Below are 132,442 nucleotides of genomic sequence, written 5' to 3' on the forward strand. Positions count from 1 at the left end.
ACCTGCTATAAAAGGCTGGCCCGTGGGCAGGCTCAGCCAAATCAGAGGGCCCGGAGAACGGGACCTCTCTGGACTGAGCTGCAGGGACCCCCCCAGGGGTAAGAGGAGCCCCTTCTTATTCAGCCTCTGGGCCGGCAGTGGGCAACCGAGCCCTGGGGAGGTGTCCAGTGGCTGAGGGGAGGGTAAGAGAGTCCCAGATTGGCGATCCCTTGGAGCCTCAGTTGTCCTGCCTGTAGCATGAGCATCGGCCTGAGAGCCTCCACGGGGTCACGCAAAGTGACCTGAGCCAGGTGGAGTCCCATGCATGGGCCGAGCTGCACCCACCCTTCCCAAGGAGGTTTGCCCCCTCCCTCAGGCTCCTCAGCTGCTTTCTGATGCTCGAAACCCTTCCATTGGTGATTGTTTTTTTACTGCAGATGGTGATCCCTGTTTGAACTTATGTCCTCAGGGCAGTGGTGCTGGGACGAGATGAGGGAGCCAGGAAAAGAATTTTTGCGCATGTTAGTCCTTCATGTTGTAGTATAAATGAGTGCATCAAATTTTTTCCTGGGAGCAGATGAGGGTGGGGAAGGAACGTGGAGATTTTATGAACTTCAAGGGAAGAGGAAGCAGGGCCAAGAGAGGAGGGTGCATGTCTGCTGGAGGCTGAAGCCAAAAATGTCAATTCAGCCCCAATGGGAGACCATGTCCTGGTTGGTTTCCTGAGCTGGTGTGTGATAGATCGGACTGACAGAGTCAGAGAAAGGGGTGACAGATTGGAAGCAGCAAAATGGAGTTCCTCCAGGCTGATCAGCTCACCCCCAAATACCTGCTTTACCACTTCAATCTCATAACACTCCTTGGGGTCTGAAATAATAGTTCCAAAACAATAACAATAGCTGCTGTTTATTGAATGTCTACCACGTAACAGATATGATGTGTTACGATTAGAAAGCAGAGGTTCAACAAGGTGTAGTCTCTTGCCTAAGGATTAGAATCCAGACAGCTCTGATCCAGAGCCCTTCATCTTAATAGCATGGGGTAGAACTGTCTCCTCCAAAGAGGATGGAAAGGGTATTTGCTAGATGCATGGGAGGGAGGCGAGATGGATGTATTAATGGGTGTGTGGATCAACGGAAGGATAGGTGGAGAGATGGATAGATGGACGTATGACTGACTGGCTGGGTGGACGATGGAGAGATGGGAAGATGGATGCATGGACTGATGGAAGGATGAGTAGATAGATGGCTAGATGGACATATGACTGCCTGCCTGGCTGGATGATTGAGAGATGGGAAAATGGAAGAATGGGTGAATGGATGAAGGTGGGGAGAATGGAAATTTGGATGAGTAGGTATGAGGGTGGATGAATGGGTTGGATGGATGGATGGGTAGGATGGGTAGGTAGGTTCCTGATTGGTTGGCTAGATACCGGAGAGATTTCCCCAGAACCTGCCTGCTACCACTTTGCTATTTCGGATGGAAATCCCCATTAACCCTCTCCTCTGGGTCCCTGTTTGGAAATCTCAGCTTGGGAGATAATCAGGCATCCACACTCTGGGACAGTATGAAAATGATGTCTGCTTCGTGTCTTCAGACTCAGTTCAGTTTGAAAAACTCAGGAGGTGGCATCTGGAATTCTGGGCTGTGTCCCATTGTGTGACCTCGCTTGGTCTCTGGGTCTCAGGATCCCGATAGGACCCTGAGCAGGTGTCTGGCTCCAGCTGCTGGCCAGAGTGGTGCCGCCCGGCCACGGGATGCACTGTGTCCTCAGCAGGGAAGCAGCGCCAGCATGTGGACGGCGTGGTGCGTGGCTGCCCTGTCCGTGGTGGCCGTGTGTGGCTTCCGCCAAGAGACAAACACGGTCCTCAGGGTTACCAAAGATGTGCTGAGCGATGGTGAGTCCAGCCCGGCGGGGGAATGGGCATGGGGCGGGGAAGGCCGTCCAGACAACTCTGAAGTTTCCGAGTACCCTCTTGCTCACCAGTCAATCCCACACCAGATGGCTGGGTGACATCTCCCCTCTGGGCCTTAGTTTCCCCTTAGTTTTCTGGCTGCCATTCCCTGAGAACCTACCATGTGCCAGGCTGGAGATTTTAGGCTCATGTCTCTCGAGATGGTAGAGGGCAGTGATTAAGAACTTGGGCTCTGGAGTCAAGTCTGGGGTTCAAGTCCTGGCTGCAAGACCTTAAGTTCATGACTTGAGTTCTCTGGGCCACAGTTTCCTCATCTGTAAAATGGGTGCAAGTACAGTCCTCATCTCAGAGGACTGATGTAAGAATTCACTGAGATCCTCTTTATGAAAACTAGGCACAGTTTCTGGTACACAGATGGCTTTCAGTAAGTGAGAGCTATAATGAGTACCTTCTGCAATTCTTAGGACCTCACTTTTGTCATATGGCAAAATGGAGACGTGCTCCCTGCCCCAATTCCCATCCAGGGCTATCATGAGGCTAGCAAATGAGATCATTTCCTGTCTGAGTGGCCTCTGAGTATCTCACAGGTCACAAATTACTTTTAATCCATCAAATGAGGACAACAACTGGGGCTTTGACTATTTCCTGAGAATCAATTGAGATAATGCAAGAGGAAACAGGCTTTTTAAACTGTAAAATATGGTGCACTTGGAAGGGAGGATGAAGAAGAAAATCCATCAAGATTTGCCTGAATGATGATGAAATCGAATTTAAGTGAGGCAGGTAAAACCCAGCAGCAAACAAGCTCACCCAGGACGCCAGGGCTGGGCTGGCCAGAGAAATCTTCTCATTTGGCGTTTGCATCTTACAGATGGGAAAAGTGAGGCCCAGAGAGCTGCAGGAGGCCCCGTGGTGGTGCACGGGGGCTGGAGGTGGGTGAGGGAGGGGGCCTGGCTGACACTTTGCCTCTCCGCAGCCATTTCAGGCACCCTGCAGCAAAGCGACGCCCTGCACTCGGCCCTCAGAGAGGTGCCCATGGGTAAAGCTGGTGGTGATGGTGGTGGGCCTCTCCTGGGGGGTCTGCTTGGTGGAGGTGGAAGTGGAGGTGGCGGGGGAGGTGGTCTTCTGGGGGGCCTGCTTGGTGGTGGGGACGGAGGGGGTGGTGGCGACCTGTTGGGTGGAGTTGGAGGAGGCTTGCTGGGTGGCGGTGGCAGCAGTGGTGGTGGGCTGTTGGGTGGTGGCAGTGGTGGTGGGCTGTTGGGTGGTGGCAGCCATGGTGGTGGGCTGTTGGGTGGTGGCAGCCATGGTGGTGGTGGGCTGTGGGGTGGCAGCAGTAGTGATGAGCTTTTGGGTGGTGGCAGTAGTGGTGGTGGGCTGACGTGTGGCAGAGGTGGCAGTGACGGTGGTCACGGTGGTGGGTTATTGGGTGGTGGTGGTGGACTGCTGGGTGGCCGTGGTGGTGGTCTCCTGGGTGGTGGTGGTGGCCTTTTGGGCAGTGGCCGACACCATTACAACGACTACAGACGCGTTGAATTCCCCCGAGGTGTCGGTGGTGTTCCTTACAACGACTTCCATGTCCGAGAGCCCCCCCCTAAATACACCAACGGCCATCAGCTTGGTGGTAATTACAAGTATGGTCACATCAACGCCAACGACAACCCTGCCCAGCTTGGGGGGAAATACCGATACGGTGAGATCCTTGAGTCGGATGGAAGCGTCAGGGACCTCCGAAACAGCAACTACCGCAGTGCAGAGACTGCACACGGCGGCCACAGGGGCCATGGGCAGTACAGGTCAGCCGAAGGCACAGCAACCCTGGGCAGCCGTCACCGGCGGGAACTGCAGCCTGGAGAAATCCCACCCGGTGTGGCCACTGGGGCTCTGGGCCCAGGTGGCTTGCTGGGCACCGGGGGAATGCTGGCAGCCGACGGCATCCTGTCAGGCCAAGGGGGACTGCTCGGCGGGGGAGGTCTTCTTGGAGATGGAGGACTTCTTGGAGGAGGGGGCGTCCTCGGCGTGCTCGGCGAGGGCGGCATCCTCAGCACCGTCCAGGGCATCACGGGGTAAGGAGGGGCTGGGCTCTCCCTATCAAGCCCCCTGCCCAACCTACAAACAGGGGTCATCATGCCTGAGGCCTGGGGTTGGGGCAGGGAGGGTCTTCAGAGCCCCACACTGGGCTGGACATCTTGAAGGACCTGAGTTACACAGTTTGGAGTCTGGCAATGAAATGGGTTTGCATCTGAGCCCTAGCTCAACCTTCTGTATTTGTTATATAACTTTGGGCCATTCATTTCATCTCTTTGAGACTCTATTTCCTTATCTGCAGAACGGTCAGAGTAAAATAATTTTAGTGGAAAATGCCCAAGGATTTAACATGTTATATATATAATAATTTCAACTAACCCCAACCTCCTCCTCATTTTCACTCTTTAATTCAGCAAATATTTAGAGTTCCTGTAAGTGCGGGACATTGTGTTGGTCCTGGGGACATGACCCAATGGTTATCCAAGAAAAGACACAGCCTCTGTCCTCATGCAGCTTGCAGGCTGGTGGAGTATATAGGCATTAATAAAGAAGCTGCAATCATAAAACTACCACAGGGATAAGGAGAAGCTCCTGCGGCAATGAGAGTGTGTATAATGTGGGGAGCTCACCTACCTGGGAAGTCAGGGGAGGCTTCCTGGAGGAAGCAGACCTTGAGCTGAAATCTGAAAAATGTGCTGGAAGGGACCAGGCAGAGGGGCAGCACAGGCAGAAGGGATGGCACCTTTATGTGGAAAAAGAATTCAAAGGAAAGGGGATGTATTCCAAGAGAATTCAAAGGATGTAAAGGCAATGTAAACTAGGTCTTGGGGCAGTGGGATTATAGGCTGTGGCAATTTTTACTTTAACTTTTCTGTTTTCCAAGTTCTATCCATGAGTATCAGGTCTATTTAGAGTCCAGAATAATGAACTTGGAGCAGAGTTGGTGTGTGTGTGTGTGTGTGTGTGTGTGTGTGTGTGTGCGTGCTCCAGGCAAGTGGGGGTGGTGGGGGTGGGGGCATCCTCACTGTACTTCCTGTCGCCTGTGTAGACTGCGCATCGCAGAGCTGACCCTCCCTCGGGTGTCCGTGCGGCTCCTGCCCGGCGTGGGTGTCTACCTGAGCTTGTACACCCGTGTGGCCATCAACGGGAAAAGGTGTGTGTCCTTGGCCTGAGAGGGGTCGCCAGCACCCTGCATCCTTGTGGGGAGATCCTGGGCATGTTGCTTCCCCTCCTCAACACCCCAGTCTCTTGATCCATAAAACAGGGATTAACGAGAATTTAGGGGTTACCAGCACACGGTTCATCAGTTTAGACTCAAGGTCATCTTGTGGTCCCTGACAGTAGTGAAGGTGGTTTAGAGCTGGGAGGCTGGAGATGGGGCAGCCTGGGTTCGAATCCTGACTCCCTCACTTACAACTGCATGACCTTGGGTAGTCCCTGCAAAGGACATAATAAGATCACTTCCTTTTCCTGAAGGCTATGGCCATAAGCAAGGGCAGGCAAGCCAAATGCCTCCTAAATAGCATCTGCCACGTCACGTGTACTTATTAGAGGACCACAGAGGGTGGACTTTTGCATAGATTTAGCCCCATGAGAGAAGGTCATGTCTACAAAGCAAGGAGGTCACCTTGGAAGCCAGAAGGTATGCACAGAGTTCATTTGTTGACCCCTGTTCCCAGCCTTTGAAGCTCTCATAGACTGAGGGGGAGAGACATTTGCTCATCAGTGACTTGCAGGATAAGGGAAGACTTCCTGGTTTGGATCCCTAGAGGAAAGCAAGGGGAATGGCAAGGGCACAGCCTGAGGTGGGCAGGCCCAGTGGGGGTGAGCTGCCCGGTGGTTGGGGTGGGGCTCATAGTCTCCCGGGCCCCTTGGTCTCCTCCAGTCTTATTGGCTTCCTGGACATCGCGGTGGAGGTGAACATCACGGCCAAGGTCCGGCTGACCATGGACCGCACGGGTTACCCGCGGCTGGTCATTGAGAGATGTGACACCCTCCTGGGGGGCATCAAGGTCAAGCTGCTGCGAGGGTGAGTGCTAGTGGGCAGGGGATTGCCCTGGGGGTTGGTGGAGTGGTCTGCCTTCGGCAGACAAAATAGCACCACCCACCTACCCCTGGGCCCTAGGGAGGGCGGAGCCGTGATTCTGTGGGAATGGTGAGGACTCACATGGAACCATCCACACTCTCACGTCTGGCCCTGGTCGAGCACTTGCCTGAAGGGGCCTAGGGAGCTGTGCCTTGAAACCCAGGTTATGAGGCTTCAGCCAACCTGGAGAAGAGTCTGATGACACAGGCTTCCACTTCAAAAAGGCCTTGATCCATAACGGTTAGAGCACAGGCTCTGCAAACCAACTAGGGTTCCAATCTCAGCAACGCCATTTCCTGGCTGTGTGACTTCAGGCAACCCAGGTGCCCTCTCTGAGCTCCAGTTTCTTCATCTGTGAAATGAGAGTAATTCCTTTCCCTTGGGAATTGAGATAATGGATATAAAACACATCATGCAGAATCTGGCTTACTTTAAGTGTTTATGAATATGTATTCAACAGGAGCTGGGTCCCATTGGCACCCTGTCTCCCAGGGAGGTTTCCCAGTTGGTTCTGTCCAACCTGACCTTGGTCAGGGGGTGATTTTTTCTATCACATCCTCCCCACAAAGAGGCCAAGTCCCCACCCTCTGTCCAGGGAAGCTTCCAGTGTCTGTGTATTGTCCGTTCACTGCTCCCCAGTGGTGGCCTTGGACCAGGCTCACTAGGGACAGCGCAGAGCTGAGCCGCCTTCTCACCGTTCCCTGACCCTCTTCCTGGGAGAGCCTTCTCCCATCTCTTTGAGGCCTCTGGCTCCCCACTCCTTCTCCTCCTGCCTTATCAACTCCTTGACCCCTGGCTCTCATCTTATCTGGACTTGGAGAGCAGAAAAACTCATTGTGCGGCTTGAACCCAAATCTTTATGATTCATGTCGGCTTCTCTGGGTCTTTGCCTCTGCTTCAGCATGGCTGGTGGCAGGGAAAACTGGCCCATGAGGGCAAGGGAAACACACAGAAGCCTCACAGATGTCTAAATTACATTTTTCACTAGGAAATACATTTGGTAGTACATGGAGCTTGAGGAGCCTCCTCCTACCCTGTCCCACTCTCCCCAGCCCCCCCCCGCCCCCGAGCTCACCGCAGTTGTACATTTCTTGATTTCCCTTCCAGTTTCTTTACACAAATGCAAGCAAACAGGAATGTAGATTTTCATACCCTACGCTCCTTTTTACACCAATGGGCACACACCATGACACTTTGCACTTTGCCTTTTCCATTTATTTTATTTGGAGATTTTTTATGTGTCTGGACATTAAGGGCTTCCTTGTTTAATTTTTTACCACTGAATAACATTCCATTGTCTTGGTGTATTTGCCTAATCCCCTTTGTTGGACATTTCAATTTGTCTAAAATGAATAAGCTTATACATACAGCATTTCATGTGTGGCCTGGTGTTTCTGTTTGATAATTTCCCCAAAGGGAAAACAATCTGTTCCTTGAACATACAAAGATTGACTTCAAGCTATCCCCCACCACGCATGCACCTGCACACACACGCACGCACACACATCCACACATGTGTGTGTTCTCAAGGGCCTTTATGTCCAAGGAGAGTTGGAACTAGGACAAGGCCCTTTAAGGTGGATCCACTTTAAAAGAGGTCCAAAATACATAGTAAGCTTTGGGGGAATTTATGTCAAGAAATTCTTTGCTTTGTCAAACTGGTACAATATTGGATAGTCAGCTATAACCTTGGAGGGAGATGTCAGGCAGTGTTTGGTGTGGAGGGCTGGGTGGGGAGAGAACAGTTTCCTAAAGGGTCATGTTGTCAGTGATATTTTAGTGTTCAGATGGCCACACTTCCCTCAGCGCTCCTCTCTGTAAGGCTCTGGAAACAAATCCTTGGATTGCAAGTCTGTTGTCTGTCCATCCATGTATCTTTTCTGTGCACCATCATCTGTGTTGCTCACTCATTGGTTAAGAGTCGGAACTTGCTCTGGGTCACTTCTCTGGACCTCAGTTTCCTTCTCCCACATGGATCACATCTCTCAATCTTTCTTGCACCAACAGCCTGTTCTCTCTTGCGGACCACATGAAGATGTTTTATTGGCCAGTATTCTTTCTTTCCTTCCACAAACATTATTGGGCACCTACTATGTTCTAGACATGGTGTTAGGTGCTTGGACAAAGTAATACATTCGTTTTTCCTTTGGGGAGATTATGCAAAGCTGCAGGGGACAGCAGTGTCAGGTAAGAAGGAGGGAACCAGGGCTCAGGGGATTTCTGCAGTTAAAAGGCAGCAACTTATGATTTGCAATAGATGGAGGTGGCCTAAGGGTACATTGACTGAGGAACGGAGGGGTGAACTGTGGTGTGTGCAAACAATGGAATATTGAGCAACTGCGAGGAGTGAAGCTGTGAGACGGGCAAGGAGGTGAATGGAACCTGTAGACAGCATTTTGAGTGAACTAGGCCAGAAACAAAAGGCAAGCACTATAATGCCTCACCGGTATGGACTAACTACAATGTGTAAATGCAGAATTGAACCTTAGAGCACAGCTTATCGGGGGAACGCTTGTTCTAATGGTCCCTGGATTGTAAGCTCTTACAGCAGCCACATCTATTCCTGAGCTGCAACAGCTATTTCCAAATTCCGAGATGCTGATCCCTTTGTGTGTGACCTGATCGATCCCTGGAACTCTGGGTATCTGTGTGACACCTGAAACTCAGAGCTAGAACTCGGCAGATATGAATGTTGTATTAGAACATATAGCAACTGTTAAAAAAGCTGAAGAAAAAAACAAGGCAGCAACTTCACAGCTTGAGCTTACGAAGCATTTGTTGAATGAATAGCCAAACAATTTGCCTGGGTAGCCTGTCCAATCAGGTCCAGGTGAACATCCACCGTCCCTCCAGCTTTCAGAACAACTTTCCAATGCTTAAGGGATCTCGCTTTTCAGAAAGCCTGGGCTAGGGACCCCTAGGCTGACACTCAGGGGAGCTCCTCCTGCAAGTCTTGCCCTCATCCTGTTTCTCTCTCCTTAGCCTTCTCCCCAACCTCGTGGACAACTTAGTGAACCGAGTCCTGGCCAACGTCCTCCCTGACTTGGTAAGAACCTGTCCCGGGACGCGAACAGGGAGTACAGGCGTTCCCCAGCCCCAGGGGCCACTTCCCACCTCCCCCCACTGTGGGCATGAAGATAATAATCCCAGGGAGATGGAGGGAGCCAGCGGGCTGGGGCACATTCTTGGTGGGGCTGGGGAGGAGCCTGAGGAACACAGAGGGGCAGAATAGAGCAGAGATGGGGAGATGGGGTTTGAGAGCCACAAAGTTTGGGGTTCAAATCCCAGCTGGGGCCCCTGTAAAAGGGAAACTGGAGTCGAGCCTTCCCCGCGGGGCTGCGGTAAGGACAGCCAACGTTAGCTGTCATTGCTATTGACCCCAGTGGGTCATCGGAACTTCATGGCTGTTTCTCCCATAGCTCTGCCCCATTGTGGATGTGGTGCTGGGTCTTGTCAACGACCAGCTGGGTCTCGTGGACTGTGAGTCTCCCTGGCTTTGGCCTCATTCGACCTCTGTTAGTGCCTGCGCCGGGAAGGCGCTGGGATGTGGGGCCGCCCAGGGAAGGCCCAGCGTGGTGGGGGATGGAGACCCACCCTGGGGCCCCCGAAGTGCCCCGTGCATCCGGCTGGTGCCACCAGAGAGCAGCTGCCTGGCCCTCCCTCCCCCCTCCCTCCCCTCCCCCAAGGTCCTGGGGTAAGGTGCTTCCCACCTGGAACTGGGAGGCTGCAGCCCTGGACTGGGATTCGGGGAGTTGGGTTTGAGCCCTGCCTCTCCCTGGGCAGCCCTAAAACTCCTCCCAGTTTCCTCATCTCTAAATTGGAGGGTCTGGCTTCAAACCAGAGGGGTTGGGAGTGTGGGTGACAGGAGGCACCGTGCAGGCTGTCCAGGTCCTCAGACTGGGCCGCAAGGACCAGCACCCCTCCCCCCAGGATATCTGAGGGAGCCTTTCTGAAGGAGAGGCTGCCCCATATGGGTGTGCAGCTCATGCACTGCACAATTCCAGGGACCTTCTGTCACGTGGACCACAATGTCACGGCGGCACCTCGGGTTGTGCAGTACCCAACCTGGACAGCCATATAGGACAGCCCTCCCTGGTGGTGATCCCATTTCTCTGGGATTCTGGGTAATGTGAGGTTGGCTTTTCCAGGCTGGTAAAACTCCCTCTGTGGCAAGGGATAAGGCAGGAATAGCCCGGAAGTCTGGGCTTTTCATTGCCTAGCAGAACAGGGAAATGCTAGCTCCGATTAAACACTATGTTGCATAACCCTAACACTTCTTCCGTGGTGTACAGCACTTTACAGTTTACAAAGTTCATCAACGCCCAGGATCTCATCCCTCTCCATCCGTATAGCCCAAGGGGTTCTAGTAAGCCTGTTTACAGAGGAGGAAATTGAGGTCCAGAGCAGTGCAATGATTTACCTGAGGTCAGACAGCAAGGAAGAGGCAGAGCTGGGATTTGAACCCAGAGCTCTTGCTATTTCCATAGTACCTAGAGCAGGAGCCTTGGGTTCCCAGCCACAGTGCACGAAGAAGGAAGGCACTGGGGAGGGGGAAGGGGAGCTCCCTGTGACCCCCACCTTTGCCTGCAGCGCTGATTCCTCTGGGGATATTGGGAAGTGTCCAGTACACCTTCTCCAGCCTCCCGCTTGTGACCGGGGAATTCCTGGAGCTGGACCTCAACGTGAGTGCCTGGGCTTCGGGGCAAGGGGAGGTGGCCCCCTCCCCAAGGGCCGCGGTGCAGGTGAGGCCCCCCCACCCCCGGGGCTTCCACTGCATGCCTGAGAAGCAACATTTGAACAGGAACCTTTGTTGATTAGATGAAGACCTGCTAGAAGCCATGTTAGGAAACATAATTACACCCAACACTTGGCAAGTACTTCCCGGGTGCCAGGTACCACTCTCAGGACTTTGTGTGGATTAACTCCACCCATCCTCATTGCAACCGTGTGAGGTCAGTCCTCTTATTGAACCCGTTTGACAGATTAGGAAACTGAGGCACAGAGAGGTCAAGCCACTTGCTAAAGGTAACACAGCTAATAAATATGGACCTGGGATCTGACTCTAGGCAATCTAACCCCTAGTTAGTAGAGCTGCTTCTATGAGGTTGGGTTTGCAAGAATGAGTCTGGCTAGTAGTGTGCTAATAAGCATTTAAACAACTGGCTCACTGTGTTAAAAAGAAAAGACAAAAAAACCCAACACCTTGATTTGTAATATTTGCCACCGGGGAGGGTCTGCAGAGGATGAGGGGTTGAAGATGAGGCCAGAGAGGACTCCAGGGACAGAACACACATCACCTTGAAGAAGGAGAAGAGTGTTGTCATTAAGAGTAGATAAGTCAGCGTGTATTGTGCATTCACATAAACGTGCTGATTCATCATGGCAAGGCTGACGTGTGATACGTATATCTAAAATGGTGCTATGCCATGGCTGTAATTACAAATGACTATGAAGCAGAGTCTGCAAGATGTGCCATCACAAACTGAAGAAGGAGTCCCTTAGGCCCAGTGGGTTTAATCAGGGAGGGCTGCCTGGAAGCAGATTGGGCCTCCCCCAGCCTTTAGCCTCCTGTCTCCCTTCTCCCCGCTGTGTCCCTGCTCATGACTCCTCCTCTCTGCTTCCCCAGTCCCTGGTTGGGGAGGCTGGAGGAGACCTCATTGACTACCCACTGGGGCGGCCAGCTGTGGATCTCAGGCAAAAGATGCCAGAGTTGCCCCCCATGGGCGACAACACCAACTCCCAGCTGGCCATTTCTGCCAACTTCCTGGGCTCGGTGTTGACTCTGCTGCAGAAGCAAGGGGCGCTGGATATCGACATCACTGACGGCATGGTGAGTCGTGGCCCAGGGCGGGAGGGGTTGGGAGGGCAGGCTGGGCAGCACACAGCTCCACGTTGCTCCTTTCCAGTCCCCATGGCTGCAGGGAAATTGCTTTAAAGTGAGAACAATCGACAGTCCTCCTCTTGACTCATCTCTGATTCATGGGTGAGTGGTGATTATGTCAGTGTTCAGCCAGCGTGGTGCCCAGGGGGATTTTGGGTTGTTTACAGATATGGCTTTAAATAACATCAAATAATATGATGAGAAATCAGAACAGCTTTACTGAGGTAAAATTGAGATGCAATAAACTGTACATATTTAAAGTGTACAACCTGGTAAGTTTTGACATGTGTATACACCGTGAAACTAATACCACAATCAATATAATGATCATATCCATCACCCCAAAGTTTCCTTGTGCCCCTTTGTAATCCATCCCTCCTGTCCCTCTCCTGACACCCAGATAACCACTACTGATATGTACAACATGGACAAATTGTGACATCATCATACTGAGTGGGAGAAGCCAGACAATTCTAGTCAATTTTATTTCAATGCTTTTTTAGCAAACATAATATATATTCATATATATGTATCTCAATATAAATTTTTAGAATCCTTTCACTTAGTAAGCATTGATCCTAAGTAACTAAAAGATACACAAGAATAAATTATTGTCCTTAGATGTGCTCCACAGTCATTTTCTCCTGAAACATTTTTTTTTTGAGAAATTTCAAAGCCTTTGGAAATATTGCAAAATAGTACCATGCACCCTTCACCTGGATTCACCAGTTTTAATATTTTGCCACATTTGCTTCACATCTATCCATCCATCCATCCATTCATCCACCCATCTGTCCATCCCTCCATCCATCCATCCACCCATCATTCCATCAGTCATTTATTTGTTGTTGGTGAACAATTTGAGATTTGGGGGCTGTCTAACACTCTATAAACTTCAGTGTGCATCTCCTAAGAACAAGGTGTTCTCGAAGAAGCCACCATACAAATTATGTTGATCATTGATTCACAAAGAGGAAAGTTTCCATTTGGTTCCGGTACATAGTTATCCTCTCTTGCTGTTTTTCATGGTTTCCTTTGAACTAAGCAAGAATAGGCTTCATACCCAAAACCCTCCACAGACATCAATACCCATTTAGAACGTAATGGGCATGGTTTAGATTTTAATGCATTTGTTTTCTGTCAGGTAGTACTGGCATTCCGTTTTTAGCATTTGAGGCTTTAAAAAGTAAGTTGATTTAAAGAAGACATTAAATAAATAATAGCAAAGGTGGTTCAGCGATATGACAGAAGTCATGATTTTAATGGATCCTGGGTTATGTGAAAGGGACTTGCTAGTGCTCACCTTGTTTTAATAAAGAATTACATTTTTGGAGAAGAAAGATACAGGACAGCCTGGGATCCAGGCCCTGCCCCCTGCTTGTAAATTGGGCCTGTGGGGAGCTCAGGGGACTGGCCAGGCCATTTAACCACAGAATGGCTACTACGGTCCCCTGGTGGCCATTGGACAGGCCACCACGGGAGGTGTCTTCCCTCCCTTGGGGGTCTTGGTGCCCTAAGGGAGGGAAGATGCTCCTACATGTCTTGGAGCGCGTAGGGGTCTTATCCCTGGGTTGGCAGTTGCTCTGTCCCCGTAGCCTCAGGGACTCACACAGCCCTTCTTCTCATCCTGCAGTTTGAAGAGCTTCCTCCACTCACCACCTCCACGCTGGGGGCCCTGATTCCCAAGGTATGTAAGAGCAGCTGGGCCCCTTGTCTTCTGCCTCACCCTCTTTTCAGCTGTCCCAGAAACCAGGTTGGAAGGGAAGGTGCTCAGCACTAGGATGGGGTGCCCTACCCCCCACTTTGGGAGAGCAGCAGCAAACTCTCAGAGGCTGGACCCCTCTGGGAGGGGGGCATGGAGGGTTGAAGTGGAAAGATCCTGAGCTCTAGCCGTCGACCAGCCTGGCCTGCACAGGTCTCATCCTGGCTGGCCACTTCCTCGCTGTGTGACTTTGAGCAAAAGACTCAACGTCTCTGAGCTTTAGTTTCCTTATCTGTCAAAAATGCTACTAACACCTCTTCTACAGGTTTATCTCTGAGGGTAAGGGAGATGATGTATGTAAAGCAGGTGACTCAGGGCCAGGGGGAGGAGCCAGATCTGTGAGGCTGACAGACCTGAATTTGAATCCCAACTCAGCACATCTGGGCCATATTACCATAGGCAAAGGACTTCCTCTCTCTGAGCCTCGGTTTCCTCATCTGGAAAACAGGGGTAACAATACCCACCCTACAGGAGGCTGTGAACCTGGGCAGGCATTTGATAGATAACTATTCACATTGTTAATGATTATAAAATCATTTAAAAAAGCGGGGGGGGGGGGGTTGGCAAGGACATGCTTGTTCGGTCAGGGCGGTATGCAGTTGGAACCAAGGCAGGTTCTCTCTGGTCCCACTTCCTGTCCCTGCTCTGGTGCCAGGCCCTTTGCATGCTGCCTCCCTGAAAAGAGGTCTCTGCACACAGCCAGCTGTATGCAGGTGTAAAGAACTGCTGCAATGTACAGCCACTTTAGACATTTTTCTTCTCTCTTCTACCTGCCCTATCTAGCTGTGGGAACTCAAAGGAGGCAGGGGAGGAGACGGCATCTAGGGGAGGAGAGAGTGAAAAGTCCCCCTCCTTCCACTCGCTCTCCCCAAAAGCTGCACAAACACCAACTCCCACAAATGGTCCCCATCACCCTCGTGTGGTTGGAAGCCATATGGAGAAGCACGGCTCTCGAATGTCATAAACAGTGGCTGCTCCAGAAGGCAGGTGGACTCCTTAATTAACAGGCCTTTTATCTGCTGGATCACCTCCCATGTGCACTTCACTTCACAGTTTATGAGACTTTGAGAATCTACTCTCTCATTTGGTTCAAACAACCCCATCCACAGCCCATAAGGGAAGAACACTCCTATTTTATAGATGGGGAAACTGAGGCTCAGAGAGGTCACACAGAGGCAGCAGCAGAGCCAGGCTAGAAAAGGGTCTCAGGCCCCAAATGGAGCTAGTCTGCAGCAGGGAGACATTCGGGCTGGACCAAGGGAATGTGTCCTAGAGACCCAGGCTGGGGCAGAATTGCCGGAAGAGGCTGGTTCAGAGCTGGGATGGGCAACCTGGGGCCCCTGGGGCTATAGGGAGAGAGGAGGGACTTGCTAATTCTTGGAGACTCTGTGCATTTGGGTGGGGCTGGTTGGGACATGAAGCCCTCTGGGGATGCATCCTGAAAATCCCCCTTGAGAAAGTCAATTCTCCAAGTAATTGACCTAGTTGACCAGGTTTGCTAGTTGACCGAGAGCGTGTTTTGAAGACCCTTCACTTTGAATGTGCTCAAGAAATTGAAGAGAGGCTTCTTAGCTGCAGCATTGCAGATGGGATCGTTTCCATTCAAACACATTTCTTTCTGTTCTTTTTAAAAGTAACTTTGTGATTTTGCCCATATATTTATATTCATTTAATATATTTAAGAAGACTATTCCTTAAATACTTTTTTTGTGTAAATCACTATTTAGTAAACATAGAAACTGGTCATTTGGTGACTTTTGCCTTTAGCAAATTAGCTTTTGGTGAATCGATTTGTATTAAAAAGGCTCGGAGCCCTCCCACGCTGGGTCTCAGGAGACCCTCAGCAAATCCAGGCAGGTGGGCCAGCCTGTGGCTTCCTGTGGGATTTCACTACAAGATACCCGGAGTCGTGAACTCCCTCATTCCGGGAAGGGCATCCAGACGCAGCAGGAGGGGAGGAAGTGGCTTCAGCGCCACACAGGTCTGGCCTCAAATCTCAGTTCTCCTGCTGGCCTTGGGCAATTTGCTCTGAACCTCAGTTTTCCTCTGAGCCTTAGTTTTCTCATCTGTAACCTGGAGGAAAAGATTCCCCATGGAGATGACCTCATGTGATGATTCAGTGACATTACCGATGCTCAGCTCCTGGCCCAGTGCCCCCAGGAAGCCCCAGGTGGATCAGGACCAGATTTTTAGCAGGTCCATGTGGTTAGGTATTGACCTTGGAGCTCTGCCATCATGATACCCTATGTAAAAGCTCAGAGAAGGCAGCACCTCGCCCAAAACCCCCAGTGGGTGGGTGGCTGGCCACGTGGTATGTGGGGCTCAAGCCAGGTTGTTGAATCTGAAGGCACCCACGTGTGAGACTCCTGTGCTATGGGTCTAGAGGTTCGCTGATGACCCCCCCAGCCCCCCTCACCCTGGCCTGGTGCCTGCCCGCAGGTTTTCCAGCAGTACCCCGAGTCTCGCCCACTCACCATCAGGATCCAGGTGCCAAAGCCACCATCGGTGATGCTGCAGAAGGACCAGGCGCTGGTGAAGGTGTTCTCCACCGCCGAGGTCATGGTCTCCCAGCCCAACGATGTGGAGACCACCATCTGCCTCATCGACGTGGTGAGTGTCTGTGTGGACACCCATGGCTGGGCCTCCGTCAGAGCCCTGTGGTCTCCTTGGCTGCACAGCCCTTCAAACCCCCATGGCCCCAGCATGGGGTCTTCAAGCTGGGCTTGGGAGCCAGATGAACTAGTTCAAATCCAGCCTCTACCACTGGTATCTGTGTGACTTTGGGCGGTGCATTCTCTCTCTGGGCCTGATTTTCTCCTTATCACCGGGGATGGCAGTGGGACACTCAGAAGATGCTCACAGCAGGACTGGCACACAGCAGGGCTCAAAGGGTGTTGCCTGTTGTCATTCTTACAGGTATACCTATAAGAATACAGGTATCACAGGGTATACCACTTTTTTTCCATAGGGCCAATTTTTGGTTAGGTTTGTTTTTTTGCTTTTTTGCTTTTTTGAATGAGTGTAGACAAAGAGAGAGTGTCCTGCAATAAAGCTTCTGTTTGCAGATGGAAATGGGCCACCTTTCCATGCCCTTACCTGGGGGTGGGGCAGTTATGATTGGCAGTGATGAGCCCCAATCCCATCTGCAGTCATTCAACCGAAACGGGTTTCGCAGGCTGCACGCTACCGCTTCTCTCTGCTTGAACTGAGACATCTCAGAGAAACTGGGTAACATCCTGCATCCCAATTACTGGGATTCTGTAACATTTGTCTTTCTGAGAAACATACATTCAGCCCTTGCTGTAATTTACTTGAGAACAGTAGTTAATGCAGGCAATTCATTAATTCTAACTCCTTCCCTCCAGAGAAGAGTTTTTTTAAAAAATCATCCATTATATGGTGAGCATTATTGGATGGGAGTTTGACCAAGGCATCGGGGGAAAGCATCTCACCAGTGCCTGGCCCCCAGCATGTTCTCAGCCAACAGGGGCCATTACTCGATGGTGGTGACAAGCCCTTCTCCTTGCCTTTCCCTCCAGGACACAGAACTCTTGGCCATGTTTTCTGTGGAGGCCAATAAGCTCATGATTGATGCCAAGCTGGACAAGTAAGAGGGATTTGCTGCCTCGAGCTCCTGCTCTTCCAAGAAGGTCTTTGGTGCTGCCGTGGCTGGCACCAGCTCACACAGGGGCCACCAGGGAGGGCTTGGAGGTCTCCCAGCATGGCCGTCAGGGGCTCGGTAAATCCAGGAGGCTGCGAAGGTAGAAGCGGGAGTGACTGCCAAGACTGGTGGTGAGCAGAGCCATGGGCTCGCTGGAAGGGACCTCTGCCAGCAGCAGCAGCACCCCAATGCTAGTGACGAGAGCACTAACGATGCGCCAGGCTCTGCTCCAGGTCCTTTATATGTGTTTCCTTGTTCAGCCCTCCCAAAAGTCCTGTGAAGTCAGGGCTATTATACCATTTTAAAGAGGAGAAAACTAGGGCTCAGAGAAGTGGAATTACTTTCTCAAGGCCACACAGCAAGGTGGCAGAGGGGCTGTGAACCAACTCAGGCCTGTCTGTACCCAGAGCTGCATTGAGGGGTTACAGCTCAGGCTTTGGAGCCAAGCAGTATGGGTTCAAATCCTGACGTGACTCCAGCCACGTGATCTGGCACCTCTGAGCCTCAGTTTTATCCAAAAATGGGGATAATAGTCAATACCTCATAGCATTCATAATAATAATTTATTTATCAGATGCTTTCTATACAGAACAATCATGGTAAAATACAGAATTCCCATTTACCACCCTATTATTAACACCTTGCAATGATGTGGAACATTTGTTACAATTGATAATAGCATACTTTTATAATTGTACTAATAGCTATAGTCCATGGTTTCACTTAGTGTTCACTGTTTGTGTTGTGTAATTCCATGGATTTTTAAAAAAATTTTTGTGCTAGTAACATGTATATAACCTAAAATTTCCCCTTTTAACCACATTCAAATATGTAATTCAGTGCTGTTGATTACACTCACCATGTCGTGCTACCAGCGTCACCATCCATTACCAAAACTTTTCCATTGTCCCAAATAGAAACTCTATACATTTCAAACCGTAACTTAATTCTTGATCTCAGTCTAAGGAAGTAAGTATTACTATTATTCCCATTTCAAGATTAAAAGAGAACATGCAAGAAATTTTCAGCATGTTCCTGGTTTATTGTAAGTTTTCCTTCTCACAACAAATATTTACCAACCCTGAGAAATGGGATTTTTCACAATACAACACTGGTAAGAGCCATCTAGGAGTTTCTAAGAAGTGACCTTGGCCCTGAGGCTGGGGTGAGAAGGGCCAGCAGTGTGAATCACTGGGGGGTCCAGCAGGGAGAGCAGGAGGAAACGGGCTTGGGTGTTGGGGGAGCAGAAAGGCTGAGGGGAAGAGAAGGATGAAAGCAGAACTTGGGAAAGAATTAAAAATGTCCGATGTGGTGTTTTCTCCCCTGAGAAGTCTCTGGATCGTCTCTCCTGCCGGAAGCTGAGCCCATCCTTTTGAATGGGGCCAAATGATTTTCCACCCCGTGGGTGGGTCTGGCCTGCCCCTCTCAGGCTGGACTGTTGGTTTGCAGGTGAGGTTCAGGTGCAGGGAGACCCGGGCTTCAGGCCTCCCTCTCAGAACAGCGTGGCCGGTGGCTGGGAGCTCAGGTCCAGGGGTGACCCTGGCGCTATCCCTCCCTGGCCTGTGGCCATGCAAGATCCCCAGGCAGCGGTAAGGACTAACATATGTGTGGCACACTCTTTGGGCCAGGCACAGTTCTAAGGGTGAATCACCTCATTTAGTCCTTGCAGACACCCACTTTTTGCAGATGAGGAAACAGAAGCATGAAGAGGTTAAGTAATTTGGCCAAGGTCACACAGCTAGTTGGTAGCAAAGCTATGATTTGAGCCTTACATATGTGGTAGATAAAGCCCTTAGTGTTGTACCTTGTACTTAATTAATGCTCAATAGGTAAAACAAGTGTAGCTCCCCCCAGATCAAGAGAAGGCTTCACCAGCACACGGGACCCGGCTTTGATAGTTTATTGAAATGCAAGCACCTTAAGATCCTCGGGCAATCTCTTCTTCTGATGGGCTATTTTCTTTATCTGCAGGACCAACCTCAACCTCAGAACCTCAAACGTGGGCAACTTTGATGTAAGTGCCAAGCTCCTGGCCCCCAGGGCGAGCTCTCCTGGGAATGGAAGCCAGGATAGTCTTGGGGCATCCCGGGGAGGCTGGTGGGGACAGGGGAGTTTGCAGGAATTCCAAAGCATTGGCGTCAGCACTGTCAGGCCTCATTTTGCAACTGGGGAAATCGAGGCACACAAAGTGAGGGAGGGGCTGAGTACAGACTCAGGGCTCTTTGTGCTGTGCCCATGGAGCTGTCCCAGTTTAACTGCCAGTTCAGGTGGGCCCACTTGGCCCAAATCGCTCCGCTCCAGGCTGGGGAGGTGGTGGGGCAGCCAAGTCCCGTGGGACCCCTTCCTTCCTGGAATCTGGGGGCTCGGCTCTGCCACCGGCTCCCGTGTAACCTCGGGCAGTACCAACCCACTCTGGCCCATTTCCTCATCTGCAAAATGAGATTCGGATCTGGATTTGGGTTCATTTCTAACCTCCTTCTTATCCCCAGGTTCTAGAATTCTCTTCTCAGACTCCATCAATCTGAGAATCTCATGTTCTTGGATTTGGTCCTGTTTCACCCCTTGGTTCATTCTTGGATCTCCCACCCCACTCAAGAATGCAGAAATTCTCCTGTTTTCTTTTAAAAATTGCCAACTAAAAAGACTTGTTTTCTGGAATAAGTTTGGGTGAGATTTCTACATATCCAGATAGAAGAGTCAAATCCATTTTGTTGCTCGTTTTTGAGCTTTTCTAAACCAAACAGCCATAGCCCTTGGAGCTGGTATCACCAGCTCCATTTCATAGGAAGAGAAACAGGTGCCCAGAGAGGGACAGTGACTTGCCCAAGGCCTCACAGCTGATTGGAGTGATTGGGACTGGAACTGAAATTTCTGGGCTCCAAGTGGAGAAAGGAGCTAACACTGATTGTAAAATCAGTGCATATTTATGGAGCTTCAGAGAAAGTGTGCCAGGCACTAAATTAAACTCTTTTTTGTTAAATAACCTCTTCTCATTTAATCCTCACCACATCCTTATGATGTAGGTACTAAGATTAGTTCCATTTTCCAAATAAGGAAGCTGAACTCAGAGAGGTTACTGACTTGCCCGAGGTCACAGGTCTTACCACACGGCAGATCCAGCGCTGGGATTTGAGTTCTTTGCTCTTACCACCGTGAGGCTCTAGAGGGCAGGTATTTTACATATAGAGAGCTTACATTTGATTTTCACAACCACCCTAAGGGCTAAGGGCCAGTCACTCCCATTTTCCAATGTGGGAACCAAAGCTTAGAGAAATTTCAGGCTCAAAGTCAGGCGTTCTCTGCCTGTAGGCCTCACTGCATCTTTGCAAGCTGGGGTCGCTGGAGCATTTTACAGCTGAGAAAGCTGAGGGTCAGAGAGGTGAAGGAACGTGCTCCAAGGCCCATGGAGGCTGCACACAACTTGGCACATTGGCTACAGGACCCAAGGGCCTTCCGTGACAACATCAGAGCAGGCCACTGTAGACACCATGCCTGACTGGGCCTGGACCAGTCTTCACCCCTCAGCCTTCCCATGTGTGCAATGGCAGGTGGACCAGATGCCCCCAGGGCCATCTAGCTGAATGGTTCTGGAGTCCCAGGTGCTCTGATTTCAAATACTCCTAGATTTTCCCCAAGCGGCCCAATGCCCTCCTCTGGGACCACTAGACTGGGATTAAGTGGCCCCTTACTTCTGAGTGAACCTGCCACCTGGCTCCAGCTCCCGTTCTTTCCCTGCAGGTTGGGCTCATGGAGGTGCTGGTGGGGAAGATCTTCGACCTGGCGTTCATGCCTGCAATGAACGGTGAGAGCGGGGGCCGGCCCTCCCTGAAGGAGCGGGCTGGGGGGGAGCAGGGGACAGTTGATTTGTTAGGCAGGTTTACGGCACAGCCCTCTGCCTCAATAAGTTATTCTCAGGGCTTCATTCTAGGCCTATTTATTTAAACCTCTGAATGTAAATGTTGCCTCTGAGGGTCCATCAACTTCCTTACTCGCTGCTTCTGCTTTATTTTGTTTGGCTGCTTGTGTTGTTTTTCTGATTTATATGTACAATTCTGATTATATGTGAAAATCATATGTGTGTAAATTTTATTAAGTCCTGAAACTTTTGAAAAAATATCTCATCTCCCAGAGGCCATTAACTTCAACATCTGAGTATATTTTCTTCTGAGCTCTTCTTTCTTCATTTTTTTATACAGCCAAGATATTTCATGATTTCTTTTTAAATGTATTTAGTTTTACTTATACAGGGACTAGGACTCCATGAATGCATTCTTACTGTAAAAAATCTAATCAGGGCGGATAATGTTTAAGTTTTCCTTTCCAACATCTACAACCTCCTAACCCAAAATCCTCCCCACTGGCAGCCACATTATTATCAGTTAGAACATTTTCTTGCCCAACTTTTTAATTGGAATTGGCTGAGCATGCTTGATCCTTTCTCTAGAGTCTCAGGAATATTACCAGGAAGGTAACTTGTTGGTGTGCGGTTGCCGTCTGCCGTCCCATTATCACTGGAAACCTCAGTCCCCAAGCCCTCATGTTTCTCGGCCTCAAACCACAGCCCCCCCCGCCCTGCACTCGCACTCCACCTCCCCACCCCCCACTCCCACACACACTTCTGCTTCGTGGGAGGGAGAAGAGGCAGAGGGGCTGACACCCCCCTGGTGCCATTAGTTCTACCAGCCTGGGTTTTACCGAATAGCTGCCAGTTTCATTTGGAGAGATCTTGATGTCAACCAAACCCTTATTATGGGAGCCATCCCACTGGGGAATGGGCATAGGTCCCAAAGTCCATGCATGGTCCCCAGTGGGAGAGAATGATGTCAGAAGCTGTGCTGGGCTGATCTGGGAGGCAGGAGATGGAGACTGTCATCCCGGCCTGGCCACCAAGAGTTGGTGTGAACTTGGAGAAAGTCCCTTAATCTCGCTGAAACCCAGTTTACCCTTCTGGAAAGTGAGACACTGGACTAGATCCATGATTCCCAAAGTGGGTTCCATAGAACATTCGCCCTACAAGATACCCTGAGAAAAGGTTTCTGTGGCCAGGCAAGTTTGGGATATGCTGAAAATGTGCCTTTTGGGAAGATTCACAATGTCCTTAGTGTTCAGAGAAGCCCTGCTGGCTGCAGAAAGTCTGTTTAACTTCATGCAATCCAGCCCTTCACCCACCCACCTTTCCTTCCCTCCCTTCCCCTCTTCCTTCTTTCTTTCCAGAACATTAACTGGCAGGTCTTTTTGGGCTCCGATAATCTAAAAACAAACAGCATATCCCATGGCGGTCATTTGTTGGGGTCCCACATGCATCCTTCCTTTCCTCTCTTCAGCAAACATCTGCCCTCTCCTCTTTGCCCAGCCCAGCGCTGGGTAATGCTGGGGCCACAGTCTGGCCCACCAGGAACTCACAGTCTGATAGGGGAGGCCGATGCAGAGAGAGGGAATTGCTGCTTTGTCTAATGAGGGAGTTCAGGAGGGGCAGCAGGGGCCCAGGGGTGCTTGGCCTGGGTCAGGGTAGCCTCACTGAGGAGGTAACATGGGAGCAGAGTCTTAGGGAAGGCTCAGAACTCACCAGGGAGGCGAGGGTGAGGGGGTGTGGTCCCCATAGAAGGAAATGCAAGGACGGAGGCCTAGGGGCAGAAAGAATTTTCCAGTCTTCCTGTAAATACTGGTGGCTTCCCGAGTGGCTGGCACGTCTTGACCGTGCTGACCGTGCCTGCCTGTTTTTTTCCACAGCCGTGCTGGGTTCTGGGGTCCCTCTCCCGAAAATTCTCAACATTGACTTCAGCAATGCAGACATCGATGTCCTGGAGGTAAGGAGAGAGTGCATACAGATGGGGAAGCTGAGGTTCAGAGCAGTAAGGAGCTCACCCAAAGCAGAAGTTAATTCACTGGAAAAACTTTTATTGAGGACCTACTGTGTGCCAGACACTGTGCAAGGGGCTGAGGATACAGCAGGGAGTGAGACACACACAGTCCTGCCCAGTGGGGAGACAGGCCTTTGGGTAAACACTCCCCGAGTAACTGCCTAATTACAATCATGATGTTCAGGTTCAGCGGCTCTTGTTTCTACCATTTGGAAAATACAGAAAAGAAAAAGACTAAACAAGCACATGTGTATCCTCCTAGATACATATGCAACCCAGAAATCACCACTGGAAAGATTTTTCACTCTCATCTTTCTGGAGTTTTATTTTTGAACATGACTGATCAGGGAGTCAGCAGAGCATTGGGGTTAAAAAATGAGGGCTCTGGGGCCCGGTGCCCTGAGTTCAAATCCTGCCTCTGCACTTCCAGCTGGGTGGCCCTGGGCAAGCCACTTAACTTCTCTGAGCCTCAGTTCTCTCCTCTGTGAAAAAGGGACTAACCATAGTAGCCATCCCTAGGGATGCTTTCAGGGTAAAACAAGGCTCAGTGTGCAAAGCACCTTGCACAGCCCCTGGCACACAGTAAGCATTTCTGATGATACGTGTGTGCCGTTATCTGTATCATTGTCATGATAGAAATCTTGGTACATAAATCTGTTTTGGGATTCAGGATTTAGTTCCCTGAAGCAGGTTCCCAGAAGTGGAATGAGTGGGCCTTTGCCCCAGATTGACAACGTCTGAAAGGTTGCTCCCATTTGCCCGGCCGCCAGCAGTGTGAGGAGCCTGGCTCTCCGTGCCCCTGCCAGGACTGGCTCTTGGCCTGGGGAGCGGCGGCACCTCTACACTGACAGGGACAGGCGAGGGAGGTAGGCGCTGGCCCTGGATGGGCAGTGTGGGCAGGGCTGAAATGCAGGCTCTGGGACAGTCCCCAGGGGTTCCCATCCTGGCCCCACCTCTTGAGCTCCTGCAGGACCTCAGCCCTGCTCTGGGCCTCAGTTTCCTCATATGAAAACAAGGAAACAATGATACTCACCTCTGGTACTGTCGTACATGCATTTGGGCTTGCCACAGCCCTGGATGATGTTTGTCCTCACGTCGTAGGTGAAGGGCTCAGCATTAGAGAGGGTGGGTCACTTGCTCAAGGCCACACAGCTAACTGGGGGTGGTGGTGGGAGGCTGGGGTGTGTATCGAAATAATGTGAGGCAGCTCAAACCAGTGGTTCTCAACCGGGGCTGCACCACCCCCAAAAAGGGCCTTTATGAAATTGGTGGGCGAATTTTCTTTCTGGTGCAATCGCATTTGAGAATTTTCATACCAAAACACATTATTTTATTATAAATTATCTAACTACCTTTTATTTCTCCTTTATAATCCAGTAAGGGGATTATACTGTTTTTTTTTAATATATATATATATATATATATATATATATATATATATAAGTAGGTTATATAATCAATGAATTTTATTTCAGAATAATAAAAGTAGTAACACACATTCCTGTAATAAAATGTACAGTGGGGTGTGGGGGTCTGAAAAGTAGAGAATCACTGCTTTAAAGAAAGCCTAGTGCCTGATATAGGAGACACCTATAAATTTTGCTATCCTTATTATGATTATTGTTATTATTATTACTATATGGATCTATCCCCCTCTTTTTTATATATTTATATAACTTTTTGATGTACAGAAAAGCTGCAAAAATTGTACAAAGCGTTCTGGAGTACTCTCTACACAGCTTCCCTTCCTGTTAGCATCGTACCATAACCACAGAACAATGATCAAAACCAGAAAATTCACATTGACTCAAAACTATTAATTAATCTCCAAAACCTTATTCACCAGTTTTCTCCCCGAGGTCCCTTTTCTCGTTCGGGATCCAACCCAGGCTCCCACCCCTCACTGGGTCGTCATGTCTCCCGTCTCCTGCAATCTGAGACGGTTCCTCGCCCTTTCCTTATGTTTAGGAGCTTGACTTTTCTGATGAATCTGGCCTGTTTGGGAAAATGTCCTTCAATTTGGGTTTGTTTGATGTTTTTACAAGAGTAGATTGTGGTTATGCATTTTGGGCAAGAATCCCACAAAAGTAATGTTGTGCTGTTCTCGGTGCGGCGGATCGGGAGCTCGTGAGGATCCCGACTTATTCCTGGGAATGTTCTCCTTGATCACTTGGTTGAGGTGGCTCCTGCCAGGTTTCTCCATTTGCCCCTTTACAATGACTCTTGTGGGGAGATACTTTGGGTCTATGCAAATATCCCATTTCTTATCACACTTTCTCCCACTCATTTTTGCATTTGCTAATGGTTCTTGTCTGCAGCAGTTACTACTGGGATTTAGCCTAATGGTGTTTCCTATTTCTACAATTCCTTTTACATTTATTAATTGGAATTCTACTATAAGGAAGATCTGTCCCTTCTCCCTTATTTATTTATTCAATTATTTATTATGTCTATATGGACCGTTGGACATTTGTTTGTTTTATAGGCTTTAGTCCATTACTCCCATCATTTATTTTGTTGCAGATTTTTTTTTTTTAATTATGAAACTGGATTTTGGAAGAATGTGGAGAGGGGCTCAGGCCCGCTTCTCTTATTTTGAGGCAGAAGGAGATGAGGGGAAGGGAGGGAAGTGATTTGCCCAGGTCCTTTGTCCCAGGCAAGCTAACAACACTTCCAGGATGAACCTCAGGCCCATTTGGCCCCGTTTGCCCCCGTCGCTCAGAGTCCTTGCTTCCCAGAAACTTGGCTTGCCCTGTCTAGGGCAGGCTTGTGTCTGGCCGAGGCCGCAGGGGAAGCCACCCCACCCACTAACCGGGTTCTCCATTCTGCCCCAAAGGACCTGCTGGTGCTGAGCGCGTGAGTGACAGAAGCAGAGTCGCCACCACAGCCTCGGGAGAAGCCAGCACCGCCCTGGACAGGCTCGGCCCAGACATGGCCTCAGGGCTTCAGGCCTCCACGCCAGTCCCTCCCCAGCCCCTCCGTCCCACAAGGCTCCACCCTGAGAAAGGACCCAGCCGCCATCCCTCCATCCACGGTCAGCCCCGGGCTGGGCACAGGAGGTCCCTCCAGGACTGAGGCCTTGCCAACACCACAGCTGACTGCGTGCTCCTGCTTCACACATTCAATAAAAGATTCCACTTTCCCTGCAGTCGGTTGGGGTGAGTCTCCTTGAAGCACCCTCCGTCGGGTTCTGGGTGGTTCTCTCCCTCCCTGGCTGCTCAGGGACACCTGGCAGTTGTTGCTACAACCAGACAGAAGATGGTTCAGGCTGTGCCTGGAAAAATGCCAGCTACTTCGAGGACCCCAAGGCTGAGCAGGAGGGGGCTGCAATTCAGCTCTGGCCACCTTCATTCTCCTTTGCTGGGCCCCCTGCCCCCCCACCCCCAGCACATGGAAGGCCAGGACCCAGGAGCAACAAACTCAAAACCGTGAGACCCACACTGCCAGGGGGTAGGGGTCTCCTCTCCTTTCTAGCTTTCAGTTGCCCCCTCTCCTTCCCCTTTTTGTTTTCCCAGCTTGTGACTTGCTCAGGTCCAGAAGGGTGGATGTGTGTATCCCAGGTCCAAGGTCAGAGGGGAAAGGGTATCAAAAAAACCCCAACCCCCCAAAAAACTCTTTCTGCTCTTGAGAGCTCATGTTTGCTGTACACTCACTACCCGCCAAGCCCTGCAGTGAGGCTTTGGGACTTAGGCTCATTAACCCTCATGGCAGCCCCATGCGCTAGTTATCGGGTCCCTATTTCACAGATGCAGAAACCGAGGCACTGAGAAATACGGTGACTTGCCCAAAGTCACACAGTTGGGAAGTGACAGAGCTGGAGTTTGAACCCTGAGAGCTTAGCTCCAGAGCCCCAACCATCCAGCACCCTGCTGCCCCTCACAAGTTGCTGGGGGTCACTTCATGCTGAATTTGGCTCCAAAGTATACAGTCCCCAGAGGAAAGAGAGCACGGAGAACCATGCACCAGCCCTTCAATGCTTCTACCGGGAAGAGAGGCACATCATTTCTGCTCACATTTCATTGGCCAAAGCAAGTCACATGACCCTATCTGCCCTCAAAAGGTGGGAACGTGTAATCCTTTTCTATGCCCAGGAAGGGGAGGAAAGCTGGATATATCAGTGAGCACAAGAAATGTCTTCTACACCCTCCATGTCTTCCTGGGTAGGTGGAGACTGGAGAGGTAGATGAGGGGGAGTGTGGCTCCTGCTGCCAAACAGATTTTGCACAAATAATGGACAGCTTTTACCCTGGGATCCAAACCCAGGATGGTACAGATCCAGCAGCCAGAAAATGAGCATGCCTTCATTTCCAGAAATAAAATGAGCATGCCTTGGCTTCTAGAAATAAAGCCCAATGTCTGTGCATTCAATAAGAACTAGACCCCGGCCATGCTCTCATCCACTCAGAGAACTGCTCTCTCAACCCCCACCCCAAGGCTTCTGGGAACCCAGCTGGGGCAGCAAGGGAAATAGCCAATCTCTTCATACAAACAACAGTCACTCAGTGATCCCTGCCAGTAGGACGGGCTTTGTATGTCGTGAATCTCCACCCTGGCATCAGAAGGTCATTAAAAGAGCAAGAGTTTTGAAGTTAGGAGGATGGGGTTCAAATCGCAACTCTGTCCCTTGGTGGCTATGTGACTTTCGCAACTTTCTGAACTTCAGTTTCCCATCTATAAAATGGATAACAATAATAACTACTTTACAATGCAAGAGTGAGAATTAAATGAGATTCTTCGCCCGCTGAGGTGCTTAGCACAGAGACAGTACACAGTAAGTGCTCAATATGTGCCAGCTGTCATTAGTAACAGTGTTGGCTAGTTCCTAAAGTGTGAGTTTTTGGAGTCTTTGCCCCTGACAACCCAAGGACAAGGAGGGCACTTGGCATGTCTTTTGGCCAAGAGAGTGCCCAGGGCAGCCTTTCCAGAGCAGAGATGGGGGCTGCTCCCAAGGCAGTCCCACCATTATGTTAAGAGCCACAAGGCACATTTCTGGCAATTTTAGGAGACTTATTTGATCCTAGCTCTTAGCCTTGATGGGTTAAGAAATATTCAAATCCTTTTTCCATAATTAAAAGATTTTTTCCCTCCCTATGATTTTTAAAAACAGACTGTTTCATGTCTTGCTTGTTTTCATTCATTTCAACATCAGGGAGCTAAACTGTTAGGTTCTCTGGTTCAATATTGGATACCTGGTTGCATCATTCATTCATTCATCCATTCATTCATTCCACGTCTACTAATGTTTTAGGCACTGGGAATTCCTCAGTTGAAAATAGAGCTTCCTGCCCAATGAAGCTTAGATTCTAGTACATGAGACAGACAGTAAATAAGTAAATGAACAAAGAGGCTATTTTGAGATTGCCTTGAAGGCTATAAAGGGAGTAAACGGTGAGAGACATCTGGAGGCGAGGTGGTGGAGGTCCAAGTGGGTGCTCAAGGAAGGCCCCTCTAGAGACCCCTCTGGGAGCCTTCACAGTCAGTCCATCCCCCTTTCCCCTCTGGACACTGGAGTCCCTAGTAGGACCTAAACTTTATGCCCTTGTGGAGAGAATCAGAGAGGAGGGAGGCGGGACTTCCTGAACTGCCTGCTCTGGGAAGGGCTGGAGGGGAGGAAGGCTCACCTTGGTGGGTGGTCTCTGGGAATGGAGCCCACTGATTCCCGGGCCACTGGGGCCCTGTCGCAGCTGCCTCCTCCCTTCTCTGCTGTGTTAGGGTCACGTCCTGTAAACACTCAGGCGTTCATCCATTTGTCTCTATCTCTACCCACTCCCATCATTTCTCCCCGGACAACTGCTCAGCCTCCTCACTGGTTCCTTCTCTTCTACTCCTGTCACTACTATGCATTCGCCACTCACTGGCCTAAGGTTTGGGTTTTTCAAAATGCAAATCCATTCCCTCCCTTCCCCTGTGTCAAGTTCTTCCGTGGCTTTTCATGGCACCAGAGCAAACTCCAGACTCTTTACCACCGCCCACAAGGCCCTGCCCCTGCATCCTCACTTCTCCGGCCCCACCTCTCCCCCATCCTCCACGGAGGTGGGTGGGGAAGCCCTCTAGGGCCCTCCTACACGTTCCTCTGGAGGCCCCACTTCCCACCAAACATCAAAACACCTTCAATCTGTTTAATTTATTCTGCCATTCGGTTTTTTAGAGGATTTTTAAAACTATTTTTCCTTTGAAATTTTGGGTTATGAGCAACGAATTTTACTTTCCGTCACCTGTGATTTCTCAGAAATCAGAGGACATGCTTAGGAATTCTTGAAAAAAAAAAAAAAAAGGAAGGATTTGAGAAAGAAAGGAAGGAGAGAGAGATGGGGCTGAATCCACTAGAAACCGGGTGGAGTTGAATTTGGGTAGAGCGTGGAGTTGAAGGGCCAAAGGATGACAGGTGGCTAGAATGCCTGAACCTCTGACACTGCCCAGCAGTGAGGCATGGTGGGATCCGAGCTGCCCGTTCAAGGGAGGGTTCTCAACACCCGGCCTGATGATTCGGGCTTCGGACCACCCAGCTCCCTCCACTCATGATGAAGTGGGACAACCCATCACCACATTCCGAACTGGCAAAGACAAAACCAAACGAACAGCTGTTTAAATCTGTCCACCCCCACTTAATAGATGCGGAAACTGAGACCCAATAAGGTGAGATTTGCCCCAAATCTCACAGCTGATAACTGGACCAGTTGGAATTTAACCCTGAGTCTCTTTAGAAACAAAGTTTAGGTTCTTTACAAGTTTGGAATTTAGGAATGGAGTAAGGGGGCATATCACCTGACAGCTTTTTGGAACAGCTTTGTTGAGATGTAATTTACATACCATACGGTTCACCCTTTCAAAGCACAAAATTCAGTGTTTTTTATTATATTCATAGTTATGAAACCATTGCCACAATCCAATTTTAGAACATTTTAGTCCCCTCTAAAAGAAGCCCTGTGCTCATTAGTAGTATTCCCTCATAATTCTTTTTTATTTCTGTAGGTCAGCAGTGATGTCCCCTCATTTGATCCTAATTTCAGGAATTTAAATCTTTTCTCCTTTTTTCTTGGTTTTCCTAGTAAAAGCTTTGTCAATTTTGTTGATTATTTTAAAAGAACCAATTTTTGGTTTTGCTGATTTTCACTATTATGTTTCTATTCTCCATTTCATTTATTTCCACTCTAATCTTTATTATTTCCTTCTTTCCTCTTGCTTTGGGTTTATTTGCTCCTTTTCCCCCAGTTTATGAAGGGTGGGTTATTGATTTGAGATATTTATTCTTTTTTAATGTAGGCATTTACAGTCACAAATTTCCCTCCAAGCACTGCTTTGGCTGCACAGCTGATCATTCTTTAAAAGTTGGTAGTTTTATTTGCTTTTAGGGTCATACAATAGGCCTGAGTGTTGAAATGTCTGTGGCATCAAAATGACAACTCATCAGGGCCTGGTCACAATGTCGTGAAGTCCCGAGAGGGACCCTACTGCCTCCTGAAGTTGATCGCTTCGTTCCTGACTGGCTTCACCACCCTGGCCTTCAACCCCACTCTTTCAATGTTGAAAAAGTCCTGTTCCAGTCCAGTCCTCCCATTCTTCAGATAAGGCATGTGAGGTTCAGAAAGGAGAAGGGCATCTCCTGATGGAAGCACAGTACAGGGGATGCTGGTTTACTTAATACAGTTGCCTCTGGGACTGGGGATTCCTAGGAAACGCTGTTTCAGTTTTGCATCACTAATGACCTCAGATTTTACTGTCTTAAATAAATCAACAATTTGTGATTTATTCTTCTTCTGTGAGTTCATGTCTACTTCACGTGGTGTTGACTTGGGGATTAGGGTGGCTAGAAGGTCTGAAGTGGCTTCACTCACGTGGCTGGTAGTTGGTCTGGCCACCGGCTGGACACTGAGCCGCAGCTGTTGGCCGGGGGGTCCTCACTTCTCAAGGGCCCTACAAGTTTGCTTGGGCTTCCTCGCAGCATGGAGGTGGGGTTCCACAATGGCAAAGGAGAAAGCTGCAAGTTTCTTAAGGCCCAGCCTTGGAGGTTAGGTAGTGTCACAACAACTGTGTTATATTGGTCAGAACAACTCATAAGGCCAGCCCAGGTTCAAGGAGAGAGGAAACAGACTCCAACCTGTGACTGGGATGAGTGACAAAGAAATTGTGGTCATCTTTAATGTACCATTAGGTCCCTAGGAAAGGTGGGTAGTGGGGAGGTGAGCAAATCTGAAGGTGTAAGGATGTTCACCCCAGGGTGGTTTGTGAGAGTGGACAAAAATAATTATACTGGACAGCCAGCCTACGCCAGGACACACCTGTCCAACAGGTGTGTATGATCACCCTAGTTAAACATCCAGTGGGTTGATGTCCAGTCCAAAGCCAGGCACAGAGAGGACACTCATTTAACCAAACTTGGCGAAAAAAAAAAAAAAAAAAAATGGGTGGGGGAGTGGGGGAGTGAAGACAATAACAAAAGGTCCCCAGCATGTTGAAAAGTTACTGCTGGTTTCATCCAAGGCTGTGAGAGGGGCTGAAGGACCACTCTCTCCCTCTGATGGGAGGCCACAGGCTGTTCCAACTTCCCCTCAGTGACCCCATCTGTGCTGGTTTGGATGTATTATGTCCCCCAAAATGCCATTATCTTCGATGCAGTCTTGTGTGGGCAGGAAATGTATTAGTGTTGATTGGGTTGGAGACTTTTGATTGGATGTTTCCATGGAGATATGATCACTCGATTGAGGGCGAGATCTTTCACTGGATAATTTCCATGGAGGGGTGGCCCCGCCCATTCAGCATGGGCCTTGATGAGTTTACTGAAGCACTATATAAGCTCAGACAGAAGGAGCGAGCTTGCTACAGCCAAGAGGGACACTTTGAAGAATGCACAGAAGCTGAGAGAGTAGCTGCAGATGAGAGGCAGTTTGAAGACAGCAGTTGAAAGTAGACTCTTGCTCCGGAGAAGCCAAGAGAGGACAAACACCCCAAGAGCAACTGAGAGTGACATTTTGAAGAGGAGCTGCGGCCTAGAGAGGAACGTCCTGGGAGAAAGCCATTTTGAAACCAGAACTTGGAGCAGACACCAGCCATGTGCCTTCCCAGCTAACAGAGGTTTTCCAGAGGCCATTGGCCATCCTCCAGTGAAGGCACACAATTGTTGATGCCTTGCCTTGGACACTTTATGGCCTTAAGACTGTAACCTTATAACCAAATAAACCCCCTTTATAAAAGCCAATCCATTTCTGGTGTTTTGCATTCCAGCAGCATTAGCAAACCAGAACACCATCTCTGAGCTTTGTGCCTCATCTTTAATGTCTGCCCCATTGCCCTTTCCAAAGTTTCTTTTCTACCCTTCCCCACTCCCCTTGGGGCTCAGGGCCTCTGGTTTTCCCCTTCGTGGCTGTCAGTGATGGATGGGGAATCTCCTCTGCAGGGAATTAGAGCTGAAATGTTCTGGACGGTGTAACCTGCTGGGCCTGTACGGGGCTGTCCTCTTCTTGATGTCCAGGTGAAAAGAAACCCAGCCTATCACAGACAGAGAGGTCCGTCCACACTCCCTTTTTCATTTGGTCACAGGTATTGATTAGCATCAGCTCCAGGTCAGGCTCTGAACGGGGTCTTGCCGGGGACAGAGACGACTCATCCAGGATCCCTGGCCTCTGGGGCCTTGGGGTTCAGTAGGGAGATGGACCCTTACGACCTGTAAGAATAGGATAACGTAAGCACAGCCAAGCACCCGGGAAGAAACAGCCTTTCTCATAAGGGCCTTGCAGGTGTAAAGGATCCACTTACTCAATCCTTCCAGAAGTAGGCACTGAGAGGCCGCTCTGCATGTTCACATGGGGAGCAGGGCTGAGGGCAACCCTGGCCCTGATGGAGCTCACAGGCTGGTGGGAAGTGATCCCAAACCAAGTGCTGGAAAAGGAGGCAGGAGAAACCTGACTTGTTTTACTGAAACAGGTACCCAGGGTAGAGTGGAAAAAGGGAGCAAATGAGCACACACTAGCTACTTGCAAGGTGTTGACGTTTTAAAACGTTTTGCTGTTTCAAGGTTTCCTGGACTTGGGAGGATGTGAAGAGAAGTTGCTGACGATAATGACGCCTACACCGCCGGGGTCGCTGGGGGCCTCTTGGCCTCTGGGGTGCTGTGACGACCGGGGAGGCTCCCGGAGCGAAGCAGGCGGGACAGGAGGGGAAGCTGTGGGGAGCGTGGGCGCCGAGCGCAGCAGAGGTGGGCGGAGCGGCGCGGGCGCTGTGCGGGGCGGCGCACTGCGCAAGGCTACCTGCCGCGGCGGCGCAGGAGTGCGGGGTGCCCTGGCTCCGGCCCTCAGGGGAGGTGCGCTGAGCGCTAGCTGCAATGGCAGCAATTTCCTGGTGGACGGTGACCCGGCGGTGGCTCCCCGCACCTGACGGCAGCGAGGAGTTTTTGGTGCCCGTAGGTGGCGCTTGGCCGGGGCGTGGCAAGCCGGCTTTACAAGGGCAGCATGGGGTGGGGGCAAGAGGAGGGGGGTTGTTCGCGGGGTCTGTTGGGCGGTTTGGGGGGCCTGTTTGCAGGGTACACGCAGGTCGATACCTCATCAGCAGCTCTTCTTCGTCCCGAGCTGGCGGTGGGTTTAGACGGAGGCATTGAGCAGGGACAGCAATGGCAGCACCGCAGGGCGTGGTGGGCACGGAGGAGATTTGAGGTTTGAAAGCCACCCACACAAATTCGATGTGTCTGGTGATCTAGGCGCTGCTCCGGGGAGGAATGGGGTGGTTTTGTGTTGGGGGTGGGGAGGCAGTGTGTCTGCAAGGGACCTGTTGGTGAAGCTCCATCATTAGGATGATGTCTTCCAGCTGGTGGGTGGGTGACGGTGTGGGTTGTTGTTGGGGGGGGGGGTTCCTCTGGGTGGTAACAAGCAGCTGGCAGAGGAGAGGAGGGCCGAGGAGAGTGTGTGCTTTCTTGTGCTGGCTTTGCCTGGGTGAGTGGGGGGTGGGTGGGCATCTCTATTGTCCACGGATACATTTGGTGGGACACGTCCTGGGTGTCACCTGGGAGGACAGCTCACAGAGCCACACTCGCTGACCCGCGGCTCCCCCACTCCACAGGCCTCTAGCTTCAGGAACATTACTACTCCAAGTGTGGCCCTCACCTGCCAGCACCAGCCCAGCTGAAGAGAGCCTCCCCTTGGAGTACAAACTTCCTAAAACCTGTCCTACACCCTGTCTGTCACTGAGCTCCTCGCTGTAGTCTTCTCAAAGCCATTTGGGAATTCTTGGAGGGGGCAGCACCCATAGCCCCGCCCAGGGGTTCCTCAGGTAAAAGAACCTTGAGCCTTCTGGCGTTAGGGGGTTGGTCTTTGGGTCAGGCAAAGCAGGAGGGGGAGAAGCGACCTTCCACGTGGAAACCCCCTAAAGGTCAGGTTTGACAGAAGGGAGGAGGAAGGGACGGGGAATGGAAGGAAAAGGAGCCACTATTTATCAAATGTCTACTAAGTGCCAGGAGTGGTGCCAGGCTTTTCCCACTGATTATCTTGTGAAATCCTCACAACCACCCTGGGGAATAAAGGATAGTATCCTCCTTTCACAGTTTAGGATGTGAGGCTCAGAGAGGCTAAGCAACTTGCCCAAGCTCACACAGCAAGGAAGTGGAAAAACTGGGCTTGACCCTGAGCTTGACTCTAGAACCTGCACTCTTTCAGTTCACCACAGTGAGTCTCAGGTACAGAAGTAGGAAGGCCCAGAGACTTTGGGGGAAAGAAAACGGACTGGTCTGCGGTCGCAGTTGACTCGTCTGGGGGGGAGGAGGTGGCGGCCGGTTGCCAAATCCTAGGCTCTCAGGATTGCTTGGAGGGTACCGGCGGCGGGGGCTCTTTCCCGGAGGCGAGGGCGAGGCGGGGGACTGGGCCCGGTCCCCGGCGTAGGCGTGCAAAGTATGGAGGGCGGCGAGAAAGGAACAGGCGGGACACGGTTCTTTTAGGGTGAAGAAGCCAAGAGAGTTTATTAGGGGAGAGTACAAGCTTATAACGGGCGGTTTAGAGGGCGGGGTAGCTGTAGAGGTTAAAGGCTTGGATTGGTTTTGAGAGGGCGCGGAAGTTGATTGAAAAGGGGCGAGAGTTGCTCCGGTAACGGTGTCTGGCAACAATGTATGCGCACTGGTGGTAATGGGAGTTGCACTGGCAACGGGGAGTGTCCGGGCAAGATAAGGGGGTGGGGAAAAGGCGGTTCCCTCCGGCAAGCCTCCCCTAACAGTGGTATTTTGGGTGAGGAAATGGGGCCTGCCTCCGGCCTCACTTTCTCAGGCCCGGGGGGCTGCGGAGGGCGCTGTCGCCCGTGCCCACCACCCTCCCCAGGGGCTGATCAGGTCCCCCAGCCCAGGCCCGCCAAGTCAAAGCACGTAATCAGTGTCCTGCATTTCCCCCTTCTTTTCTAATTAAAGGAAGAAGCTTACCGGAGAGGCCCGCTAAGGGATGAGGGAAGGGGGAGGCCGGGGAGGGGAAAAAGGGGTTGACGGTGGCTCAGCGAGGCTGGAGTTTGGCGTTGGTGTGGCGCCCGGGCGCTCGACAGGGGTCTTGCTGCTTGCGGGATGGACGAGGGTGGGGGGTTTAAAGTTGGAGGTTCAGAGAAGCTGGAGCTCGAGGTTGGTGCGATGTTCAGGCGATCGAGAAGGGCCTCGCGGTCGGCGGGTTGACCGGTGGCGGTGAGGTCGCAGAGGGTTGGTTGTCATCTCGGAGTAGGGAGCGTCAGAGGTGGCGAGTCGCTGGTACTGGACTTGCACGAACGAGGAGAAAATAGCATCCGTTTGTTTCCTTACAAGCTGGACAATTCTTTCGAGCGCAGGTTTCTTCGACTCTGGAGACAAAGGTGGCAAAAGGCTCACTCGGCTTCTGGAAGAGCTTGGTGAATTTATTAGGCCGACAGGCAGAGCAGTTGGCAAATGCTTGTAAGGCGATTCCCCAAAGGATAGGCCAAAAGGTGGCGGGTGCATTAATATAAGCAGATGCATTTATAAACGCTCCTGTGTCTAAGTAGGCTTCGGGGTGATGATAGACTCCAGTGGCTGCGTCTTGCTCGCTTTGCTTAGCTGCTTCCGCCTGGAAGTGAGCACGCCAATCAACAAACTGGCCGGGGTTAAGGATGGTATGGGCAAGCGAGGCCCAGTCTTGGGGGAGGCAAAAGTCCATGGCGATATTCTGCAGTAATTGGGAAGCGTATGGGTTACCTAACCCGTTTTCCTTGACGGCCCTGCGAAGCTGCTTAATAGTATCAGAGTCAATGGGATACCAGTCATACGGTTTCTGTGGTGTGGGGGTAAGGTTAAGAGGAAAGCAGCGAAAAGCACGAGAGAAAGGAGGACGCGCTTGCAGAGGGCTTGGCGCGGGAGTGGGGGTAGGGGGAGTGTTGCCCCAAGGGTTGCCTTGAGGTGTAGAAGGCAGCCAGGGGTTGTTAGTCGGCAGGGTGGGAGGAGTGGCGGCAGTTGCCGGTAGCGGCTCCGAGGGGGAGCTCACCGGAGGGGGAGGTGGAAGTGGGAGGCCCCAAGCGTCGCAAGACGGCGGTGCGGTGGGAGTGGCTAAGGCATAAGATGGTGGACTAGCTCCGCCCTGTGAAAGGGCGGGGTAAAGCGCTTGCGGTTTCCGGCCCAGCTTAGGGCTGACGTCATCGCCGGAGCACTTCCTCCCTTCGATGGAAGAAGAAGGAGGAGGAGGAAGTTCGCCATCTTGGCGAGGCTCAGTGTTATTTTGTTTTTTGGGAGTTACTTCGAGCGCGTTGTTAATCTGCTCGACTAAGGACTCTGTGTCCGAATCGTGATCTACATTAGTATCGCTGTCTGAATCTGTTGACTGGGTTGATAGGGCCTCCTTGGATTTAATGGGGCCTCGATCAGGGGGGAGGGAGCCTTGAAGGCAGGAGCGGACAGTTATTAAGGTGGGGAGCAAGCCGGGAGGGAAGCGCTTGCTCTCATGTTCCATGGCGTTGGTGACCCGATCAATAAGGCGATCATAAGTAACAGGGTTTCAAAGATGGCAAGTGGTGAGCCATGGGTTAAAGGGCAGCAGGAGGTCTCAGTATACTTGCAGCTGCCGGACAGACACCTTACAGCGATGTGTGTCTAGGAGACCAGCCAGAGCACGAACTTGGGGTGCTTGGCGTGCAGATAGACGATTACCCATAGCGGAGTGAGAAAAGAAAAAGGGGGGTTGATTATTGAGTAAAGAAAATGAGGTAAACCGTGGTCGCGAGGCCGAAGGAGACGGCCAGAATAGAAGGCAGGAGCCTCTAGTAGCGAGAGCAGTTTGGGGGGGGCGGTTGCAAAGAGGCACACCACGCGAAACAAAGAAACAAAGACACAAAGGACCACAGCAAAGTAATGGAGGGGAAGAGGGAAAGCTACTGGAGGAAGAGTGTTAGGAGGAATGGGGGGACATAGGAAGAGAAGACGAAAGGTAGTCGGGGGTAAGAGTTAGGTTAACGCGGGAAAGGAAGAGCGGCCCGGGCGCGGAGCGGCGTGGGAGAGGCGGCTCTGGACGTGGAGCGGCGAGGGAGAGGCGGTTCTGCGGGGCGGCGAGGGAGAGGCGGCCCTTACTTTGCAGGCGAGGAGAAGGGGAGCTGGAGAGGCGTCCGGGCGAGCGGGTGGTTTTACTGGACCGCTGCGTGGAGAGGACTTTTAATTCCAGGGGCCCCACGTTGGGCGCCAGTTGCGGTCGCAGTTGACTCGTCTGGGGGGGAGGAGGTGGCGGCCGGTTGCCAAATCCTAGGCTCTCAGGATTGCTTGGAAGGTACCGGCGGCGGGGGCTCTTTCCCGGAGGCAAGGGCGAGGCCGGGGACTGGGCCCGGTCCCCGGCGTAGGCGTGCAAAGTATGGAGAGCGGCGAGAAAGAAACAGGCGGGACACGGTTCTTTTAGGGTGAAGAAGCCAAGAGAGTTTATTAGGGGAGAGTACAAGCTTATAACGGGCGGTTTAGAGGGCGGGGTAGCTGTAGAGATTAAAGGCTTGGATTGGTTTTGAGAGGGCGCGGAAGTTGATTGAAAAGGGGCGAGAGTTGCTCCGGTAACGGTGTCTGGCAACAATGTATGCGCACTGGTGGTGATGGAAGTTGCACTAGCAACGGGGAGTGTCCGGGCAAAATAAGGGGGTGGGGAAAAGGCGGTTCCCTCCGGCAAGCCTCCCCTAACAGTGGTATTTTAGGTGAGGAAATGGGGCCTGCCTCCAGCCTCACTTTCTCAGGCCCGGGGGGCTGCGGAGGGCGCTGTCGCCCGTGCCCACCACCCTCCCCAGGAGCTGATCAGGTCCCCCAGCCCAGGCCCGCCAAGTCGAAGCACGTAATCAGTGTCCCGCACTGGTCCAATCAGAGCAGGTGAGCAGGAGGAGATGGGGCTGGAGAGGGAACTTGGTGCCAGATCATGGAGGCATGGAAGACTGGCTGGAGTTTGGGTTTTCTCCTATAAGCAGTGGGGAGCTTTGGAAGGTTCTTGAGGAGGAGAGAAACCCAATGCCGGTATTGGCTATGCTGGAGGTGGACAAGGTGGACAGGTGTGGGAAAGGCTGGAGCCTCACACAGGGCCTTGCAGGAAGAGACAGGACCACCGGAGAGGCCTGGTCAACTGGACATTAGAACTTCATTTTCCCAGGACTTCCCTGTGTGAAGTGGGTACCCGAGTCTGCAGCTGAACCCCTGAGGTGTCCCCATTGCCGAGTACTGGGCTCTGAGCTCAGACATTGAGGACCACCGTAAACCCCCAGCTACTGCCTTCTTCCCCCACACCCCGAAGGCTCTCTGATTAGATGCGGGCACCTGCCAATGGTGCCAGCGCTTGTTTTCTAAGAATGCAACTTTCCCTTGCACACATGATCCTGGAGTAGATTCCATGTCTTGGTTCAATGACACAATCAAACTAAAAGCCCCCAACATGGGATGCTGGACACCTGGCAGGTGCTCAAGAAGTGCAAACCTCTACCCCCTTGCACATCTTGAAGTTTAACTTGTTCTATTTTTGAGATGGGGAAACTGAAACCCAAGGAGGCAAAGGGAGGTGCTGGGAGTGGCAGGGTAGGGTCAGGACCAAGTTCCTGAGTCCACTTCAAAACTCCTTCCATTTCGTCACCGTGTCTCGGGGTCTGGTAGACAGAGAGTCATCAGAGCGGCCTGTAAAATGCAGATCCCCAGGCCCCCACCTCTCAAGATGGGGAGCTGGAATAATGAACTTCACAAGTGATTCTGGTGCAGCTGAATTGGGGACATGCTTTGAGAAATATTGCTTTAGTCTACCTTCCCTGTTTTGCAGTTGGGGAAACTGAGGCTTGGAGAGAGCCAGGAGCACACAGCAAGCAGGTGACAGAGTTGATTTTTAAACCCAGGCATCGGATGCTCAGCCCTGAACCCAGGATGGCCTGACCCATTTGTGAGGTTGTTCCAAAGGATTCCACAAATCCCACAAGTCTTTGCCTCTCCCCTGCACTCAGGTAGGAGCCCACTGAGACAGAGAATCAGCTCAGCTGTCAACTCCCAGCCCAGCCACTTTCCAGGCAAGAGGTGACTCAGGAAAGGATAAATACAGAAGCTGGCATGGCCTGGGCTTGATAAAAGCAAGCCAGGGAGTTGCCCTAGGGCAGCTGTGGGTGCCTAGTTCTAAGGAGCCCTTGTTCTGAGCTCTGAGATGACCCTCTGGGCCCTGCCTCCCTCCTGCCCGACCTGAATGTTGACATCTCACCTGTTGACCTGTGCCATTCATCTGCCCACCAGGGAATTTGCATCTCCCTCCCAGCTACTCAGGCTGAACCCTCAGAGCTCTTTGAGCCACCCTCTCACCCACCCCCACCTTCCACATCCCTCAGCCCAGTGTTGCCACCACTGCCCCCTCTAATTGGCTGCCCTGGTTCAGGAGCTCCTTCCCTGGTTTCTGTACCTGAAGAGTCTCTCAGGTCCTGCTCCTGCCTGATTCTACTCCATCCTGGGCCACATATCTGATTCTTCATTCAACGGTTGTTTATTGAGCACCTTCTACGTGCAAAGATTCAAAGATGAGTTTGAAGGGCCAAGTTTGGGCTTGAAAGTATTTGCCAAGGCTGTGCATAGACCTTGGACCCCGTGCAGCCACGAACCTCTGGGGTGCTGTCGCCTCTCCAGGGCCCTGCAGGTGCAGCCCTGAATGCATCTTCCCAGACTTGGGCAAATCCCCACCCCACTGGAGAGTCACAAAGCATGCTGTAGTTAAGATCTCACTTGACCTTCATCCAGAACTGTGGGGCAAAGCAGGGATCGGGGCTCCCATTTCATAGGTGGGAGAACTGAGGCCAGGGAAGGGGGTGACTTGCCAAGGCTACCATGAGGGAAGGGCAGCCTCCTGACTCGGCTGCTGGGCTTTTGGCACTAATGACAGCATCAGGAGATCGCAATTACTTGGTGCCAGGCATCGTGATAAGCTCCTGGCATGTGACTCATTAGGCCATCACCAGAGTCCTCACTTAACCCCGCTGCACAGAGGAGGAAGCCCAGCTCGGGGGTGACTGGCCCAAGGTGACCCGGGGCCTCACCGGGCAGAGCAAGATTCAAAGGCAGGCTGGCCTGAGTCCAGAGCTCCGTGGCTGACCGCAGCCACACAGATGAAGGATGAAATGTAAATGCAGCCCCTAGTGGACTTCTGCAGAGCCCCTGAAAGCGACTGGAGGGAGTAGGGGTGAAGTTGGAAATCTGCTTTCCGTGTTGCCCCAGAGGTATTAAAGCTGAACCCTCTCGTCAAACAAGGGTCTATGGGCAGCCTGAGAGGAAAAGAGATGAGAGTATTGCGTTGCAGGAGGGGAGGGGTCCCGTGCCCCTGGGGGCCCCTCTCAGACAGCCAGGGGTTAATGACGATAATAATGGCACCAGGTGACAAAGCACTATTAAAGCCCTCCAGCCAGGCCCTTCATTTCCTTATCTCATTTATGGCTCACAAAATTCTATTGCTCGTCTCCTCCCCATTTTACAGATGAGGAAACTGAGGCTTAGCCAAATTCTGTAATCAGTCCCAGACCCCACTGGTACTGAATACAAGGCTCAGGATTCAAACCTGGAGTCCACAGAGGCATCTCCCACACCAGGCAGTGAACCCAGTGGGGGGAGCAGGGATGCAAGAAAATGTCCCAAGGGTTCATATATACATGGGGTCAGTCAGAGGGTTCATTTCTAGATTCTCTGGGTTCCTCTGCTCTCTTTGCCAAGAACCTTCCTTTCCAGAGCTGCTCCTCCTCTCCCACCCTCCCTTCCACAAACGCTCCTTTTCCCTCTTTAGAGAAGAAAGACTTTTCTCTCTTTCCCCCAATCCCTGCCAGTTCATGGCAGGGTACATAGAGCTCCAGGGCTTCCAACAAAGGGACAGCGAATGATTGTCTGATGCCCAGGAAGCAAGCCCAGTGGATTTCGATTTGCTTTCAACAAAAGAGGAATATTATGACGACCACTATCGTTTATCTACTGGAATGCCATGAGGAACCAGTTTTTGACATATATGTTGAAAATTGTTTAAAGAAATGTGCCAACACTTCTAATAAAACTCTTTCCATCTTATTTACCTGGACAAATAAGCAGAATGTGTTTTACAATACTTAGGCCTCTAAAAATGAAAATTAAGTCTGATGATGCTGAACCCTGCCTCCTCATTCTAGCAATGAGTAAATAAACCCGCAGATAAAAGAACTAATTGCAAAAAAATCCCATCCATCTCAATAAGACGTCTGTGTTCCAAATCAATATTACTTTGTGTTTAATTATTATCAAAATTTGTTTTGATAAATTGTACATCTCTAATAATTGTAATGACAAGCTAAAAAGATTATTTTAAATATTTAGCACCTTATGACCAAAGGAGATTTTTTACAATTAATTAATATACGTATTTTTTGGTGCAGAAGACTTCACCTCTCTCCTTGCCTGCCCAATATCATCTCCTGTTCTTTTTCCCCACTGTTAAGCCCCTGCCGGCTTTGGTGACCTCCTCACTGTTTCTCTAGCCCTCCAGCCATGCTCTTGCAGTCTTTAGGCTAAGCCGCCTTCTCACTGAGGCTCTTACCTCTGTATCTAAAATTTCTCCCTCCTTCCTCTCAACCCTTTATGCTCCCTGCCTTGCCTATTTTATCCCCTTAGCACTAATCACCATTTGCACTTAGATCAGCTCCATGAGGGCAGAGGTTTTTGTTTTGTTCATCACAGCATTCCCAACACTGAGTCTGGCTTATGGTAGGTGTTCAGTAAATTTTAGTCAAATGATATATATATGTTATTTCAAAATTTCAACAATTACAATCATCTGAAAATGACACATTTTGCAACTACATATGCTCATATTGAAAAATTTGAGAAGTCAACTTAAAAGTAAGTGAGGGTCATGCATTACCACTATACCCCCATTAGAATGGCCAAAATGAAAAGGATGGAACATGCCAAGCGTTGGTGAGTAGAGTGGAGGTTGGCAAGCGTAGTATTGTGGAGCAGCTGGAACTTGCATACATTGCTTGTGGGCATGTAAAACGGTGCATCTATGGAAAACTGTTTGGCAGCATCTCCTAAAGCTGAATTCCCACACTCTCTGATCTAGCAATTCAGCTCCTATGTATGTACCCCAAAGCAGCATGCACACATGTTCAGCCAAAGGCATGCACTGGCATCACCTTAGTAGCACTATTTGTAATAGCCCCAAACTGCAAACTACCCAAATGCTCATCAACAATAGGCCGCATAAATACATCACCGTCATGTACACAACAGAACACTCTACAGCCACCAGAATGAACAATGACTGCATATGACAAAATGGATGAATCTCACAAACGTAATGCTGAGTGAAGGAACCTGAAAATGAAAGCGCACCTACTGCACGATTCCAGTACGTAACAGCGAGAACAAGCAAACCTAATCTATGGTGGTAGAAATTACTCCAGGGGGTGGAGGGGTGGTAAGAGTTAGAGACTGGGAAGGGTTCACGGGGGCTTCTGTGCTACTGGTGATGTCATGTTCTTTGTCTGGATGCTGTTTACATAGGAAGGCTCCCTTTATACACATTCCTCCCAGCTGTACAGTTAGGATTTGTACACTTTATGTACATATGTTATACTTCAATAGAGAAGGTGTGAGGAGGTGCATGGCTTTTCAAAATTCTATTACTGAGTTCAAAACAAAAAGGTTCGGCCTTCCCTCAGGTAAAGGCTGCTCTGAAAATAAGAACACGACTGCGAATTGGATGTAAAATGACCTCCTTGCATAATTCCCCAGAGGGCTGTGAAAAGCCAGAACAAGGGAGAGCCCACTGAGGCTCCATGTCCAAGCTCTGGGGAAAGCTGGCTGGAGTTGGGGGTGCTGGCCAGCCTGCTTTGCCCCAACCCCAGCAGACTGGCTGACCCACAGACCGTTTTACAGATGGTGTGACATGGGCCTTTGGGAGTGGAGCCAGCCTGGCTCTTTGGGCCTGAGTGCTCTCACCCCTGGCCCAGCCTGGCTGCGTTGCCCCCTCCCTCAGGCCTGGAGACATCCCACAGGGCTGGGCTGTTCTTCCTCATGCTGAGTGAGGTGTGAAATGCGCAAAGAGCCTGCAGGCAGGGCGGGAGGCCAGCTGGCCCTCTCCACACAGTCCACTTCACCTCCCTGACCCGGGCCACCTCGTGACTGGCACCCTGAGGGCCCCAGGTGCAGGCTGGGTGCCTGGGAGAAAAGAGGGGATGGGCTCGGAGAGGCCTGCAGGGGTCAGGACCCTGGTCTCTTCTCAGTCAGCACTGGCTCCCGCATGACCATGCTGAGCCCCTGGGCCTCTCGGGCCTTGGCTCCTCCTGCTCTGTCCCCTGAGAGTCACTCTGGTGTAAGAACCATCCTCAAGGCATCAAAAGCCCCTTCAGTGGGGACTACCCTTTACAGTTTGCAAGTCATCTTCCCCTTCTATCAAGGAGTGGGAGCTATGGCCGGTGCCCGGGGGTATCTGAGACGGAGATGAGAAGGGACACATCCAAGATCACAGTGGCAGAGCTGGGACCTGCCCCTAAAGCGCTGTTCCTTTTCCAACCCCAGATCCAGCCTGGGATGCTCTGAGGGGATCGCGGTGCTCCCAAGGGAGGGGGGAGAATATCTTGCGTTTCCAGAGGGGTGGCCGCACTTCTCTTGGCCAGAACTGGGATTCTCTCAGGAATATTGAGACTCCCCAGGAATGCTGCCAATTCCCTGAAATCCTCCCAGGAGTCGTCCAGCACCTTTGGAGACGCCAACATTCTTCTGGAACATCAGTATTTCCAAGGAAACATCGTGCTGTTTTTAGAATTTCTTTAGAATCAAAGAAAAAGCCTTTCAGAAATAGACAAGTTCCCTAAGGGAAGGTGAGCATTCCTCAGGAATTCAGTGTCCTCTCAGGAATATGTGAGTTCCCATAGGATTTAATTATTAGAGAAGTTGTGGGTTTACAGAAATATCATGCTGAAAATAGAGCTCCCATATGTTGTGCCCCACTTTTCTCTATTATTAACACTTTGAATTACTGTAGTGCCTTTGTTACGATTGATGAAATAATAATACTATAATTATTCTGTTAACTATATTCCATGGTTTACATTAGGGTTTGTGTTGTATAGTCCTATGTTGTTGTTTTATTTTAATTTTTATTATGATAACATATATACAACCCCAAATTCCCCCTTTTAACCACATCTAAATACACATTTCAGTGCTGTTAATTACATTCACAGTATTGTGCTACCATCACCATGATCTATTACCAAAACTTTTCCATCAACTCAAATAGAAACCTTGTACCGATTAAGCATTAACTCCCCATTCCCTAACCCCACCCCCACCCCTGGTAACCTGGATTCTGGTTTCTGATTCTATGAATTTGCTTATTCTAAGTATTTCATGTCAGTGAGATCATACAATATTTGTCCTTTGGGGTCTGCGTTATTTCACTGAACACGATGTCTCCGGAATGAGATGGTCAAGGAGGGCTGAGAGTTTTTCCCAAGACTGTGATTCCCTCTAAGAAACCTGAGGCTCCATGGGGAGTTGCCTTAGAAGAGAGAGCTAATCTCTAGTGGGGCCGTCAGGGTGCTCTGGAGAATCAGGAGAAAGCTGTGGCCTCTTCCCAGAACCTGCAGACGCACAAGCACAGACATGAGCACATGCAGAGACCCACACAGAGACACTATGGACACCAAATGCATGCACACACACCATGCCATATACACACAGTCACACACAGTTATAGACCAAAACACCCACGCACACTGAGACTCACAGGCACACACATACTCAGAGACAAACACACACAAGTACGCACAGACACCACAGACACATAAACCCACATACAGTCACGTACACAGATGCAACACACAGGCACACGTGGACATGCACACAAGCACACATAGACACAGGCACATGGCTCACATGTGCACATGTGAGTTGGTGGCGGTTTCGGGAAGTCACAGCTCCCTGCCTAAGCTGCTGACCCAGGTGATCTTGTGGCCTCATCCGCCTCAGGCCTCCAGGGCTGATCTCCTTCCCTGCCCTCCCCACCTCTGTCCCGGTGTTGGCCAGAAGTGGCCAGTGCTCCAGGGGCCCCGCTCCTGTCTCTAAGGGCATTGCCCACCCCCTCTGTCCCTGGGCCAGCCCTTGGCCTGGCCCACTGGCTACTTAAACTCCTCTCAGCTTCTAGCTGTCACTCCGGAGCAGGTGGAGGAAGCCACATGTCCAGGGTGCGTGGACCACGTCCCAGGTAAGGGCCCTGGAGAGGTCTGGAGAGCAGCCAGGTGTGGTGAGGATGGCACCTGGGTTCTCATCCTGGCTCTGTCATTGACCTGCTGGGGGACACCAGGGCCTCAGTTTTCAGATCTGCAAAATGGGGGAAGGGGGCTCAACTTTTTGTATATTATGTCTGCCAAACAGCTGACACCCTCCCTGAGGAAAACCCAAATCTCACTTGTCCTGGGACCCAAAATGTGTCAGCTCACGGGCATTCTGTTTTTATTTGGCTCATTGGTGGTGAATTCCAAAGACACAGGCACTGCTGTTTATACTTTGGGGACCAAGATTCTTGCTCTGACAGTCAGAAATAACGACTCCACCAGCAGCAGAAAATCATAATAGTTCTGTTGAATGGGGGGAAGTAGGGGGCGTGAAGACTCAGAGAGGCACTGGGCGGTGGGCGCTGGGCCTGGCACTTAGAAGGAACTCAGTGCCTGGCAGCTGTGATTACGGCTAAAGCTGATGTTCTTTGGTCTCCACTTTTCAAGACTGCTTTTCGCTGCGTCACCACAGGTCCCAGGTGAGAAGGAGCACGGCCAGCTGCAGAACCCGGGAATCAAGGGGAAATTGGGTTAAGGATACCAAAGCCCAGTAAAGTTGTAGGTGGGAATAGTTTTCTCCCACACTCTTGCTCAGAAACTTGCGGGGTGCAGCCGGGGAAGGAGCCGTCTACCCTGGGGATGGTTAAGTTGGATGTTTGCAAAAGCAAAATTAGTTGCAGTGGTTCAGTTTCTCTGTCTCATCTATAAGGAGATCATTTCCAGCCTACTTTATCTCTAGGTTCCACAGAGAAGGCTAAAAGGACTTCTGTCTTTTAGAAGCCGTCCATTCTGTGACACACCATGTGATACCAAGAAAGAAAACACAATGCTAGTTAAGCACATTGATTGTAAGATGCAGCCTGGTTTTGGAGAGAGTAAAAGGAGGAAAAAATATGTCTTAGAGCTAATGAAACATGGTGGTGAAAGGCACGATGGTATAACAGGATGAGCTGCTCAGCATTCCAGGGGCAAGGAGTGCCCCTCTCCAGCTCTTTTTCCATCTTTCTTCCTTTCTCCCACATGTTTTAGATTGAGGTTTTAGTTACATACAGTAAAGCCTACAACTCGGTGACTTTTAACTTAAACACCTTGAGCCACCACCAGCTCAAGATACAGAACACTTCCATGACCCTAAAAGGCCCCCTCCTGCCCCACCCCAGTCGGTACCTGCCCCACAGGTAACCAGTCTTCCGAACTCCATCACCACAGGTAACTTCCTCCACTTTGAAGAGTCATCCAAGCGGAACTAACAGAGTGTGACCTTCTGTAACTGACTTCCTTTGTTCCACGTAATGCTCATGAGATGCCTCCGTGTTGTTGTGTGCACTGGCTTTCTCCCACATCTCTTTGTTTTTATAAATCAAATTAAATGCAGTTCAGGAACCTGGGCTCCTCCTCTCTGCTCCCCTCCCCTCCCTGGGGTGCATACAGACTCTGAATGAGTCCCCCTTACCTGTGTGGTGGTGGTTCCCATGTCCCCCACCCACCCTGCAGGGTGGCCCCAGTTGGCCCTGCTGGGACCACTACCCCTTGGCTTCCTGATCAACCTGAAGGGGGTGCAGCTTGGCACCCCCACTCTTTCTAGCACTTACCATTGCCCCACCCGAGATGCCGCATGTTTAGGACTTCCTGAGCATCTGCCAAGTGGGAGCTCAGATCCTACCATTCCATATCTGTCCTCCTGTTCTGGTTGGGTGAGGTCTGCCCCATTTCGGGGGCCAGGCCATCAACCTCTCCAACCCCAAACACACTGTGCCCGTTTCCTTCCTCCATCCAGCTCAGTTACTCATAGACCTGGGCTTATGTTCTCAAACCAGCAGTCCTGGGGCCAGAGCCACAGTTATGTGTGTGTGTGTGAGAGAGAGAGTCTCACAAAGTGTGTATTTCAACAACTTTAAAATGTTGAATTACTTGCCAATACTTGAAAACCAAGAGCTTCAGTTCATCCTTTGACAAATTGTTAGCGAGCATCCACTGTGAGCCAGGCCCTGTTTCAGAACAGTGGCCTTGCATTTTACAAGCTTTTGCATTGAAATAAAACTCCCTGCTTCCCTTGCAGATTGTAAATTGTAGCTACAGTGGGTCCACACTTCCCACTTGGCAACAGTTGGGTAGAGCCTAGTAAAGCTGCACCTTCTAGAAGGGCCTTTGCCTTCCCTTGTTTGAGTTGCCTGCCTGGATCCTGAAGGTTTGGGATTTTTTAACTCCTGGCCTAGGCTTTTGGAAAGCAAAGTCCTCCTTGGGGTGGTTTTCTTCGTGTCTGACACTTATTGCCAGTCCCGAACTGCAAGAAAGTCTGTTGCTGACCCTTCCCTGCCTTCTCCTCTCCCCACTCGCTCCAACACTGCCTCCTCCTCACCTCCACTGTGCACCAAAAAACCCCAAGCCTAGGGTTGGAGGGGATGGGTGGACTGGGACATTCTTTTCCAGTTTCTACAGTATTAAAAATAAATGCCAGGGTAATTCTTAAGAGGCCATCAGGTTCCATTAGATTATTAAACAGTGACCTTCCCGTGATCACCGCTGTTTCACTGAGGGCTTGTCGTGGACCCAGTGCTTGCCAGGTGCTCTGTGGACATTACCTCATTGGATCCTCCAGCCACCCTGCCATGGTGATGGGGGAGGTTGTCTCCTCTTATCCCCATTTTACAGCCGGGGAGACTGAGGCTCAGAGGGGCAAACTGTTGCAGCCAGAGTTACCGGCCATTAAATGTTGGCGTTGGAATTGGAAGGCAGATCTTCCTGGCCCCCTTAACCGCTCGTAACCACGCATGAGCCCTCACTCTGATCCATTCCAGTTCTTGCCAAAGGGAAGTCCTTGGTGATTTTTGGCGGGACTAAGGTGGGTGGCACCTTTCCCTCACTGTCTGCCTTTGCCCCTACAGTGATGGGATTGAGCTGAAGGAAACTGGCAGAGAAATCCCTTCCCACTGTTAGTGCCTCCCGTCCACAGGTAGACCCTGCGCCGGGAGGCAGGGATGTCGGATCAGGGGAGCAAGTTGTAGTAGCTGTGATGAGGGATGTCATTGGGTTTTGCTCTTATTACCATTTCCTTTGCATCTGACTTAGTTATATATTGCTGCATATCCTGTTGTCCCCCAAACTTAGTGGCTTCTGTCAGGAATTCAGGAGCAGTTCAGTTGGGCAGCTCCAGCTCGGCATGAAGGCTTTCTCGTTCACACGTCTGGTGGTTGAAGTTGGCTACCAGCTGGGTCCTTGGGTGGGGCTGGCAGCTAGAACCCCGACATGTGGCCTCTCCACGGGGCCTGGCCCCTTCACTGCACGATGGCTGAGTTCCAAGGGCCAGCCTCCCCAGAGACAGCGTGCACCCAGAAACTGGGTCCTTTTAATGACTAGCCTCAGAAGACACAGATCAGCACTTCTGTTGTGCTTCATTGGTTGGGGCCACCACCAGCCCTCCTTGACTCAAGTGGAGGGGACATAGGTCCCACATCTCAGAGGGAGTAGTGCTTCAGTAATACTGTAAGAAGAGCTTATGGGATGGGATAAATATATACGTGCAAACTTCTTCGGAAAATTCAATCTACCACAGCATCCCTCACCCACTAGCCCAAGTGTTAGAGAGAGTGAATTCAAACAATAACCATCTCTTATGACAATAACTATCTCTCGTGGTTCCAGTTCTGTCATTACCCACTAAGTGACCTTGGGCATGTTGTTTTGCTTCAATTTCCTCATCTATAGATTGGGGTTAATAGAACATGCCTCTCGGGGTTGTTGTGATGATTCCATTAAGTGAAATAGTGAGTGGAAGGCACCTGGCATGCGACTAGCAGAGAGCAGGCCTTCAAAAAATGGTAGCTGCTGCTTCAACCACTACTACCAGTGGAAGCATTACACCATAGTGTGGAGCCAGTTCCGCCTGGCTTTGGAGTCTATCTCTGCCACTTACCAACTGTGTGATCTTGGACAAGTTATTTTACTTTCCCAAACATCATTTCTCTACCCCACCCCCACCCCCAGCAAAATGGGGATCATAATAGTACTTACAAGATCCTTGTGAAGTTGAAATGAGATCAGGCAGACACAGTGCTTAGCACAATGCCTGGCACATGGCAAGCTTAATAAATGTTGGCTGTTATTAGGACTACATGTGCAGAGGAGATTATTCTTTACAAAATGCCTCTATATCCAGTCATGTTTTCCTCTCAAGAGGTAGGACATATATAAATATATGTCAGTTTTACAGATAAGGAAACTGAGGCTCAGAGCAATCAAGTTACTTGATTAAGCCACATAGAGAGTGATGGTGAAGATAGGATGAGATACGATCAGTATTGCCCTGTTGACCAACTATTGTCTCCATAGGCAGCTGGAGTGAACATGGGGAAGTTTTTGTGGGCTCTCATCCTCCCCTGGTGCCTGCTTAGCACAAGCCATGCTCATTTTGGAGGTTCCAGCTTCGGAACAGGTAAACCATCCCATTCCTCCCTGGGAGCTTGGCCAAGGAGATTCCACGAGAAACAAACACACCTCTGTTGGCCCTGGCACCTGTCACCCAGTCTGACTCATAAGAAGAACTTAGATTTGCAAGTGGCACAGGAGGCACCTGGAGACACTTGGCCTTCCCCAGAGGTTCCTAAACCCTCTTGTAACTCCTCTTGGTATCCGGATCATATGTTTAATACAAGCCACACATCACCTTTCTACTGTCTCGTCATAGTCTTCCATCCTCACGTTTAGTTCTCAGGTAAATCTTTCTAGCCTTAATCTCTGATGACCTGAATCCCATGAGATTGCAGGTAAGAGCTTAACCAGCTGCTTTGGAACCACATAGCCCAGACTTAAACCTTCTAATCTTATGATGTAGAAATCCTTGGAAATCACCCATCTGCTTCACTTCCACTCTCTGGCCCACATTTTCTCTGAAGGCTGCTTGCCTGGAATCCTACTCCTGGTACCAATTTCAATCTTAGGGATTGTTTGTTTGCAAGGAGCAGAAACTCCCCTACAAAGTAGTCCAACAAAAAAGTTGATTTATGGGAAGAGGAGAAGGGTTATCCCACTCATTCCAAAGTTCAGAAGTCCCCTGGGCCTTCCAGGCCACTGAAACCAAGATCTGGGAAGCCGTCAATAACCAAGGCAGCTACAATCCCTCTGAGGCCGCAGTGCTTGTTTCTATTTCTCTGAGCATAATTCTACCATCATTACCTTTTTATATTTCCCATTCCACCCCAGATGACCCAAATGCAATCACCTTGTATGTGATTTTTACTGCCTCCTGGTTGAAATGCTCAATAAAATCTAGTGAGAGGCTGAGTCTTAGTTCTAAATTTTCAAGGAAAATCTTTATATTGGTTACCAGATATGGTTGCACAGCTGGTTCTGGGCTGAGTTCCTCATTCTTATGCTCTTAACGAGATGGTGTGGCTTTGGACTCACCCATGTGTCTCTGTCCCAGCAGGGAATAGAAATGAAGGTCTCCTGCGCACAGGCCTTCTCGAGAATGGCCAGGTGCTTGACAGTGGTGGTGTGCTTGGCAAGGGCCTTCCCAGTGAGAGAAAACATCATGCCCAGGCCAACAGTGGTTCTTCAAGTAGCAGAGAAGTTATTCACTTCTATGAAAAGAACTTCCCTAAGAATGACCAGGAGTTTGTTTATCTGAGTGACCCTGACACTGAAGACTTTACTGAGCACAGTTCCTGGCTCAGGAAATCCAGTATGCTCCCAGCTCTGCCCCGTAAGCCCAACATGCTGGCCTCATCTCCAGCAAGAATGTCTGGGCCAACTCCCTCACCACCAGTGAGAACCCATGTGGCCAATCCAGATAATGTGGGTAACTTTGGTCAAAGTGAGAGGAGTGGTCAAGGATTTGCTGGAAAAAGTGATGTGATCAGTCAAGGATCCTTAGGCCACAAAAAAGAGACTCCCCCTGGAAAATTTGGTGACAAGGGTGTGAAAAATCCTGGCTACTCTGACCAAAAGTGGTCAAGCCAATCTGGTCATATAGGTATGGGTGATACGAGCTTTTCAGATAATGGTCGTTCTTCAGATGCCTCTTCTCTAGGAAGTGCTTTTGTGTCTAGAGTAGCTAAACCTGGCAGTTATGATCAGTCTGGGTCTGGGTCATCTGGTAGCTTTGGTCAGTCTAGAGCAGGATCAATGAATGGTCAGATTAGCGATAGGTCTTCTAGTGGTTCTGTATGGTTTGAGACATGGCCGATAAGCGGTCAGAGAACGGGTAGATCATCTAGTGGTTATGGTCAATCTGGGGCTAGATCAATGAATGATCAGAATGAGGATAAGTATTCTAGTAGTTTTGGTCAGTTGTGGGCAGAGTCAATAACTGGTCAGAATGGAGATAGGTCTTCTAGTGGCTTAGGCCTGTCTGGGGCAGATTCAATGAATAGTCAGACCAGGGACAGGTCTTCTGGTAGTTTTGGGCAGTCTGAGGTATGGTCAATGAGTAGTGAGACTGGGGGTAAGTCTTCTAAGCGTTTTAGTCAGTCTGGGGCAGGATCAATGGACAGTCAGAATCGGAATAGGTCTTCTGGTGGTTTTGCTCAATCTGAGGCAGGGTCAAGGAATGGTCAGACTTGGGAGAGATCTTCTACTGTTTTTGGTGAGTCTTGGGCAGAGTCAAGAAGTGGTCAGACTGGGGATAGGTCATCTAGTGGTTATAGTCAATCTGGGGCAGGATCAATAAATAATCAGTCTAGGACTGGGTTATCTGGTAGTATTGGTCAATCTGGGGTAGGGTCAGTGAATAGTCAGTCTAGGAACAGGTCTTCTGGTGGTTTTGAACAGTCTGGGACAGGGTCATTGGGTAGTCAGAATTGGGATAGGTCTTCTGGTGGTTTTGCTCAATCTGAGGCAGGGTCAAGGAATGGTGAATCTAGGACTGGGTTATCTGGTAGTGTTGGTCAATCTGGGGTAGGGTCAGCTAATAGTCAGTCTAGGGACAGGTCTTCTGGTGGTTTTGATCAGTCTGGGGCAGGATCAATGGACAGTCAGAAGTGGGATAGGTCTTCTGATGGTTTTGTTCAATCTGAGGCAGGGTCAAGGAGTGGTCAGACTTGGGAGAGATCTTCTAGTGTTTTGGGTGAGTCTTGGGCAGAGTCAAGGGGTGGTCCGACTGGGGACAGATCATCTAGTGTTTATAGTCAATCCGGGGCAGGATCAATGAATAGTCAATCTAGGGGTGGGTCATCTGGTAGTGTTGGTCAATCTGGGGTAGGGTCAGCTAATAGTCAGTCTAGGAACAGGTCTTCTGGTGGTTTTGAACAGTCTGGGACAGGATCATTGGGTAGTCAGAATTCGGATAGGTCTTCTGGTGGTTCTGCTCAATCTGGGGCAGGATCAATGAATAGTCAATCTAGGACTGGGTCATCTGGTAGTGTTGGTCAATCTGGGGTAGGGTCAGCTAATAGTCAGTCTAGGGACAGGTCTTCTGGTGGTTTTGATCAGTCTGGGGCAGGATCAATGGACAGTCAGAAGTGGGATAGGTCTTCTGATGGTTTTGTTCAATCTGAGGCAGGGTCAAGGAGTGGTCAGACTTGGGAGAGATCTTCTAGTGTTTTGGGTGAGTCTTGGGCAGAGTCAAGGGGTGGTCCGACTGGGGACAGATCATCTAGTGTTTATAGTCAATCCGGGGCAGGATCAATGAATAGTCAATCTAGGGGTGGGTCATCTGGTAGTGTTGGTCAATCTGGGGTAGGGTCAGCTAATAGTCAGTCTAGGAACAGGTCTTCTGGTGGTTTTGAACAGTCTGGGACAGGATCATTGGGTAGTCAGAATTCGGATAGGTCTTCTGGTGGTTCTGCTCAATCTGGGGCAGGATCAATGAATAGTCAATCTAGGACTGGGTCATCTGGTAGTGTTGGTCAATCTGGGGTAGGGTCAGCTAATAGTCAGTCTAGGGACAGGTCTTCTGGTGGTTTTGATCAGTCTGGGGCAGGATCAATGGACAGTCAGAAGTGGGATAGGTCTTCTGATGGTTTTGTTCAATCTGAGGCAGGGTCAAGGAGTGGTCAGACTTGGGAGAGATCTTCTAGTGTTTTGGGTGAGTCTTGGGCAGAGTCAAGGAGTGGTCCAACTGGGGACAGATCATCTAGTGGTTATAGTCAATTTGGGGCAGGATCAATGAATAGTCAATCTAGGGGTGGGTCATCTGGTAGTGTTGGTCAATCTGGGGTAGGGTCAGCTAAGAGTCAGTCTAGGGACAGGTCTTCTGGTGGTTTTGATCAGTCTGGGGCAGGATCAATGGACAGTCAGAAGTGGGATAGGTCTTCTGATGGTTTTGTTCAATCTGAGGCAGGGTCAAGGAGTGGTCAGACTTGGGAGAGATCTTCTAGTGTTTTGGGTGAGTCTTGGGCAGAGTCAAGGAGTGGTCCAACTGGGGACAGATCATCTAGTGGTTATAGTCAATTTGGGGCAGGATCAATGAATAGTCAATCTAGGGGTGGGTCATCTGGTAGTGTTGGTCAATCTGGGGTAGGGTCAGCTAAGAGTCAGTCTAGGGACATGTCTTCTGGTGGTTTTGATCAGTCTGGGGCAGGATCAATGGACAGTCAGAAGTGGGATAGGTCTTCTGATGGTTTTGTTCAATCTGAGGCAGGGTCAAGGAGTGGTCAGACTTGGGAGAGATCTTCTAGTGTTTTGGGTGAGTCTTGGGCAGAGTCAAGGGGTGGTCCGACTGGAGACAGATCATCTAGTGTTTATAGTCAATCTGGGGCAGGATCAATGAATAGTCAATCTAGGGGTGGGTCATCTGGTAGTGTTGGTCAATCTGGGGTAGGGTCAGCTAATAGTCAGTCTAGGGACAGGTCTTCTGGTGGTTTTGATCAGTCTGGGGCAGGATCAATGGACAGTCAGAAGTGGGATAGGTCTTCTGATGGTTTTGTTCAATCTGAGGCAGGGTCAAGGAGTGGTCAGACTTGGGAGAGATCTTCTAGTGTTTTGGGTGAGTCTTGGGCAGAGTCAAGGGGTGGTCCGACTGGGGACAGATCATCTAGTGTTTATAGTCAATCTGGGGCAGGATCAATGAATAGTCAATCTAGGGGTGGGTCATCTGGTAGTGTTGGTCAATCTGGGGTAGGGTCAGCTAAGAGTCAGTCTAGGGACAGGTCTTCTGGTGGTTTTGATCAGTCTGGGGCAGGATCAGTGGACAGTCAGAAGTGGGATAGGTCTTCTGATGGTTTTCTTCAATCTGAGGCAGGGTCAAGGAGTGGTCAGACTTGGGAGAGATCTTCTAGTGTTTTGGGTGAGTCTTGGGCAGAGTCAAGGGGTGGTCCGACTGGGGACAGATCATCTAGTGTTTATAGTCAATCTGGGGCAGGATCAATGAATAGTCAATCTAGGGGTGGGTCATCTGGTAGTGTTGGTCAATCTGGGGTAGGGTCAGCTAATAGTCAGTCTAGGAACAGGTCTTCTGGTGGTTTTGAACAGTCTGGGACAGGATCATTGGGTAGTCAGAATTCGGATAAGTCTTCTGGTGGTTCTGCTCAATCTGAGGCAGTGTCAAGGAATGGTGAATCTAGGACTGGGTTATCTGGTAGTACTGGTCAATCTGGGGTAGGATCAGCTAATAGTCAGTCTAGGGACAGGTCTTCTGGTGGTTTTGATCAGTCTGGGGCAGGATCAATGGACAGTCAGAAGTGGGATAGGTCTTCTGATGGTTTTGTTCAATCTGAGGCAGGGTCAAGGAGTGGTCAGACTTGGGAGAGATCTTCTAGTGTTTTGGGTGAGTCTTGGGCAGAGTCAAGGAGTGGTCCAACTGGGGACAGATCATCTAGTGGTTATAGTCAATCTGGGGCAGGATCAATGAATAGTCAATCTAGGGGTGGGTCATCTGGTAGTGTTGGTCAATCTGGGGTAGGGTCAGCTAAGAGTCAGTCTAGGGACAGGTCTTCTGGTGGTTTTGATCAGTCTGGGGCAGGATCAATGGACAGTCAGAAGTGGGATAGGTCTTCTGATGGTTTTGTTCAATCTGAGGCAGGGTCAAGGAGTGGTCAGACCTGGGAGAGATCTTCTGGTGTTTTGGGTGAGTCTTGGGCAGAGTCAAGGAGTTATCCGACTGGGGACAGATCATCTAGTGTTTATAGTCAATCTGGGGCAGGATCAATGAATAGTCAATCTAGGGGTGGGTCATCTGGTAGTGTTGGTCAATCTGGGGTAGGGTCAGCTAATAGTCAGTCTAGGGACAAGTCTTCTGGTGGTTTTGAACAGTCTGAGGTATGGTCAATGAGTGGTCAGACTGAGGGTAAGTCTTCCAGGGGTTTTGGTCAGTCTGGAGCAGAGTCAATGAACAGGCAGACTTGGAATAAGACTTCTAGTGGTTTTGATGAGTCTTGGGCAGGGTCAATGAGTAGTCAGACTGAGGATAAGTCATTTAGTGGTTCTGGTCAAATTGGGGCTGGATCCTCTAGTGGTCGTGGTCAGTTTGGGACATGGTCATCAGGAGAGTATGGTTATTCTGCGACAGAGTCAGTGAATGGGAAGCCTGTGTCTGGGTCATCTGGTGGCTTGGGTCAATCTTGGACAGGGCCAATGAATGGTCACCTAGGGGCTGGGTCATCTGGTGGTTCTGGTCAGTCTAAGACAGGATCAACAAGTGGTCAACCTGGAGCCAGAACATCTGCTAATGATAGTCGTTTTAAGGAGGGATCATCTGGAGGTTATGGCCATCCTAGGTGTGGTTCATCAGGTCATTTTAGTCAATCTGGGATTGGATCAATGAATGGTCAGCCTGGACTTGGGTCATATGGTCATTTGGGTCAGTCTGGGACTGGGTCATTGAGTGGTCAGCTTGGGCACGAACAATCTGATGGCTATGTTTGGTCTAGGTCTAAATTATCAGGAAGAAATGCTCCACCTGGAGTAGGAGGATGTGATCATTTTACTCAGTCTGTGACTACATCATCTTCAGATTTTGATCAGTTAAGGGCTGGAATATCTGTTGGCAATGCTCAGCCTGGAGCTAGGTCACCTAATGGTTATGGCAAGTCTGAGGCCAGGTCATCCTTAGGTTATGGCCAGTCTGGACAGGGCATCCTTGACCCCTCTGGTGCAACTGGGGAAGGACCATCTAGAGATCTTGACCACATGGGAACCCAAGACAGGAGACCAGACAGTGACAGTGTGCTGCCTCCCCCAGTTCATCATGATCAAGGAGGAGGGGCCAAAGTGGGAACTGAAAACTTCCACTGGAAACTTCCAACAACAGTCATCAACAAAGATTTCCTCGCTCAAGAAGGGCTTCTGGGAGCCATCATTCTTAACAACCAGGATCTGGTCAGGGAGCGGAAAATGCCATTTAAGATCCTCCTAGGCAGCAGGAACTTGGGAAAAGATCACCTCCTGGAGGCAGCTGGGCCTCTGGCTCTGGAAGGTCTGCTCTGCAAAGGTTCTCTGGGGGGCCTCTGTGGCCATGGGAGTCTTGTTGGCATCAATGATGTTCTGAAGACCAAGATTCCTTTTGGAAAACCCAATAGCTGGTGAGTTTGTGTCCTTTAGCAATAAAATAGTCCCCAAAGGCATTGATCAGTAAAACTTCCAGGTGTTTGAAAGACATCACTTTGTGCTTTGAGCTCTGGAGTCTTTGAGCAGGCAACTTCAGACACTGCCTCCTTCTTCCAACTGTCACCCCCCTGCCCAGAAGTCTCCCATTATAGCTTCATTCCTTGGATTTATATAGACTTGTCCGAACTCCTATTATATTACAAATGACCCTGGAAAAGGGTACAGCAGAAGCCCTTCCCAGCTAAGACCTTAGTTATTAAATACCCTAGTGATTAAAATGGCATCTCTGTTTATCAACCAACATCATAATGGCCAATTAATACTTTGAATTTTATGTCTTAATTTTCATGTAACACCTAAAATAACCACAAAAATCTTAGTTATTGGCTAATGCCATCCTTGTCCAGGATTAGTAGGAATGGGATGGAAATCTAGATTAAGGATGGGAGGGCCCCGGATGGAGGAAAGGCTGCATTGCAGTTTGAGCACAGCCTCGAGAAGACTAGGAATTCCTGCCTTTTCACTTCCCCTCATTCTTCCCATTCTCCAGGCTCAAAATCACCGACTTTGACATTGCCCGGGTGTCATGCAAGCCTCATCCTGTATCCGAACTCCAACTGAACTTTCAGACCAAATTGACCATCACTTTCCCTCGGTGAGTAACTTGGTCATGGCAAGAGAAGGGGTTTGAAGAGATTTCCTAAGGATAGCAGGCAGTTTTGAAGCATCCAGTAAAACGGTCCTTGGCTACTTTCAGTGTTGGCCGGGAACTGTTGCAAAGATCTGCCTAAACACACAAGCTTCTTGGAGATCGCTCTTAACAGTATGATAAATTTGAGTGTAAATCTTTTTTTTTTCTGCCATTTCTGTATGCTTTGTTGTAAGAAACTTGACAAAACAATTTAAGTATAAAAGAAAATAATCCTTAATCACACAACCCAGAGACAATGGCTATTAACATTTCAGTATGCTTCTTTCTAGATTTTTTTCAACAGTATTTTGAGTGGCAATGAATAGTCGATAATATAGATATACTATGATATATTTTAAACATTCTCCTATTATTAGGTACTTGGGTTGTCCCAGTTTTCACTATTATAAATAACTCGGTGATTAACATTTTGAGTAATACATCTTTGTTCATATTATTATTTACTTAAACAGTCTCAGAAGTATAATTTGTAGCTTTTGATAAGTATTCTCAAATTGTCCTCCAAAAAGATGACGATGAGGAGGATAATGATAATGATAATGAACATAACTAATATAATTGATTGTGTAATGTATTCCAGGCACCATGTTAAAGTCTTTCATGAATTATCTCATATAATCCTCACCATAACCTTAGAAGGAATGTGTTGTTATTATGCCCATTTTACAGAGCTAGGAACAAAAACCAGAGAAGTTAAACTAAATTGCCTGTGTACATGTAATATCTCAGGAAAGAGACATAAAAGACATTGGGGATGTAGGGGAACAGGGGCAGGAGACAGCCTTCTCACTGTATATTTTTTCTGTCTTTGGAATCTTGAACCATGAAAATGTGTTACGTATTCAAAAATAAATTAAACTAAAATATTCTATTTAAATTAATTTTTATATATATATATATATTCAAAAAGAAAATACATCTTTAACAGCAGGCATCATTTTTTTTTTTTTTTTTTTAAGTGTATGGGCCAGTAGTTTTCTAAGTTTAAGGGAAGCCTTTGGAGCATCCTCAGAAATTTGCTCTGGGAGGTAGGGATGCCTGACCTGGAACCCTGGGTCCTCCTGGGCCCGTGGCTTCCCAGGCCATTCTTGCCTGGTCGTGGTTCTGAAGGTTGCCCAGAGCACACAGCTCATGTGGCCCTCCCACTGTGTGTCCAGGATCCTCAACTTTCTTAGTGGTTCCATACTGGATGTGAACATCGGGGTCCCCTTCACAATGCTGCAGACCAAGCCTGGCCATGCCTCCATTGCCCCAAGGAACTGCGAGCCCATCTTCAACAAGATCCACGTGCGAGCCAGGTAGGAACAGCACAGGGTGCGTTGGTGGGGAGGGCATCAAGCATGGTGGCAAAACCCTGCCACCAGGGCATCTCTCTCTCTTCCCCTGTCAGAGGCCCCTGCTCTGCCCATGCTTCTCCCCCAGGGAACTGACATTGAGAAACAGGAGGGGATGGCTTCTCCCTGCAAGCACACCTCCTCCTGGAAGCCTGCCCTGATGGTTTCCCTACCTATAAGTGTCACATGCTCTCTTTTCAGTGCTCACATAGAAAAGATTCTGGATGAGATCACTGTCATGTTACTTTTCACACTGTGGTAGAATTATCTGCATATGCCTATGTGAGCTCTGTGAGAGCAGAAACTGCCTTATATTTATCATTCATTTATTCACCAAATATGTACCAAGCAGGTACTGTGTTGTTCCTGAAGATACACTAGAAAACAAGACAGAGAAAGCTTTATCAATGGATGGATGGATGGATGGATGGAGGATGGGTGAATGAAAGAATGGATAGAGGTGGATGGATGGATGGATGGATGGGAGGATGGATGGTTGGATGGATGGAGGATGGGTGGACAGATGGATGCAAGCATGGATGGGAGTAGGGATGGAGGGATGGATTGGAGGTCGTTGTTCCATGGTGGAGAAGGACATTATAAGTCACAGATAGGTGCTGCTGTGCTGTGGTCCGCTTTCATTATAAGTTTTAAAAGACAGGCAGGTTAGCCTGTCTCCAAGATCCTTTCTGTCTTTCAGCCTCTACATTCAATGCCTTAGAACAGAGGTTACAAACTCAAAAGCCTGTTGGGGGTAGGATGGTAGCATAAATTAGTAAGTGGATCCCAGTTAGAAGAAATACAACATTCAAGTTCAATTTAAATTGGACAGCACATGCCTTATCTGAAAAAGACAGGCCCTCCTTGGCTCTAGTTGACTGTGGCCATGTGGGAAGGTAGGCCCCGTGTTGTCATTTTTCTGGATTTTACAGAGAGGCTAAAAATTAAGACTTTTATGTAATGTCTCCTGATTTTTTAATTCTGGAAGTCCAGTGTGCATTTTTAAAACACTGTTCTTGACAAAGAAAAGACACCTGTGGTTCTCATTTGGCCTGCAAACTTCTATTTTGCAGCCTCCGGTTTAGAACATGATTTCTAAGAAGAAATGACCTCTGCACACCTTATGATCAAGTCACAGGGAAATATGCCACCTGTTTATGAAGTGGCAGATGGTGATGGTTTGAATGTCTCCCAGCCCATCTCTTTTTCATTCATTTAACTTTCATCACAAACTTATTTTACATGTCATAGTTGAAAAGCACAGAGGGGTTATGCAAATTGGAAAAGGCCACACAGGCAGGAGGTAGTGGAGCTGGGTTTCAGGCAATCTGTACTTTTAACTATTTTAACTATTGAGTTAATATATACTGAGTGCTTAGACTAGTCCCTGGGGCAGAGGAAACATTTTGTAAGCATTAGCTAGAATTTCAAATTCTATTCCAAATATCCCTGTTCCCCTCTCCCAGCCCGCTCTCTGCAATGGTGGAAACTGTGCTGAAATGGATGCTGGAGAATTCCCTCCCCAACATGGTAAGTTTGACAAAGTGGGCCCAGGCAGGCCCTGGAGATGCGCTGGAGAAGTCTTCACAGCTGAAACTATAAAGGAATCGCCAAGATGGGGAAGGGTGAAAGGCAGCCAAGCCACACAGTTTTATCCCTGGGCTTTCCAGCCTCCCAGAGCTTTGCTGCCCTGTCCCGTGTCCCCTGCTGATGGGGAAAGGAGAAGGAAAGGGACACTTACTAAGAGAGCCCTAGGTGCCAAGAAATTCAAACCTGTGGAAGGAGATTTATGTTACATTAAGAAAGAATCAGATGGAATCATTCATTAAGTTTAGATGAGAAGTTAATTTTGCAAAGAGAAAGACGTATAAATAATTTTCCTACTTACCAAGAGAATTCAGTACCTATATACTGGTGAGGTCAATTATAATGTGATCAGTCAGGTTCCCATCAGCAAGTTCCAGACTGGCGAGCAGGATCAGCTTCTCCCGGCAAACATGGGTTCACAATTTAAAATGAAGAATCACAATCCCCTACAACAGCCCGTCTGATAAATGGAGTATTTCCATGACCAGCATGCATGGTTGAAGGGTACAGGCTGCAACACTTAAGAAGTAACAGAAGAAAAAGCTTTGAGAAAGAGAACTTTGCACTACCGACTGGGTTTTGGTTTCTCCCGGGCTGAGCCCTGAGATGAGGATTCGAATGCAGGTGGTTTGTGCGGGAGGGGCTCCCAGCCCAGGCAGCAGCAGCAGGAGAGTGAGGTCGAGAGACGGGCGAGGGAGGCAGCCAGTATTGGTGTGTTATCAAGCCAGCTACCCTGCGAGCAACTGCAGCTCAGTTTTGCTGGGGACGGAATGTGGAGATGCTTTAGAAACGTCCTGCCCGTGGGCGAGGGAGCTAGGGTGTTTATATACCAATTCCCACCAGTCTTTGGCCAAGAGCTGCTGCAGGGAGCAGTGATTCCTTGCTACTCCTGGCCTGTGCACCGGCAGGCAAAGCAGACTTTGGAGGGTTCGATGGAGAAATGCAGATGGGGTTGGAAGCTGGGGCTCACCCACTGCAGTGGGGAAGGAGAGGCTACGGGCAGGGCGTCAGCAACACGTGCCTCGCCTTCTCCAAAATCCAGAGAGAAATCCAGTTTCATGAAGGAAAAATGGAGTAGAAATAGAGATTTAACTTAAAACATTTACCCCACCTGGTGCTGTTTATTCTTAGATTTATCCTATTCCTAACTAATATGTAAACCTCCGATTTACTCCCTTAACATTTAACAGAAGGTGGTAATTAGCTCTTTAAAGAACATTCTCAAAAGCACTTTGCCAAAATTCTTTTTCTTACAAGTTTCTCATTAAAAGGCCACAATGTCCAATGATTTGTGCTTCTGTTCTTTAATTTTATCCAAGATTGAATTAATGTATTGGGGGCTTAAAATAATATCATGTAATATAATAACACGGTTGAAGTCTGTAATAATTTTGTTCCCCACCTGGCAACTCTATGAGGGAAACACTGTTATTCCCTCCAGTTTCCAGATGAGGAAAATGAGGCTCTGAGAGGTGAAGTTGCTTGCCCAAGGACATATATAAGTGACAGCTCTTTCTGTTGTCATTGTCATCATTGTGTAGTTCATTGTTTAGCTGAGTTGAGACTGATTAAAGCACTGATTCTCCAGCTGGAGCAATTTTGCCTCCCAGGGGACTTTTGCCAATGACTGCAGATATTTTTTGTTGCCACAGCTGGGAAGGAATGCTGTTGTCATCTAGTGGGCAGAGGCCAGGGATGCTGCTGAATAGCCTACAATGCAAAGGACAGTCCCCACAAAAAACAATTATCTGGTCCAAAATGATAATATTGGCAAAGTTGAGCAACTCTAGATGAAAGAAAGCATTGGATCAATAATGATGACAGTGATGATGATGATGATGATATTACTATTATTGTTATTATTGCTATATAGAAAGTGACAGAGCTGAGACTGGATTTGATTGATTCAGTCCCCTGAAGGGGACATGGAGATCCTGGGAGGGGTGGGATATGCATAGGGCCACACAGCTAGTCAGAGGCAGGGCTGGGCTGGAAAAGTGGCCTAAGTCTCCTTTCTGCTCATCTGTATTTCAGCTGTGCCCAGTGGTCCAATTCTGGTTCTACATCATCAATCAACAGCTGACCATTATGAGAAGTAAGTTGCACTATTGATCTGACCTCTGCTCTCTTGCTTAGACTATTGCAGTAGCTACCCCACGTACTTCTGTTTTCTCCCCTCCGTGACTGCTAGAGAGATTTTTCTAAATCACACCTCTGATCAAAACCTTCCATGGCTGCCCATTATCAAGAAGATCAAGTCCAAACCCCTAGCAAGAAGTCAAGGTCTTTCCTCCACCTGCTCCAGCCTTATCCTCCTCTGTTGTCCCTCTTATGCTGGTCCAGCTCGCTGACCTCAGCCATTGCCATATGCTCTAGGCCCTTTTGAGATGATATGGCTTTGCAAATGCTAAATCCTCTGTGAAATCTCTCATGCCCACCTTCTCTGCCTGGAAAATTCCTGCACCCCTCCAAGGCGTGGCTCCAATGATTTGTTCTCAAGCCTTTCCAGATCTCTCCAGGCAGAATGATTTCCTCCTCAGGACTTCCACTCTGTTATCATGTTGTGTAATAACTGTCTGATTCTTAGCTGTCTCTTCTAATAGACTAGAAGCTCCATTGAGGGCAAGAACTCTGTTGTGTTTTTGTGTTTTTCTCAATGTTCCTGGTTGAGCACAGAGCAGGCATTCCATATACTTTGTTGAAAGGAATGTTAGATGAAAGGAAGGAACATGGATGGATGGAACAAAGGACAGAAGTGTGAAAGAATGGTAAAAGAGAAAAATGGAAAGAGTGGGTGGATAAATGGATAAACATAAGGAAGAATGGAGAATATGGAGGAAGGAAGGACGATTGAAAGAAAGGGGATGTGGATGGATGAATGAGTGGATGGGAAGAAGGAAGAAAAGATAAAATGATGGATGACATACGGGAAGATGCAAAGATGAAAGAAGGAAGGAAGGATGGATGGATGGAAGGAAAGAAGGAAGGAAGGAAGGAAGGAGAGAAGAATGGATATAAGAATGAAAAGAAAAAAGGAAGGATGGTTAGATAAAAGGATGAAGGGGTGAAAAGGTACATGTATGGAAGGATGGCTGAGAGGATGAATGGAAGGAAGGGTCTATTGTTGGATGTGTGAAAAGATGGATTGTGGATAGATGGGTGGATGGATTAATAAATGGATAGAGGAAGAAAAGAAGGATATATAGATGGATTGATGCTGAAGGGAAACAGGAAAGAAAGGAAGGAAGGTAGGAAGGAAGGAAAGAAGGAAGGAGGAGGGAGGGAGGAATGGAGGAAAATTAGGTACGTGGGTGCGTAGATGGATGGGAAGATGAGAGAATGATGATGGTAAGGCAGGCACCAAGGGGGTGTGGATGGATGGATGTAAGGGAGAGACATATTTCTACTTGCCAAGTTGAGAATGCTCCACTGTCTTGTGCTAGGAGGGAGGACTCGGTGGCTACAGTGTTTTCCAACAGTTTGTGAGCAACCTCCCTCTTGTGGATAAATCTGTGTATATCAGGGAGAAAAGAATGAGTTTATGGGTTTGTTCCAGTCAAATTGATCTCTCATGTCTTCTCTTGTCCCTTCCCACTGCTGCCTCTCATCCTCTCTTTTCACCAGATATCCATTCGCCCGGGTTACTTACAGACCTCCACTCTGCTTTCTCCCATATGCCCAAGTCACCTGAGCCGTACTACCACCTGGACTTTCAGGTAAGAACAGCTGGTTCTTCCTGAGGACTGTCATCGTCACACCTGAGGCTAGCTCAGTGTGCCCCCCTCCTGTCACTCACTTCAGTCTCCTCGGCCAGGCCAATGCTTCCACAGCTGTCCCGTCAGGAGAGGCAGCACGTGCCCTGCTTTGGAACCAGGCAGACTCGGCTGCTGTTTGTGCAACCTTGGGCAAGTCCCCTCTATCTCTGAGTCTCAGTTTTCCCAACTATCAGATGAGGCTACCCATAGAAAGTTCTATTTCACCACTTCCAAGTCACTCATTCCCCCCACTTTTTAACATTTCTGAAATTAGAATGTCTTAGAGTCAAACATGTGTGGTAATTTGTCATTTTTAAAATTTTTAGTGGCACATTAAATAATGTATATCTCAATCAATGGTGTCTTAAGTAGATGAAGTATAGTATTATAATGATTAGATAAGAAAAATGCCTGGTTATTTGTCCAGCATAGAGCAGGAACTCAAAAGCTTGTGGTTTCTAAATCAACCTTTGCACTTGATTTAAAGATTTAAAATGATCAGTCAAGCTAGTTTCTTGACATCACAATCCTGGGGACCCCAGAGTGCTGGAGGAGTGGCTCCACAGTGGCCTCGTCTGCACCCTTCGCCTCCCAGCCAAAGCATCAATGTGTCCCTGCCCAGTACCCCTAACTCATGCGAAGTCCTGAGTTATGGGAAATCTGCTTTACATCTCAGGGCCAGCACCCTCCATCCCTCCCAGCCCCCAGCTGTCCAGGGTCAGAATCTGGAGCCCAGATTTTAGGAACAGTCCTGCCACCAGCCTGCTGTCTGACCTTGGGCAAAGCTATTCCCATCTCAGAGCCTCCTTCTCCTAGTCTACAATACCTATGTTGCAGGGCTGTTATGAGGATTGAATGAAAGGTACAAAGCCTGGTATACAGCAGGTGCTCAATTAATGTGAGTTTTCTGGTTTCCCAGGATAAATACTTCCCGGCCTCTTTCATTAACTGGCTGATTGAAAGTAAGTTTTTCCTTCTTACACCCATCCCTATTTTCCCCCAATCCCACCTCCCTCTTCAGTATCTAACAGTCCTTTTTTAGGGTGCTGGAAGAAGGTGTAGAATCTTGGGGCCACAGAACCCATGCCTTGATCGATAGCACTAAAGCTGGGCTCCTGGATAACCAACTCCACAGTGACAGGTGTTTCCGTGTGGTTCCTGAGATAGCCCTCTCTATAGATTAGTATAACACTGGAATTCCAGGGCTATCCATAGATCCATGTTAATGAGAAGATCCTGGAATAGTCAGTCCTTCATGATTAGTATTAGAGAGGTATTCCTGGGTTATCTTAACTCTAGAGTGATCAGGGTTACTCTGTTTCTGGGATATTCCTTCCCATGGTAATCTGTATTTCAGTGTGGTTCCTGAGATAGCCCACTCTGTAGTGATTACTGTTGCAGTGGGGTTGTAGGGTCATCCTATTCCACAGTGATTCTTGTTATACAGGAATTTCTGGCATAGCCCATTTCAAAATGATCAGTGTTAGGGTGGGACTCATGAACTAACCTATTCCATGGTGAGGAGTTTAATCACGAGGTTCCTGTGATTGCACACTCATAATTAAGAGAATACCATAGTGAAGGTATTACCACCAGATTTCTGTGTGAGTCCATTCCCTTGTTGTTAAAGTGAGGTTGTTCATGGTGTTATGGTTAGGTTTCCAGACTATCCCACTCCATAATGAAGAGCATTGTGGTGAGATTCCCAGGATATTCCACTGCTCTATCATGAGAAGCCTTCCAGTAGGGGCAACTGATTTCTGAGATGTAGAGGAATTTTTTAATCACTGTGCTTCCATTCTATTTCCCAAATCCCCTGTGCCCAGTAGTATGGATCTCTCTCTCTCTCTCTTCCTCTCTCTCTCTCTCTCTCTCTCTCTCTGTGTGTGTGTGTGTGTGTGTGTGTGGTGGGGGGAAGCAGAGTGGACAAAGGAGAAGAGCTGTCCTGGGCCCACCCTCTGGGCTGTCATTGTAGCACACCCCGTGCCACCTCTGCCCCTCTCTGGGTTTTTCACTAAGGTCAGCTCCCAGGCAGGAGGTGGAGGAGGAGATGGGACCCCCTGCTTGAGCAGGAGGGCAGCTGGAGAGTATCTGTTTTCCTGGGAGTCTTCCATGATTGGAGTGAAATCCAGGGAAAGTGAGCAGAAAGAGCCCTGGACTGGGCATCCTGAGACCTGAGTTCAACTCTCAGTTCAATCACCAACTCTCTGGGTGTCCCTGGGCTGACCCATCCACTCCCTGGGCCTCTCTTCTCCCATCAGTAAAATATGCACAGTCTCTACAGGCTCTTCCTTCAATGACAAGTGTTTGGGGAAAGGGAGTAGGGGACAAGACCAGAGCGAAACCACAGCCACTACAGGCCTCTTGCATCACGGCATATTCTAGTGCCTCTCTCCGCTGTCAGTTGCAGAGACCCAGAGGACCCGCTATTACTAGGATCGGCCCTGGGCCCTGCCTGGACCATGGTAAGCATGCTCAGACTCTGGAGATGCACTTTGGAACTCTCTGACTGTCATCTTGATTTACCCGCTAATGTCTTCTCACAAGTAACGGGCAGAGCCCCTCCATTAGAGCTCGGATTTGGATATGCTCAAAGCTGATGAGATGAAAAATCTCCAAAGGTAGGCATTTCAGCATGGAGCTGACTGAAGCAGTGACGCCTCGAAGAACGGAAAGAACGGTGCTCTAGCTGGGGATCGGGGGGCTGGGGTGGGGAGTGACAGACAGTAACTGCCACCCCCCCACCCACCCTTTCAGGTAGTTATAGCCTAGGATTTGACTACTCCAGGGAGCCACATGAAGTGCTGAGATGGACCCTCCAGTAGGGTGATGCAGGTCTGGTCTAAACCTTTTAGAACCCAAAAGGAAATAGGGAAGTTGCCTGAAACCCCTCCAGACCCACACCCTCAATTACCACTCCTCCCTACTCTGCCTTCTTCTCCAGTATAAGAAATTTGCTCCAAATCTGCTTTTTTCAAGATAATACACATTTAGAATTCCAGACATATAGTCCTAGCTTCAGAGACGTGGGAACCCTGGGACCTTCACAACGGGTGGGAATGAGCGGGAATACTGGGCCTGCTGGGTCACATGATGCAAGCCCTGAACCCTTTCTTTGCATGAAACCCTGGTGATGTGATTGTGTGTTTCAAAGGATGGGGGTGGAGCTGGTGGGGGTGGCCCTGTCCCGGGTCTTCAATATGAGAGTAAAGAGCCCAAGCTTGGGAATCAGATAGGCATGAACTCAAACTGACTCTTCTAGAGACTTCCACTGACTCATTGTTTCAATGGCCAAGTTGTCTCTCCTTACTGAACTTAAGTTTCCTGATCTGTATAATGAATGAGAATAGCACCTCACGAGAAATTTTTCAAATAGGGAGACTGAGGCAAAGAGAGGTGCCTGAGAAAATGCATTCATGAGAAAATGCATGAAGAAAACCTCCATTCAGAGTCTGGGACAGTGTAGCAAACTGTTCCCACTGGAAGACTGTCTAAAGACCACCGGGCAGAAGGACCTGCTTGGCTGTGAGAACTCACAATCAAGCCTCCCTCCCCAGCCCTGAACCCTGTAGACAAACCCTGCACAGTCACAGGGGCTGGAAACTGCAGAAGCTTCAGCTTCCTCCCTTCTTTCCCTGAATGGAGATCCAAGAATGGCCCCGGAGCTCCCCAGTGAGGCTGCAAAAGGCGCAGTTCCCAGGCGCTGCCACAGGGTGGAGCCATGGCTCTGCCAATCCATGTTTCTTACCCTTGGGCTCTGAAGACGTCTGTATTTAAGCAGCTTTTATTACGCCAGGCCTGTGCTGAGCACTTGGCATTTGTGATCTCCTTTGACTTCACAGGCATCCCTCAAGGCTGGGAGTATCGTTAGCTCCATTTTAGAGATGAGGAAGCTGGCTCAGCAAGCTGATGCCATTCGATTGTGTGGGCTGGGGTCAGAATTCTCGGGCTCCAATCCCAGTTCTAATGGCCTGCTAGGATACGTAACCTCTCCGTCTCCCTATTTGAAATATGGGACTAATAATGGCCATAACATTATGATATGTAATATACCTTAGCATTTCATTTATCTTTACTCCCCACCCAGTCCTGGGCTGTTCACTTTACACGGATCATTTCATTCATTCACCCTGGGAGACAGCTGTCAATATCCCTGTTTGTCAGCCCAGATTCAAACCTGGGACTCCTGGCAGAGGGCAGGAGCTGGAGGAGGTTGAAGGGGGGAGTCTGGGGCCTCAGGGAGGAGAGATACCCTGGGTTCTTGCCCCAGTCCACAATTGCTCTGCCATGCCCTTGCTGACTCTCTCACACACCTCTGGCCTCGGTTTCCCCACTGGTACCACAGGGATGGGAATGTATGAAGTGGGATCCCTTTACCACTTCCTGGTTCTATGACTCTGCCCTGGGAGGGAAACACAGTGTGACAGCCCAGAGACCAGATCCCAGGGGTGCCGGGGCAGGATGTGGGGGCCCTGCAGCAAGAGGAGGGCCCCTAGCCCCCCAGGGGTGCCCCCACAGCCCCACCAAGCATCCCCAGAGCTCAGTCTTCTCTAGACCTCCCACGTGTCACTTGAGCCTGTGGCCTGAAGACACAAGTGGCTGTGACGTCCCACAGGGCTTGTTCTGGCCTGATGATGCACAACATTTGTTTTCTAAATGTCATTTGCCAGGACCATTGCCGTGAACAACCTGAGGGGTCCAGCAGGCCTGGTGGAGAGTCTCATGGAGCCAGAAGGAGGCATAAAGTGGCAAGAGGAGAGGGAAATTGGCCAGTTTGGTTTTCTCCCTGAGGTCTCCACGGGGCCCCTGGCACCTCCTGTCCTCCATCCAGCAATCAATGCCCAGTAGGGTGATGAGCCCGCCTGCCACCAAAGGATCCACAGCAGGAAGCTCTCGGGAAACATCCCCACAGCACAACAACATTCATTCTTTCTGTCAACACAGTCAGGTCACATTTGATGTGACTCTGATGTATGCAAATCTGAAATAGTGTTCTATTAATGAACACAATATTAATGAAGTTTCACATTGTGGGCAGAAAGTTGAATAAAACAAATCGCTTGCCTCAGTTTTTCCAGTTGTCAAAATGCACATGTAAATATGCTCGTCTCTTCCTTCTTAGGTCAAGTGAAGGTCTCTCCTTGACCCCACTCACTCACTCTCCAGCTCCTGCCTCCCCTCTGTCTTCCCTGTCAAGCCAAGGTTCCTTCCCGGACTTGAACGTGCACATGAACCACATGGGGCTTTTAAAGCGCAGCTGCTGGCTCAGGGACCAGGGCAGGGCCTGAGCTGCAGCAGTTCCAGCAAGCTCCCCTGTGAGGTGGGTGCTGGGGGCCACGGGCCACCTGTTGAGCATGCTCGTTTTGAACGCCTCCCCGCCTCCTCCCGTCTCCTGTTTTCAGTGACGTCCGTACGGAGGACACCAGTGGGCCCTGGACAGCCCTCATCTTACCTGATTGTGGCAGAGACACCACCCCCTCCTCCTCGAAACCCATTCTTCCCTTGGCCATGCTCCCCTGGTTTTCCTCCCATCCCTCTGGCCATTTGGCCGATCAGTGTACCCCTTCACAGCCACCATCACTGGTTCAGGGCTCAGCGTGTAATGCCAGCAGGGCCGATGGGAATCAGCCCTAGGACATTTGAAGAAAATAATAGGAAGGAGAGACACTCTTTCTGCTACGGCTGTTATGCTAAGAGTGTGGGTCTGGAGCTGCTGGTGGCCATCTTTGCCACCCGCTGCGGGGAGCGGGTTTGAGAATGAAGACGATGTAGAAGAAAGCAGAGACAAATCATGGAGCGACACATACTCCCGAATGTTTGCTTTGAGCACCTGCATTCAACCATCCCTGAAAACCACGGTTCTTCAAGTTACATGAGCCAATGACTTCCTTTGACACTTAAGCCAGTTTTGGTTGTTTCCCATTACAAGCAACCCCAAGAACCCTGACAAGTGCGATTGACAGACACATCTCAGCTCATTCTGTGTCAGCCCATAGTGGGAAACAAGAGAGGAATGCCGTACAGCCCTTGGAGTTTACAGTCTTGTGTGCACGTGGGTGTGAGTGTGTGTGCACGTGCGCATGCATCTGTACATAGGGAAGAAACCGGTTCCAAATCACAATGCAGAAAGTAAGAAGGCCCAAGTGGGCGGAGCAGTGAGGGCTTTGTGTAGGGGGGTCTCTGAATTGGGGGAGAATTGGCAGGGGCGTGGCGTCCTCAGACCGGGCTCTTGGCACTGACAGGAGTTGGAGCAAAGAAGGTTGGGGACGTCAGGGAAGAATCCTTGCGGAACGGTCCAGAAGAGACAGCGAAGGCTAGGAGTGGGCAGAGGAGGTGGTGAGTGGAGATCCCACAAGCCAGGAGTCCCCCGAGGCTCCCACTGGGATCCCATGAGGAAAGGCAGTGAGCTCTATTATTTTCCCCCCCAGTTTCCCCTCCCTTTCCAGTGGCTACCACTTGACTCTCTGGAACTTTTTGCGTTCCTCCTTCCATTGCATGCATCCCCAGGCCCTCCTGGGGGGAAGGGGGGGGATGGTTAGAGAGGAGGAGATCCTGGCTCTTGGAGGTGATTTGCCTTGCCTACAATCAGCAGGATCTGGGTGGAGACCCACCCTGTGTCCCACCCTTAAGCCCACCCCCGGCAGGCGCTGCTCAGTTATCTTTAATGAGTACTTACAGTTTATTGGCACTGGGCTAACTGCTCTCCAGGCTTAAATATCATTTAATCCACACCAATTTAGCAGACAGCTGCCACGATCTCTATTCTGCAGATGAGGAAACAGGCTCAGAGAGGCCATGTGGCTTGCCCATGGTCACACAGCTGGTTAGCAGCAGAGCTGAGACTCAACTTGAGGTTTAGCTGATTACCAAAAGCCCCTGCAAGATAAACAGGGTCAGAGCTCCCCCAAGGTGGAGAATTCTGCCAACGTTTGTCTTCTGTATTATCTGTCTCTGCCTACCCAGTACCGCCATATCATTTCCTTGTTCAAACCCCAAAGGGCTTCATTCAAAGCAATCCAGTGTTTATGAAGGGCTTTCAGCAGGATGGGGCTCAGTGCCAGGGATGGCAGTCGGGGCAGCAAGAGGGGAAAATGGTGAACACTTGCTTGGGCTGTCACATATCCAGGACATTTCCGAGAGTCTTGTCTGCCTTACGGAAAGTACTCATCACGTGTGTGTTACCTCAACATCTGCTGCCAGGGTCTGGGGGTATGAGGGCTCTCCAGGTGTGGAAGCCCCATAAAGGTGTGCCAACAGAGTGAGCAGTCAGATGGATGGCTGGATGGCAGGACAGACGGATGGACGGGTGGGAGGTTGGATGGCGGATGAATGGATGGGAGAGTGGGTGGGTGGGAGAAGGTGTGAGTGGACAGACAGAAGGGTGGAAGAGCTTGCAGATGCCCTAGCATGGGTAAGCTCTCCAACTGCCTTTTCTGACTTTAGTTGATCCACTTCTCTCATCTGGACCTATGAATCTTCTGGATTCTTCTGGCTGGATTCCAAGTCTCATCCCCTCCATTCATCTATTCCACCAGTCAGTCAGTCTGTCCATTAAATTGCTGTCTTCACTATAATTCAATATAGAGTTTACTAGGACCCTGTCCAAGTCAGGCCCTTGGCTGGCCGCTGGGGACACAGCGATGCAGAGACGTGGTCCCTGGCCTTACGGCTCCCCGGACTAGTGGAGGGGAGAAAGCTAGCTCACGTTCCTTCAACCAGCAAACTTCTGTGGCCTGCTTCCTCTGACACAGGCCCGGGGCTGGACCACGTGGGGGACACAGAGATGAATCCCACATGTTCTCTGCCCTGAAGGACTCACGCAGTCCACTGGGGATCCCGATGATTGGGATATAAAGGACAACATAATGTAAGTGGCCCAAAGCATGGACTCCGGGGTCAGGACACCTGAATTCAAATCCCAGCTCTGCCACTTAGAAGCTCTGTGACCTTGGGCAATTCAATTTACCCCTCTGTGCCTCCTTTTCTTTGTCTGCAAAATGGGAGCACAATGGTTCTGGCTGGGTTGTTTGGAGGTAAATGAATGAGACTGTGCTTTCCTCCCAGTCATGAGCTCGTTGTAGTGGCCCATCTACCCCCTGGAGCGGGCCCGTCTCTGGGACAATGACCACGATCCATTTTTCTTCGACTCCAGCATAGGGCTTGGTGCTCAGGGGGTGTCCAATAAATGGTTATTGAATGGAGGAGTGATTCCAGCTCAAAACTATTTGCATTTGTTAAATGAATGAATGGATGAATGAGTGAATGAATGAATGAATAGATGCTGGATGAGGGACCAGGAGCACTTTAGCAGGAAGGATCTGAAAGATGACACCCGGCAAAGACAGAGAAAAAATCAAATTCTGAGAGGTCAGCTAAGACCAGGGAGGGACTGAGAGCTGGTTCATGTCAAGGAGGGGCTGAACTCATTCATACTCCCTTAATTCATTCATTCAGTCAGTCAGTTGTTTGGTGTCAATTAGAAGAGCCAGGCCCTGGGCTGGGCACTGGGGCTCAGAAATGTGGTCCCTGCCCTCAGGGGTCTCCTGGTCTGAGGGGACACAGCTGACCCCCTCTCCTTCCCTCCCTTCCTTTCACAAATATCGTTTGATTCCTCCTCTAAGCTAGATCCTAGGCCAGCTCTGGGGGTAGATTTCTGGACCCAGGGGAGGAGCCAGATGCATTGAAAACTCCCTCCAGGCTGCATTTTGAATTTTCTTTGGGAGATTTGGGCAAATTTTCTCTGGGAATTTTCTCATGGGAGAGGAGGGAGAAGGTTGGGCGGGAGGAGGGGGGTGCAGGAGAGAATCCCTTCCCATCAATCAGTCCATGGGCAGTGGCTCCCCATTTTCTACGGCCAGACTAGGGGGAGCTGGTTAACCCCAGAGGTATCACCAACTCATAGCCCAGGCCTTAGGGGAATGTAGAGAGCGGAAGGAAACAAAACGTGTTGCCTTCAGAATCATAAAAGAAAACGTCATGTCAAAATTGCTGGAAGTTTAATTGAAGGTCTTCAGACGCTAACATTATGACAACTTTATGAATTATTCCATTTAGCAGTCATAAAAATGACAGCATGTTTGAAAACATTTTGTTCTTCGCTCTTTCTTATTTGCCAAGAATTCCCAAGTAAACAAGACCAATGTGAGAAGCTTGGGCTTGTTAAGAGATTAGACGAGTTATTCGTAGCTGACTGAGTTCAAAGGCCAAGTGCTGAAAATCCTTTCAGCTTTTTTATAGCAGAGAGTGAGAGAGAGAGAAAGGAAAGATGAAAAAGAAAGAAAAAGAAAGAAGGAAGGAAGGAAGGAAGGAAAGAGAAAGAAAGGAAAGAAAGAAAGGAAGAAAAGAAAGAAAGAGAAAGGAAGGAAGGAAGGAAGGAAGAAAAAGAAAGAAAGAAATCATATTTGGTGGATGAGGTGTGGGTGCGTCTCAAGGGTTGGGGGCTGCTCCGGCGGCAGGAGAAGGGGGTAGCGCCGGGGAGCGGACGTCAGAGGCGCCGAGCCTCACCCCAAGCCCCATCGGGACGTCGGCAGGGTGGGCTGGGTGCCCGCCGAGTCCCTTTCCAGCCAAGGAGCTGAGCCGTGTCTGGAAGAAGACATCAGCTGGGAGCTGACGGCTGGGTCCGTGGGACCGGGAAGCTGTCACGCTGGGAGCAGGGAGGCTGTCCTGGGCTGGGCCAGCTAATCCTTCACACCTCGCTGGAGAAGGTCAATGGGAAATTCATCCCAAGAATTTTGTCCCTGAAAGGCAATTACCTTGCAGGCCAGGAGACTGTGTGTTCCCTGCAATGGGAAGGGGCAGATGGCCACCCAGGAGCTGACCATGTGCCTCCCCGACGCCCCAGATGAGCCAGCCCGGGCCCAGCTGGCCCCTAAGGGGACCAACCTCCTCCCCCTACCAAGGACCCCTTGTGACCCCCACACCACACCCACGAAGGTTCGGAAAGGGCTTATTTGGGCACCTGAGCTTTGTGCCAGCCCCAGACTGACGTCATCTCCTTTCACCATTGCAACAGCTATAAGGCGGCCTGGGCCCGGGCCCGGGGGAGGGAGAAGGGGCATTTCTTGCTCAGTGGGCACAGCACAGAGATTCTGTTCTGGGCAATGGAAACGTTTCAGTAATAGCAGGTGGTGGCAGCAGCACAGCATTGTAAAAGTAATTAATGCCACCTAATTGCACACTTAAAAATGGTTCAAACGCTAAGTTTATGGTTATACATATGTTGCCACAATAAAAAAAATAGTAATAAACTTCAAGTTACCTATTTAAAACAAAAGAGGAAGTATTGGGCCTGGTTTCTCCCCTTAGCAAGAAGCAACAGGCTGAGGGAGGGACGGGAATGCCCCAAGACCCCACAGCTGAGGCGAGAAGGCAGCGGCCGCCCGCTGAGCCCAGACTCTTGGACCCCATACAGGCCGAGGGGCCACGGGGAACCTGCAGGGACAGAGGAAGAGAAAAAGTGGGTCATCACATACTGAAAGTGCCAAAGGTCTAGGGAGAGACATTTATGCAGGGAAAAGACTTGGAAACACCAATCAATATCACTTTCTGTGGAGCGGACATCTCTGCAGGGCAAGGACCCTGGCCTGGGTCTAAAGAATAACAACTACGACGACAATGACAACTCAGTAAACATGTATCAGGCACCTACAATTACAAGGCACTGTGAGGGAACAAAACAGACAAAACTCCCCGCCTTGTGGAGCCCCCATGCTCGTGCGGGAATAAGAGCATATATTTAGAGTGTTCTCAGGGTTCATACATAGTGTGTACTCTTTAGCCCAACCTCATGGGAGGTAAACTTATTGGTCCCAATTTACAGCTAAGTAAACCGAGTCTCTGAGAGGGTAAGTTCCCAGAGCTAGTAAGTGGCTGGGGCAGGATTTGAACCCAGGTCTCTCGTATTTTTACAAGCACAGGCACTGCCTTTTGATGCCCTCACAGTTCCCACAGTTCCCCGGGCTCCCACATGCTATGCGAATCACCTCTCCCTGCTATTGATTACAGTGATACTAGTGATGATGACAGCTATTATTCATGGAACACCAGCAAGGGCTGGCGGGTGGTCTACTGACTTTTCCTCATTTAGTCCCTCCAGTGCCTCCTCCATGGTAGAGACCATTCTAATTCTCATTGGATGGAAGAGAAACAGAGGCTCAGAGAGGTTAGGGCACTTGGCTGCTGTCACACAGCCAATGAGGGGAAAGGCTGGCACACACCCCCAAGGCTGTCTGACTCCAAGACCCAGGCTCGTGGTGCTGTTACAAAGAAAAGGCATGGATTCCAATGTGTCCATTTCTCCATTTTTTAATTAATCAGCAATAAGAAAAATGCTCCTGTGGGCTTGTAATTAAATATTAAATATTAAATGTTAAATATTTATTACGGATTCCCGTGCAGGGCAAGAGCGTGTGGTGGCTGCAGCTGGTGGAGATATAGCATGCAACCCCCAACCTCTCTTTATCCCCTTTCAAGACCCCAGTGGATCAGCTGTCTGGCAGGGAGCCTTGGCTCTGTATACAGTTAGGTAGCTGAGGCTCTGAGAGGACTTGTGTCTTGCCAAGGTCACAAAGTGGGTTGTTCTAGAGCCAGGACTGCAGCCCAGATGAGGGGCCTCCTCCTCCATCCCCAGCACCAGGCAGATACCAGAGTTCCACCCTCCATGGATGCCCAGTGTAGACAGCCCATTGCTGAGATGGGGGGACCTATAGAGATCACCTAGTCCAGAAATGGCAAACACACAGCACACGTGCCTCCACTCTCCCCTCCTGAACATGGGGCAGACATCACTAATCAATCAGTCCCTCCGAACACACAGCTCTCAGCCATCCCTAATTAGATCTAGGATGGGAAACTGAGGCTCAGTGAGGAATTGTAATTGCTCAGGGTCATACACCAGTGGCTGGTAGAGCCAGAATGAGTGGACCCTGGTCTCTGGAGGCCTGGACCCATTTTAGTTCACCAGGTCTTCACCACACACAAAAATTAGAACCATGGTTGCCACTAATTGAGCATTAGGCATATTAGATACATTACTCCAATATATAATCCTGTGAGGGCAGGGCTGTTGTATAGAGGGGGAAACCGAGGCAGGGATAGGCAAAGTGATGAAAAACCAGCAATAATTACAACCATCATCATCGTGGCCATTAGCATGTACAGATGACATACTGTGTGCTAAGCCTTTCCCATGCGTTATCCCTCCTCATCCTCACAACACACCGGTGAGGTCAGCACTATTATTAGCCCCATTTCACAGATAAGGAAACTGAAGCTCAGGAGGTGACGGCCCTTGCCTGGGTCACACAGCCAGCAGTGAGAGGAGAGAGGATTCGAACGCAGAGCAGCTCTAACCACCACACACAGAGCCTCCTCAGCACCCTTTGACTTTACAGGCACTTACCTGTCCATTATGCCAGGGGCAGGAGTGTGTGTGCCCATCTTACAGATGAGGCAACTGAGGGCTGGGGCTAAAGCCAGGTCTAAGGTCACCTCACACCCCTGCGCCGTATGCTTGGGATGAGAAAATTGTCTTCAGAATATTTCAGCAAAGCTCTACTCCCCACCACCAGTAGAAGTAGGGGTTCCGGGTGTTTATGGAAACTGGTGTGCCAGGAAGCCAGATATTTCCCCACTCCCGGGTGTTTGGGAGGACACGACTGGTGCAAGGCCCCAGGCGAGGCCACAGCAGGGCTCCAGTGGACTGGATTCTCCCAGACCCAAGGCCTGCGCCATCAACTGGGCCTCCTCCCTGCTGCCTCCTCCTCGTTGCTGCCACCCTGCTCTGCATCCTAATGGTGGAACCATGGTCAGCGTGAGGGAAATCCAGCTCCCCATACCACCTGTCCTCATTCCCACGCCACTTTCCTTTCGAAGACAATTCCACCAGGTCTTTGCTGAGCTGCCAGGGGCAAGGAGAGGGGGCAGAGACACAGGGCACCTTTGAGCCCTGCACGTGTCCTCCCCGCCTGATGCCAAGTGGGCACCCTCCTGGGTTTCCTATGCCCCGTTCCAGGTGGACACAGCCCAATTCACTAAGTGTCACAATCCCCAGGATATCCAAGCCTGGGGACTCTCCAGCTGGTCTCGGCATGATACAGTGAAAGGGCTTCCCCCAGGCACCCAAATGCCCGGGTTCTGTCCTTGTGAGGCCTGGGAAGACACCTCCCCACTCTGAACCTTGATTTCTGGGGGTCTCAGAACCTTCCACCAGGATTATCAGGTTGACAGATGGCGAAAGTGTGTCTCCGGCACCAGGCCCCAAACTGGGCACCCAGCAGAGATCTGTACCTCCTGGGTGCTGGGCTCTGGGGTCGGGGAGCAGTGTGACCCACTGCAGCCCTGAGGTCACAGCAGGGCAGAACAGCCGTCCTCAATCTCAATCACTTCCCTGCTCTGCCCCTTCCTGGCCTGAGTGGCCTTGAGCAAGTCTCCCTCCCCTTCCAAGCCTCACTCTCCTCATCTGCAAGAGGGGGACAGTAACACCGCCCGCAAGGCTGGTGAAGGGATGAAACAGATGACGTAGGAAAAGTGCTGGTACACAGCAGGTGCCAAATAAAAGGCAGCTGTTATCATCAGTAGTCTGCTCTTGGAGGTCTGTGTTACTGCAGGGCTGTGAGGCTACACTGTAAAGTGCGGTGCACACGAGCTGTAGGACTATGAGGGTTATGTCTAGGCTGAAGGTGATCCCCATTCCTGGTCGACCACCCCCAGGCAGCCTGGTCTCAGGCCACTCTTGGGCCTTACCCAAGACCCTGACCCAAAGTATCCCAGGATGGAGCTCAAACATTCATACTTTAAACAAGCTTCTTTGGTAATTTTGTTTTAATCCTTTTTTTTCTTTCTTTAAATAAAAGCTCTTGCCCAGCGTAGAGAATTCCAATAAAACTAAAAGATACGCAATAAAAAGAGGAAAATAAGTGAGGTTCAGGGTCACTGTGTGGCTTTGGGTGAATTCCTCTCCCTCTCTGGGCCCCAGGCTTCCCAGCAAGGAGGTTGAATTGATGAGCTCTAAGCTCTCTCCTGGACTTAGGGTCTTATGTTTCAAGTGTGGTTATATGACCAATGAGCAACCATCAGAAAGGAGACCAATGTGAGTCTACAGATGTTCATGTAGGGCTGTTGTGGGTTTGAGTGGCAGGATTCCAATTAGTACTGCCTTAAGAAGAAAAAACTTAAGGGAGGGAGAAATGTTATTTGAACTGAAAAGTCCAGGGATGTATGGCTTCAGGCACAGCTTGTTCCAGGGACTCGAATGTATTCACTCATTTCCTTAGCATTGGATTAATTCTCCAGTGGGCTTTGCCAGCGAGTTGTATTTGAAGTCTCTGAGGAAAAAAAAATCAGGCCCAGGCAATCTGTGGAAACTCGATCCCCCTTTGTTGGCAGACAGCTCTTCCACTCAGAACAGTGGGAACCTAACATGGTCTCCATAGTTCTGTAAAAATTCTCCTCATAACAGGCGGGGAAATGTGTCTGTTTTCTTCATATGGGTCTAGTTTGTGCTGTCTTCTTGAGTGCGTGCACATACACATACATGTAAGCATGTGCAAGCTTATTCACCTCTTCCACACACACTATCTGAGTAAGACCCAGAGGCCTCAGGAAGAATGGGGGGTTGGGGGAGTATGGTTTCTCTCACTGTGGCAGATTTAGCCTGAAGTAGATCAGACTTGAGTTTCCCCCAAATGCTTTAGTGGAAAGGGGCTCAGAAGGCTCCTGTCCTTTGCGTGGGCTACAGGACTGGGTTTCTAATGCACCCTTAGAAGCCCAAGCCTTTGAGCTGCATGTAAGAGGATGGGGTCCTCCATCTGCTCTACCACCTTTGTGCCACCCCCTGACAGGCTCACCCCCAAGGGGACAAGCACTTCTAGCTGAATGTCTCTTCAGAGCTCGGCTGAGAGGGGTGATCAATGCCAGTGAGGGGAGGCTGGCTTTGTCCCGGGCGGGCTCCATGCTGGCAGAAAACACCCAGCACAAGCCACTGTGGCTTCATCTTGGGAGGTGAGGAGGGTGAGAAAAGGAAGGATACAGGAAGGCTAAGGGTGGCTGAACTCAGGTAGGAAAGAAATCCAAGGGGAAGAATAAAAATGTGCAATAATGATCATTGAACAATAGACCTATGGAAAGTTAGGATCAGGGCTCACAGTCACATCAAGTGACACAAGATCTTAGCAGTCATCTAGTCCAATTTCCAAGCATCTTTGGTGGTAGGGACCTTACCACCTTCCCAGGTAGTGGCTGGCTTTATGGGATGCCCCAGACAGAGACCCTGAGCACCTAGGGGCAGGTCATGGTCTTGAGGACCCACGTGAGAAGACAGCCCCAGAGCATGGGGTGGCAACAACTTGCTGAGGGCAGAAAACAAGTAAATATGGTCATTTCAAATCGTGATCACGCTGTGAAAGAAATAAACAAGGGGCTGAGATCAAAGATAATGGGGAGGGGCTACCTAAGGTGGACAGTCAGGGAGGGCTTTCTCAGGAGGCGACGTGGAGAGCCATAGAGACAGCTGCGGAGGAGAGTTCCAGCCTGTGCAAAGGCTCAAGGTAGGAAAGAGATTGGGATCTTTCTGGAACAGAAGGAAAAGCAGTAGGAATGGGGAGGGTAGAGGTAGGAGATGAATTTGGAGAGGCACTGGGACAGATGACATGGGCTCTCGTGGGCCTTTGGATTTTACCTGAGTGAGATCCCTCCAGCTGCCTCACTGAGAGGGGAGCGGACGGGAGCATGTGTGGCAAAGGGAGACCAGGACGAGGCTGGTGGCATTGTGTCTCCTGGTATTGTCAGTCAAGACACTTGACTTCTCTGGGCCTCACTGGTGCCCCTACACATGCGTAGCTTGGGGAATGCTGTGCTCCCCGTCATTGTAAACATTTGAACTGCAAGAGATGTTGTAGAAGACACTCAGACACCAAGAGAAGGCCAGGTAGAATGACCTTCAGGCGGCTGAGCCTAACTCTCCCTGGGCCATGGTTCTAGCCCCATCTCTGTCCTCGTCTTGCTGGGCGACCTCAGGCTGGCTGCTTCCCCTCTACGAGGCTCAGTTTCCAAATGACGGAGTTGGACGGGGTGATCCCTATGGGTCCTCCCACCCGGCTGTTCTCCAGTTGGTCCATTCTCAGGCTCCCCCCCAGCCCCACCTGCAGTGACCATCCCCTTGGAAGCCAGAGGCCCCACAAGGACCTGCCTTGTCTTAGTCTTGGCAGAAAGTCCTCCCCATACCCTTCCATTTCAATTCAAGCATCCTGGGTGACCTTTGGGTTGGAAGTTGCTCTGCTCATCCTGGACAGGGGTTATTTTCTTTGGAGTCACTTTGGATAATCCTGGAATCAGGCCTTGCTTCCATGGGCTGCCTCCCATTGTGCTGAAACATATAAGAACCACTTTCCCCCAGCAGAATCCCAGGAGATCGTGCAGGGAGCAGGGATTTCTTGAGCATCCTCCTCCAAACCTGTGAGTGGTAAGCTTACCTCCTGCCGACACCCCACATGGTGGTCTTCAGAAAGCCCTGGGGGAAAGAAGCAGGAGAACAGGGTCTCTTGGATTAGCTAATATTTTAAATATAGCAAATTAAAAGATGTATAGATTACGTTAAGAGAACTGTCAAACTGGTGAGCAAGGCAGGGTCATGAAGTGGCATCCATTCATCACTTATTTGTTGATTCTTTTATTAAATAATTGTTGAACACCTACCAAGTGCAAGGTTTCTATTGGGGGCTGGGGGTTCAGCAGCCGTGGCCCCTCCTCTAAGGAGTCTACAGCTGGTGGGAGAAGTAGACACGTCAGGCAGTTGTTATCCAGGAAACTGATCAGGAAATGAAGGATGCCAAGGTGGGGGGCTGCTGACATAGACCCTGGGAGGGCGATAGAGTAACTTCCACAAAGGGCATGAGAACCAGCAGGAATCAGGAGATGGAAAAGCAAGGAAGGGGAAAGATATTTCAGGTAGAAAAAGTGCATGTGCAAAGGACCTTTGTGTAAAGAGCTTGGACTTGGAGTCGAGTCTGACTTTCCAAGTCCCAGTGGCATCCGCAGAATAGGAACTGACCGTCTCTACCACAAAAGGATGTTAAGTATAAGAGTGGTAGGTGCTGATGGAACGTTCCTTTCCCTCTGGGTAATTCTCAACTCTGCTCTTTAGGACAAAAGATGTTTCAGCTTTGGAAACTTGTTCTCTTGTGGGCCCTCCTCACTGGAACATCAGCATCACTTCTGGGGACCCTTGAGAATGATCTGAGTAATGCTGTGGACAAACTGAAACCTGCTCTTGAGAAAGGACCTGAAAGGGTCGAGAAAACCCCGGAAGGTGAGTTTGCAAGGCACGGAGGAGCTCGCCTCCCAGACGATGCCTGCACTCCCCAAGGCTGCCCTTTGTAGCTAGTTTGCTGAGACGTGGCTATTCAGTTCTTGGCTGATTCACTTATCATAGCTCTAGAAACAAGCCATGCTGCAACGAATATCCTTTTATACATTATATCCTGGCAAATTTTTGCCAATATACGCATGGGATGAATTCCTAAAGTGGGATTTCCAAATTTCAAAAGGTCTGCACATCCCCTATGTTACAGTCCCTCCGAGATCCTGTGAGAGGGCCTTTTTTCCACTCCTTTGTCTGCATTGGGTATGGACAACTTTAAATGTTTTCCAATCTAATAAATAAAACATTGTAACTCATTTGACTTTGCATTTCTCTAATTATAAGAGCCCACTCAATGTTTTCATATGTTTACCAGCTATTTGCATATTTTTAGCTTGACTATTCAATTCCTATTCTTAGCATATTCTTCTGTTGGATTGTTCCATTTTCTCTTTAGATTTTTGTTAACTCATTGGAAATTAAGGAAATTAGCCCTCCCTAGCCAGCTTTATGTTTAATCATGTCTCCTTTTTATACCAAACCTTCAAAAGAACCTGAATTTCTCTTTATTTTCTGGAAACATTAATAGCACATTGACAAACATTCTTTATTGGAGGAGTTAACTTATGCATATAGCTGCCTTTGAAAACTTGTCAGGCCTTAGGCAAACTTCAAAGATGCAGAAGGGACCCACCCTATGATTTCACAGCTGGGGAAACTGAGGACTGGTGACAGAATGTGTGGATCAAGGTCATCTATTGAGTTTATATGTCCAGAGATAATAATATAACTAGTTTCATTTAAATTTCTATTCCCTATTTGCATCATTTTAACTGGGCAGATATTGGTCATTGCAGATCCAGGTTGCAGTACTATGATGACACTACTTTTCTTGTATAGCCTTCTGTTTTTCCTTGGATTAGTATTTGCCTTTGTTTTCCACACACACATCCTTAATTCTTTTCATATGCACCATCCTACATCTGCCATCACATTTATTCCTAACCCCATTGTCTCTGGAGAATACCTGTTAGAAACACTCCATCCTCCTGCTCCTATATAAATTATTATCTTCCAGGCCTGCTGCAAAGCTGTCATCCTGGGACTCCCCTTTAGCACTTTCATGAGTTGGAGCTATATCTTTTCCCCCTGATTCTAACTTTTTTCCCTGATTCTGCATTTCTTAGTGTATTCTCTCATTTTGTTTGACCTCATTTTTTAAACTCATAGATGCATGTCATTTAGGGCAACAGACTCCCCCACCCCAAATCACTCCTAGAAGCTGGTGTACAAGCAACATCAATTGCTGTACTTGATTGATTGCTTCATTGATGAATGATCAGTAATACATTAGTGGGAAGCACAGAAGGAACAATGGCTCCCTAGCCATGTGATTTTAGGGCATGTTTCTTAACCTTTGTAATCCTTTATCTCCTCATCCATAACATGCAGATAGTAACAATACCTACCTGTTTAGGTTGTTATGAAGATTAAATGAGAATAACACTGACAAATTGTCTTATCTAGTACCTGGCTCATAGTAGCTGCTTCATAAGTGGTACATGACTCTAAATGGTGATTGTTTTTGTCAGCTGTCCTTCAGAAAATAAATGCTGACATAAAAGTGCTCCAGGACCCCAAGACTTGGGAAGTGCTCAGGGCGAAGATCAGGAGAGTTAAGAGCTTGGTGGACAAGGACATTTCTAAGCTGGTTTCAACTTTAGAGAAGTCTTTGGGGTAAGTTGGTGCTTACCCCTTAGAGGTCTTTGCTCCAAGAGAAGCAAGAAAAGGGAATATATAACTTGAGGGAGGGAGGTTTGGGATCAAAGACAGAAAGGTGGATAAACTTTGTTCTTGACAGACCAGGTCTGCCAAAGCTTGAGTATATTGGCTTCAGGGCTAATATGGGCATCTTGGGGTTCCACAATTTAAGGGTCAAGGTCAGGTTTCCTCTCACCCTCACATCCACCTTTTTCCAAAAAATAAAAGTTTTCCTTCTCCAAAGAGGGCTTGGGATAAAAGTCCGAATCTCCTTAGGGGAAAGAATCCCAAAATTCACACCAAGTAGCCCCAAGTAGTAGCTCTGCATATGGTTTTGGAGTCAGACAATTCTGGATCAAATCCTGGCTCTGACACTTATTCTCCTTGGGATTTGGGGGGTGGGGGTGGGGGTAGGGGGTGGTCTTATTCGTCTGAGCTGTGCCATTAAATAGACAGAATCAACCTTCAAACAAGGTTATCGTGAAGACCAAAGGAGGCACGGTACTGGCATAGAGATTGCTCAACGAATGGCGTCATGAGGAGTGAATGACAAGGGTGATCTGTGGGTTTTGCACAGGTTGAAAATCGGCAATGCCAGCATCCTGGAAATCAATGGTGAAGCGTCTGCTGATGGAAAAGGCATTGACTTTAGGATCCCCGTCTCCGCCGAAGTCACCCTGACCCTGGGAGTATGCCTTTGCCCCTGGGATTGGAGAGAGGCAGTGCAGCGGGGCCACCGGAGACCCGGTCTGGGAAGCAGGCCCCTTTCCTCTCTGCTCTGTGGCCTTAGATCTCAGTTTCCCAATCTGTAAGTGAGGAGCCTTTCCAGAGCTAAAATCTCAAACTTTAAAATGTTCTAAAGACCTTTGGCCATAACCAAGTCTTTTTTAAAAGAATGCTTGCCAATTATAATATTTGAGAAATCATATCATTTACCTAATTGTAAAATTTGCAAAATTGAGAAGAAAATAATTATCCTTAATCCTACTGCCCAGACAGGAAAATTGATAACTTTTTGACAAAACTTTCTCTGGTGGTGTTTTGTCTCAAAATTGACTTTAAATGTCCAGGATATAATAAAGCATAAATATGCAACAGATAATTTTAAAGCATTTTTAATAACCGTTAAAGAGATAGAGAGGCAGGAAAATGAGCATGTGGAGAAGAGTGTTCGTAATTAAATGCACAAATGATTCCATCACTCTTAGCTCTGAGATCTTGAGCTGATTATCAAACCTCTCTGTTCCAAGATTTCCTTGTTTGGAAAATAGAGATAAAATAATACTTCCTTCCTAGAATTGCTGTGATGAGTAAATCGATTAATTCATGTAGAATACTTTTTTAAAAAGTGCCTAGAACATAATTTGTGGTCAATAAATGTTAACTACTTTTAGTATTATTTTAATTATTGGTATAATTTCCACTGTATAAAAATCTCATATGCACTAAACCCATGTGGCCTGGAGAAGAATCCCCAATAGAAACATGTCAGTCATGAGAAGGATAGGGACTATGTTGACATCACCCATCGACATCACGGATAGACGCTCACGCAGGGAGAGAAACCTGAGAAGCCCTTCTAGACCTTTGTTCGCTGTGACTCTTATCTCTCACAGGCCTCTCATTGGAAATGTTGTCCACCTGGAGGCCTCTTTGGACATCCTGACTGGAGTCAGACTCGAAACCAATAACCAGACCAGTCTCCCCACTGTGGTCCTGGAAGAGTGCACCAGCGACCCAGCCAGCATCCAGCTCACCATGCTGGACTCGTAAGGCTCATCCAGCTCAACAGAGCTGCGTTCTCAGAGGACTTAGGGTCCCTAATGTCAGCCCTATTCCCATACCTGGGAGGTGGCGTAGTGCCTTGAAAAAAGAATTCAGCCTCCAGTGTCAAATGGACCTGGCTTCAAATTCCAGCTCTGCCACTAATTTGTAACTCTGTGACCACCTTTAACCTCTCCAAGCCTCAGTTTCTCCTGTAGGCTGGGGATGATAATAATACCTACTCAGAGGCTGCTGAGATGAGAAAATACAAGTGTTTAGCATAGGGCCGGATACATACTAAGCTCTCAGTGATAATATATATGCTGATTTTCTGTCTCCTTGTTCCCTCAATTACTGAGAGAGGAGTGTTGATGTCTCCAACTAGGTGAGTTTGTCTGTTTTACCTTTCAGCTCCACAGTTTTTGATTCATGTATTCTGAAGCTCTGTTGTCAGGTGCATATACAAGTGGGATTGTATTTTCTTGGAGAATTGACACATTTATCATTACATCATGTCCATCAATAATTAATAATAATAATAATAATAACTGTTAGCATTCACTGTATTCACCTTCTGGCCTCCAGTTGGGGAAGAGGTGAATAAATACCTACCATGGGCTCTAATTTCAGATTGTCCCGAAATTATCCTCCACCCACAAGGAAATTCCCAAAATGAGATCTTGAAAACTTAATCCTCTCCATTTAAATCATCAATCCACTTTAATCTACAAAATCTACACCTTAAGCTGTATGCTCAAAAGAGCAGATTTCACCCAGGGAAGAGGGCAGAGGGAGAAGGGGTGAGCCTGGCCAGTGGCTGGAAGGGAAGGTACTGCCCAGAGGAGAATGGGCCCGGGAGCTGGGGCTGGGGCTGCTGACGCCCGACCTGATGGGCCTTGGCCAGGTACCAGGCTGGGTCCTCAGCTCTACGCCCAGTGGCCACCCCCACCCCCACCAAGGGATCTGATTGGAGGTGGCCCAAACCAAAGAAAGTCTCCACGGCCTAGGAAAGGCTGGGATGCAAATTCAGAGGCTTGAATCCTGCAGGAGCCCATCTTGCCAAGCAGTGAATTCATTCTGAAAATTCATTCTGCCTCTTTGCATCCCAGGGCCCACCTCTGTAAAATGGCACTCTGCTGCTCCAAATCCTTTCCCTTGGGATCGAATTCCAAGCCCTTGCCCTGGCGCTCAAGGCTCTGCTTACCCTCCTCTCACTGCACCATCCCCCTCGCTCACTCTGCTCCAGGCGTCAGACAAGCCAAACTTTTCCCCACCTCAGGGCCTTTGCACGGGCTCTTCTGGTCACCTGGAACAGCTTTCCCTACACGGCAGCTAAATATATGCTCTCATCCTTCAGCGTCTAGGACACCACCCCTCCTATTCCCTCACAACAGCCTGCACTTTCCCTTCACACCTATTACAAGCCCTCATTACATACTTCATTGTATGTTCCCTTCATTCATTCTCTCAGCCAGTAATGTACTGAGCACCTACTATGTGCCAGGCTCCACTCTGAGCTCTGAGGAAAACTTATGGTGGCAACAGACAAGGTCCCTGTTCTCATGGAGCTTATTATCCTGAGGGAAAAGTAAACAGACAGACAAGCATTCAATCAATCACTCAAGAACCTGCAAGAAAATGTCAGATTTGGGACAAGTGCTGGTCAGAGCATGGAACTTCACAGGACACTATGGATAGCAGAGCCTTCCCACAGCTGTAGCATTCAGGGAGGGCTGCCCTGAGGAGGTGACAGTTACGCTGAGAGCTGAAAGTGGGAGGGAGCCAGCCGCGGCAAGACTTGTTTAATGTTTAGGCACCAGCTCTTTGTGCTTTGCTCTTCCCTGTATCCCCAGGGCCTAGCTTGGTGAATGGCGGATGATTGGTGCTCTGTAAGTATGTGTCCAATGGATGAATGAATGAATGAATGAATGAGGTGTCAGGGTTGTGACGAGGCTCTCGTGAGGCACTGGAGTGAGCAGCTGATCAGACGTGGGGCTCTTAGGGACGCTCCATCTGGCTCTGCCTGTGGCTAGGGAAGTGTCTGGTGTCCCAGGAGTTGACCTGACTGCTAGGTGCCCACTCCCAGCCACCCCGCCCCTGCTGCTTAGCCGTCCTGCCCACCCACCCAGCTCCTCAGTTCTCTCCCCTTTCCAGTACCAACAAACTGATTGATCGCATCGTGGAAACCCTGAGCAGAGTCTTGGACAAGGCCGTGTCCTTCCTGGTGCAGGATGCGGTGAGTACCTGACCCCTGGGGGCCCAGAGCCAGGAGAGTGAGGGCGAGTGTGGCACCACAGGCCCGGCTGTACCATCTGGGCACCTTTCCTTCTCGGATGCAAAGTTCTCAGATCAACTGAAGGCTCCATTTCCATTACTCAGCTCAGGAAGGTGGGCGGGGAGCAGGGGCCTGACATGAGCGGAAATCACTGGGTCCCATATCCATGCACCCCCAGTAAGCCTTTGTATCTAATATTTTCCTTTTAATCAACACAATTTTATTCAAATAAATGTATTTACATAAATTCATTTTAGAAAGGAAACTTTATATCCCTTCCGGAAATAGAAAACTAATCTCACTTATCCTGGTCCCACAGTTCCAGAGATTCTAAATTAGCCATTCTGGAATGGGGCCTGGCAATCCAGGCTTATAAAGAAAAATCTTCCAGGTGGCTCTGTTTCTCATTGAACCTAACCTCACTGCTCCAGGTGTGCCCAGCTGTATTGGCCTCACCTGGGTGCTTGCTAGAAGCACCCAGGCCCCACCTCAGACTTGGGGCATCGGAGTCTGCATTTTAATGACATCCCCAGGGACCTGTACGCACGGGAAATCGGGAGAGATGCTGCTCCAAGGTCTCCAAGGCTCACTCAACTCCTGAAAATTCCAGAGTTCAGAAGTTCAAGACTTCTCAGAGCACAGGGTTCCAGGATGTTAACTTTCCACATTCAAAATATACTTACGGTTCTAGAATTCTAAGCTGAAGGGTTTAGGATCCTGGGCCTCTCAGATTTTAGACTTCTCTAGGTTTCTGCTGTTTTAGAATCCCAAGGTTCAAAGGTTCTAAGACCCCAGGAAGTGAGCTGCTCCTCTGTGGGTGGCAGGCAGCTTGCTCCCAGCTGAGAATGATCTGTCCTCTCTCGCTCTCGCTCTCACTCGCTCTGGCCCACAGGTGTGCTCAATAATCCGCAAGTCCACCCACACCCTGGATGTGGACGAGATTCAGAGACTCATCAGTAAGTCACGGCCTGGTGAAGGGGGGCTTTCCCTTTGTGGCGGCTGCAAGGGCAGCCATGCAGCTCTGTGCCCCACCCCACCCCCAGGCAGGCCTGGACAGGGCCTGGGGAGAGCCTGCCACCAGGGACCCTGGAGAAGCAAAGCAACCCACCTGTCCTGAGCATGTCGGGGGAGTGTAGCTGGAGGGGATCCCTGCTGAACTGAGGAGGTTCCATGGGCCTCTGAGAGCTCTCTGCTGTCATCCCTTGCTAAACCAGCAGAAGTTCCCAGGCAGAGCAATTAGAAAGAAGATGGCCTTGGACAGCCAGATGTAGGTTCAAATCCTGGCTCTGCTACTTAGCAACTGTGGGGCCTCAGGCAATTGGCTCTGCCTCTCTGAGCCTGAATTTCCCCTGGGTGAAATGAGACTGCTAACGTTGTGAGGTCGATGTTCAGATTAAAAGATCAAGTATAAAGAGGCTAGCATCTTAGTAGGCATTGCTAATAACCACCGCCCCTTCCTCTTCCATTCATGTGAGGAGCTGTGGCTCCTCTTCCAACAACTTGGGGGCTACGGTGTCCAGGCCTGGCTAGGGTTGCAGGGTGGGGCCACTGGGGCAAAACAAATGGGGCAAGTGAAGGGGTCAGGGCCCTGGAGGTGGCCCTTCTCCTATGAAAATAGCCGGGAGCCCAGCCCCTGGCCTCCACTCTGTGCTCTGCAGCTACCATCTCACTGGATCCTCACGGCCACCACATGGGGTGGTTACTGTCCTTGCACCCATTTTACAGATGAGCAAACTGAGGCCCAGAGAGGAGAAGGACATGCCCAAGGTCCCACCAGCTGTCAGACGGACCCCCTGGAGGGTGGTGGCCATTGGGATCTGGTCTGTTGTTCAGCCACCCAGTGGCAGAGACTGTGCTCTGTATTGATTTTGTTCCTACAGATAGACTTCAGCAGGGAGTCCACCTGAAAATCACTGTCTGAAGAGGACGGAGGAGGAGGACTGCCACAATGCCTACCTGCTGGTGAGGGGCTGGGCTCTGGGCCCCAGTGCTGAGTAGGGAGGATAAGGCTCCTCGAAACGGGCCTCTGGCAAAGCAAAAGCAAGACTTAGCTTCTCTCCCTTCTCTAGCAACAGACTGCACCCTGATCCTGGTCATAGCCTGAGCCTAGATCTTAGCCACAGACCCCAGTTATTGACTGAGCCCTGGCCTTGATCACATACTGAGCCCTGATCCTGATCTACTAAACCCTGATTCTGGCCCCAGACTGAGCCCTGACAGTGGCTCCAGCCTTGGCCTCTGATCAGTCTTTTCACATCTGCCATGATTCCTAGAGTGGATGAGGGAAGTGAGGTTGGGTCAGTGACAGGTACCAGAGAAAGACCCCAAACCACAGGCACCAGTCTCCTCTCTAAGGCCTTAGACCACGTGAGTATTGTGGGAACGAGCTTGGGCAGTGGAGTCAGGCAGACTTCAGTCCCATCAAGTTCCCGGTGAATGGTAAGTGCCCATAAAGGCAGCTATTGCTATAAAGGTCCTAACACCTGTTCTCTCTCATTCCACACCAGATCCCAGTGGCTTGATCTAGTTCCCTTGCAGCATCTCTCTCTGGGAAGGTGCTGCCACCACCCCACCAGAGAGAAAGCCTGAGCTGCTCCAAAACGACCCCTTCCCAGACATCTCTCCATCAGGGCAGAGGCCCCTTTGCAATAAAATCCCCATTTCTGCACCCTGCTGTGTGGCTTGCTGTGTTCCTTCCATCGGGATTGGGGATGGAGTGGGGTGTCAAGCAACTGCAACGAGAGCAGCAGAGAGCTGGAACCTAGAGCTGGAAGGAACATCTGGGGTTATCCAGGCCCACCTCCCTATTTTACCTTTGGAGACACTGAGGCACAGAGAAGACAAGAACCCAGCCCAGGGCCATATTCCCAGCCTGTGGCAGTGGCAGAATCCCTGACTCATCTCTGCACATTCAGCAGGAGTTTAGTGGGACTCTAGTCTGTGCCAGGAAGACAGTGGCAACAGGAGAGTTGCATTCGGGGGCTGGCCCCACAGTGCTCTCCCCCATTTCCCCCCGGGGGCCCTGAGAGGCCTCATCGGGAGGTCAGAGGACACTTGGTCTAACTGGATTCAGGAGTATGGGACACGGTGACACAGAATCTGAGAGTCCTGTGGCCCCAGCCCCAGCTGCCCCTCGATGCCCTCTGAAGGGCCAGGGTTCGACTGGAGCTGAGAGCTCTTCTCCAGGAGGCCCCTGAGAGCACCCGAGAGCACCCACAGTCTCCAGCCCCCAGGGCTCACCCGTCCCTCCCATTGCCAGCCTTGCAAGTCTGGGTGCCACCTGCACAGAGGCCAGCCCTGGCTGGTGACGCCAAGGACCCTGAGGGTGCTCACCTGTCACACACAGACCCACCCCACCCTCCACACCGGGCACCTTCCACTGCCACTCCAAGAATTCAGTTCAGCCCTGCTGTGCTGAGGCTGTGGCAGAGAGTGCCAGTGCCTACGCTACCACCACCGCCACTGTGGGCTGCCTGTGGGCACGCGGGTTCTCACGAATTCCTCTTAATGCGCCAATAGGAGGAGACACCATTATTATCCTGACTGGACAGTAGAAGAAACCGAGGCTCACGGAGGCAAAGTGACCCATCAAGGTCACATGGTGCACCAGAGGCAGAGCTGGGATTTGAACCCACAGCTGTGGGGCCCTGGGCCCCCTGCCCTTGCTCAGGAGGTGACGTCACAGCTCCCCAGTGCTTTGGCTGCTTCTCTTTCCAGCCCTTTCTCGGCCCTGCTCTCTTCAGACAGAGGAGGGCCTCCTGATGCTGGTTGTCCACCCCACCCCCAGCCCCCACCAACCTGTGTGGGCCCCCAGTTTCCCCTTTTCCCTGAAGAAGGAGAAAATGTTCCCTTCCCCCACTCGCATTGGCCTCTGCAGAGGGAGGGGCAAGACAGGCTGCATTTTCAGCAGCACCCCCTTTCCAAGAGGGATCTAACTTTCCCTCTGAAAGGCCTAAGGGGCCTTTACTTGCTGTGCCACGTGGACATCTCCTTGCTAGACACGACAACTCGATGAAGAAGATCTGCTCTTGCCCCACATGGAGTCTGGGATCAAAGAGGCCAAGGCCTCACCCCCGCCTGCCCCCAGCTGTTCATTCACCCAGGGCCTCTCCTTGGACGAGGCAGTTCCCAGCATCATCACCGCAGGGAGCCCTGGGTGTTCCTGGGGTGGCATGGAGGGGTCAGGGACCAGGGTCCTGTCTCCCCTCCTGAGCTCTCCTGCTGAGGACCCCAGTCCAGGCTATGGCTCTGGGCAACATGGCTTGGGTTGAGGTCAAGTTGTTCCCTGCCACTTGCTAGCCTTGGGATCTTGGGCAAGTTACCAAACTTCTCACAACTTGGATTTTCTCAGCTGTCAGATGGTAAATGAATAGTTAAATCTCTGTCACTGGGCTGTTGTGAGGGTTAAATGAGCCAATGAGAAAGTGTTTAACTAGGGCTGGGTGTCTAGTGAACATATGACTAATATCAGCTGCTGCTACTATTATGACCATTGAGCTTGCATTTGTTGATTGATGGAAGAACCGATAAGGTAGAGAGAACCATGACCCAGGGAGAACTTGGGTTTTCATCTTGTCTTTGTTAGGTAAGACTAACTGTCCCCCTTGTTCATTCTTCTCCCCATCTCTGAATTTCAGCTGAGCATGTACCCCTCCAGCCAAAGACTACATTTCCAAGCCTCCCTTGCAGCTAAGTATGGCCATGTGACTAAGGTCTGGCCAATGGCATATAAGCCAAAGTAACGGTGCAAATTCCAGCTTGCTCTTTAAGAGGAAGGGGGTTTCCTCCATTTCTCCCGATCTTCCCCCTTCTTTCCAATTAGAAATTGGAACAAATGGACCCAGAGTGGAAGTTGTGCTGAGGATAGCAGTGCTCGGCCTCTGGGCTGTAAGGGCTGCTTACTTAAACCACTATTTATCAGGGTCTCTTTGTAAGGCTGCTTTGCCTCCGTTCTACCTAACTCATTCTCTAGGACCTGCTGTGTGACATTAGGCTGCTAAGGTCCCCTCCTGAGCTCCATTTCCCTATTTTCATAGGGATCCCTGGAGTCCCTTCTTGCTCCAACAAGGCTGGAGTTTGTGTCCCTTCCAGGAAAGGAAAGGAAAAGAATAAATATTTATTGACCCCTACGACATGCTGGGCACCATATAGACCAGTGGTTCTCAACCAGGAGTGATTTTGCTCCCTGTGAATATGTGGCAATTGTCTGAAGACTTTTTCAGATATTACAAATTGTATTATATACGGTAGGGGGCGCTACTGGCAGCTCATGGTAGAGGCCAGGGGTGTGACAAACATCTTACAAGGTATAGGACAGCCGCCCACAGCAATGAACTACCCAGTCCAAAATGTCAGTAGGGTTGAGAAGTCCTGTATTAGACCTCTGTACACATTATCTCATTGAGTCCTGATTTTTCCTGAGCGATTCAGTGAGCGGTTCCTAGGGGAAAGTGTGGCAAATGAGGCTCAGAGAGGCTGGTTGAAGGCGAAACGGTATCTCACCCCAAATCTGCCTCCTGCAGAGCTGGTGTTTCCCCTGCCTGCTGAGGAAGAGGGATGAGCACTTCCCTTTCTGATTTTGTGACAACCCCACTTTCCACAAGAAAAATACACAGGAAGGTCTCAATGTCCGGTACTCCTTTTGAGCAGTAACCAACCAGGTCGGTGCCAAGCGGTAGTCCATGCCGCCCCATCCACAGGGAGCACCTTCCTCCTTCCTCTCCAGCTGGCTAAACCCTCCTCAGCCTTCGAGAGTCAGCTCAGGAGTCACCTCCTGGCTGAGCGGGTGATGTTCCTCAAGGTTCCCCAAAGAAGACACGGTGCTTCCTGACTTGCGGGTCTAACCGTGCTGCTGCGTCAGGAGTGCCCACCCCAGAGAGAGCACTCAAAGAATGTCAGTTTTCGTTATTATGGTTTGCACTTTTCTTATTCAATTCTCTGCCCGAAGAGCCTGTGAGCTCCTTGAGGGCAGGTGCCTCACTCATCTCGGTGGCCCCAGTGCCCAGTGAAGGACCAGATGCAGGACAGGCACTGACCGAAGTTGAATGAATAAACGAATGGATCAGTGAACCTCTTCCTGACAATTCAGTCAGGTGTCATCCCCCGGGCTGCTGAGTGAGCAGGAAAATTCTGGCAACCCAGGAATGGAGGCTACAGGAGACCCATCATTATTTTCCACTAACAAAAGTCAGATACCTGACACTTGAGTTCATAAGTGATGGGGCTATTGGTTGGCCGTGTGGCCTGTAGGTGAGTGAAGCCAGGACATGGAGTGAGTCGTGCCAAGGCCACCCACCTCACAGGTGACTGATGTGGCCAATGAATGGGAAAGGGAACAGGGCAGAGCAGGGAAGGAGCACTTTCCCGCTGTGAGCCTGGCACCCCAGGGACCAGCTCTGGCTCCTCACTCAGTAGAAGGAGACCTCAAAGGGAGGGTGAGGGCTCCCTGGAAGTGGTGACACCCCATGAAGGAGGCTTCTGGGAAGAAGAGGACAATTTGAGGGAGTGAGGGGACATCTGCCATAAGGGGAGATGTAGGAAGAAAGAAGACAGAACCAGAGTGGACATCAAGTCATCCAGAAACCAGAGCTCCAGACTCTAGCCAGGCTCTTTTGGAGGCTCAATCCAGTTGCGTAAATGCTGCCCATTCACGCGGCTCTTTGCAATGTTTGCATGACTTCCTCGGGAGCAGAATTATTAACTCTAGGACATGGACCATTTTATGCCCCAGGAACACATTGCAAAATTATTTACCAAATCTGATTGCTCTATTTACACTATGACAAGAACGTGTATACATTTCCCCATATCTTTGCCAGTATATGAGCATTTTTCTTTTAAATATTTGCTCTTTGCCTGGAGGTAGAATAGATTTCATCAGATTGAAAAAGCCCCAAAGTTGCAAGTTAGAGAGGTCAATTGTTATATCACCTTATTGGACTATTTTCTGAACCATTAACAAAAATTGAGGGAGTAGGACATATTGGGAAATATTTGCGGTTTCCAGCTGGGTGGAAATTCAAGTCTTAGAATCGTGCTTAGCTGGAATCACAATAATACAAAATCATGGCACATTAGCAAACCAAAAAAAGATGCCAACATTTGACAAAAGTTTGTTTGCTGGGGGTGATTCATTTCTGTGCTAATGTTTATGCAAGAAATAAAATGTGTTTTCAAAAACTAGGAAGATGATTGTCTGTGTGAGCCAGGCCCTGCCCTGGGCAATTCAGGGGAGACGGAAGCAGCACCCTTCCAGGCTCACTCAGCAAGCGCTGACCGTGCTCCTACTAGGCGTTGGGCCTGTCTCGGGGGCTGGGGTGGCAACTGCCCTCACAAAAGGGCATAGCCTCTTGGGGGAGGTGGGCTTACGAAGAGAAAATAAAGTGCTGAGAAAAGGCACACAGAGGAGGGACTTCTGACCCGGCCTGGAGGTGAGGGTGGTGAGGGAAGGTGTTATGGGGTGAATTGTGTCCCCCACAAAACATGCTTTCAGGTCTTAGGCCCCAGTCTGTGAACATGACCTCATTTGGAAATAGCAACTTTGGGGATGTGATTAATTAAAATGAGTCCAAACTGGGTTAGAGTGGGCCCTAAACCAATATGACTGATGTCCTTAGAAGAAGAGGAAATTTGGCCACAGAAGCAGATTCAAGAGACCGACAAGCCATTTGATGCTGCTGCAGCATAACCGTGTGTGGTCCACTGGAGGGCTGGGCCAGGAATGCCGGCCTGGACCTGGAATGCCAGGCTGCAGGGGTTCGATGTGACCCTCTAGGCCAGCAGTTGTCAGATTTCTTTGATCTCAGCCCACTCTCAAAAAGGATTGAGGATTCCGAAGATCTTTTGTTTATTATGGTTCCATCTATTGATATTTGCCATAAAAGAAATTTAAATTGAGAAGTTTTAAAAATATGTATTAGTTCATTTGAAAATAACAGTAATAAATTTATTACATTTTAACACAAAGGACATATCTCTGTAAAAAACAACTTTATGCTCCAAAAACATCATCAGTGAGCAGGCTGGCCCTGTTGTACATTTCCCCAAATCCCTGTAATAACAGGCTTAATAGAAAACAGCTGGGCTTTCACATCTGTTTCTGCATTCAGTCTGTTGCAACATCACTCATTGTGTAGTTTCTAGAAAATTCCACCCATTTGTGAGAGAATGAGAGTGAAAAGGCAAATAATGTATTAGCATTAATTTAGTAATCATTTTGACCTTACAGACCCCCTCAAGAGGGTCTCGGGGATCCCCAGAATACACTTTGAGAACCAGTGGGGCCAGGGATGTGTCTGATCAGGGGAAAGATATGCTCAGCTCTCAGTTTCAGGAACCTTCCTCTGGAAGGAGATATGTTGCATGAGCTGAGGCTGGTCCAGACAAGAGACTGCAAAGTCCAACCTAAGGCAGGAGCTCTGGGGGAGGACAGCTGGGGCTGTTGACCAGGAGAGAGGGTGACTTCTGGGGAGGGGGGCACTCACAAGAGAGAAGCCCTTCCGTGGCTCACACATGCTGAGCCTTTGCCCTCCTGAGCTCCCAAAACCAGGCTCTGGAGGCATCATCAGGACAGATGGCTCAGGACAGATGGCTGGAGGGTCCCAGCATTGCAGGAAGGAGCAAGGTCTTGCCCTTGGTCCTTGTGTCAGGCCCCTGACTCCAACATGGAAAACAAAGCGATTCTCCTTGGTTTCTATCCAAGGCCAGCAGGCAAAGTCAGCATTTGTCCATGAGAGCCCATCAAACTTACCCTCTGTTCTTGCAACATGGCAGCTAATGGGGGCAGCTGTGCTGAAATGGCACCCATGGATTTGAATGTCCCAGCCCTAATCCAAACCTCCAGGGTGGAGGTTCCTCTGGAACCTGAGCCCCACCTGTCCTTTCAGCCTCCCTTCTGGGCATCCTTGCCCACGTTGCCACAAAGAGGAGACGTGCAGTGATAATGGGTGTGCATGCAGAAACTTCTGCTGGGAAACTGCTCTAAAAGTACCAAAGTTAAAATAGCATTCTGGGCCCTAACACATATCAGTAGGTAGAAAAAGTACCGAGGTGACATCTAATTGTGATTAAGAGCCCAGCCCTGGGGTCTGCACCCTGGACTTGAATCTTGGCTCTTCCAGCCGCCTGGGGCAAATTACTCAGCCTCTCTGAGCCGCAGCCTCTTTGCCTATAAAGAGGGTGCTCTGGTTTGCTAAAGCTGCCGGAAATGCAATATACCAGAAATGGATTGGCTTTTACAATGGGGGGTTATTAGTTCACAAATTCACAATTGTAAAGCCATTATAGTGTCCAAACTAAGGCATCAACAAGAGGATACCTTAAGGCTGATGGCATCTGACACATGGGAAGGCACATGGTCAGAGTCTGCTGGGCCTCTCCCGGGGTTAGCTTTTCATTTCCATTGCTTTCTCCAAAATGTCTCTGGGCTTCTGTCTTAGCTTCTCTCTCTCAGCTCCTGTGCATCCTTGCTTGTTTCTCCCAGGCCATTTCTCTCTGAGCATCTGGGGTTCCTCTCTTAGCTTCCCCAGGGCAAACTCTGGATTTTATCTCTCGGCTTCTTTCCTTGTTCTGGTTTCAAAGGCTGTCTCCAAAATGTCTCTGGGCATTTTCTTTCTAAGCGTTTCTGGCTTCTCACTTAGCTTTTCCAGGGTAAACTCTGGGCTTCATCTCTTAGCTTAGCATCTCCAAACGTCTTTCTTTCTGCATCTCCAGTTGTCTAGGTCTGTGTCAGCTCTGAGCTCTCTTAAGGACTCCAGTAAACTAAATAAGACCCACCTTGAATGGATGGGGTCACACCTCCATGGAAATAATCTAATCAAAAGATCCCACTCACAGCTGGGTGGGTCACATCTCCATGGAAACAACCTAATAAAAAAATCCCACCCATAATAAGTCTACACCCACAAGATCGAATTAAAAGAACATAGTCTTTTTAAGGGGTACATAACAGATTCAAACCAGCACAGAGGCTGTTAGAAGCATTGCCCCCTCATAGGGTTTGGAGAAGATGAAATGAGATGAGCCTGGGGCCTGGAGAGACAGAAAAGCTTAGACACAGCCCCTAAGGGCCGAAGTTCATGTCCTCAGACCCAGGGCTGACCAGGGGGAGAAATGTCCACCTTGGAGGTCAGAGAGAGAGATTGATTTCTATTGGGGAGATCTGTAACAGCTTCTTGGCAAGGATGGGGTTGGAGTATGTTTTCAAAGAATGTGTTGTTCATCCATTTGTTCTTTTAACACAAATATTTTGTGCATGGACTATCTATAGGAATAGCTTGTACAAAGGCCCTGTGGCAGGAGGGGCCAGGACATCCTAGGGAAACAATGAGCAGGCAGCAGCAGGATTAAGGGCTGCCTTTGGTGATGCTTTTTGGACGATTAGCATGACAAGGTCTCAATGGCTGGGCCTCCATGGGACTGTGGACCTTTCCCCAGACAAGTCAGGGGACTTAATGTGGCAGCCACAGGAGTGGGCTGCTCAGCGCCTCCTTGGAGAGGACCTGCTGCATGGAGGGTGGCTGGCCCACCATCTCCAACAGCTGTACCCTTGGTCCACTGTGGTGTTCATGGCGGGGTGGGGCAGGCCCTCCTTGAACTGCTCCCAGCCAGGGACAGAGCCCAGCGTGGGTAGCAGAGCCCAGCCACTTCTGCCTGACAGTGGCCTCCTCTATCAGGCAATCTCCACTCTGGGGGTCGCCGTCAGCCTGGCCGACATGTTCTCAGACCTACACCACAAGCTGAGGCTCCTTCTGGCCAATCCTCCTCCTTCCCCTTCTCCTTCCACAGGTGTAAGATCTGCAAGATGCCCTGGAGGTTCTCCCCCTACTCCAGCTCTCCTCCCCTGCGTCCTTCCCAGGTGTTTCCCCCAGGAGTGTCCTGTAGGCCTAATTCCATCTTGTTGTCCGCTTCCCAGAGGACCTGAACTGACACACAATAACAAAAGAGGATGTTTCTTGAGGGCTGACTCCCTAGGCACTGAGCTCAGGGCTCTATAGCATGATCCAGGAGTCAGCTGGGCCCCAGAGAGTACAGGGATATTGACTTGAGCCTGCAGCTCCATGGCCAGTGGCTCTCAAAGTCCTCCTCTCATTTCTGTGAATTTCCATGGCTTTTGTGTTCCTTCCAACTCAAATTCAGCAAAAACTCAGGGCCTTCCCTACAAGCAGTAAACACTCCCCTGGTGTTTGGGGAGTGTTCATAACCTCTATTAAGGACCCAGGGCCAAGCGGGGAATGCCATCCAAGACACAAAGCCTTCCGCTTGACATCAAACCTACCCTCCTTGGGATTAGACCATCTGGAGGCACACGGGCCATCTGGGTGACAACCCTAAGAAGTGGATAAAATCACCTTCATTTGGCACATGAAGAGACCAGGCACAGAGAGGGAAAGTAACTTGCCCAGAGTCCCACAGCTGGGCATGGGGCAAAGAGATTCAAACCCATTCAGGTCCTGCACCGTCACTGTATTGTGAGTCTTGCTTGGCCTCCTACAGATCATGAATTGGGGGTTTATCCCAGGATGGTCCCTTCAGACACAAGCTACCCCCCGCCCCCAATCTGGGGATAAAGGACGCTGCTGCCATGATGCGCGCACAGGCTGGGGAGGATGGGGGGTTGGGGGACAGGCCCTGCCGAGGCTGCCAGATGAATGAGGCAAGCCATTTGGCAGCAGGTGATGGATGAGGGAAAGTTTATCCAAAACCCCCAGAGCTGCCTCGTTGCATCTGTGATTGACATGGCCAATGAGGGGCAAAGGGCATGGGGTGGGGCAGGTTCAGATGGAGCAGGATGTGAGGGAGAGCCTTCCAGGGCCTCCAGCCTGCTCCTCTGGCCATGAGGAGCCCTGTTCTGCCAACCAGCTGCTTTGGGGAAGGTAAAAACAGTAGAGGACAACTTTCATAAATGGATTTCTCAGGTGGAAGTGTCGTCTTTGCCAAGGCTGCCAGGCAACCCCACGAGGCTCTGGCGATGGGCCCACAGTCCAGGAAAGGGTCTGCCTGGGGCTAATTGCACCACCGAGTGCCTACGACATGCCGAACACTGGGCTCAGCCTTTGCAGACAGGTCTCAGTTCCTCCTCGTTTTGGGGAAAATTCTCAGAGGAACAGCCAGCTCCACTTCACAGATGGGTAGTGGAGGCTGGGAGTGGGGAGCGATTTTCTAGAAGTCACATGGAGAGCTGGGAATTAAATCCAGGTCTGACTTCAGAGCGCATGGGGTGTCTACTGCATTTACTCATTCATTCATTCATCCAAGTATTTTTTGAACAGATACTGGAGATACAGTAATGAACAAGCACACACACACAGATGCTGATTTGTGGGGCATTTTTCTGGTGTTAGAAATGGTCATTAATCAAATAATATAGCAAATACATGCCTAATTACAAATGCTCTGTACAAAAGGGGACGCAACCAACATTACAGTTTGCCAGGGATACTTATGCCTGTTTTACCAGAATAGTTATACGGTGCATCCCCTTTCACACTCTAAATTGTCCCAGTTTGGATGAGAAATTATTCATCCATCCTATGCTGAAAGTCTGAAACAAGAGGAAGTACTTACAGGAGGTTTCCTGAGGAGGTGATACTTTAGCCAAGAGCCCAAGAATGAGCAGGAGTGAGTCCAGTGAGGGCAGAGTGGGAATGCTGTGGGAATAGAGTTTGCAAAGACCCTGAGGAGGGAGGGCCCGGGCTGCTTGGGGAACTGAATGGAGCAGGGCTGGAGCAGAGCCGGAGCATGGAAAAGGAGAGGGCGGAGGGTATGGAGTGGGGCTCCAGGGGCAGCAGGGGCCCTGCGGGAAGCGTGCCCGCATTCCATCCACAGAACAGTACCCTCTTATCTGTTCACTCAAAAGGTTCACTCCGGCCGCGCTTAAGTTTGCCATTGGCTTCCTGGGTGATCTGGTCCTCCCTCTAGCCTCAGTTTCCCACCCTTTCAGAGTTGTCAGAGGAATTAAATTCAGCCCCAAATTTGAGAGAATTGTGTAAAGTTAAATCCCATTTGTGCAGGTAAGTGAAGGGGGCGGGCAATGCTTTTCTATTTCAACTGAGAACAGTTGCTTAAAGTTCGTTAATGATTCTCCTGCTGGGGATTTTGATGACCTGTCATGACCTGTGACCTCAAGGCTTTCAATACCTCAGACATATAAGTGAAGAAGAATTAGGGTTGGAAGAATGAGAGTTCAGCTGAGTCCCAGTTCCACATTATACATGTCACCCGGATAATTGCAGGGCTCCGCGGGCCCAGTCACATCCAAAGCAACCCAGTCTAATGATCCAAATTAATTCTGGACTCTCTCTGAGTGTTTAGAGAGGATCCGATTCCTAACCCAAGCAATGCAACTTTAAATTCCAGCTGTGTCCCACTCCTCCGCCTGCTTTCCTCACACCGCAAACCTCTCTCTCCCGCCGGTTTCCAATGCTCCACAGCAGCCGGGGAGGAGGGAAAGGGCCAGAGTTAGGAATCAGATTGACGTGTGTTTGAATTCTGGCTCCACCAACTATTAGCCATATGGTCTTGGATAAGTCATCCCATCCCTCTAGATCTGTTTTCTCATCTGTAAAATGGAGCTATAATGGTTCTTGTGGGTTGGGGGGAGATGAAATGGGACAACGCAGTGTCTGGGAAACAATAAGTACTCAAAGAGTATATTCTTCTCTCCTTGTCTGGATTCAAGGAAGCACAGGGGTAGGCCTTAATTAGCAGGGAAGGATTTGGAGTGGGGGAGAGAGAAAATAGGGGCGAGTGGGAAACAAGGGTTCTGTGGTTTCTGAGCTGTTGGGGATCAAGTGGAAAGAACATAAAGCCAGAAATGTCAGGAGGCTTGTCTTGTTCCCTGGGGGCTGCCATAACCCAATGCCACAGACTTTTTGACTTAAAACAACAGAAATTTATTCACTCACAGTTCTGGAGACTAGAAGCCAAAATCAAGGTGTGGCAGGACCATGCCTCTCAGAAGGCTCTAGGGAAGAACGCGTTCTGGTCTCCCCCTGGCTTCTGGTGGAGGCCAGCAGTCCTTGGCGTTGCATGGCTTGGGCTGCAGCCCTCCAGCCTCTGCCTGCGTCTTCGCATGGCCTCTCCCTGGTATCCTGGCTCTGTGCCTCTTCTCCTCTTCTCGTAAGGACACCAGTCAGGTTGGATTGAAGGCCCACCCTACTCCAGTGCGACCTCATCTAAACTTAACTACTTCTGCGATGGCCCTATTTCCAAATCAGGTCTCATTCTGAAGTGCTGGGGGTTGGGACTTCACTATAACTTCTGGGGGACACAATTCAACCCATAACAAGATCCATTCCACAAATATTGCTGGTTGCCTCCCCAAGAGCTATACTCCTTTCTTTCTTCTCATTGGAGCCCCGATTATCTTGGATATCCACTCCTCCCCAAAGTGACTCAGGGGAAGAAGATCCCCTTCCTAGCTCATGGGTAAATACACATGGTTTAAACCACCACAATGACCACAAACTCTTTGCCAAGGGTTGTTTTAGAGCTGGTATATGATCAAGTTCTGGCCAATAAGAAATAGGAAGGGAGATCTGGTTTCTGAGAAGTGTTTCCTTTCTCCTTGAAAGGCACCCAAAGAAGATGGCTCCCTTTATGTCTACAGACATCATCAGGTTGAGCTCTGATGCGTCAGACTCTGACAGCCAACCTGAGGATGGCAGAGAAACGAGGTGGAAAGAACCTGGGTTGTTGATGATGAGATGAATTATGTCCATGCCTGGATCTGCAGCCCAATGTGGATTTTTGTTATAAGAGGTCATAAATTTCCTTATTATTCAAGCCATCGTTAGACTGGTTTTCTGTCCCTTGAAGCCAAAAGCATCCGAACAGATCCACTCATTTTCCATGAGTTGATAAAAGGACATGAGGAAGCATGTAGAGACGAAGGTGGAACCTGTCCCCTGACAAGAGCCAAAGACCTGGGTTCTTACCCCAGTTCTGGCACCAATATGATGTGTGAGCTTAGCAGAGACTCTGACCCTTTCTAGGTCTCTAGGTCTTCCCGTATAAGGAAGGATTGCATTGGATGGCCCTTGAGGTTCCTGTGGTGCTCAATTTCGTGGGTTTTTAGTCTCGGCATGTGCACACAATGGACTACCTATTAAAAAGAATGAGATAGATGTATATGTGATAATTAGAATGATGCCCAAGATGTATTTTCCCAAGTGAAAAGGACAAAATACAGACTATGGATTATGTAAGAAGAATACACATACACACTTGCAAATGAACAGAAAATATCCAGAAGCATAAACAAGAAGTAGATAACAGTGGTTCCTTTTGCTGAAGGCAATGTGGGGCCAGGGAAGGTGGGGAGAGGTAAAGGGGAAGAATTATTTTTTTACTGTTTGCTCTTTAGTATTGGTTGACTTTTAAAAATCATGTGCACCCCAGGGATGAATGTGGACCCAGCATCATGGGACTGAGAGTATCTTCTTGACCAAAAGGAGGATGCAAAATGAGACGAAATAGTTTCAGTGGCTGAGAGATTTCAAGTGGAGTCGAGAGGTCACTCTGGTGGACATTCTTATGCACTATATAGATAACACCTCTTAGGCTTTAATGTATTGGAATAGCTAGAAGTAAATACCTGAAACTACCAAACTCCAACCCTGCAGTCTGGACTCCTGAAGACAATTATATAATGATGTAGATTACAAGGGGTGACAGTGTGATTGTGAAGACCTTGTGGATCACACCCCCTTTATCTAGTGTATGGATGAGTGGAGGAATGGGGATAAAAACTAAAGGACAAATGGGGTGGGATGGGGGGATGATTTGGGTGTTCTTTTTTCACTTTTATTTTTTATTCTTGTTCTGGTTCTTTCTGATGTAAGGAAAATGTTCAGAGATACATTGTGGTGATGAACGCATAACTATGTTATCATACTGTGGACAGTGGATTGTATACCATGGATGACTGTATGGTGTGTGAATGTATTTCAATAAAACTGAATTTAAAAAAAAAAAACAATGAAATTCAAAAAAAAAAAAAAAATCATGTGCACGATGACCTAAGGGTACATTAACTGAAGAATGGAATGGTGTACTGTGGAACATTGAGCAACTACAAGAAGGAGTGAAGCTGTGAGACACACAATGAGGTGAATGGATCCTGTACACAGTATTTGAGTGAAGTACACCAGAAATAAAGGCAAACACTTTAATGCCTCACCAATATGGACTAACTACAATGTGTAAACTCAGAATTGAATCTTAGAACATAGCCTAACGTGGACATAATTATTGTAATAGTCCCTAGATTGTAAGCTCTTACAGCAGTTAACTCTATCCCTGAATTGTAAGGCCTATCTCTAAACTTTGAGATGCTGATCCCTTAGTGTATAACCTGATTGGTCTCTGGAACAATGCATATCTCTGAGACACCTGAAACTCAGAGCTAGAGCTCAGCAGATATGAATGTCAGTATTAGTGCATAAAGCCACTGTTAAAAAAAAAAGGGAAAAAAGCTGAGAAAGAGCCCAGACTTCAATTAGTGATATGAATGAAGCAGGTCTGGTTAAGACCAGGGCAAGCCAGGCCAAAGGGTAAAGGTTGAAACTGACTGTGTTTTAAAACTTCAACTTCCATATGAGACCAAGGGAAGAGATACCTATTTGGTACAGGATCTAAATTTTCTAAACAGTACAACTCTACAGTTGGTTTGTTCAAACACCACAATTGCATTGAACTTTGAATAGGAAGTGAGATACGATAGGTTAGTATAGGCTGGAGAGAAATAGTGACACATCCCAGAGTAATTTGGACAGATAATAAAAAATATATTTACAGCCTCCCCCTCCCCAGCCCCGAGGATCTGGGGGAAGGTGCGGATGTGTTGGACATCCTCACCTGGACTGGTGTTGATGTTGTCACAAACATTGGGACTGGCGGTTTGATGTGCTGAGCCCTCGATCATGGGACTTGCCCTTATGAAGCTCGTTACTGCAAAGGAGAGGCTAAACTTGCATATAATTGTGCCTAAGAGTCTCCCCCTGAGTACCTCTTTGTTGCTCAGATGTGGCCCTCTCTCTCTCTAACTGAGCCATCTCGACAGGTGAACTCGCTGCCCTCCTCCCTACGTGGGACCCGACTCCCAGGGGTGTAAATCTCCCTGGCAATGCAGAATATGACTCCTGGGGATGAATGTGGACCTGGCATCATGGGACTGAGAGTATCTTCTTGACCAAAAGGGGGATGCAAAATGAGATGAAATAGTTTCAGTGGCTGAGAGATGGAGTCGAGAGGTCACGCTGGTGGACATTCTTATGCACTATATAGCTAACACCTCTTAGGTTTTAATGTATTGGAATAGCTAGAAGTAAATACCTGAAACTACCAAACTCCAACCCAGCAGCCTGGACTCTTGAAGACAAGTATATAATAATGTAGATTACAAGGGGTGACAGTGTGATTGTGAAGACCTTGTGGATCATACCCCCTTTATCTAGTGTATGGATGTGTAGAAAAATGGGGATAAAAACTAAAGGACAAATGGGGTGGGATGGGGGGGATGATTTGGGTATTCTTTTTTCACTTTTATTTTTTATTCTTGTTCTGGTTCTTTCTGATGTAAGGAAAATGTTCAGAGATAGATTGTGGTGATGAACGCATAACTATGTTATCATATTGTGGACAGTGGATTGTATACCATAGATGATTGTATGGTGTGTGAATGCATTTCAATAAAACTGAATTTAATAAAAAAAAAATCATGTGCACACATTACTTTTTCAATTTAAAAAAATGTATTTTAAGTGGAGGAAATGCTCAAAGTACTGTATCAAGTTTAAAAAAACAGGCTGTAGCATTGTTTAGACAATGATATAAGTCATTTAAACAAAATTTTATGTGGATATCTCTACATCTATGTCTGTATCTAGTCAAACATACAATAAAGGACTGGAGGGAAATGAACCAAAGTGTTAGCAATGCTTAGCTCTAAATAGAGATGTAGTTTTCTTTACACCTATTAAAAAAATATTCCATTAATAAACATGGATTATTTGGATAATCTGAAAAAAAATGCTTTAATACATTTTTTGAAATTAAAGCTTGAGTCCCAGCTTTTAGAACAGATGATGGAGACACCTGTCCTTGGTCCTCGAGGAGCAAGCCTTCTGCAGTGCAATAGGGAACTGTTATTCCAGCCCTTCAAGGGGGCTCAGATCTGCTGTAAAGAAGACATTTGTGATGTGGTGTCAGGCTACAAGCATGCACTTTGGCATAAAGCCTAGACTAGCTCATCACCTTAAGCAACATTTTTCCCCTTTCAAGTCTCAGTTTCCTCATCTGTAAAGCAGGGGTAATAATTGTCCCTATATCATAAGGTTGCCAAGAGGAGTCTATAAGCATTTATGAGAATTGCTTAGCCCCGTGCCTGTCTCTCAGTGTTAGCTACAATTAATACAGATGCAGAAACAGAGGCCCAGAAAGGTCATGGGAGTTGTCCAGTGTCACACAGCAAAGGCTGGGCAAAGCCAGGCTAGAACTCAAGGCTCCTGGAACACATAGCAGTGAACCCTCACCTCATCTCCACTCAATGCAGAAGGAGAAAATTGCTCTCCTGAGAGCCACCAGGACCACCTCTCATTGCACAGATGAGCAAACAGGATCAAAGCAGGACAGGGGCCTGAAAGCGAGACAGAAACACAATCTCCCAACTCCCAACCCTTCTCGCTGCTCCCCACATTCTCTACACTCATTTGGTGACTGACATTCATGATGTACAGATTCAAATATGTTGACACATCCATCAAATGGCTTAAGTGTGTTCCTGCTCCTTTGATCCCCTAGACCTTTTATGCAGGAATGTTTGTTTTGGAGGTATTGGATGGACACCGGGAGATAAAGGGCTTCCCATTAGTTTCTTGGCTGCACATCACCAGTGCCACATCTCCCACCATGATGAGTTACTTACCATTTACAAAGTCCAGCCCTCTGCAAGGCCATCCGGGAACCGGCCGACCAAGACCCAGAGCATCTCTACAGTGCACTGGAGAAATCCAGGTGAGCACAATGCAATGACACTCTCCAACATGCCTTTGATCAGATGCCAGACTAAAGCTTTTGATAAATGTTACCAGTTACAAATTGCATTTAGTTCTAGTACAGATCATGAAAAATGGTGGCTTAGACAACGGTGAAAAGTCTACAGGTAGGCTGTTACACTGACATGAGGGGATCCTGCCAGCTCTTCCCTCTACTACCCTGAGGTTGTGGCATTCATCCTCATGATGATAAAACGGCTGCTGAATTCCAACTGTCATGTCTGAGTTCCAATCTGGAAAAAAAGGAGAGGGAAACAAAAAGGTAAACTTCCCAACTGAGTCAGTCTACCTTAAAGAACTTTATTGGAAGAACCAATTTACAACTTCAGCTTAGGTATATACTTTATTAGGGTGAGACCATTTCAGTTTTACTCTTACCCCTAGAGGGGAATCTTTATTTCTAGGCCAGGTGTTTTCTCTTAGGGCATGGCCCTTCTCCTAGAGCATGGTCTTCTAGGTCTTAGCTCAAAGCCCAAGGTGTCTACCAGGTCCCTCTGCCTTGGTGGAATTTGAACTCCAACCACTATTTCCCCAGCATCACATAGTTGAGATGCTGAAATCTCTGCTCCACTTTCTAGCTTTCTGCTGCTGTTTCCTGACAGATGCCTTAGCATCTCACCCTGCACAGGTGCAGCTTCGGAGTTGACCAATGAATTAAGAGAAATCTGGACCCCAAGTTTGAGTCTCCTTCCTGTGGTCTCTTTCTTGCTAGGATTTTGCCTCTCAAGTCTCAGCTACTCTGGAAACCCTGAATTTCAACTTCTGTCTCCTAGCCCAGTAAGACTGGCACTTTTGGCTTGGATTACCCATATGGTAATTTGGAAAATGCCCTCAGGCAAAAGTTGAGGAAAACATGGAGCTCACTTTGAATCATAGGTTTCAAATCACACCTGTGTAGTTGCTCGCCAATATTCAAAAAGTTGTTTGGCTGTCTCACAGATATTTTTCCATCTTTTATAGTTGACTTCAGTGAGAGGGTTAGTCTGATGTGAGCTACTCTGTTAGACCCAAACCAGAGCTCTGCAGCTAGAATTTAAACTTAGGTTTCGTTAGGACAATGCAACCACACATTTGGGGTTCAGGGACAGTGTGAGAAGTTTCAACCCAGGAAATGCTTGTTTGCTTATAAAAACAACCTCAAGATTGTTCATTCCCATAAAGTGCCCTATAAAGAGATAATGGGGCGTGTGAGCCAAAAACAAACTTCCAGGATTGTCCATCTCAGTGCTATTTGGGATGATAACATGAAACTGAAAATAACAAAAATGGCCAACAAGCAGAGCTTGGTAAAATGAACATTCTTTGGTTCATATGCTAGAATATTCTGCAGCTGGGGATAAGAAACTAAAAGTGTTACTATATGAATAAGGAATTCTAAAGGAGTACGGAGAGGACAACCCTGGTTTTTGTAATGTTGTATGATCAGATGTGTGTATATGTAACATATATGTAAATGCAATGTTTATGTGTACATACATATGTTTTAGATATGTGTAAATTAAAACTTCCGAAGGAAGATACATCAGAAGCTAGCTTTAGGAATTGCTTTGTTTCTTTTTTTTTTTTTCTCTGTACATATCTTTATTTTCTACTTGTCTAAAAAGACATTACCAAGGTTGAAATATTACACCAAAAGAGTTATTCTACAAAGGGATGGCAGCCAGGGACTGGGTTCATGTCTCCCTGAGTCTGCCAGGTGTCCAAAGAGAAGATTAAGCCCCACCAGCATCCACCTAGGTCCCAAGCAGGGCCTTTTGCCCTGCCGTTGGGCTCAGGCCCCAGGAAGTCACACCGACATCTGCATGCGTGTCCTTGACCCATCCAGGGTGGGGGTGCCAATCCTGGCCCAGGGAGTGCAGAGGATTCTAACCCCAAAGCACTGCAACCTGGACCGTTGTCCCCTCACACTCCAGACTAGCCCCTGTCCTCCACCTGAGCCCATTTTGTTTGTGCTACTGAAGCTACTCTTTCCCACCAACTCAGGAAGGTAAGTACTTTGACTCGCCATATGAGAATTATCATAATCGTGAAACTCATCAGCATCGTGGTAGCCAGTTATGAGCACTCGTGTGGTCGATTGAATCATGTCCCCCACAAAGACATGTTCCAGTCCTCACCCCTGGTCTTTTGGGTGTGGACTGTTTTGTGAATAGGATCTTTGAAGATCCTATTTAGATAAGGACTGCTTGAATCCGGGTGGGCCTTAACCCAGTATATTTACAGTCCTTCTAAGCAGAGGAAATTGGGATGCAGTTAGTCTGTAGAGGCCAGAAGGAGAAGCCAGAGGAGAGAGACTGCCATGTGGTGGAGGCAGAGCTGCATCTACAAGCCAAGGAATGCCAAGGATTGCTGGCAAGCCATCAGCAGACTCGAGGAGAAAGCATGGCCTGGCGATACCTGGGGTTTTGGATCCCTGGCCTCCAGCACTGCGAGACAATAAATTCCTGTTGTTTAAGCCAACCAGTTTGTGGTATCTGTCAGAGCAGAACTAAGACAACTTATACTATGCAGGGTACTGGGCTAGATGCCTACAACAAAGCTGAGAGGAAGGTCTGGGAGGGCCTCGTCTCCATTTTCCAGATGAGGAAACCAAGGCTCTGAGAGGTGAACTGAGTTATCCAACTTACCCAGCAAGTAGGTGGCAGAGCTGGGCCTCCAACCCAGGCCTGCCTGCCTCGGGAGCCAGTGCCCATCACCACCAGTGCTCTGCTGTAAAATGAGGACAATGATATGTCCTGTCCACGGCACTGTCATGTGGTGAAGCAGCTTGCCCTAGACCCCACAACCCCACAGCTGGAAAGCAGCAGCGAGTGGGCTTCGGAGAGTATTCTCACAACCATGCTATTTTGCGGCTGTACCTCTGGGGAAAAGTTCTTTAGGGCATAAATATGGGCCGTGAGACCTTGGGAAAGTAATGTCATCCTTTTGCTCTACATGATGAGGAAAGGCATGCCTCTTCTCTGAGCCTCAATATACCCCTCTGCAAAAATGGATGTGGGTGCAATGGGTCCAAATGAATTCTGTAGCCACCGCCCCAGATTGGAGCTCTGGGGATACTTTCTCAGAGTGTGGTGTCTCAACTGGCTCTCTCTTCCCTGTTCTCCTCAGGTACCTGAGCCAAGATGCTGAAGATCTCTTGCCTCTTTGTCTACTCTGCAGCCTGCTCGGCTCATCCTCTGCTCAAGCGAACCTGCTGGCAAGTCGCACCCAAATTGTCGACAGTAGGATTGTCCTGCCTTGGGTCATTCCTGGTCCTGTCAGGCCCAATAGGCCATGCTGGTTAAGTTCCTAGTAGCACAGTGCCAGTTAGAAGGTTTACACCATTAGCCATTAGCTGTTCTGGTTGTTACTACACCCATTTCCCCCAGCACCCCTGCTTTCCTGTCCCCTTGCCTACCATCAAAGGACCCAACCCTGCCTGAGGCCCCTGCCCATCTCTCCTACCACCCCACCCTCACCCACTCCCCTCCTGCCACAGTGGCCTCCTCAGCATATCAAGCATTCTCCCACCTCAGGGCAACTGTCCTTGCTGTTCCCTCTGCCTGGAACGCCCTTCCCCTAAATATCAAGAGGGAATGGCCCCTCCCCTTCCTTCAGGCCACTGCTCAAACATCACCTTTGCCTAGAGACCTTCTCTGATCTCTTTATATAAATTGGCACCCTCACCCCACTACTCTCAATTGCTCGTCCTGCGTTTTATTTTTCCCTCATAGACAGAACTGGCCTTCAGCCGAATGCCCTGGTACGGCCACAGTGGTTAACACATCTAATTTTTTTTCTATGCTATTTGGAAAATCGCCTCTGCTCAGAGACCTCCCAGGTGGCTCGCCCTCAACCTTCCAGTTACCCCAGCTTCACCCCCAGGAGCCCAGCCTTCCCAAGAACCAAAATCTAAAGAATTAGCACCTGGCTCAGCCAGGGGAGCCCCAGGCCCGGGCCACAGAGCTGTGGCTGTGTCCTTCCTGGCTGGTAGGTGCCCTTGGCAACCTGGTCGCTAAATATTTTGAAACCAGCCCCTACACAGCACTTATCTGCACCCAGCTCTGCACTCCCTTTATTCTCTGCATCCTCATCTCTCTCTTCCTCATGCCCACAAGAATGTCAGCTCCACGAGGACAGAGTTCTGTCTGTCTCCACTGGTACATTCCCAGCCCCCAGCATGGCCCTGGCACATAGTAGAACCCATAAATGTTTGCTGAATGATCATATCTGGAACTTGGCCCAGCATCAAGCAGGCCAGAATGAATGGACGAAGGAGGAGTAAGCACCACGCATGCTTGGAGATCTAGGCTGTGTCTGGGAATCGTCGGCATCAAAATGATTAAATGGGTTTTGTTTTTTTTTTTAGCATTAACCCAAGGACTCCTCAACGCGGGTTTTCTTTCCACCTTCCAGAAGATTGATTGGGAGGGAGAAATTAGGAGGGCCCTTAGTACCACAAACCTCGTGGGTGACCTGGGTGGCCTGGGAGGCCTGGGCGGCCTGCGTGTCCTGCGTAGAGTTGGCGGTCAGCTCACCAACACATTGGTCAATTTGGGGTGAGTAGCCCCTGAACCTTCCCCAGGCCCAGGCTGGCCTGGTCTGTAGGGTTGGTAGAGCTCTTCCCCCACGTTTCATGACCCTGCAGAGGCTTTTTCCTCATCTGGGCCTCTGGTGCCCCAGTTCCAAATCATTCTAACAGCCGTTCCGATTCTGATGAGCCGAGATCCACTGGTTGGGAGAAAGGGGCTGGGGGGTGGGGAGGGACAGGAGGCTGGGGAGTGGGTAAAGACAGAGAGAAGCTCAGGGGTTCAGTACCCCTTGTCTGAGAAGAGAATGGCTGCTCAATAGCTGTGAGAGTGCCACCAAAACCTTCCCCTCTCAGAGCCTCCATTCTGTCTCTGCTAAATGGGGACTAATTATCTGCAACACGGATAATATATACGTGGTAAAATATACCATTGCTTAATGCAGCTCCTTGCCCTCGGTAAGCCCTCAGCTAAATTAGGTAACAATCAATAACGACCACAGAAATGATACTCATTCCCATCAGTAATCATAATCGATGATATTGAGGTCTGGGTTAGACTGGCCACATGAGTGTAGAAGACCCAGGTCCCTTTTCTCCCAAGCATCTCAAAGTCCACACATCCAAAACGCCACTGCCAGTTCCCGCCCTCAGCCCCACCTCCCGCCCCCTCCTCCCCAAGCTGTCCCAGCTCAGTAATGTCGACCCCACCTGTTTTACTTTCCCAGCTGCTAAAACAAACACCATACAGATGGATTGGCTTCACAACGGGATTTCTGAGGTTAGAAGGCTTGCTTCCTCCCAGGGTCAGTATCTTCTGGCCGACCAGCGATCTTTGGGGTTCCTGGGCTTTTCTGCAATGTGGCAATGCACATGGCAGTGTCTTCTCCTTTCTCTTTCGGATTCCACTGACTTCCAGCTTCTGTTTGCTCCCCACTGCTTCTCCCTCTGTGGCCTTCTCTAGAGGGCGTCCGGTAATAGGATTAAGACCCATCCTGATTCTGCTGGGCCACACCTTAACTGAAGTAACTTCATCAAAAGGTCTGATGTAAGGTGGGGTCACACCCACAGGAATGGATTAAGATAAAGAGCATGTTTCTCTGGGGTACATCACTCCAAGCTACTGTACCACCCATCCAGTGGCGCTGGTCAAAAATCTTGTCGTCATTCTTGGCTCCTCTCTTTCTCTCGCTCCCAAATCCAACCTGTCAGCAAACCCCGTCTACCTTCAAAATGCATCCAGACAGCTGACCGTTTTCTCCACCTCCTCTGGTCTCAGCCACCGTCATCTCCCTTCCAACTTATTGGCCCAGATCCCCCTGCTTCCATCTCTGAGTCCCTGCCCCTTCTGGTCTGTTCCACCAACATCCAGAAGGATCTTTCATCGCTCCCTTGCCCAAACCCTCCAATGCCATTTCAGTCCTCTCAGAAACAAATGCGAAGTCCTTACAATTAGCCAGCAGGGCCCTGTGTGTTCTGGCCCTCGCTGCCTCTCTCAGCTCCTCTACTGTTCTCCCCCTATTCACTACCCTGACTTCCTCTGTCTCCTGTCTGGCCTGCTCTTCCCCTTGGCTGTCTGCATGACTGGTACCCTCACATCAATCACAGCTCTGCCCAGATGCATGAACTCACGGAAGCCTTTCCTGACCATCCTGCCTAAAATTCCACTCTTCCCAACCTCTATCACCTAACCCCGGGGGTCTTTTCTTCACAACACGTATCTCCTGAAACATTCTACATGTATTCATTTACTGTTATGTTGTGTTACACATGCATACCACTGCCCACCAAACATGTGCCTTTTGTGACTTTCAGATTTCGTTCATCCATCCATTCATTCATTCACTCATCTATTCCAGCCTGCTTGACACTGGCCAAAGGCCTGGGCATAATAATTCTGGGAAGCATTAAGGCAGGGACTTTTTTTTGCTCAGGGTTGTATTCCTGCTGCTGATAACACATGGTAGTGGTGCAATGAATTATGTGATGAGTGAATGAATAATCACCTTCGCACACCTTCAACTTCTGCTCTGCAAAGCACGGTCCACCTTTGGCTGTAGCTGTGGCCATCCCCTAACATGCTGTTTCTTTACCCAGGATACAAGTAGCAGACTCTGAGCTCCTTAAAGTCTCCTTCGAGTTCAGTTCTGATGGCAGGAATGTCTATTTACAGATACCATTGAAGGCTGCCTTTGCTGTGAAGTAAGTCACCACTATGAGTGAGTCTCACGGGTTCTGTCCACTTGTGCACAGGTGTGGGGGGCTGTGGAAAAGGTCACCCAGTGTGCCTTCAGGAACTGAGTCATTGTGTGGTCAAGGCAAGACCCACACCCCCCCGGCTTGCTTGGTGTGTAGAATGAGGACCCTGGAGGATACTAGGGTGCGTCAAGCATGGGATCTCTCTAAGGGAAGCAAGGGGTTGAGCAGGTTTCCTTTCCATGCTTCATCCAGAGACCCAGCCCCACTTTCATTTATTTAGACTTCATGGGACCACTCAGCTCTGATGACAAGAACAGATAATCTGCTCTAGACCCCAGTGTTCCTTGCCACCATTGCCCAGGGATCACCTCAAGAACCTATCTGGGGAGGAGGCGGGGCAAGATGGCGGACTGGTGAGCTGTATGTTTTAGTTACTCCTCCAGGAAAGTAGGTAGAAAGCCAGGAACTGCATGGACTGGACACCACAGAGCAATCTGACTTTGGGCATACTTCATACAACACTCATGAAAACGTGGAACTGCTGAGATCAGCGAAATCTGTAAGTTTTTGTGGCCAGGGGACCCGCACGCCTCCCTGCCAGGCTCAGTCCCGTGGGAGGAGGGGCTGTCAGTTCCGGGAAGGAGAAGGGAGAACTGCAGTGGCAGCCCTTATCGGAAACTCATTCTACTGATCCAAACTCCAACCATAGATAGACTGAGACCAGACACCAGAGAATCTGAGAGCAGCCAGCCCAGCAGAGAGGAGACAGGCATAGAAAAAAACAACACGAAAAACTCCAAAATAAAAGCGGAGGATTTTTGGAGTTCTGGTGAACATAGAAAGGGGAAGGGCAGAGCTCAGGCCCTGAGGCTCATATGCAAATCCCGAAGAAAACCTGATCTCTCCGCCCTGTGGACCTTTCCTTAATGGCCCTAATTGCTTTGTCTCTTAGCATTTCAATAACCCATTAGATCTCTGAGGAGGGCCCTTTTTTTTTAACCCTTTTTTCTTTTTCTAAAACAATTACTCTAAGAAGCCCAATACAGAAAGCTTTAAAGACTTGCAATTTGGGCAGGTCAAGACAAGAGCAGAACTAACAGAGCTCTGAGACAAAAGGCAATAATCCAGTGGCTGAGAAAATTCACTAAATACCACAACTTCCCAAGAAAAGGGGGCTGTCCGCTCACAGCCATCATCCTGGTGGACAGGAAACACTCCTGCCCGTCGCCAGCCCCATAGCCCAGAGCTGCCCCAGACAACCCAGTGTGATGGAAGTGCTTCAAATAGCAGGCACACACCACAAAACTGGGTGTGGACATTAGCCTTCCCTGCAACCTCAGCTGATTGTCCCAGAGTTGGGAAGGTGGAGCAGTGTGAATTAACAAAGCCCCATTCAGCCATCATTTCAGCAGACTGGGAGCCTCCCTACACAGCCCAGCAGCCCAGAACTGCCCTGGGGGGATGGCACTCACCTGTGACATAGCACAGTCATCCCTCAACAGAGGACCCGGGGTGCACGGCCTGGAAGAGGGGCCCACTTGCAAGTCTCAGGAGCCATACGCCAATACCAAGGACTTGTGGGTCAGTGGCAGAGACAAACTGTGGCAGGACTGAACTGAAGGATTAGACTATTGCAGCAGCTTTAAAACTCTAGGATCACCAGGGAGATTTGATTGTTAGAGCCACCCCCCCTCCCTGACTGCCCAGAAACACGCCCCATATACAGGGCAGGCAATACCAACTACACACACAAGCTTGGTACACCAATTGGACCCCACAAGACTCACTCCCCCACTCACCAAAAAGGCTAAGCAGGGGAGAACTGGCTTGTGGAGAACAGGTGGCTCGTGGATGCCACCTGCTGGTTAGTTAGAGAAAGTGTACTCCACGAAGCTGTAGATCTGATAAAGTAGAGATAAGGACTTCAATTGGTCTACAAATCCTAAAAGAACCCTATCAAGTTCAGCAAATGCCATGAGGCCGAAAACAACAGAAAATTATAAAGCATATGAAAAATCCAGACGATACGGATAACCCAAGCCCAAGCACCCAAATCAAAAGATCAGAAGAGACACAGCACCTAGAGCAGCTACTCAAAGAACTAAAGATGAACAATGAGACCATAGTACGGGATACAAAGGAGATCAAGAAGACCCTAGAAAAGCATAAAGAAGACATTGCAAGACTAAATTAAAAAATGGATGATCTTATGGAAATTAAAGAAACTGTTGACCAAATTAAAAAGATTCTGGACACTTATAGTACAAGACTAGAGGAAGTTGAACAACGAATCAGTGACCTGGAAGATGACAGAATGGAAAATGAAAGCATAAAAGAAAGAATGGGGAAAAAATTGAAAAAATCGAAATGGACCTCAGGGATATGATAGATAATATGGAACGTCCGAATATAAGACTTATTGGTGTTCCAGAAGGGGAAGAAAAGGGTAAAGGTCTAGGAAGAGTATTCAAAGAAATTGTTGGGGAAAACTTCCCAAATCTTCTAAACAACATAAGTACACAAATCATAAACACTCAGTGAACTCCAAATAGAATAAATCCAAATAAACCCACTCCGAGACATATTCTGATCACACTGTCAAACACAGAAGAGAAGGAACAAGTTCTGAAAGCAGCAAGAGAAAAGCAATTCACCACATACAAAGGAAACAGCATAAGACTAAGTAGTGACTACTCAGCAGCCACCATGGAGGCGAGAAGGCAGTGGCACGATATATTTAAAATTTTGAGTGAGAAAAATTTCCAGCCAAGAATACTTTATCCAGCAAAGCTCTCCTTCAGATTTGAGGGAGAGCTTAAATTTTTCACAGACAAACAAATGCTGAGAGAATTTGCTAACAAGAGACCTGCCCTACTGGAGATACTCAAGGGAGCCCTACAGACAGAGAAACAAAGACAGGACAGAGAGACTTGGAGAAAGGTTCAGTACTAAAGAGATTCGGTATGGGTACAATAAAGGATATTAATAGAGAGAGGGGAAAAATATGACAAACATAAACCAAAGGATAAGATGGCTGATTCAAGAAATGCCTTCACGGTTATAACGTTGAATGTACATGGATTAAACTCCCCAATTAAAAGATATAGATTCGCAGAATGGATCAAAAAAAATGAACTATCAGTATGTTGCATACAAGAGACTCATCTTAGACACAGGGACACAAAGAAACTCAAAGTGAAAGGATGGAAAAAAATATTTCATGCAAGCTACAGCCAAAGAAAGCAGGTGTAGCAATATTAATCTCAGATAAAATAGACTTTAAATGCAGGGATGTTTTGAGAGACAAAGAAGGCCACTACATACTAATAAAAGGGGCAATTCAACAAGAAGAAATAACAATCGTAAATGTCTATGCACCCAATCAAGGTGCCACAAAATACACGAGAGAAACACTGGCAAAACTAAAGGAAGCAATTGATGTTTCCACAATAATTGTGGGAGACTTCAACACATCACTCTCTCTTATAGATAGATCAACCAGACAGAAGACCAATAAGGAAACTGAAAACCTAAACAATCTGATAAATGAATTAGATTTAACAGACATATACAGGACATTACATCCCAAATCACCAGGATACACATACTTTTCTAGTGCTCAGGGAACTTTCTCCAGAATAGATCATATGCTGGGACATAAAACAAGCCTCAATAAATTTAAAAAGATTGAAATTATTCAAAGCACATTCTCTGACCACAATGGAATACAATTAGAAGTCAATAACCATCAGAGACTTAGAAAATTCACAAATACCTGGAGGTTAAACAACACACTCCTAAACAATCAGTGGGTTAAAGAAGAAATAGCAAGAGAAATTGCTAAATATATAGAGACGAATGAAAATGAGAACACAACATACCAAAACCTATGGGATGCAGCAAAAGCAGTGCTGAGGGGGAAATTTATAGCACTAAACGCATATATTAAAAAGGAAGAAAGAGCCAAAATCAAAGAACTAATGGATCAACTGAAGAAGCTAGAAAATGAACAGCAAACCAATCCTAAACCAAGTAGAAGAAAAGAAATAACAAGGATTAAAGCAGAAATAAATGACATCGAGAACAAAAAAACAATAGAGAGGATAAATATCACCAAAAGTTGGTTCTTTGAGAAGATCAACAAGATTGACAAGCCCCTAGCTAGACTGACAAAATCAAAAAGAGAGAAGACCCATATAAACAAAATAATGAATGAAAAAGGTGACATAACTGCAGATCCTGAAGAAATTAAAAAAATTATAAGAGGATATTATGAACAACTGTATGGCAACAAACTGGATAATGTAGAAGAAATGGACAATTTCCTGGAAACATATGAACAACCTAGACTGACCAGAGAAGAAATAGAAGACCTCAACCAACCCATCACAAGCAAAGAGATCCAATCAGTCATCAAAAATCTTCCCACAAATAAATGCCCAGGGCCAGATGGCTTCACAGGGGAATTCTACCAAACTTTCCAGAAAAAACTGACACCAATCTTACTCAAACTCTTTCAAAACATTGAAGAAAATGGAACACTACCTAACTCATTTTATGAAGCTAACATCAATCTAATACCAAAACCAGGCAAAGATGCTACAAAAAAGGAAAACTACCGGCCAATCTCCCTAATGAATATAGATGCAAAAATCCTCAACAAAATACTTGCAAATCGAATCCAAAGACACATTAAAAAAATCATACACCATGACCAAGTGGGGTTCATTCCAGGCATGCAAGGATGGTTCAATATAAGAAAATCAATCAATGTATTACAACACATTAACAAGTCAAAAGGGAAAAATCAATTGATCATCTCAATAGATGCTGAAAAAGCATTTGACAAAATCCAACATCCGTTTTTGATAAAAACACTTCAAAAGGTAGGAATTGAAGGAAACTTCCTCAACATGATAAAGAGCATATATGAAAAACCCACAGCCAGCATAGTACTCAATGGTGAGAGACTGAAAGCCTTCCCTCTAAGATCAGGAACAAGACAAGGATGCCCACTGTCACCACTGTTATTCAACATTGTGCTGGAAGTGCTAGCCAGGGCAATCCGGCAAGACAAAGAAATAAAAGGCATCCAAATTGGAAAAGAAGAAGTAAAACTGTCATTGTTTGCAGATGATATGATCTTATATCTAGAAAACCCTGAGAAATTGACGATACAGCTACTAGAGCTAATAAACAAATTTAGCAAAGTAGCGGGATACAAGATTAATGCACATAAGTCAGTAATGTTTCTATATGCTAGAAATGAACAAACTGAAGAGACACTCAAGAAAAAGATACCATTTTCAATAGCAACTAAAAAAATCAAGTACCTAGGAATAAACTTAACCAAAGATGTAAAAGACCTATACAAAGAAAACTACATACCTCTACTAAAAAAAATAGAAGGGGACCTTAAAAGATGGAAAAATATTCCATGTTCATGGATAGGAAGGCTAAATATCATTAAGATGTCAATTCTACCCAAACTCATCTACAGATTCAACGCAATCCCAATCAAAATTCCAACAACCTACTTTGCAGACTTGGAAAGGCTAGTTATCAAATTTATTTGGAAAGGGAAGATGCCTCGAATTGCTAAAGACACTCTAAAAAAGAAAAACGAAGTGGGAGGACTTACACTCCCTGACTTTGAAGCTTATTATAAAGCCACAATTGCCAAAACAGCATGGTACTGGCACAAAGATAGACATATAGATCAGTGGAATCGAATTGAGAATTCAGAGATAGACCCTCAGATCTATGGTCGATTGATCTTTGATAAGGCCCCCAAAGTCACTGAACTGAGTCATAATGGTCTTTTCAACAAATGGGGCTGGGAGAGTTGGATATCCATATCCAAAAAAATGAAAGAGGACCCCTACCTCACCCCCTACACAAAAATTAACTCAAAATGGACGAAAGATCTCAATATAAAAGAAAGTACCATAAAACTCCTAGAAGATAATGTAGGAAAACATCTTCAAGACCTTGTATTAGGCGGCCACCTCCTAGACTTTACACCCAAAGCACAAGCAACAAAAGAAAAAATAGATAAATGGGAACTCCTCAAGCTTAGAAGTTTCTGCACCTCAAAGGAATTTCTCAAAAAGGTAAAGAGGCAGCCAACTCAATGGGAAAAAATTTTTGGAAACCATGTATCTGACAAAAGACTGATATCTTGCATATATAAAGAAATCCTACAACTCAATGACAATAGTACAGACAGCCCAATTATAAAATGGGCAAAAGATATAAAAAGACAGTTCTCTGAAGAGGAAATACAAATGGCCAAGAAACACATGAAAAAATGTTCAGCTTCATTAGCTATTAGAGAGATGCAAATTAAGACCACAATGAGATACCATCTAACACCGATTAGAATGGCTGCCATTAAACAAACAGGAAACTACAAATGCTGGAGGGGATGTGGAGAAATTGGAACTCTTATTCATTGTTGGTGGGACTGTATAATGGTTCAGCCACTCTGGAAGTCAGTCTGGCAGTTCCTTAGAAAACTAGACATAGAGTTACCATTCGATCCAGCGATTGCACTTCTCAGTATATACCCGGAAGATCGGAAAGCAGTGACACGAACAGATATCTGCACGCCAGTGTTCATAGCAGCATTATTCACAATTGCCAAGAGATGGAAACAACCCAAATGTCCTTCAACAGATGAGTGGATAAATAAAATGTGGTATATACACACGATGGAATACTACGCGGCAGTAAGAAGGAACGATCTCGTGAAACATATGACAACATGGATGAACCTTGAAGACATAATGCTGAGCGAAATAAGACAAGCACAAAAAGAGAAATATTATATGCTACCACTAATGTGAACTTTGAAAAATGTAAAACAAATGGTTTATAATGTAGAATGTAGGGGAACTAGCAATAGAGAGCAATTAATGAAGGGGTAACAATAATCCAAGAAGAACAGATAAGCTATTTAACGTTCTGGGGATGCCCAGGAATGACTATGGTCTGTTAATTTCTGATGGATATAGTAGGAACAAGTTCACAGAAATGTTGCTATATTATGTAACTTTCTTGGGGTAAAGTAGGAACATGTTGGAAGTTAAGTAGTTATCTTAGGTTAGTTGTCTTTTTCTTACTCCCTTGTTATGGTCTCTTTGAAATGTTCTTTTATTGTATGTTTGTTTTCTTTTTAACTTTTTTTTCATACAGTGGATTTAAAAAAGAAGGGAAAGTTAAAAAAAAAAAAAGAAAAAGAAGGAAAAAAAGATGTAGTGCCCCCTTGAGGAGCCTGTGGAGAATGCAGGGGTATTGGCCTACCCCACCTCCATGGTTGCTAACATGACCACAGACATAGGGGACTGGTGGTTTGATGGGTTGAGCCCTCTACCATAGGGTTTACCCTTGGGAAGATGGTTGCTGCAAAGGAGAGGCTAGGCCTCCCTATGGTTGTGCCTAAGAGCCTCCTCCCGAATGCCTCTTTGTTGCTCAGATGTGGCCCTCTCTCTCTGGCTAAGCCAACTTGAAAGGTGAAATCACTGCCTTCCCCACTACGTGGGATCAGACACCCAGGAGAGTGAATCTCCCTGGCAACATGGAATATGACTCCTGGGGAGGAATGTAGACCTGGCATCGTGGGACGAAGAACATCTTCTTGACCAAAAGGGGGATGTGAAAGGAAATGAAATAAGCTTCAGTAGCAGAGAGAGTCCAAAAGGAGCCGAGAGGTCACTCTGGTGGGCACTCTTATGCACACTTTAGACAACCCTTTTTAGGTTCTAAAGAATTGGGGTAGCTGGTGGTGGATACCTGAAACTATCAAACTACAACCCAGAACCCATGAATCTCGAAGACAGTTGTATAAAAATGTAGCTTATGAGGGGTGACAATGGGATTGGGAAAGCCATAAGGACCACACTCCACTTTGTCTAGTTTATGGATGGATGAGTAGAAAAATAGGGGAAGGAAACAAACAGACAAAGGTACCCAGTGTTCTTTTTTACTTCAATTGCTCTTTTTCACTCTAATTATTATTCTTGTTATTTTTGTGTGTGTGCTAATGAAGGTGTCAGGGATTGATTTAGGTGATGAATGTACAACTATGTAATGGTACTGTGAACAATCGAAAGTACGATTTGTTTTGTATGACTGCGTGGTACGTGAATATATCTCAATAAAATGAAGATTAAAAAAAAAAAAAAAAAGAACCTATCTGGCCCACAGTTACGTTTTGTTTGGTCTTTATGGTGTACTGCCAGAGAGAGCAGGAATTATTTGGTTCAGGACAGCCTTTATGCCTCCCTATTAATTTAGCTCCTGGTCGACTTCACTCATTGGGACTAGAGTTTGGGACTTCTAGAGCAGTACTCCCCAAGGTCAGACACAGTTTCTCAATTTTGATGGGATGCCATATTTAGAGCCAAACTTTCCCTTTCTACTCCTCAGAGCAAGGTAGGGTTGCAGGGGTGGGGTGGGGTGGGTGGGGGGGTCTCAGGTTATGTGCCCTGAGTGCAGACCTGTCTGACTTAACCACTTGCTGGCCGCATGACTTGGGGAAACCGTTCCTGCTCTCCAGTCCCCATTCACTTCTTATGGAAAACCAGGAAAAGATTTTAACAGCGTGATTGTTAAGCACCTTGTGAAAACATGGGGAACTCTCATTCTAGAAACAAACGGAAGGGTGGTAAGCTCTGAGGTTCTATCTCACCAGCCTGAACCCTTCTCTCCCACAGTATCCTGGGTCTTAGCCCCAACTCAATTCAAATGCAGGCAGACATACGAGTCCTTCTTCGCGTGGAGGAAGCCAATGGCAGATTCGTCCTTAACCTTGGACAGTGCAGTCTCGGGCCCGACAGCTTACAGAGCCAACTCAGAAGTCCGTGAGTTCTCAGTCTTTCTCTCTCTGGGTGCAGCTTGTTATGGGAAAGGCCTCAGTGAGGTTCTACCTGAAAGATGTCAACAGCAAAACAATACCCCATAAAATTAGCCTTTTGCATGTACAGGAATTTGAGTATTATGAATAGAATATTATTTTTATTTAAGACTTTGTTTATCATAAAAGTCATAAGTTCATCAACATAAAAAAATGTTTCCCCAAAGTGCTGAGAAAAAAGAAAGCAGGATCACCTGAACTTTTGTTGATTATTTATATTATTTTTAATTGTTTTTTTTTTTTTGCTATTATAAGGCTTTTCCAAAAACAGTCATTTCTTTATTATATTCTCCTGAGATTATTCAAAAAGAATAAATAGTTTGGGAGCTTTTGAGCTTCACATTGCCAAATCACTCACCAAATGGCTCAACAATAGAACTAAACCAAGTGATAATGTCTCTAAAGGACATTGTCCATTTTACACCATACTCAATTGGTACTGATTATTCTCATTTTCACAACTTTTCTTTTCAGTAGGTGGAAAATCTCATAAATGGTTTGATTCTCATTCCCTTGGCTACCAGTGAGAACAAGAATTTCATCATTTGTTTATTAGCCTGTTACATTTCCTCTTTAAAGGAACTGTCCTCAGAGGTTTTGTCCTTGCATTCACCAGAATTTCAGTATTTGCTTCTAAATTTATAATTGCCTTTTTAAAATCTTCTCTTTTAAGATTTTTTTTTAATGGAGAATGACGTCCATGTTTAAGTAAATCCAGTGACCTTTTTCATTCATGAACTCTTTATTTTGATTCATCTCTCAATTGCTTGCTGTTTCAAGAAAGACTTAGGTATGGGATTCTTTCTGAACTCTGACCACTCTAATCTCCTCTCATGTTCAACTATAAGTGAAAATCAGGCCAATACAGAATCCTTCACTCCCAATCCATCTCCTCCTCCAAAAACTCTGCAAATATTGCTCCCTTCTCTTGTGTTATGCTGGAGAAAACAAGTCCTTATTTTGTAGGAAATATGGAAAGGATTTTCAGGTGGGGAGCAGTCAATCAGCTGATTTGTAATGCAAGCGCTGTATGGAATAAAGATATAAACCCCTTGCCTGAGAATCAGAGAGATTCCCTCTCATCTGCAAAGGACTAGGGATTCTGAGTCAGGAACATGAAGACGTCTTTACCGCTGTTTCCATATCCTGCTTCTATCTCCATCTTCCCCAACAGCAGAGGATACTGTGCTAGTCCTTCCATGCAAACGCTGAGGAGATAAGTTCTATGGTGGCACTAAATCATCAGAAGACAGGAAAGTTACAACTTTGTGTGCCAAAGAGTACAGGAAAGAGAGAACTCAGAGCAGGCTAGAGTTATCAGGAAGGGCTTTCTGGAAGAGGTCAGGAAGGGAGTAGAAGGTAAAGAAAGAGGACATCCCAGGAGGGTGAAAGAGAGTAGGTGCCAAGGTGGAAACAGTGAGGAGCAATGACGAGGACAAAATGATTTAAATTGAAGGATTAATTTTAAGGAGTGATTTGAGGGTCAGAGCAGTGAGGCCGGGCTGGGTGATGGAGAACTGTGGAGACAAGCACTAGACTTGAACAAACTGGGCAGCATTGAGCAAAGGAGAGTTTATAGAAAGGAGTATTTGAGAAAAACTAATCTGTATGGCAAATTTCCTTCATTCCTCATTTAGAGTTGGCTTGGCAAGAGTTATTTTGGAAACCATCAAGAAAGCCCTGCAAAACATAATACCTCGTGAACTGGAAACAAATGTAAGTACACAAACCCAAATTCCTTCAGTTTTTGAGCCTGAGACTCAGCTAAGTGGGTTAGATCTTCTTGTTGAAGTTGAGGGAAACCTCCCAGGAAAGAAAATTAGGGAGAGGAGCTGGAGGGAGGAAATGGCATCTGTTAAGCTCCCATTCTGCAACCTGGCACTGGTTCAGTGCTTTACACATCATTTAATTATTCAAGTCAAAATCAGCGTCTGTGTGATCAGGGGAGAGTCACTGAGCCTTTTCAAGGCACAATTTCTTTATTTGGAAAATGGGGCTATGTAATCCTAAAATGCACAGCTAACATTTATTAAACACACTGGCATTGTGCTAAGTATCTTACATGAATTTTTCTCTTCTCATCCTCCAAACAACTTCATACTGTAGATAATAATACTATGCCCTTTTCTCAGATTTAATCAAAAGTTCCAGAAAGGGTCAATGACTTACCCAGGTCACATAGCTGCCAGGTGACTCAGCTGACATGTGAACCCGGGGCAGTCCTTCTCCAAAGCCGCTGAACCTGGCTGTTCCCTGGGATGCACTGGCTTAGAAAGGGAGAACCTGCCCTGATCACCCCTTTCCAGGCTCCATTCCTAGAGCACTCCTCCTGACTTTTGCGTTTCCTTGTCTTTCAGCTGTGTCCCTTGGTTAATAGCTGGTTCTCTACCTTGGATCCAGCTGTGACTAGACAACTGACTAGTAAGTGTGGAGGTGGGAAATGACAGGAACACTTGGGGAAGAAAGCTCTGATTCCCTTTGACCCTCTTCGTCCCGTCTCCCTTTATCTGACCCAGAAACGTCTCCCGGACCAAAGCCAGGTGCATGTCTCTTTCCTGTGGAGACAGATCAGTCTCTAGTAATAACAATCCTAATATGCTCAGTTCCATTTACTGAGGGATTTCTGTGTGCCTGGGTCAGGGCTAAGCACTCTGCCTGCACTAGCCATCGACTCCCCTCCATTTGCTGAGTACACGCTGATTTTGATTCCATTCTGGTCCCAAGTGCTGGAGCCACTGAGTAGGAATGGAGGCCTCTCTGGGGAAGGGTGGGTGGGTTGCCAGATTCCTCCATTTCCCTACACCTAAATTGTATGACATTGCATCATAAGCAGAGAATTAGCCCAGTTTCAGCCCTGACATAAATCTGCCTCCTTCCAGTATCCTCTACTCCTGGAACCCAAGGTTTTCATGTCTGCCAGAACAAATGCAAGGTTGAATCTCAGTGCCCTGGAACCACAATGGGAATCCAAAAGCCAGTAGAAAGTCTGGATTAGAAGGACTGAACCTTTGTTTGCTGACTATTCACTAGTCCTGCTGTGTTAGATACTGGACTTTCTAGAGTTCCCTTAAATGGCTCTCCCAGCAAGCAACTTTTTGGCCTCTGCTTACATACTTCCACTGCCAGGGAGGTCACTGCTTATGAGGTAGAAAGCTTGAGGCAATTGATCTAAGTGAGCGTTAGAGATCCCAAACCTTGAGTTCCTGGGCTCATCCAAAGTGAGTGTGAGTGGGCCAGCACAGCTAACATCCTTGCTTTGCTGATCTGGGGGCCACAACTTAGGTGGGAGGGAGAAATTGGCCACCCTGGGAGGTTCCCAACCTTTGGATGAGGAAACCAAGGCCCAGGAAGTTTAAGCAATTTATCCCAGAATACTCAGTAAGAAATAATAATAATGGAAGCAAATGATTATTAAGTGCTTACTATGAGACAGATACTTGAAGGACTTTACACATATTAGCTCAATCAGTCCCCACCACAACACTGGGAGGTGGGCGTTATCACCATCTGCATTTTAAAGATGAAGAGACAGGCAATAAAAATGTTTGCCCAAATTTCCATGGAAGAAAGTGTCAGAGCCAGCTTTTTTACCCACAGCATCTGGCTACAAGGCCCCCATCTTGAGATGTTGCAATGCCTGGAAAAAAGCTGTCCATGTGGTGACCGGGGGGTAGCTAATGACAAAGCTGGGATTCCACGCACAGCATCCTGTGGCCCCAGTTGGAGCAGGGGGAAATTCCTTTGACTTCTCAGATCCTCCTCCACTCCCCCTGTCTGACGTATCTTTTATATTCTAGCTGTGGTCATGCAGCAGCGTAGGGAGTACAGCATCGTCAATTAACATCCCCAATGTAAAGGAGCCACGTTCGTATTAATTTGGTGAGAGATCAGAAAATACTTCCTCTCTTCAGTGATGGTGCTCAGTCTTCAGGATCATTATAAATCTGCTATTCACTCATAATATTTTAGTTGAATACTGCTATGAGCTAGACATAGTTCTAGATGCTGGGAATTCAGCAGTGAACAAGACAGATAAGATCTCTGGTGTCTTGGAGCTTGTATTCTAATTGGTCAGACTAACAACAGATGAGATTAACACATAATTAGCTTAATTCCAGAGCAGGAGTTGAGTATAATATGAAGAAAGCAAAGCAGGAGGAATGAGAGAGAGTGACAGGGTTGGGGCAAGGAGGAAAGCATCAGAGAAGGTGATCAGGCGGAAGGCTGTTTGAAGACACATTTCAGCTGAGTCTTGAATGATAAGGCGATAGGAGCTGTGCCAAGACCCAGGGGAGAGCATCACAGGCAGGGGGTTGTGCATGTGCAGAAGTGCCGCGGCAGGAATGTGCTTTCCTTCTTGAAGCAAAGAAAGGAGGGCAATGGGGCTGGGGTGTGGAGAGGGCTTACCTAGAGGAGGCATCTTGGCAAGGGTGATATTTAGCAAAGAAAAGAAGGGAGATTTCTGCAAAAAGAGATGTCCTTCCTTCATTCATTTATCACATTTATTTACACCTCTTCTGTGCTGAACACACCCTGGTCAATTGTCACCATCTCAGATCTCTCAAAAAGACACACCTGTCACTCTCTTCCCTGCTGTATTTTTCTTCGTACCATTCATTCCTATCTGACGTCATACTGTATTACCTGTTTCTTCTCTGCTTTCCCCAGTAGAATGTAAACGTCATGAAAGCAACGACCTTCTCTTATTCCCTGTTTTATCCCAGGTGCAGGGATTACAAAGATGAATCACACATGACCCTTCGCCTCCAGCCTAGTAAGGGATGAGACAAACAGGCAATTTCATGGGCCATAGCATGCTCTCGTTGAGGTTCTACGGGAATTGAGAGGAGACATCCAGCTGCCCTGTCCAGGGACTTTCAGGAAGGTTTCACAGAGGAGGCAGGATTTAAAGTGGCTGTTGAAGGATAATTAGAGTTTCTTTGCTGGGAAAGGCATTATACGCAAAGAATACAGCATGTGCAACACATAGGTTTCGAAAAGGACTTGGTGCTCTAGACAAGAAGAAGCTCTGGGTGGTTGATCAGAGGGTTGATCATAGGGAAATCCACCTCTTAGGAGTAAGGATAAGTCTGTAGTGAGCTGAACACATACTTTCTGAAGATGAGAGCACTTGTGGTGGACTGAGTCACCAAGAAGAGAGTTCAGCCCATGACAAAGGACATAAACTGAGTAGACAACACTGTGATTCAACCCATGTCCTTGGCTTCATTAGCTTGGTTATGTAATACTAATACTGAGTAACACTACTGTTTCCAGTAGAAATGAAACATGAGCCACACATGTAATTTTGAATTTTCTAGTAACCACATTTTAAAAAGTAAAGATAAACAGGTGAAATTAATTTTTAGTATATTTTAACTCAATACAAAAATACTATCATTTCAACACATAATCAATATAAAAATTAATTAATGAAAAAATTTATTAATAAAATATTCTACATTGTTTTTTGTGGTAAGTCTTTTAAATTGGTTGTATTTTATACTTACAGAACATTTCCGCTTGCATTTGCAAGTGCCCAGTAGCTATGTGTGACCAGTAGCTACCCTACTGAACAGTGCACTCTAAGCTAATTTGCTGCCAGTTTGTAGAATTTTAAAAGGCATACAGCATCTCGTTTTATCCCTAGCAATCCAGCTAGGCTGCCATCTATCACAGAAATCCCAAACTAGTGGTCACATGTCATATTCAGCCTACAGATTTATTTGGTTCAGTCTAGTGAGTGTTTTATAATTGTGAATGAGTTGCCAATATTAAAAGTAGGGCATCTGGCAGTATTTTGCATCCTTGTGTCATGAAGTAGGCAGAGGCTAGCTGAAAGACCCATCTCAGTCGATGACAGGGAGTCTAGGGAAACAGCAGGAAAATGTTTTTCAAGGATAGCAATGGATGGGGTAACGGGGCAGGAATCGGGTTCAGCACCATGGACAGTGGACAGCAGGACCAATGTTGTGGGGCAGTGGCGGGAGCTGGGAGTGGCTCTCAGTTCTGGCTTACAGCCTACTTAGAACAGGCATGAAGTTGATTAATACCTGTTATCTCACACAGAACCAGGTCCTGTTTGCTGGTCTGCCTGGAATGTCCTCCACACTCTGGGTCACCACCTAAATGTTGATTAGTCAGCGGCTGCCTGGAATGTGATTGCCCACCCTGGATCCAAAGATCCCTTACTTCTCTGGGTATTGGAGGCTGTTTCCCCATAACTCCCCACCGGAATCCTTGTGTTGGTTCCCCATAATCTTCCCACAATAAACTTTTTTGCAACTTGGAATTGTGGACTGTTCTTCCACAGCACCGTGTGGGTGGGACAACAGTAAGAGGATGACAGGTCTGGACATGATGACAAAAGTCTGGAAGGTGGGGGGAGGGGAGTACCTGGGTTAATTCAGCCTTACACTCTAGCCCAGAGTATCCCAAAAGTTAAGGAACAAGGCTTGATGTCTTGTCCGGGATATTTTCTGATGATTCTGTCCTCTGCGGTAGCTCCTTCCTGGTTGGCCAGTCTCTTCACTGTGGATTAAGAGTGTTGATCTCATCTTCTATGTGTCTAGAACAGTCTATAAGATTGTAATTATGGGAGAAAGCTTATCCTGGCCCTGGTAGCTGGGTACATTAACCAAAGATTCTGGATTTAATGTGTTAGCTCCCACAGCTGGAAAAGGTTTTAACTGTTTGCTATGTTGGTTACTGAAAACTGCACTCAACAGTGGCCCTCATTCAATGAGATCAAGATGCCAGAACTTCCCAGATATAATGTAAAGTAAGGGATCCAAAGGCTTAGGAAGATGCGGGATGTGGGAGTGGATTTACCTTCTGCAAATAAACTCACTCCCCACCATTACATTCCTGAGAGGTTCCAAAGGACAAGCTCTTCACTAAGGAATTGAGAAATACATTAATGAGGAGAGCATCAGTCTCCTTGTGGCGGATGTTCTCTGTAGACTGGGAAATGCTACCACTGATACTGGCTCCCTGAGTTCAATGGAAATGATGAGATACAAGAGTAGCAGAGGGCAAGTGGCAGAGTTTACCTGCCAGAAGCAAGATGGCATATTCATTGTAATGGATAACAATGATGAACTGGCAGTCAGAATATTTGGTCCACCAGAATATTTGGCAATTACCAGTTGGCCACAGTTTTCCCAGAAAGGAAATAGATGAACAACTTATTAAAATGTTACTTGATCAAGAAAATCTCCAGGTTTTGAGTACAGAAACCTGACTTGAGTTGCCACAATAGAGAGTCACAGCCTCTCACCCAATTTCCAATTCTAAGGCAGTTCAAAGAAGGAGAAGAAGAAGAAGAAAAAAAGGAAAAGAAAAGAAAAAAAAAAACTCCTTGACTGAGGAGAGACAAATTATCCTGCAATACTGCCACAAGCATATACTGTAAATCTTCCTTCAAGTCTTTCCCAAATGAACCTGTTGTCCACGGTCTTTAGGAGACTATGAGAGGGAAAGCTACTGGAAAGATGGGCTTGCAAATCCCGGGATGAAGGGCCAGGGATGTGAGCAAATGTATCCGGCACTGAGATAGGGCCTGGTAGAGCCAGACCACCTGCTTTGGAATCCTGGCCCTGCACGTACTAGCTGTGTGTCCTTGGGCAAATGCCACCACTCCTCTGTGCCTCAGGCTTTTGTATCTGTGAAATGGGGCAGTAAAAACACAACCTTCACAGAGTTGTTAGGAGAATTCATCTGATTAATTTACAAAGAGTGTTTAGAGTAGAGCCTGGCAGTCAGGGCTCAGTAGGAATCTGCCTCTGTTATTCTTCCTGCCTCTCTTTGCAATGCTCATGCTGGAGGATGTGGGATTGTGTTGGGGGACAGAGGGGAGTGTGGGGTGGGGAGGCTGATGGGGAATGAGCAGCCCCTCCTCTGAGCTCCCTCCGGCAAGCCCAGTTGCCCAGCTCCTGTCCCGGCCAAACCAACCCCTTTCCAGCTGGGTGGCTTTTTCTGAAAAGACAAACCAACGATTTCATCACTTTCAAAATGCACCCCCCCCCCCAGGAAGGTAAAGAATACTGTTCTAAGAAGGCTATTTGAAAATAGGTGAGGTTTCAGAGTGTCCGTTGTTTCATCTTCCAAAGGAAACAGCATCTCAGGCCATCCAAGGAGGGCGAGAGAGCCAGCTGGGATGCCAGCTCACCCTCATCCCGGCTGGGACCTTGGACAGGCCACGGTGTCTCTCGGGTCCCTGTCCGCTCATCCATGTGGCGTGAGGATGGAAGGAGACCATGCACGGGGCAGGCTTAGCTCAGCGATGGAGGCCAGCAATTGAATGTCAGCCCCAGCTCCACCACAGGGGGGCCTTTCCTCTGACGCCCCAGCCCCTACCCCCTGCCTCTGCCACTGGCCAGGTCTCCCCTGTCTGCACCCTCGCCGGCACGGCCTGGCTGTGCTTCCTAAGCATATGCTCCATGGCAGGAAAGGTCAAAGACTGTCAGTGTCCCCCATGGACAAGTGAGTTCCATGAGGGCAAGGACCTGCTCAGTGCCTGGCACGGGTGAGCGCTCAGTGATCTTAGCTGTTTTCTCTGTTGAATGCAAGACAGCAAGTCCCATCATCCGATCCATCATACACAAACTCCTTCCAGGCTTGGGACAGTCATGCCCTCGACTGCCATTTCAGCCCTCTGTTGTAATTCCTGTGCCCTAAAGTTGCTGAAAGAGGCCCACTCTCCTTTGTGAAAGTGCTCGCAAGAGATGGCTGCTTCATGCATTGTGCATTTACTGTGTCCCAGGCACCGTCTTGGGACTCTGTGCTCTGTTTTGTTTACTCCACCAGCTTCCACCAGGTGAGGAAGCTGGAGCTCAGGGAGATGAAGATGAGACTGATGGTGATAATAATATTTTGAGCACTGATCCAAGCTTGATTACCTTGAATCCTCACTATAGCGTTGAGGTCTGTGCAACTGTCACCTTTCTCTACAGATTTGGAAACTGACTCTACCGAGAGGCAGAGCCAGCCTTCGAACCCTGGTCTGGGCAATTCCAAAACCCACCTGATTTTGCATCAAGCCAGCTACAAATACAGGGTGGCCGCCTGTCCACTCTGAAGCCATTCCCCCTCATCACACCTCAAGCCCCCAAAGTCTATACCGTCATCATCATTTCTTTAGACTCCAAGGCCCTGAGAACTGCACCCTGCAAGGGGCCTGACTTACAGGCCACCCCTCACACTCTGTTAAGATGTATGGTGCTGAATACATAAATACGTGACTATGCAGGGAACCAAAGACTGTTTATTTAGGACGGAATGTATGGTATGTGAACAAAACTGTCTTAAAAAAATGGGTTGATGAAGAAATCTTGAGGGCACTATATTGAGTGAAATAAGATGGACACATGAGAAATAATGCAGGGTCTCACTGATATGAACTAATTATAATATGTAAACTCATAGACATAAAATATAAGTTACCAGGATATAGAATGAGGCTAAAGAATAGGGAGCGGTTGCTTGTTACGAGTAGAATGTTCAACTAGGGTGAACCTAAATGTTTGGAAATGGACAGAGGTGATGGTAGCAAGTTGTGAGAATAAATAACAGTGCTGAATGGTGTGTGGAGCTAGTGGAAAGGGTAACTCAGAGTCATGTATGTCACCAGAAGGAAAGTTGGAGGTTAAAAGATGGGGAAGGAATAAAACAATGAATCTTGTGGTGGACAATGTCTGTGATTAACTGTACAAATATTAGAAATCTCTCTCACAAACTAGAACAAATGTATGACACTATAACTAGAAGTTATTAATAGAGGGGCACATAGGAAAAAAATATATACCTAGTGCAAACTATTATATACTACAGTTAGTA

The 132,442-nt window shown here is 48.4% G+C and overlaps 2 protein-coding genes across 2 annotated transcripts; both read left to right on the forward strand.

The window, feature by feature from the left end:
* Nucleotides 1–1,771: 1,771 nt before the first annotated feature.
* On the forward strand, nt 1,772–26,094 carry BPIFB4 (BPI fold containing family B member 4). The gene is made up of 16 exons (XM_037812095.1): nt 1,772–1,877; nt 2,872–2,934; nt 3,439–3,958; nt 4,969–5,073; nt 5,806–5,949; nt 8,989–9,052; nt 9,426–9,486; nt 10,597–10,688; nt 11,633–11,836; nt 13,521–13,574; nt 16,089–16,259; nt 17,189–17,256; nt 19,282–19,324; nt 21,049–21,112; nt 23,041–23,117; nt 26,008–26,094. The coding sequence occupies exons 1-16, from the start codon at nt 1,772–1,774 to the stop codon at nt 26,029–26,031; spliced, it is 1,860 nt and encodes a 619-aa protein (XP_037668023.1). The 3' UTR covers nt 26,032–26,094.
* A 7,342-nt stretch (nt 26,095–33,436) lies between these two features.
* Nucleotides 33,437–89,044, forward strand: LOC119515280. Its single transcript, XM_037811147.1, has 15 exons — nt 33,437–33,567; nt 50,232–50,334; nt 57,019–57,358; nt 57,934–58,038; nt 59,253–59,393; nt 60,896–60,959; nt 63,051–63,111; nt 64,641–64,732; nt 65,691–65,733; nt 81,912–82,076; nt 83,720–83,864; nt 84,466–84,696; nt 85,505–85,657; nt 87,807–87,888; nt 88,820–89,044. The coding sequence occupies exons 1-15, from the start codon at nt 33,490–33,492 to the stop codon at nt 89,042–89,044; spliced, it is 2,028 nt and encodes a 675-aa protein (XP_037667075.1). The 5' UTR covers nt 33,437–33,489.
* The last annotated feature ends 43,398 nt before the right edge of the window (nt 89,045–132,442 follow it).

Source organism: Choloepus didactylus, chromosome 19 (genome assembly GCF_015220235.1).
Source record: "Choloepus didactylus isolate mChoDid1 chromosome 19, mChoDid1.pri, whole genome shotgun sequence".
In the NCBI taxonomy this organism is placed as follows: Eukaryota; Metazoa; Chordata; class Mammalia; order Pilosa; family Megalonychidae; genus Choloepus; species Choloepus didactylus.

What these genes read in the sequence shown, in the direction of transcription:
- BPIFB4 (XM_037812095.1), top strand. Translation starts at nt 1,772, where the DNA reads ATGTGGACGGCGTGGTGCGTGGCTGCCCTGTCCGTGGTGGCCGTGTGT. An exon ending in CAAAGATGTGCTGAGCGATG is followed by an intron (nt 1,878 to 2,871) that starts GTGAGTCCAGCC and finishes GCCTCTCCGCAG; the next exon opens with CCATTTCAGGCACCCTGCAG. An exon ending in CCAACGTCCTCCCTGACTTG is followed by an intron (nt 9,053 to 9,425) that starts GTAAGAACCTGT and finishes TTTCTCCCATAG; the next exon opens with CTCTGCCCCATTGTGGATGT.
- LOC119515280 (XM_037811147.1), top strand. Translation starts at nt 33,490, where the DNA reads ATGGCAGCAATTTCCTGGTGGACGGTGACCCGGCGGTGGCTCCCCGCA. An exon ending in TTTGGAAAACCCAATAGCTG is followed by an intron (nt 57,359 to 57,933) that starts GTGAGTTTGTGT and finishes CCCATTCTCCAG; the next exon opens with GCTCAAAATCACCGACTTTG. An exon ending in ACTTTAGAGAAGTCTTTGGG is followed by an intron (nt 83,865 to 84,465) that starts GTAAGTTGGTGC and finishes GGTTTTGCACAG; the next exon opens with GTTGAAAATCGGCAATGCCA.